Below are 136,720 nucleotides of genomic sequence, written 5' to 3'. Positions count from 1 at the left end.
ATTGAATATTTTCAAAACACTAAGGGTTAAATACCGCAATTTTGACAATAGTACACCACATGCACCGCAAATATTTCACTTGTAAGAAACTTTTAGCGTTGACACCTCAAACCGGGATGTAGGAACAGGAATCTGGTTCTACGTATTCCAAGCTGTGGAATTACATTTCAAGGATACGGTTTCACGGTTTCCTGACCGCCCTTCCTTAATATTATACAAAAATCACTGTTGAAGAACTTTATTGTCAAGAGCCAAGAGCGATGTTCGATTCACGTCTTAGGAGAACAATTTGAGTTGAAAAATTCTCCTGATTGCTAATTTATATTGAAACCCCAGTATTGAAAAATGTGCCGATATAAAAAGTTTTTAATCTCTTAAAACTTTACGCCGATGAATTCTGAGAATTTAGCATTTTGTCTAGAGTTGCAATAAAAATACAAAATTTACAAAGAGACATCTTCTTAATTTGTTTATTTATAACTGAATAAAAAGAATTATCAAAGCGTCTGATGTAGAGACCACTCTTAGTTAGATTGCTGCTAACTTGAATGCATAGGTGTCATTAAAAATTGAATTAATTCCATAGTGGTCGATGAATAGAAAAACTTGCAAGTGAATGCATAACAGTATCAAGATTCTCGCAACTTTTTCGATTCACTTGCAAGAATCTTGCAACTTTTTCGATTCACTTGCAACAATCTTGCAAGTTTATCGATTCACTTGCAAGATTCACTTGCTAGTGCCCTGATTTATTTTTTTGCCCGGATTGACATCTTGCAAGATTCTAACAAGAATCTTGCGAAATTTGAATCAGCTTGCAAGATTCTTGCAAGTTTTAAACTCACTAGGGTTTTTCGTCAGCAGTTGTTCAGAAATTGGGTGTAATATGCTTCAGCACTGCAAACCCATGGTTTAAAGATATTTTTTAATACGAAAAGCTTAAATCTTCTGAAAAATTGTAAACCGTAAATTGTGCTTATGGGGTTTTTGAATGAAGCAAAAAGGCACCAAGAAGAACAAACGAGGCCAAACCTATCATAAGCGATAGTAAATAAACAATGTCATTAACGAGCCAGGCAACTTAAACAAATTAAAATCAGATCATAGATCTCTATTAAGTAGTTTGGATGGCGTAGACAATTTTGAGGTGGGGGGGGGGGATGGCTTATTACAGTTAATTTTGAACGGGGACTTCGAACTAGGAATCTGTTGGGCATAGTGAAAAAATTTCCTTTTTTCTGTTCAATTCTGCTGCATTTTGTTTTTATAAAAGTATTGGTTTATCAAAATTGTTCCCGAATTTTGAATAGTTTCCCAGAAGAAAATTACTTGATCCATTAGCTTGATCATAATCAGCCACAAAGTGCCAATGTCGAAGTGATCAGACCCATCCGTACAATATTAATTCAAGATCAGGCTATTACCCAAGTTGAAGTGTCATCCGAAAGTGACCTCTGATCAGACCGTTCCAGCAAAAGTAACCTCTGATCAGACCATTCCAGACGAAAGTTCAATATATACTCGTTAATGGTAGTAGCTCGTCTTCACGTCAGATGACCCTGGATTTAACCTTTCAGACGATTATCAACCATGATCAAACCTCGGCTCGTTTTCCAAAATGTTCTTCAAAACCATGAACAGACAATAAATTGAACGTCTAAAGTACATAATGCTCTCTTTTAACAGTGTCGCTATTTTACTATTTTCCTCAATGTACTCTACTATCAGTTTGCAATAATTTAGTGCCACTAGTTTTTTAGCGAACTGTTTTTTCTTCAGAACCTCTTAATTATTTAGACCCTTACATGAGAGATTTCAGTGCCAGACTAATGCCTGTTACACGTTCACGTGTTTTAGTATATAAAAAATAGTCACACCTCCACCTGGGTAGGTTTCGACTGGGTCCTCTCTGGGTAATAATTCTGTAACGCCCTTTTTGGAACAAACAAATGATTATTTGACTGCCCGGGCCGAGGATTTTCCCCAAAGATAACGGGGAAAAGAGTTTAAAGAGTGTAAAAATTAAAAACTTACACCCCTATTTCTCCGCCTTATTAACGGTATGGAAGAGTGTAATTACAAAAGTGTGATTTTAAAAAAATAAATGTGGAAGGTGTTGGTGAGGATCGATCCCCCGACCTTCCATATGTCCAACATGTTACACTCCCTATTTGCATTAACTATTGCGCCAACTGTTACCAGAATTTAAAGTTTCATTTTTGTTATTATTGTAATTCTATAAGAGTTAATTTTTTATCAGTCCACGCTAAATTACATACTCTTTGCAAAGAGTGTAAAAAAAAGTGGCAAAAAGGGTGTAAATACACTCTTACACTCTTTTCCCCGATAAATAGGAGTTGAATTTTGCATTAAATTTTAAATCCCAGCTAATTAGGGGTGGATTACGGGTAAAACCTTGGTCCTCCAGGTGGTTATGAATATGATTTTTTTTGTAAACTTACTTACGGAAATCAACAACAGACAAATTGGTGATTATCAAGTTGGTAGCATTGTGTTCCACCTTCCTCATTATGTAAACAACAGCAACCAGTCCATTACCAGTCATTGCCAGAGTACCCAGAATAAGTGTGAGAAGCCAGTCATATGGAGGGGCTGCCGAAGACGAGCAAACATCCCCAATGTCCTCAGATTGCTGAGTTAGACCCGAGATGAACGTTTGAATTACAGGCAATTAGGCACGATGAAGATCATAAATTTTTCCTTTTAAAGATATTCATCAGTGAAAAAATTTATATACTCAACCGTGATGAGAATTTCGTCGGATTCAAACATAAGAAATCGTCGGCTTTCGTCGCTTTTAGTTGGCCAAAACCGATCAAAGCCCTTACGTTTTTTTCGTCGTTTTGATCGGTTTTCGTCGGTATTTAAACGTTAGGAGCGTCGGTTTTCGTCGATTTCAAAACGTAAGTAAAGTCGGTTTTCGTAGGTTTCAGAACGTAAGAAGCATTCAAATTCCCTATGCAATAAAGCTTTTTGAATGATACTGTGAGAATTTATTAATACGCATTTCCAAGTCAGAATTTTCTTGCCGTTTCTGACAAAAACCCCACCGACGGGTGGTTTATTTCCACGAGGGTTTTATCCGTGCGTGGTTTATTTCCTGTCTAAAATTAGGTGAGTTTTAATCCTAGAACCATGTTCATGAAATTGAAATTTGAATGCAAAAGACAACGAGGAGGCTCAGTAATGTGCGTCCGCACATAATTTTCCGACGCCGCTCATCCACAATTTCGGCATAAATGTCTACCAAATAAAGAAGACCCGGGTTGAGAAAATGCGACGAATTTCCCGAATTTTGTCGATTTCGTCGGTTTATTGTGAAGGAAATGTCGATTACCGTCGTTTTAGTTGGTATTGTTGGTTTTTGAACTAAGAAAGGTCGATTAATGTAGTTTTTGTAAGTGTGGTCGGTTTTTGATGTAAGAAGTGTCGATTATCGTCGTTTTTAGTCGGTTTTGTAAGTCTCAATCTGTTTTTATTACAAAAGAAGTAGTGTAAAGTTAAGTAACTGGTTGTGCAGTGGAGGAGAATGTGGAGGGTAATGTAGGGGTCGAAGTTTTGAATCCTGACAGGGACTGTCAATTTTGTCAGATTTTTAGAAGGGCAAAGACCGACGATTCTTACGTTTAAACATCGACAAAAACCGATCAAAACGAAAAAAAAGTAAGGACTTTGATTGGTTTTGTCGAAGTAAAACAGACAAAAACCTACGATTCAATTTCTTTGAATCCAACGAAAATCTCTATTTCCCTAAAATTCAACGAAAACTTAAAAAAATTTAAATATTGTTCAAAAGTAATTGTTGTATGAATTACAAAATTGCTTCCAACTCAAACCACTGAAAAAATAAAATAATTCAATAGTAGAGGGTCGATGGGGCCAGCCGTTATCAAGATTACGAGTGACAAACAACAAAATCAACGTACAACAACAGACAGAATCTACGTGCAAAACTCAACTTTTTTTTTGAAAAGATAACTGCTTAATAGCAAAGTTCAAATAGTATAAAAAATTAAAACTGAGCAAAATATTTTAAACTTCACTAAAATTTCGCGGACCAGTCCTGATGAGACCTTGTAACAAGTAGACAAAACAGAACAGAAACCAAAAATTTGAAAAAAACATTGTTTAACTTAAAAAATGCGTTCAAAGGATATCAACTGAAATCTGTGAAACGATTTATGTGCATGTACACTTCCAAATGAAGACATTGAGAACTCTCATTATCCGAAATTTGTTGTACGTCTACAAAATCAAACGACATATACAGACGAAAAACAGAAAGTCATTCAGTTTATGCATGAAAACCGTGTCGGAACCGGTAAAAAAGATCTATTGGGTATAAAAGATAAAATCAACTGCTCTTTCTTTTAAAACAAGTAATGTGACATGTGATCACTGAATAGTGAGACCAGGTAACAAGTAAGCAAAAAAGAGCAAAAAAATCCGAACAAAAACATTTGTGTTTTTGAAACAATTAATATCGCAGATATAAAAACAATTGCTATCAACTGAAAAATTCAGATAGGCTTATTTAACTCCCCAGAAGAAGCCAATGAGAGCTTTTACAATTCATAAAATTTCATACGTCTACAAACAACGGCAGAAACAGTTAAAGTTCAGAACCTAAATTTTTTTTTTCAGGAGAAATCGGACTCGAAAAGAATAGGCAACGCACTTAAAACATTAGATATGCTCAATTGTGTCATTCATCACAACAGCACAAAACAAGTTTAAAAAGTCGCTTTTTTGAAAAATAAAAGATTTGTATCATGAAAAGAAACAGCTATCCATTGAAATTAGTAAACATGTTTCTTTTCTCATCCAAATAGAGCCCCTAAGTCTTGAATTTAACCAGAATTTGTCATACGACTACAAAAAGAACAACAAATAAGGACAAAATAAAAGGTTTTTTTAATTTCTGCTAGAAATTTTTGTCTAAGGCGTTAAAACGATAATTACTCTACTGAAAAAAATCGATTTGTTCAATTATCCGTCATTTTTGAGCGCCAATTATGTCCTAACTGATTTGTGAATAATTTAAAAAGATCAAAAAATAACCTCAATTATTGGAAATTTTCCAAATTTCGAAGAACTTTTTCTGACACAATATTACTTTTCGAAACATGATTAAATTAATCATAAAATCACACTAAAAATCATAAGGAAGACAATTTGAGCTGTTGTTTCTGCGGTTAGGCATCAAATTGGCCGAAAAATGTAAAAGCTCAAAATCCGTTGTTTATTTTGAAAACAAGAAGAAGTAATAATAATTTTTTTTAAAGAAATAGGTCGACTGCTGACCATCCGAACTTTTTTAAACAGTAAAAGACAACGATTAGAGCCAAACTTAGCATGCTATTGCTGTTGTTCTATTAGAAACAAAAGTTGTTCTGAATAGCATGGATTTGGAAAATTTGACAAAAAGTCAATATATCCAAATTAAATCTTGAATTTTAGATTATTATCGAGCAAAAAGCCAGCAAAAAATTAATTCATAAAGACAATTAAATCTAGCCATCTTCGCAAACAAAGAGTATCGTATCAGCACTTTTTAGGTTTGTTAATCAGGCAAACTTAGACAACTTGGGCTGAAGAAGCTTGTTTGCCAATTTTGATGATAAAATCTGAATTTTGTCTAAGATTTTAGCTTATTACTGGGATTAAATGGTTCAACAACAATCTCCTATCTTTAGAGGCAAAACCAACATTAGCTTTTTCAGCCATCCTAACATATTATTTAAAGCAAAACGGGCAAAAGATTGCTTGAAAGTACGATAATTGTAAACAAAATCTGGAAAATAAGTTAAATGTTCAGAAAACTTAAACCCTCGATAACTAAGCAAAACAAATGCGAAAATATTTTGTTTATTTATTTTTTCTAAGCTAGACGGGTTTTCTAATGACACCGTTGAGATCAAAATTGATTGAACAAATATAAACATATATCTGTTGATTTTCTACAAAAATATTTAAAGAGAAAAAATCGGTGTGAACTAATAAAGGGAGTAATACAGGGCTAAAAGGAGAAAGATTAGAAGGACATATAAAAAAGTGGTGGAACGAAAAAGGTAATGCGGGTGAAAAAAATAAGGAATAAAAAGCCTGAAACTGAGGCCAAAGTCTAAAACGCTTTCATGCTATCTATTATTATGCAGTTTCAAGTAAGAATTTTCTTGCGGTTTCAGACAAAACCCCACCGATTGGTTTTAAATGAGCGATTTATGTCCTTGAGGGTTTTTATCCGTGCGTGGTTATTTATTTCCTGTCTAAAATTAGGTGAGTTTTAATCCTATAACCATGTTCTTGAAATTGAAATTTGAATGAAAATGACAACAAGGAGGCTCAAAAATGTGCGTCCGCACATAATTTTGCCGACGCCGCTCATCCACGATTTCGGCATAAATGTCTATCAAATGAAGAAGACCAGGGTTGAGAAAATGCAACGAAAATTTCCCGAATTTCGTCGATTTTGTCGGTTTATTGAGAAGTAAATGTCGATTACCGTCGTTTTAGTTGGTATGGTTGGTTTTTGAACTAGGAAGGGTCGATTATGTAGTTTTTGTATGTTTGATCGTTTTTTGATGTAAGAAGTGTTGATTATCGTCGTTTTTAGTCGGTTTTGTAAGTCTCAATCTGTTTTTGTTACAAAAGAAGTAGTGTAAAGTTAAGTAACTGGTGGTGCAGTGGAGGAGAATGTGGAGGGTAATTTAGAGGTCGAGGGTTTGAATCCTGACAGGGACTGTCAATTTTGTCAGATTTTTAGAAGGGCAAAGACTGACGATTCTTACGTTTAAACATCGACAAAAACCGATCAAAACGAAAAAAAAGTAAGGACTTTGATTGGTTTTGTCGAAGTAAAACAGACATTAACCTACAATTTATTATCTTTGAATCCAACGAAAATCTCTATTTCCCTAAAATTCAACGAAAACTTTAAAAAATTTAAATATTGTTCAAAAGCAATTTGTTGTGTGAATTACAAAATTGCTTCCAACGCAAACCACTGAATAAATAAAATAATTCAATAGTAGAGGGTCGATGGGGCCAGCCGTTATTAAGATTACGAGTGACAAACAACAAAATCAACGTACAACAACCGACAGAATCTACGAGCAAAACTCAATGTCTATATTTTTTTGAAAAGATAACTGCTTAATAGCAAAGTTAAAATAGTATAAAAAAATTTAAACTGTACAAAATATTTTAAATTTTACTAAAATTACGGGGACCAGTCCCTAATGAGACCAGGTAACAAATAGACAAAACAGAACAGATACCGAAAGTTTGAAAAAAAACGTTAAACTTAAAAAAAATGCGTTCAACAGATGAAAACCATTAGATATCAATCGAAATCTGTGAAACGATTTATGTTCAAGCACACCTCCAATTGAAGACTATGAGAACTCTCATTATCCAAAATTTGGTGTAAGTCTACAAAATCAAACGACATATACAACAGAAAACAGAAATTCAATTAATTTATGCGTGAAAACCGTGACGGAACCGGTACAACAAAAATATATTGCGTATAAAAGATTTAATCAACTGCTCTTTCTTTGAAAACCAATAGTGTGACATGTGATCTCTGAATAGTGAGACCAGGTAACAAAAAAAAACAAAAAAGAAAAAAAATAAAGCATACAAAAACATTTTGGTTTTCGAAACAATTAATTTCGCAGATATAAAAACGTTTGCTATCAACTGAAAATTTCAGATAGCCTTATTTAGCTCCCCAGAGGAAGCCATTGAGATCTTTCATTTTTCATAAAATTTCATACGTCTACAAACAACGACAAAATCAGTTAAAATTCAAAATCTAAATGTTTTTTTTTTGGGAGAAACAGGTGTCGAAAAGAATAGGCAACGCACTAAAAATATTAGATATGCTCAATTGTGTCAGTCATCACAACAGCAAAAAACAAAGTTAAAAGTTCTCTTTTTTAAAAATAATTGATTTATATCATGAAAAGAAATAGCTATCAACTGAAATAAAAAAAAAACGTTTTTTTTTCATCCAAATAGAGCCCCTAAGACCTTAAAATATACAGAATTTGTCATACGACTATAAAAAGAACAACAAGTAAAAACAAAATAAAAGGTCTTTTAAATTCCGCTAGAAGTTTTTGTCTAACGCGTTAAAACGATAATCTGTCCACTGAAAAACATTGATATTTTCAATTATCCTTCCTTCTTAGGCGCCAATTTTGTCATAACTGATTTGTGAATAATTTGAAAAGCTAAGAAAAATAACATCAAATTTTGGAAAATGTCCGTTTCGAAAAACTTTTTCTGACACAACATTACTTTCCGAAACACTATTATTTATTCTTAAAATCACGCTAAATAACATAAGAAAGACAATTCAGGCTGTTTTTCTGCAATTAGGCTGCAAATTGGCCAAAAAATGTAAAAGCTTAAATTCAATTGTTTATTTTGACAACAAGAAGAAGTAAAAATAATGTATTTTAAAGAAAGAGGTCGACTGCTGACCAACGGAACTTTCTTAAACTGTAAAAGACAACGATTAGAGCAAAACTAAACTTGCTATTGCTGTTGGTCTATTAGGTACAAAAGTTGTTCTGAATAGCATGGATATGGAAAATTTGACAAAAAGTCGATATATCCAAATTGTATTGTGAATTTTAGATTATTATCGAGTTAAAATCGCAAAAAACCAGCCATATTTTAATTCATAAGCGCAACTAAAACTGGCCATCTTTGCAAAGAAAGAATATCGTATCAGCAATTTTGTAGGATTGTTAATCAGGCAAATTTAGACAACTTGGGCTAAAGAAGCTTGTTTGCCAAAATTGATGAAAAATCTGAATTTTGGCTTAAATTTTAGCTAATTACTGGGAATAAATGGTTCAACAGCAATCTTCTATCTTTAGAGGTAAAACCAACATTACTATTTTCAACCATCCTAACATATTATTTAAAGCAGAAATGGCAAAAGATTGCTTGAAAATACAAAAATTGTGAACAAAATCTGGAAAATTAGTCAGAAAAACTTTAACCCTCGATAACTAAGCAAAAAAAATGCAAAAATATTATATTTAATTATATTTTTTAAGCTAGACGGGTTTCTAATGACACCGTTGATAATCCTCTACGATGAATATTTTGATCAACCAAAATTGATTGAACAAATATGGACATATACTTGTTGATTTTTTACAATATTATAAAGAGATAAAATCGGTGTGAACTGATAAAGGGAGGAATACAAGGCTAAAGGGAGAAAGATTAGAAGGAAGAATAAAATTGGGGTGAAATGAAAAAAGGTGATGCGGGTGCAGAAAATAAGGATGAAAAAGTCTGAAACTGAGGCCAAAGTCTATAAACCCTTTCATGCTATCTGAACTACACAGGTATATTGTATTCAAGAGATTATAAGATTAATTTAATGAGTTCATCCAGGGATAGTTGTGGAGTTTGTCATCTGTTGTTGAAGATCGGAGTAAACAAGTTTCAGTAAATTAGATGCAACTTTGTCTAAAACTGAAAACGTTATCTTGTACGACCAAGAGTAACACAAAATCGTCAAACCAGTACTGAACCTTAATTTCAAAGCAAAAAATTGTTGAATCTATTTATTGATTGAAATTCGGTTTGGATTCGTTGCACAGCATTATAATATAGTCTCTTAATTCTCTAAATAAAACTAGTTTGGGAGAAAACATAATCCAATTTGTCTGTCACTTTCGCTGTTTGATGGAAAAAGTAATCTTAGCAGGAGATTTGATATGCTGACGATTGCACTGCGATTGACGTTTAATTACTTATTGATCGGGGTTTGCGTCGCGCTTGCTATTTACGCTTAAATGATTATTAGATTTCTCCAAATGTTTTTGGAGTTTGCGTCGCGATTGACAACTTGAATTTCTAATCTCAGTTTGAAGAGCAAATGACAAAGTTTAAATTTCAACTAAACTTTATCAGCAAATTTATGAGAATGAGAATGATACTTAAAAAAATGCTCAAGGGGAAACAAAGATAGTCATATTTTGATCAGGCAGAACGACAGGAATTTCTTTTTCTTTACAGTATGGACAGACAGCTTCCTGTCTAGTAAAATGAACAGAAAAAATAAGGTCAAGTTTCATAACTATATTAAATTAAAGTTGAAATTGATCTAGATGCATCAAACACGGCGAGAAATATTGATCTCAATATGCACCCCGTATGATATTTTCCCTATTGCGAGAGACTGATAACGTACAAAATAAACAAAATAGAACAAAATCAGAAAATAATACTTATTCACCGTTTAAATAATAATACAATTTTGATTTATTAAAAAAACATATAAAGTGTCTTGTTTTAAAGATAATGAAGTTTTGAAATCAGAATCTTCGTCCTCGCATAATTCTGCTTCAAAAACAGTCATTTCACGATCCATTGGTAAATTTGGGTGGGGTCACAGTCCATCTTTCATTTGGGTTGCGAGATGAAGATGTGTCAAAAAATGCAGTGTTATTTTCTTGGATTTCTTCGGTATATCTTTGTGTTGTCTGGGTATTCTCGTTGATGGTTTGTGTTTGTTGGTTCTGCGATTCCTGGTTGCTTTTCTTCATTGGTGTTTGCTCATTCTATCAGAGGAAGATTCTAATTAGGAAGTGTCGCTTATTTGTGCGGCTCTTTTTGGTTTTTTTTCGTAGAATAGATATCAATAGCGATTCCGATGACGTTGAAGTATTAGGTTGGGTTGGTGGTGCTGCAATTGTCTGTTTGTGATAAAATGTAAAATTTGGTTCAAGTCCGGTCTATGTTTACAAACTTCGCATCTTTATTGCTCTCGCAACGTTGTTTTTGGTTTTCTCGTTTATTTTTGGTGGTCGTCTGCCTGCATACTGGGCTAGTACAGTAACTCGCTCGTGTCTGGTCTCAGTTTTCGCTATATAGGAAATTCTAACTCTAACTTCGTGTTTATTTGGTTCTTTAATGAAGCCTGTGGTAGGGCTGACTTTGCCTAGGGGACTGCCGAGCGCAAAAACTTCATAGAGTCCATCAAGGTTACGTTTTTGGCGTCTAGTAGCATGGATCTTCTTTAAAATTTTCACCTGCACTCTTTGTTTGGTACTGGGAATCGGCGTCAGATTGCCTCTGACCACGTAAACTTGTTTTCATTGTCCTGCATCTTTTCGTGTTGTGCATGTGCTTGGTCATTTTCCACCTCTAGTTGGCTGCACATGCCTGTGTCCTACCATTGTTCTTCTGAGAGTTCTGAACGACCAGTAATTGTATCTACGTCAAAATAAGGTTTAATTATCTTATTTTAACTAAGATTTGTGCTATCTGGTTTAGTTATGTTATATACTGCTGTGTTACATTTTCAAACAAAAAGTCCTTCAAATGGTGTTAGATGTTCTTTGTTTGGTTCTTTGTTTGTTCTTTGTTTGGTTATTGTCAGTTTTTGTAATATTACATGTATTGCATGTTGTATGTTAAATTTTTTTATTTTGGTGAACCTTCATGCATGATAATTTTCTTTTAATGGTTTTACTTAGACGTTCAACAATTCCGATTGCCATGTGGTCATTTGCATGTGCATAAATAGGTTCAGTATAATTTTCTGTGCAAATTTTTTTTTCAATTTTTTTTTCTGGTTAAACACCTAGCTTGATCTGGACTAAAGGATCTAGAGTGGATGTCTTCTAGTACTGCCTCTTTGATAGCCTTAGGCATGACAATCTTTTCGTCCAAACAGAGGCAGCAGTTTTACATACTCATGTACGTGGGCAGCCGTTTTTACACTCAGTACGTATATATGTGAGGACTTATTTCTTTTAGTCGGGCTTCATCGCTTCGCAGAACGCCACAGTCTTGGACCTCTTTTAATATAGCATCTGTTACTGTCAATTTCGCCAGCAGTTTTTTTGCTGAAGATCTTATCGATCGTTTCTGAAAAATGTTGGTCCTCTGCAGCAACCAGTGTACTTGTTGAAGGGGTTGTTTCAGTTGTTGACGTATTGTTTGTACAAGGGTTTCTATTGTTGGGTGAGTTATCCGAGAATTTAACTCGAGTTCGGGTTGGAGTTGCAGTTTTTGTTGTCTTTCCTCGAGGCTTTTTTAGTGATAACGACTTCAAATTGGATTTCGTGTATTAACTTGAAACAGATTTATGCGCAAGAAGCGAGTTGCTTTTGGGCCCATGGTACTTATAGTTGAAATTTTTTGATTTCGCGCTTAACATTGGCATTAAGTATTGATTAGTTGATTTGGTGTCAAATTTGGAACTTATTGGTATCAGTTGTTGAGATTGTTCTTTTTTGTCTGACTTCTGCGTGGCATTTGCACTGAACTTGTTAATGGAATATGATTTGATTTAAGGCTGAATATTATGCGCAAGTGTGGTAATGGCAATCGCGGTAAGATTTACTTATCTCAGTTGTGTTTAATACGATTATTTGGTGTGTGATTTGCGACGCAATTGACAGCTAAGATTTTGAATATTGGAATTTGAGTGCAGTAAATTTATTATTTAACTGTAAAATTTTGCTTGGAATTTTTACAGTGCAATAGTTATGTTCGATTTTTTCTTAGGAATTTTGTGTTTCAATTTGATGTAATACACTGTTTTTTTTAAAAATTCTGTGGCATTACGGTTAGTCCGTAAAAACCAATTATAATTCTACAGTTTCCTGTTAATTTTTCTCAAATAATATAAAAATTACAGTGTTTTGCTGTATCTTTAGGTAGTTGTAAATGACTGTATGCATATTTTATTTCTATAGTGAAGAAATATTCACCTTGATTGTTTTGTGTTTATTCTGGATGTTGTGAAATGAAATCAATTAACATTTCTATGATAGGCATTTGGCATTTACTTTTATGAATTGTTTTGTTTAAAATTTTAGAATCTAAAACTAGTTTTGTTGAGTGACCTTTCTTTACTGTAATCGCGATGAGGAAATGCAATGTTCCCCGAACTTCGCAATGCTCCCCGAAAAAAACTTGCTAATTTTTCGATATGGCCCTTTGTTGTAATCTGTCAAGTTCATCAGTTTTTCTAGGTTGTAAGTTAATCGGAACGCGACAACCTCTTAGATGAGTTGCAGTGTGCCTTTGGTGAATATTAGACTAAACGATATGTGTCTTTTACAATGCAATTCTGAAAACTAATTCAGGAAAATGCGACAAGATTGTTTGTTTAAACCTGCATGTAAAATTATCTATATTTTTAACGCAATTATCCCTTTTTGGTTGTTGATGTACAACTGCTAATCCATGGCTATTGAACAGATCCATTCCTATGATAATTTTGTGACCGTCGACTGTTACAGTGAGGGATGCATCTTTGCAAGTGCAGTAATTGAATGTGACAGTTGTGAGAGATTTTTCTAAGACCTTGCTTGGTTCTTTTGAGAAGGTTTTCAAACCTTTCTCATCCGTTGATATTGTCCATCGAGCTGTAGGCGTCGTTTTTAATATGTTAGTGGCAAGGCTGATGGAAATGAAGCTGCAGACTCTACCAGAATTGATAATTGAGGTTGAAGCAATTTTGCCAATCTGATTTTTTGCGTTAAGGGGCCCTAACTTCCTAACTTATTAGCCGTCTCAATTGAGATAGCTGCAACGTAGCATATCATAGTTTGTGTCATTGTCATAGTTTCAGTTGTACGCTTGTTCGTACAGCTCTCTAAATCTAGGGATGTAGATTACTGATTCCTCATCGTCACTTTTGTCTGGGGCTGATTCCTATTGATTGACATTAGTTTGGTGGCGATATTTTCGAAGTGGTTAGAAATTCCGCAGTTATTAAAGCTTTCACGTATTGCAGAGCAATATTGTCGATGGTTGTAGTTCCAGCGTTGCCCACAGTTGCGACAGTTATTGTTGAATCAATTTTAGTTGGAGGCGTTTGCGTTTTGATTATAGTTTTGTCTTTGATGTTGGAAGTTTGATTTGCGATTAGGATTTTGATAGTTGTTGACTATATTTACTGACTGACTGATGTTATTGTTCGAAATTCAGTTGATTTTTGTTTGTTTTGGTGCTCCCATTTCCATGTGAATTCCTCTTTCTAATGCTTTAGTGGTTGTTACTGCTTCTTTTTTAGTTTTTTAGTTCCTTTTGTGTCCATAATCAAGCATATTCAGTAGCAATCTGTCACGAATAAGTGTACTCTCAACCTCACCAAGACTGAAATTTTGGTCATGTTCATTCCGTCGTCCTTAAAAACTTCCAGCAGAGTCTCCTCTCTGTTGTTTCGAAGAGAAAAAGACTAATCTATCACATGTGATTTTACGAGATGAGGGAGATACAATTTGGCGAAAGAGTCTTCCATGATCTTCCACCATTCTTTCATTGGTTCTTTTCCAATAATAAAAAGTGGGTTTGAAGATTCTTTTGAAGATTCTCCGACTTTCCGTCCCTATGCAAAGGTAGAGACGATATAAAAGCTTGTTGGTCACAAATGTCCCACGGTTTATCGCCACAAAGAATGCCAATTTCATCAAAATTCTTGCACTCATTTTGCCAAGTGACTTTGAGTTGTTGGTTTCGTATTGTGGTCGTTCCTATCCGTTGCATGATCATTTTGTTGACAGGTTTCTCCTATAATGGTTCTGGTGGATAGACAACTACTGTGGGTGGTCCGTTTAGCAGAGTCTCTATTTGAATTCCTTCCCTCGCTGAGATAGCAATTTTCCATTGCTGGGTCCACTTTTCCCAATACAGAGGTGGAGTGATTGTTGGCCTGTCCCAGAAAGCATCTATGTGAAGTGGCGTTTTTCTGGATTCTACTGTTGACTTAGCCATGTTATGCTGATTGATTTTTGTTTAGTCCAATTGCACTGCGGTTGACGTTTAATTACTGATTGATTGGAGTTTGCTTCGCGTTTGCTTTTTATGCTTAAATGTCAATTTGAACTTGTAATCTCAGTTTGAAGAGCAAATGACAAAGTTTATTTTGCAACTGAATTTTAGCAGCAAAATTAAGAGAATGAGAATGGTGTTTACAAATTACTGCCTAAAAGGAAAAAAAGGTGATCATCATTTGATCATGCACAACGTCAGGAACTTCAATTTGTTTACAGTGTGAACGGACAGTTTCGTCACTAGTAAAATGAACAAAATAAATTAAATTCAAATTTCTGAATTAAATTAAATTAAAGGTGAAATTGATCTAAATGCATCAAATGCGGCAAGGAATATTGATACCCATTTTCAACCCGTATGATAAGATTATTCGCCAGTTCGTTGAACTTTTTTAATAGGACTTTCAGTGGTTCTAGTTGTTAGACTAATTGTTAACTTTAGGGTGTAGTAAGAATATACCATACTGCAGGATGTATAATTTAGTATTACTGACGCTAATATGATCACAGATACTGCTGCAGAACTTTAAAAGAACAACGTTTCCTGCTAACTAGGTTTCTTAATTCCCTTTTCTACGTAGATATTACAGATCAGTAATTGATATCAGTTAGAATTGTAATTAAATACAGGTTGTATATTTATTACTGAATAGAGCGAGACGGAATCTTCAAGAGGCTCTGCATTGTAGGGCTCCAAAAGCGGAAATATATCATTTCTTTAGTCCAGAAAAAAACATAGTTTTTTAACCAAAGAAAGCTGTCCGTTTATTGAGTTTTAGTTGGAAGAAAATAAAGAAAGCCCTTACTTTTTTTTGTTTTCCTATCGTCGGTATGATCGCTTGTTAACTTGCAAATTTATTGTTAAGTTAGTTTGCAATCGTCAGAAAAATTTGTTATGTAGTAACATAAAAAAACGGACGTTATGTTCAGTTTTTTATTGAATTATACAGTCAGTATATACTCGATTGCAAACCACGGAAAATAGCAAAACGCCGTGAATTATTCAACAAGTATATTTCATTTTAATATTTGAAAGCAAACAGGAAATTTATAATTTTTCAATTACTGTTGTGAAGAAGCTGAAAAAAACTCCGACGTGGGTACTTGTATCATCTAATTTACTTAGAACAACAATTACATTAAGTTTCATTACCTTGATACAAAAATTCACTTCAAACTGACAAAAAAGATACAAATGATGCTTCTCAGAGTAGATTGAACTCGAAAATCGATCGCTGCTATTTGCTTTTGAACTTCAAAGATTTCAGACTTCCAGTTGACATAGGCAGGTATAGGTTACCAGACGCTCAAAGGCCATTACTAAGAAAATTTGAACCGAATTTTTCTTTGACGTGTTTCTGTTTTTTTTAGTCAAGTTATAAATTATAATTTGAGGTAACTAAATTCAATACTAAACTGTTGACAAAGTTTCTGTTGACAACTTGTGTCGCAATAAATCACTACGGATTTTAGAAAAGTAAAAACATACAGACTAAATATCAAATATCCTGATAACAATTCTATTTTTGTAATTTTGAGTTCTAAAATAAATTATAACACAATTCCGGAAAAGTCATTGAGATTCAAGGCGGGGTCTTTTATGAAACGATTTAGAGGGTCTCATCTATTATCATTGAAACTGTTCATTGCTCATCGTTATGATTCAGCACCCCTATCATTTTGAAGTGGAACATTCGGTTCTTTTTTAAATGGTTAATTCCACAAAACGTAACCCAATACCTGAGAAAAAGGTGTTCCAGTTTGGGATATAGTGACAGATAAACGATAATAAAAATTGGTAATTATAAACATGTTTTGTCCTGTGTCGTCAAATTCTACAAATTAGCGCAAATTTAATAAAATTTCTAAAATATAACTCTCTCTTTTTCAGTGTTATCCAAACCTAAAGTTACTTTGAGGTGAGATCCAAAAAAAATCAAAATAAATTTGAGTTCAGAACGGAAGGTAACGATCACTCAACTCTTATCGTAAATCAACAGTCAACCATCGGCAAAAACACAAAATGTTAACGATCATACTTTTATCTATTTTCTAATGCAAAAAATGGTTGGTACCCAATTAATATTCGACTTTGAGGTCTTAAGTTGTCTTAAGTTGTAAATTTCCTTTGTTTATATTCTATAAATTTTTTTGACTGAAACTTTCATACTTTAGAGTGAACGTTTCCCCGTTGATTTTAATCAAAAAATATACTTCACAATTTTAAGCTGTTTTTGCAATTTTTCAGTAAACGGTTAAGAAATATCAGAAGGGGACTCAATTATTCTCCTTCGACTTACAGCTACCTCTTAACAAATTACTACATACACCCTTCTTTGTTTTTTTAATAAAGAGATTTCTTTATCAGTAACAGAAAAATTGCAAAAAACAGCTTAAAATTGTGAAGTACCTTTTTTGATTAAAATCAACGGGGAAACGTTCACTCTAAAGTATGAAAGTTTCAGTCAAAAAAACTTAAAATAAAATTCTCATAGAATTTAAACAAAGGAAATGTACAATTGGTTGAGAAGCCAATTTAACCCTTTTAATTATATGACCATGAAATAGTAAGAAATGCACAAATTCAAAAAATTGGAGCAAACAACAAAGCATAAGGCTATAACTGAACAGCGTTCAAAAAATTACTTTGCACACCATTCGAAAATAATTTCTCTTGCAGAGTGCGAATTTAATGTTTTGATTTTACTGAAATTAAATCTTTCAGTAGAAAGAAAAGGTTCAAGAATTAATTTTTCTCTCACTAGATAATGTGTTAACACATGATCTAATGAGAGGAAACGATTAATACTTGATGTCTTCTCTACTATCTTAGAAAATAATTTAAAATACTTTTTTACTTCCTGAGATTCACGCAGATATTGTATGAAGCGTGTGTGAAAATTAACCAATTGTTGCGCAGACAATAATAGCGCTAAAGAAAGATTAACGAGTTCCTAGAAAACTGATTCAAGCAAAATTTTCTTTTTTGTAATTCTTCTGACGCTTTTCTTTCAATGTGCATCTAGTTTTTTTATAGCACAATAGTGTAAATTTATTCTTTACCGTCAATTAATTTTTTCAAAAATTCAATCGAAGTTCTTCATATATTTTCACCGTGGGGACGGAAATTATACAACACCTATATAATTGAAACGTCCTTGGAAAGCTTAAGAATAAAAAACTGAAAAAATAATCAATTCTATCAAGCGGACAGAATTGAACCCTCAGAGGAAATAGGTAAACAAGAGAAAGAAACAAGGCGGATCTTTAATGTGCGTTCGCACATGATGTTCCGACCCGAGCTCATCCACATTTTTGACTAAATTGCCAACCAAATGAAGAAATAACAAAGATAGATGTTTCAGTTTAAAACACTCGTTACACAACCTATCAACTAATTGAATTACATAATGCCATGCCTTATTACAGCGTCAATGAGATTTGACCTTAAAGACACTACGAGACAAAAAAGCAACCAAAAAAATTAGCAAAAACAAAAACTTCTCGGCAAAAACTGAATATCTAAATTTAAAAGCACATAGTTACAACGTCAAAATGCAGTCAGATAAAACTTTAGTTACTCAAATTTAATTTCTCCTAACTATACAGCGGATGAAAAGTTTTCTTAATGAGACTATGTTACAAGTCAACAAAGTGAACTATCAATGAGGCGAAATTCAAAAATTAATCAACTTTTTTAAACCAAGAAATTTCAAAAGTCCTTAAAATCATTAGCTCTTAACTAAAAAACCCTTGATAATTTCCAAAAAGTTACTACAAAACCAAAAAAACTGGTTTTTGGGTAGTTTAGGCCTTAGAAACATACTACAGAAAAACCTAAGAAATTAAAAATGATTTGCGAAAACACAAACTATTGCTACCATTAAAATCATTAGCAATTATCTGAATATTATGTATTTTTAATTCAATTCCCATTTCTTCTAATTCAGCTGCAGGAATTATACTGAGAGATTACATGAGTTTATTTGGGCTACATTTGTAAACCATTGGGATCTGTTTGTATGCGATTGTTCTGAAAAAAGAGAAAAAGAAGCGCAAAAAATGACTACTCAAAAAACGTTATAAAAACGCATATTATAAACGTATATCATAAACTTTAAAACTGAAGGCTATAAACTGACTAACTCATTCAGGTAACATCATTATTTCAGTCGTCAATTACAAGACTAAGACACTTGTCAGCAATTTACGGCTACCTAAAGAACAAAAACAGGCAAAAACAGCAATTTCAAGAAAAAAAAATGAACGAGAAGTGTCGAAGGCATTAAAAAAAGAACTTTCTACAACAAACTTTTCTATGTTCAATCAATTTTTTTAACAGCAATGGGATTCTTCGTTTTCATCAATATGTTTCGAAAAAGCAAATATGAACAAATACAGTAGAACCACGAAATTTTTGAGAAAACTCGTAGTATCAACGACATTTATTTCATTAGCTTTCAACGGAATCCACTAAAGACGCTAAATTATGCCTCCATGGGACAACAAGTTTGTTGGCTATTCATATTTGGTCAATAAGACTTTACAACAAGTTATTGAAGATGAAAACAACAACAAAGACAGGCATTAACCAAAAATTCAGTAAAAAAGTGCCAGAAGAAAGTGTCGAAGCAATTTAAATCATAAGTTCTTCTCTGAAAACTTTAAATATGGTCCGATGAACGTCTTTCCTAAACCAATGGGAACTATCAGTATTAGGATAATGTGATAAGATTTCAAAAGCATCCAAAAATAAAAAAAAAGTACCCGAAAAAAAATATGAAAACTAGTGGCATTGAAGGTTTAAAACTAATAGGTAGAACATAAAACCACTAACCAGATTTTTTTGGCTGCATTAGAAATAAAGAGGGATCCTGTAATTAATAAGATTGACTTACAATCCACGAAAAAAGTTTAGGATCGGTTAATGTTCAAAAAAAAATTCCAAAAAACTTTTTTCAAAGTCTTAAAAGCCACTAAACTCAAAAGCTTTTAACGAAGGTCAATAACGCAATTGTAGAAAAAAAAATATTTTTCATACATAGATAATCAAAACGAGATCACAATAAGTCTTAGGACCATGAGAACAACAACAAAAACAGGCGAAAACCAAAATTCAGTAGAAAAGAGCGGGAAGAGTATTTCGAAGCCATTTAAACCATTAGCTTTTCTCTGAAAACTTTATCTTTGATCCACTGAATGTCTTTTCCAAGCTAATGGGATTGGAAAATTATTTGGATAACTGGTATAATATTCGGATAATGTGATAAGTGTTCAAGAGTAACCAAAAATACAAAAATATCCAAAAACTTTAAAAAAAAAATTTGAATTCTTGTGTTATTGAAGTCATATAATCAACAGTTAGAAAATAAACCGCCAACAAAATTTATTTTAGTTTCAGTAGAAAACAAGTTAATTCTGTCAATACTGAGACTGACTAACAGTTCACAAAAATTTTTTAGATTGGTAAATGTTCAAAAAAGTTTTCAAAAAACTATTTTTAAATTTTTAACAGCTGTTAAACTCAATAAATTTCAAAGGAAGTCAATTATTACGCTCAAAAAAACTTTGATAGGAGCATAGAGATGTTTGCTTTGCATAGGTGATCAATAGGACATCGCAACAGGTCTTATGACTATGAAAACAACAACAAAATCAGGCAAAAATCAAAATTCAGTGGAGAAGTGCGAGAAGAAAAGTTCGAAGCCATTTGAAACCATAAGTTTTTCTCTAAAAATTTTATGTGTGATCCACCGAACGTCTTTTGAGTCACTGAACGTCAATAGGACCTGTCTTTTTTAGGATAATGGGATAAGATTTCAAAAGTAACCAATAGTCCGGAAATATCCAAAAAAAAATTTTAAATTTTTTGAAATCTTGTGTCCTTGAAGTCATATTACTAAAAGTTAGAACAATAAACCACCTAATAGATCACATTTGGTTACAGTAGGACGGAAGAGGGTGCTGTCATCACAGAGACTGACTTACAGTTCACGATAATAAGTTTATGATTGGTTAGTGTTGGAAAAAATTAATTATCGAAAGACTTAACAGCCATTAGCTGTCCACTCAAAGCACTAGATATGCTCACTCAAATCTCATTACGGAACATATTGCATTGTTAGTCAATGAGTCCATGCCATAAGACTCCAATAAAATTAGTAAAGCCTCAAAAAGAAATTCACAATTTCATTTAAAATTACGAAATTTCAGTGTCGAATTTAAAAAAACATTAGCAGTTCCTTGAAAACAATTTTTTTGTTCATTGGGCTTCATTTGATTGTAAAAAAAGTTTGTCATTCACGGAACTTCGAAATCAAAAGTGGCTTGTCTCTAGGTGACTTGAAAAGCAAAAAAAAGTATAAAAGTTTTATCAAAAAAGAGCTATCAAATGGATTTCGAATTTTCTTGATATTGAAGCTCCCTATGAGACCAGAACTAGTCTTTTTTATCGCCTTTAGTCTATTAGAAACAAGAAATTGGTTCATTGTTTCGTAAGAAATTTAAGTTTGGAATACTTTTTTTATAGAAAATATCATAATTTGAACAAAAATCACACTAAAAGTGAACAAATATCCCGTGTTCACACAAAAATTCAATCATCGATAACTCCTCGAAAAAAAAAAATGAAAATCAAAAAAATCTTGTTAATTTTGAATTCTACGCTGGACCAGCTTTTTAATGATACCACTCACATTTCTCTACGACGAATATATCGATCGGCCAAAATTGACTGAACAAAAAAAAACCCATTTGAGTATATAGTTCCCCCCCCCCACAAGTGGGGTCGGAACAAATAGCCTAAGTACAAGTAAATTACACTTCTTATCGAGTAATCGAGAATATCAAGGTTTGAAGTCTTTTCGATAAAAGACAGTCGGGAGGGCAACTGACTGACGATCGACTGTTTGAGTGACGTCAAAAATTATTATTGTTCGCTAGTGCAGATCTTGAAAAGTATTCAAGATTTTTAATACCACAGCTTTTACTTTCAAAACACCATTTCACTTTTTGCTGCGATTATTGAGATCAAAATTTTTGCGAAGGATAAGTATTTCTCAAGAAAGGGCTGAAAAGAAAGTTGATTTTTGATGATTTTCAGCCGATTACTCCCCATTGAGTGGATATTAATCACGTTTTTCAAATAAACAACTTTCAAATAAAATGGAAAGTTGAAGAGCTTGACAAAGGAATCTTTAGATAAAGATCAGAAGCAAAGTGATTCACTTTGATGGTTTGTTAATGGAGGCCGAAAGTCGAATATAATTCGACCGAGAGTTGATAATAAATAATATCAAATAAAAAGAAAAAATTTATAGATTTGACTCGGCTGGATAAAATTAAGCTATTTGGCTCAGCAATTGAAAGCTTGGTAAATCCAAATGTTTGCTTCTAATTTTTTAGAACAAGTAAATTTCTTTGATAACCAGCTGGTTAAACTTTGCCCACTACTGCCCCAGACACATTACAAGACAAAAACTATTCTTAAATCATTAGAGTTTACCCGAAAACGTCAGTATTTTTCATGATTTGTAAACTTGTGTGGCACAGTGACAGTAAAAAAAGACCACTAGCTTTAATTTACTGATTTTTTATTTAATTTTGTTGAGAATTTCCCAAAACGTATATACTGTACCACAGATACTTAAACGACGATTTTTTTTAGGGGGCCCGAATGTATATTTTTAGAGTTCAAACCCCCCTAACTCTGGTCTCAGTATACAAGCCTATTTAAAACATAGTTAGAAGTTTTTTTATCGAGATATTCTCCTGTGTTTGGAATCTCAAAATGGTCAGCCATTCAGGCACTCTAGCTTCAGTCTGTCTAAAAGCAGAAACTTAGGAGCTCGAAAGACTGAGTATTATGTTCTACAGTAGACATTTTTTAAGTGCTGTGAAAATTCGTGATTTTTTTCTGGTGATTTTATTCTGGTCGTCAAAGTTAACCATTTTAGCTGCTTGTCCAGCATCAAGTTCCAGCATCAAGTCTCCCGCGAAGTTTTAGCCTATTGCATTAGGATATGTCTACCAAGATTGGACTGGGGTCGTTGTTTACGATATATGACCGAAGAGCAGGGGGATGGCTACAATGTGATATATCAAAAATTTTCTGCAATTGGGTATCATCTGTTGTCAAATAGAACAGAAAAAAAAAGTTTTCAGACTTTAACATAATAATATTGTTTTTGGCTATACAGAAAATATAGTTCATGAATTCTGTAGTTGAAACTGAAAATTAGAAATCGGGCTTTATTTAAATTGAACCATTTTTGGCATCTTTCATATGAAGGCTAATTACTTAATTTATTAGCAATGGTTAAGCTATGCGTAAAAAAATAGGGAGAAATATGATACAATTTTTAAGCTTTCGTCCCGTTAAAATACAGGTTTTTTACTCTGATATGTACGGTCGGATTTTTTTTGTCGAAAAGTGTGAAAAATTTTGACCATGCATTCTGTCTATTGTCAACAAAAGTCCTCAAAAGGTCCCAGGTTGACAAAAATGAATTATTTACGGCATCACACTCTCCGTGAACAGTTTATAGAACACATCGCTTTAGAGGGTAAATAATTGTGTTTTATTGTAGCACGTGAAATGGCTCTTGCAAATATTTACGTCCATTAAGGTTGGGGTGATAGGTAAGAAACAGATACGATCAGTTACGCATTCTGTCTGTCCTAATCTTTCAAGTCCTATATAAAAAACATGTTGACAAAAATGTTTCTTGTTTATAGCCTATTTTTTAAACAGTCAAAAACGTTGGGATTTAGTCTATTCCAGACCTCCAGTTTTTTCAAGTCCATTTACAATTTTGTCTTTTTTATATAGCACGTTACTGTGCAAAAGATAGCCCGCGAGCCCGAAGGGTGTAAAGTTATCTGCTCACAAATTGGGAGGATTAGAACAGAATATATTTTTTAAAATTTTCTTTCAAAGGTATCAACTAATTGAAAGAACTAATGAAAATACAAATCATAAAAAATGGATCTTCTGTATTTCCACCCTCTTACCCCACTTTTTTAGAAACAGCAATTTTTTAAATTAGAGGTCCAATTCAAAACAATCTTTCTCATTAATTGAACATGTGGAGTTACAATATCTGCAAACTATGTCGACGTTTTTCACTTTATCATGTGATTGTCCAAAGTAAGCAACAGTGTAATTAAAAACTCAAGTTGTAGAATCTAAGGGAAATCTTTTTCTAAGCAATTGGTCAAAACTGCTTGAAAGGGGGCTCTTTTAGGTGTGGGCTTTTATTTTTCTTTTTTATAGAATGTCAGTTTTGTAGGAAAAAAATGATATTGCAAGTGTACAAATCAACAAATACGATCCGCGTAACTGACAACATCTACTTAGATAAATACACAAAAATACAAAAAATAAACAAAAAATTTAAAAAAATACAAAAAAACTGAAAATACAAAAAGAATGATGAGCTAGACTGTGAAAAAAAGCCAAAATGAAGACAGTTTAAAATTATTCACTGTTATTTTATGAAACTAAAATAAGATTCCAGGAAAATTTGTGCGCTTAGAATTATTCACGCTGAATTGTAATATGCCGATTAAATTTTAATTAAATATTAACAACTGGAAATTAAGCCTCAACTTTGTTTTTTTTTTCAGCTAGAAAAGTTAGTAAAGTAGCAATTTAAAAAATAACTTTTGTTTGCAATGAAAAAGAAGTTTCCTGACTGCAAGAAACTAGATATTTTTTTCTTTGGAAATGTAAATTCAAATTTTTATTGAGCGAGTAAAAAGTCTAATCAACTGCATCTTTTTAAATTATTTTACCTTCAGCATTAATTTAGCAGTTATCATAACTATCCATAAAAATTGTGGCACGTGGATCAGCTCATTTGTTAAATCTTACCTTCAAACGTTTCCTTAAAACAATCAGCAAGTTGTGAAAAGCACGCGTCGAAAAATGTTTCTTTGTAGGGGAAATTGACGTAGTGAACCAGGCCTAAGAACTTTTTATATCAGATAAACCCTCGTCATGAAAAATTATTGTCAGATTCTCTTTTGGAAATCTGAAACCATAGTAGTCTCAATCGCGATTAGAGTATCTGGACAATTACTTTCGAACTAAGTCTAAACTCCAAGTGTCGAAATTATCAACCCTGATTACCCCCAAACTGATGTAAGAGTAGTGTGATATTCGTCTATGGGTGTGAAACAATGTAAGATTAGGGGAGTAATGGGGGTAATGGGGGGAATTTTAGATTTTAGTCCAAAAAATTACCCTCCAAAAAGATGTAAGATTAGAGGGACAATTTTAGGGGGGTTAAACGACGAAAGATTAGGGGGTAATGCGGGGCAGTGGGTGGATTTTTAGATTTTACCCAAAAATTATCCCCAAAGAGTAATAAGATTAGGTGGTAAATTTAGAAGGGAAAACGATGTAAGATAAGGAGGTCATGGTGAGTAGATTCATATTGATGGGACGTCGAAAATTGGGCAAGCGCTGATAGTTTAGAGGCTAACGAGAACTGGCTGAAGTTGCGAGCGCAAGACTGTCAGTCTTTGGGTATGGGGCCTAAAACACTGGAAGATTACGGCTTCAAAGTGGATAATTACCCATCCTACTCTTGCATTACTTTAGCCCCCAAAATTACCCCCCCCCCCCCCCCCCACACACACACACACACGCACACACCTTCTTGCAACTTTTTACCCCAATTCATTATCCCCAATCTTGCATCGAAGTACCCCCCCCCCCCTCCTCATTACCCCCCATTACCCCCCAAAACGATGAGTTTAAGGGGGAATTATTGTAAAATTTGACGCGGGTCAAAATACCGAACCCAACTCTTAAGCTGAGCCATTATGATACTAACTATAAAACCCTGTTTTCAAACAAATGATCGAACTATTTACCAAAAACAATCATACTTGATCACACTATTTGAGGGTCAATGCCAAACAAATAACTTAAACATGGCCGCTCATACTTGACCTTAAAACGCACAAATTAGTTTCAATTTATCTTTCTATCGGATGTTGGTGCGATGATCGCTTCAAGACAAATTATTTGTTTGATAATTTTTTGCTCTCACTTTTTCACCTCCTATTCAGAAGCTGTCAGTTATTCCCGAGTTTTTGCGCAAAGAAACAGCGTATCCAGCACCCCATTCAAATGATAGCTCCCATTTGGGCCCCTTTCACTTCATTAAATCCAGAAAATATGTTAAAAAATGTGTGTGTGTGTGTGTGTGTGTTTGTGTGTTACCATTTTTTTGACACTTTAAAAGCACGAAATCCGGAAAACCCTATAAAAAAACTGTTTGTGGAGTCTTAAATTCAAGTGACAAATTTTTTCAACAAAGACACGGAATATCTTGTCTTACAGATTTAAAACTAATTCAGGAAATTTTAAGGCAACGAAAGTTTTACATAAACTTTACATAAAAGCCCTTATTTACCATTGCATAAATTAGCCAAAAATAAACAATTTATTCGTTTGTATGGGGTGCTGGAACGCTATGAACAGACATTGAGGAAATCTCTTATTTCAACAATCATAGGAGGTTACTTTGCTCTAAACCGGAAGTTTTTTGTGGAAATTTTATTGATTAATACTGGAAGAAGTCACCAATTTAATCATTGTGGAGGCACCATTATAGCTGAAAACTGGATTCTAACTGCAGAACATTGCGTCTTCAAACGAAATAGTAAGTCGGAATTGAGAACAATGATGAAAAGGAAACTGTGCTGCCACATAATATTCCAACCCATGAAAATCCAAACAATTTTTCAGAAACTGAATTTTTGCCAAATTGATGCATATCATATTATGAAGTTCCGCTTGATTAAAATGTTGATCCAGGTTGATCCAGGTGTTGATCCAGGTTCAGCTTGCTGCGGAAAAATTGAAGACTAATAACATGAAACGTCTAACTAAGAGGTCTAAGGTTGCCATATAAACTTATTTTTTTGCTGTACAAATTGACAGGAAAGAACTTAATTTCAGAAAGTTCAACAAGCAGATTCGGTAATGTGCGTTTGCATTTAACCTTCCAACCCCGCTCTTCCAGAATTTTGGCCTAAATATCTACCAAATGAGGAAGAGTTAGAAAACTTTCAAGAATTCAAAGATTGTTCTCAAATCATTGGTATATGAATTAAAAAAAGGCTTCCAACTCAAATCAGTTAGCAGAACAAATAATATCACATTAGGGGGCCGATGAGACGAGCCATTATTAAGAGTGCAAGATAAAACAAAAACGATCAAAGAACTACAACCACCATTATTTACATCCAAAACACATTGTCTTTATTTTGGAAAGAAACTTGATAACAAAATAAAAATAGCGAGGAATAAAACCTTATCTAAACCAAGGAGTTTAAACTTCACTAGAAAAAGCATGGGACTTAGTGAGACTTGGTCCATATGAAGACTTTGAAACATTTCATTATCCAGAACAAATCGTACGTCTACGAAAAGAATTGACAAATCCAAACAAAGACAATGATTCTATAAAATTTTGATAGAAAACGGTTGAAAGACGTAAAAAAATAATAATATATTCCGTATAAAGAAGATACAATCAATTGTGCTTTCTTTGAAAACCAAATGATTTTAAAATCTTAAAAGATTAGTTGTCCAGTGAAATTTTAAATAGGTTCAAAAAAACGCCATAGATCTGTCATTATTCAGAATATGTCATATGTCTACAAAAAGAAATACGAATACAGGCAAAAATCAATAATTATCGTAAATTTTTTTGCAAAAAAAGAATCTAAGCCGTTACAAAATAAGCCAAGCACTAAAAACATTAAATAAGCTCAATAGCTGTTTTTTTAAAACGACTAAAATGTGATATGTGACTCGCCAGTAATTTGACGAGACAAAAAAAAGAACATCAAAGATGGCCAAATATCCAAACATTGAAATTGTTCGTGAAAGCTGGTCGTATCGAAGCCGTTAAACAATTGTTTAAAATCTAATATCGTCGCAATATAAATCCATTAAAAGACGATGTGACGTTTCATTGCTGACTTTAGCTAACATTGACAAAATAGAGGGGAAAATGTGAAACCTCAATGGTGTATTGCTTATTTTAAAAGGAAGTATTTGTAAAATTCGAAGCGATCATAAACTTTCAATTAAAAGGCTATTTTGGTTTCCCTGAAACCCCTCAGAAAACGAATTGGACCTGTCTTTATTAATCTATGATATGAGTTGTTCTGTTCTGTGAATAACATAGAAACTGCGAGAAGTTTTTTTTTAAAAAGACAGCGACTGATTACAGATAAATTATTTGAACGGTAAAAAACGTTTTAATAAACTCAAATCAGCCTAGTTGCTATTTGTCCCTTAGGAAAACGTAATTGTTTTGAATTTTATCGATATGTATAATTTGACAACAAAATCAATTTTTCAGAAAAAATGAGGTATTTTGGATAAAAATAGCGATAATTTAACAAAACAACGGAGATTGTCTCGCACTTTTTGGTATATTAATCCGTAAATTTCAAACAGTGTGGACTAATTCTTCTGTGTGAACTTCTTTATTTGTTCCAAATTGGCAACAACTTTTCAAAAAATTTTCACTCGGAAAAACTTCTCTCCGTGAGTCCGGTACAACCATTAGTTAATTTCGCCATCCGTTGCAAAAAAATTATTTGTTTTTTCAATATCTTGTACCGAGAATTTCAATCGAGGAAAAATTGAGTGTTTTCGGCTTCAATAAATCCTCAATTTATCCTACTAACAACTACCGCAAAGAAACATCATGTTTTAGTCCCGTATCCCTTTTTTGCGAATTAGAAATCACTGATCTGTCAACCTCCAACTGGCTCATTGGGATCTCTTAAGTGAGGAATCTTCCTCTGGTACCACAGCGAAATGCTATCTAACAAATTGCAACTTGATTGAAGTTTCCAAAAAGTTCCTCAACCTCAACATCAAGATCTATTTTGTTGACCATCCTTCATGTTGCTTTTCGATGGGACGTGTAATTCACACTCATATGAATTGGTTCTTCCCTTCGCAAGCTCGACAGTTTTGTCCAACCGAACATTTGTTTTCGTGTTCACTTGACTACTTTAGACCAAAATCTCTACATTATTTCAACAACTTTTGGTTGAAGTTGTCCGGAGTACGTACGAAATTTCTGGTACGATTAGTTTTTTTCGGTGGGTATTAATCCCGGGTCGGGAAAATTTCCAAAAATTATGTAAGAAATGCGCTGAAATGCGGTCAATTTTCGAAAAATTCAGCGCAAAGACCTTACATAATAATGCGCTGATATGCATTGAAAAGTGCTGAAACTTTGTAAGAAATGCGCTGAAATCCGCTGAAATTACAAAAAGTTCAGTTCTTCTCTTTCGAGGCTCGAACCCCGGTTATTGTGTATCATCTATCACTTAATCCAATGCGCTACCGAGAACTGAAATGCTTCCCATTTAATTTGAATTCATAATAATAAAACGTTTGATATGAAAAGCGCTTAAATTATGTAAGAAATGTGCTGAAAATGCGCTGAAATCATGTAAGAAATGCGCTGAAAAGAGGCTGAAAGTTATGTAAGAAATGAGATGAAAATGTACTGAAATTATGTAAGAAATGCGCTGAAAAGGTGCTGAAAGTTATGAAAGAAATGAGATGAAAATGCACTGACATTATGTAAGAAATGCGCTGAAGGTGCTCTGAAATTTTAAAGTTTCAGCCTCATCTCGAAATTTTAGCGCATTTCAGCGCATTCAGCGCATGTCTTACATAATTTCAGTGCATTCAGTGCATTTCTTACAAAAAGATGCGCTGAAACGGCGCTGACATCTCGACCCGGGATTTATATTAATGGGTTAATGGATAATAATGGGTTAAAGTATAAAAATGGGTTCGCCTCTTTCGACCTTTGATAAAAGGCGTCTATCTTGTGATTTGATTATTAATTGTTTGTGCGTTCTTGCCTCAAATTCAATTGCAATTGTTAGCGTCTTTTTAAGGCCATTCTTGTTGATTTTCCGGACCTTGTATAATGGCTTTCAAAAACCCTAAAGAACTAATCCTCAGGGGTACCCAAACGACAAAGATGTACAAGTTCTTCAGAGGTAAATTAAATTCTTCATTAATCTTTTTGTTCGTCCCTAGTTAGGAAAAAAGATATTAGTCATACGTAATGTTTCTTTGTCCCAAGAATGTTAATTAGAGGCTGCTCCAGCGTTTTTAAAATCTCGTGTGCACGGCGACCTTCTGTGACAACCGTGAAGAATATAAGCGGTTCATGTCGCCTACGTCCCAGGAATTATCCCACCAGGCTGGTACAACACCGGCCTGGTCGATAAATTTACATTCAAACTACATTTTACAGACTAATGCGCTGGTTGTGTGCAGCATTTCTCGCCGCCTCAATCGAAACCTATTAATAATTTTGGTTCCTGCGTAATCGCAGCGGAACAGCATTAGGCCTACAGTAGCCTATTCTCAGCTGCCCTTTTTCTTATTATTCCCCACATTTCAGACTATTCTTTCTATGAGCAGCTTTGCTCTTTTTTGGTGACTATGGCCACTTTTTTGCGTGTGAAACTCTCACTTGGTACCATCATTGCAGCCAACATTGGTCAGGCTATGGTCAACCTGAAGCTATGGGTAAGTAAGAGATCATCCTCACACAGACAGCTTCACGGAGGTAGGGGATTGAACTCTCAATCATTGGCGTGTGAATCACACACCTTACCTCTCGGCTATCACGCCGCCTGGAACATGAAGTTAATGGGTTACTGCCGGAGAACAGTCCAGCAGTAGCTGTTCCAATTCATTTTGTGCTTGGCTTTAATCACAAGTTTTAGCTGCGGCCTCCATGTTTCCCATGGTTTCTGTAGGTTCCAGCTTGCTCTGTCCCAAAAGAGTCGTAATCCAAGAGCTGTTCGTTTTTTTGGCTGATTTTTCTCTTTGGATGAGCGCCCTATTGTCGCTTAAACTATGTAATATAAAATGTTGGATGAGCATAAACATAAAGAGTTGCTGAAAGGTATGGTGGCACGAAAACGGAAAAGTGTCGAAAATTCAGAGGACTCGATTGCGACTCGGCGTCTTGACTTTATATTCTGTATACAGTACTTGAGGACGTTTCACTAACACATAAATAAATGCATGCTCACCGTGACTTACAAGCAACTATTTAATATATGTAGAGAATATCTTCGCTTTTTCAAGAATAGAAATTTAGAATATTTTAAAGATTACTGTAATTTTAATATGAGATGATTGACGTACATATGGGTTGGAATGTGCAACACAAACCTATATTTTTTTGTTTCTCGTGTATTACAATAATGTGATACTTAAGTTAATATGTATTGGAGCACAGAAAACAACTTAGATAATATCTTAGAGCTTAGAAACTTAACTTATGTTAATAAACTTAGAATGAAAATAAACTTACCAGATTTATAACGACAACTCCAGCTAAGATTTTAGAAAATGAATGTAAATCAGTTAAGATCTGTATGTTTGTCAAATATTGATATTTATCTACTAATATTGAATGGGAAATGAACTTTGTGAACAATCTCAAGTGAACTTAATTTTTGCTTGTAATAATGAAATGACGCCCACTCATACGCCCCAAAACCACCTGATTTTTGGAAAATTAATCTTTTAACAAATGTACACTGTAAATGTTATATTTATTTTTCAGACTATATATACGACTGATTTTTGATAAAATCTTCACTTTTTTCTTCTCTTTTGAATCACCCAAAGTTAATTTATCTTATTCTCGCTAGGATCTTTTGAGCTTAAACAGCTTTAATCTCTAACCTGCCGAAACCTGTCCCGCCTCATCGGGGTTGTTGCGCTACAGTGCTCGTAATCCTGCTAACAGGTTATGGGCCCATGAATCAGACCAGACCGTTGATACGCTAATAGAGTTTTGGTTGAGAATGTAGTGTCAGTGTCGGCAGTTTCGCTCTGCTATATCGACGAGAGTTTCAAGGTAAATTTTTGAGATTTCCCTCATAAATAAATTCTAAATCAGAATTTGTGATATAAAAGTTGAAGATTAAACTTCATAATGGATCCATCTGACAACTGTTTGAAGTGGATGACGTTTAGTGGGTTGGTAGAGGAGTACCCAACATGGAGCACTCGTTTCTCTGCCTTTGCACAAACCAAGGGCCTCTTCGAAACGCTCACAGGCACAGTTGAGCTACCTGACTGGCCAGCCCCACTGAGATGCCAATGATGCGCAAACGCGAGAACACGAGGCACAGACTAAAGCTAGAGCCACAGCTGTACAAGAAGATGAGAGCCGCAAAAATCAGATCTGGTGCGACCTGGCGACGACACTAGACGTTAGCGGCCTCATCTTCATTCGGCATGACTTTGTGAACAACAAGGGTCTCGGAGATGATCAGAAAGCGTGGCAACTTCTCCAGCAACGCTTCAGAGGCGACGGGACAACCACAGTCAAAAGTCTGATGAGACAGTTGGCCAAACTATAGCTTCGAGAGGACAAAGCCATCCACCAGTACTTCATCAGAGCGCAAGATTTGGTCAACCGCTTGCATCATGCCGGTGGGGAGTTTTCTGAGACGCTGTTCAATGCAATGGTATTAAACGGCCTTCCACAACGATACGAGCATTTTGTGGTGCAGGAGAGCTTCAATACTGCAGAGAATTTTGTGGAATTGAGGAAGCGTCTCACAAACTTCGAAGAGAGCCGCAGACAGAGTTATGATGTTGAGTAGGATCAGCACGTTGCCATGTCAGCAAAGAAAGCTTCTCATCAAATTGGTACACACTCTTCATTCAAATCACATCCTAGGAAGACTTTTTCGAAGCCTAGTAGTTCCAAACGCACTAGATTGTGTTTTATATGTAACAAATCTGGTCATTTAGCAGCTAGATGTTACAAAAAGGACAACGCTGAATGTAGTTTATGCAAGGCTAAAGGCCACTTAGCAATTGCACGCAAACATCGACAAAAAGTCCTCATAGAGGCTTAGCATCTAGTTTAAGAGCTGAAAGCCCATTTGAAGTTTCAAAAACTGATTTAGTAGTAGATTCAGGCCGCACTGATCACATGATGATAGACAAAATTTGGTATAAAAATTATCACAAACTTGAAACCACAGTTAACAATCCAGATGGAGGGAAAACAAAATTTGGTGGATTAGGAGATGTAGATGTGGAAGCACGAGACACTAAAGGTGTGCTACATAAGTTGACTTTTGAAAAAGTTATGCATGTACCAGAGTACAAAACAAACTTAATTTCAGTTTCAAGTTTAATTGAAAAGCAACACAAAATATTTCAAACAAAACTAAGCCAGTGCTACAACTCAGAAGCAAAGAAAGCTTCAGACTGATAAGAAGAGGCAAATGGTTCCTCTTACCATACAGAAAATATAACAAGCACCACTTTTCAAACTTAAGTGGGGGCACAGGTCAAACAAAAGTTTGGCACAAATGACTTGGAAATTTGAACTTTAGAGATGTAGCAAATACAACAGCTGAAGTTTCCCGAGCTTCAGAATTTTTTGAAACTTGTGCTCTGGCAAAAAAATCGAAAAATTCTGTTCCAAAAGTGAGCGATAACAAAGCAACTTTAAAACCAGAAAGAGTTTACTCTGACGTTATTGGACCAGTGAGTCCATCAAGTATAGGTGGCAAAAGATATGCAATTAGTTTCATAGATGAGTTCAGTGGCTACGCAGTTGAAAAATTTATGCAATACAAAACGCAAGCACTGCAAAATTTTAAGGAGTATGTTGCACAATATGGCCGACCTAAAATTTTGCGAACTGATAATGGGACAGAATACAAAAACAAAGCCTTAAAAAAAATTTTTTGCATAAGCAAGGAAATATCTCGCAAAAACACAGTTTCTGAAACGCCCGAGCAAAATGATGTTGCGGACTGTTTTAATTGAACCATAGTAGAGGCTGCAAGATGCCTTCTTATAGATTCAAAATTGCAAAAATGCTATTAGGTTCGAGCTGTAGATACAGTATGTTATGCAAAAAAATTTAGTTGTCGTAGACAAAAACACAAATTCAGCTTTTTTCGGGAAAAGGTAAAGAGAATTTTTTGGTAGAAAACCAAGAAGCGACCATCTGAAAGTATTTGGTTGTTTAGCCTATTCAAAAAATGGTGATGCCAGTAAAAAATCAAAGTTCGATCCAAAAACATTAAAGTGCTTATTCATTGGTTACTCTGATAACACAACAGCTTATTTATTGCGAAACATAAAAACTAGGACAATTTTCACTTCTAGAAACGTTAGATTCAATTAAAACAGTCTACCAGGTTTTCATAGTAAAACCGAAGATATAGAAGCAGCGTTCTATATCTAGACTTAGAAGAAGTAAGAGAAGAACCCTAGGATACAAACAACTTAAGTGAGTTAAATTCAGAGGTTGAGTCAACTGAAACAGAGAAGATTTAGGAAAGCAAAAGCAATACAGAAACTAAAGTTGAACAAGAAATTAAACAAGAAAGACCAAGTCCTACTGTCAAACCAAAATAAAAAATATTGTACAGTTTAATCCAAAAGTCACAGTGAAAAACATAGAAATAAAGCCTTCAAAAATTCCAGTAAATATCAAAAACTCACAACAGAAAAAACAAAAACATCCTCAACACTGCAAATGATAGGCAAACTAGGTCAAAGAGTAATTCCTCCAGGAAACCAAAAAATTTCCAATTTTGGTCAGAGTACGATGAAACGAAAAGATTGAGAAAGTAAGCAGCACAAGATAGAGAACTTAGGCGAAGTGATAGGTCCGGAGCACCTCCTGATCGCCTTTGTAAAAGCTATTCTCATGCTGTTCAAAGCACAAAAACAAAAAATTTCATCGAGCCTGAAAACTTCGAAAAGGCTATTGATTCGGAACAAAAAGACAAATGGGTTGAAGCAATGAAAAGAGAGATAGAAAGTTTATATGAAACAGAAACTTGGAACTTATTTCCAGAAGAAAAAGGGCAGAATTTTGATCCTGGCCGAAGGGTGTACAAAATTAATCATGACTCAAATGGAAATATCGATAAGTTTAAAGCTCGTTATCTAGCAAAAAATTTTAAACAGAGATCAGCAAATAGAACAGTTCACTAGAATCAAAGTTTAAAATGGACGAATGGGGAGATCTTGAATGGTTTCTTGGAATGCGAGTTCTAAATACAGAAAAATAAATAACTTTGGATCAAGAAAAGTACACTCAAAACATTTCAGAACAGTTAAATATCCAAGATTGCAGACAAAGCAAAACACCAGCAGGAAGTAATCTAAAATTTGAAACAGCTCAAGAAGATTCAGTAAGAGAGATTCACATGAGTTTAGAAGTCCAGTAGGTTCACCACTTTACCTTGCTAAGCCAACTGGACTAGATATCATGTGGACCAAAAATGTCTTGTCACACATCATGAATGACCCAACTGTTGAGCAATGCTGGAAATCGCGTGTTGAGATACATACAACATACTTAATCTCTTAGACTGTTTTTATCATCAGAGGAAACAACACTCTAGTTGGCGAAACAGATGCAGACTGGATTGGAGACGTAAATGATAGACAATCTACCAGAAGATACTATTTCAAGCTGGAAGACATTGGAGATCTGTCAATTGGCGAGTCAAGAAGCAACCGACAGTGTCAGAATACCAGGGTTTAGCTGCCGCGGTCTAGCTGCCGCGGTTCTTCTTGCGTGGTCTTCTTAAAGAACTGGGGTACGAACAGTATGAGCCCACAACCATAAGAGAAGACACCCAGAATTGCATAAAGCTTGCAACTATCCCGGTGTTTCACAAACGATAAAAGCACATCGACACGAAATATCATTTCATTCGCGAACGAGTTGATGACAATTCAATCAAATTGATCTACACGCCAACAGATGAAATGGCAGCAGATCTTCTAAAAAAATATTTGTCAGAGCAGAAAGTAAAACAACATGGAGAACAAATATTCGGCGAGTCCAGATTCTCACCTGGCGGCAAAAATCTGAGTTGGGATATTGGAGTACAGAAAAGATTTTAGAAAATAACTAAGAGCTTAGAAACTTAGATTATGTTAATACACTTAGAAAGAAAACATACTTACCAGATATATAACGACAACTGCAGCTAAGATTTTAAAAAATGAATGTAAAAAAGGTTAGATCTGTATGTTTGTCAAATATTGATATTTATATACTAATATTGAATGGGAATTGCAACTTTGTGAATAATCTCAAGTGAACTAAATTTTTGCATGTAAAATGGAAATGACGCCCACTCATACGCCTCAAAATTGTCTGATTTTTGATACAATAACCTTTTTATCAAATGTACACTTTAAATATTATATATACGACTGATTTTTGTTAAAATCTTCACGTTTTTTTCATCTGTTTTGAATCTGCTAAAATTAATTTATCTTATTCTCTCTAACATCTTTTGAGCTTAAACAGCTTCAATCTCTAACTTGCCAAAACTCGTCTTGCCTCATCTGGGTTGTTGCGCTACAGTGTTCATAATCCTGCTAACATTATAAGTCAATAATGTCATACTTAAGTCAACAGGTAATACAAACTATTTATTATTTTGTTTCGTGTTAGAAAGTTTTTATGTCAATGTTCATACAAAACTTGAAATAAAAAAGTGCTTACAAAAGTTGACCGTCTATTTATATTAAACAGAGTATCTTCTAATTAACTAAACAATTAACTCAATTGAACTAATCTACGACGACAATAAACTTGAAGGGCATATCACTTTTATACCGCAGCCCAAGAGCAAGTACTTTTTTTCCGGAGTAACGCGTTAAATAACAGCTCATAATTTATAATTGGGGTTATAAAATCATTGGGCACAAAAAATCCATGTTTCATTGTACGATAACTTTTATTGTGATTTTTTAAATTAGTTGGGTTCCTGCGAGTTCTATATGGTGACTACGGCAGAAGTTTCTCTGCTAAAACTGCTGTAAATGTCACAAAAATCATCTCTACTGAAAGGTAAGTTTGACCTCCCAGGGTTGGAAACGCGAGAAAGTTGAGGTCAAGATCTGAATGACCTTCGAGATTATAGTTCGAGAATGACCTTCGAGATGATAGCCTTCAGTCAATAAAATGACTGAAGGCAGCGAGATTCCACATTACTGACGTCAACCGGTACCAAATTTTCTGAGTAAATTTACTCATTTTTTAATGAATAACTTTTCCTAGACTGTACGTACAAACTCCGAGGATGAGAAGGCGGTTCCCTAAATGGAAATTTCCATCCGAACTTTTCACTTTTTGAATTTGTCTTACCGCTGAACGTGACAATAATCACATTTTTTTCGAAAAATTTTTCATTTTTGGCTGTTCAATTGCAGTGTGGAAACTACTTACAGGTAATTTAAGCGCTTTCCACATTGAGCTTCAAAAGACGGTGGGAAGTCCGCGCCATTTTCTTTGTAATCAGTTTTTCATTTGGTACCGGTAGACTCTATTAATGCATTGTTTATTCAAACTGTATTCATAATAATAACCCTAGTCGAGACCTGGAATTTATGAAAAGACCTATTGATTCCAGGTGTTGGGTAAAATATGAATTAAACTACGCGGTCGAGGACCCTAGTTAAATTCGAGGCTAAGTCTTTCCATAATTTCAGCCAAATTCTTTTCAAATGCAAAAATGAGGGTAACTAAAAAGTTCCGACAACATCTGGGTTCGATCTTCTGACGTTCTCTAATCTTACCCGATGCTTAACCAATTGCGCTACATGTCCTTAACTTTGAAGGAAATTGAAAACAAGTCATTATAACGGTCGCGAGCGTAATTCTAGGACATGTTTTATTGTCCAGCCAAATTCCAGAACAACTTTATTGTCCAGCCAAATTTCAGAACACTTTTATTGTCCAGCCAAATTTCAGAACACTTTTATTGTCCAGCCAAATTCCAGAACACTTTTATTGTCCAGCCAAACTCCAGAACACCTTTATTGTCCAGTTAAATTCCAGAACACCTTTATTGTCCAGCCAAATTCCAGAAAACCTTTATTTTCCAGCCAAATTCCAAAACACCTTTATTGTCCAGCCAAATTCCAGAACACCTTTATTGTCCAGCCAAATTCCAGGGCATTACATTACGTCCAGACAAGTTCTTTTCATATCCAGTATCTGTCGAGGACAGTCTTTTCATACCTTAAATCTGTCGAGGCGGCCTTTTAATAATTCCAGGTCGCGACTAGGGAACAGATCTTTCCCATTGTAGCCCCCCCCACGAAAGTATTACCCCCCATGATAGTATATTTACCATGATGGGGGAGGGTAGCCTATTCGTCAAATTTCCACTAAGCTGCCTTTATGGGTGGCTGTACTGGGAAAGACCCATAATTATTAATAATCATCGGCTGATAACCAAGATTTCATTTATCGTAATCGAATTCAAAAAATAAGAATATATGAAAAACGAGCTATTATCAAACATTCTTGCTCACAAAATCTTTTATGGCAACAAACAGTCCGGTCACTAATGGAAGTTGAAAAGAACTTCTCCAACCATTGTTACCAAAATAGTTTGCAGTTCTGCAATGTTATAGTTAGCATATCAAAATCTATTCAGCGGAAATCACTCCCCTTTAACCCTTTAGGTTCGCTGAAATTTTGTCTGAAATTCTGAAATTGTATGCTGTAGACATTGACAGTGCAGATTTATTGGATGATAATTGTAATAACTGTCAGAGAAATAAATTGGGTGCAAATTTAACCAGTTGCAGCTGAATACTACAAATAAATCTACTGAACTTAATAAATCTTGAATTTACATTTCCGAAAAAGTTATTCAAAAATATATGAAGCTATAAAAATTGCGTAACTGCAGATCGATAATTTGTTATAACTTCTTATGTGACTTTGAAGACGTGCAGGAGTTCCGCTCATTCCCTTATCATTCCACTCATTCCACTCAATCCACCATCACTTCGACAATTCCTTAAATAAAACTGACCGTTAACTTGGTTATTATAAGTATGGTAATCAATAGAACAGATAACCAGTTTAGTGAATCGCATGTCAGCATTCCATTTCGTTTCTCAACTCAAGAAGTGCGCTTTTTTGTTGCAATTTCTTTTCGTTCATCGACGATTAATCCCTTTGTAAAAAGCTGACTGAAAAATCTGTCAGAAATGTTGCGAGCAAAACGGAAAACTATGCAGAATTTTTTAGTCCCAAGATTTTGCAGCCCCACTCTTGGATCTTTTTGGGCAGAAAAATACAATCCGGGCATATTTCAAAGTTAGACCTTTACGATTTTTTCTAGATACCGACACTACTACACGCACAATGACGACCTAGCCCTAATCAAAGTCAATCACACGTTCCCGCGCGAGTCTGCCCTAGCTCTATGTACGTCGCATACCCAGCCGGATTACGGTACACTCCTGGCAACCTGTGGCACCGGGAGGTCATCAAGGACGAAAAGGTTCAAACCCAGCAGATTAAAGGGAGGTTATGGATATCTGTTTCCTCGGCGTTATATGATAAAAATCTTTTAAATTCTTCATAATTTTTTTAAAATTTCAGTCTTTTCGTAAACATTAAACGAGGTGAAGTCTGGATCAAATCGCATTTTGGCTAGACTGTTTTTTCTTAGGGATTCATGAACGAGTACATGAACGCACCGAAACTTTGAACGAGTCAAAGTCTGGATCATAGGTGATTTTGGTCTGCCCGAGTTTTTTGATGAGCCAAAAAGGACTGAATGGGTAGTTTCATAAGTCATTTTGAACGATGACCACAACCTGAGAAATCAGATAACACAAAAGCAATAATCAAATACCCAAAATTCAATTCATTTTAATCATAGAACATAAATAGGTCTCACAATTAAAAGCTAGATATTTGAAAAATAACAAAATTTCTTTTTTGCCTTTGTTTTCAAATTGACATTGCAAAAATAAAACGGACGAATCTGATAGAAACACTGCATCACTTGATCACTAGGTTTTCAGAGCATGCAATTTTGAAAAAAAAATCCAAAAAAGTCAGAAACACGTTGACCACAAGAGAAGATTTGTGTAAAAACTCAAATTTGTTTATTGCCGGGGAAGAATGAGCATACGTTCTCTTCAAACAAAGATCAGTCGTTCTCTCTAATTTTTTACTCAACTTTCACTCTTTCTAAACAATCAATGGCAAAAATTTAAGTGCCTCCGTTTTTGTTGGTTATTTCAGAAAAATTCACAACACTTTAGAGGTTAAAGGGTCGCAACGCTTTCAATATAGGGTTTTCAATAATTCGAGGTAGTTCTCTTACTGCAATTATGGAAATCACTAGGTTTCTTGGAAAGGTATATGTTCTTGGATGGTAAATTTTTCATCACGGCGTAGCCTTTTTAAAAAAAAATCAAAAATTTAATAATTGTATGGTGTACGCCAAATGTTTCATTTTTTTTTGTTTTCAAGTAAAATTATTTTTTTTTGTTTTAAAAATCCTTGACATATACCGTAATCAATTGCAGCACCCAGTTTTGAGTTATAGCCGCTACATATTTAATTCTGGCTCGGTATTCAATGTTTTGATTTCTAAAGTCATACTATATCTCTTTTTTGCTTAGAGTCTTATTTATTTGCAGATATTTGTTTATTCCTACCTATCAAATCTGCGTCAGAATAAATATTGTTTTTTTTATAGAAGTAAAATCGTACCAACGTTTTTTAGATCCTCTCAGTTGGCACATCACGTGAGACTAATTTCAAAAAAAAATTTGCGATTTGTGGAACTGAGAAACCAAAACGTGTCTAACTTTTCGCAATTCATATACCACTTTCAATGATGAAATTTAATTCAGTAAGATCATGTAAAACTTTACTTAATTTGTGGAATGAGATCACCTTTTGTCACGAATATTCACAGATAGGCGCAAATCATTTTTACAAACTAGAACCTGTAATTAAACTAGAAAATTTCAATAGTATTTAGTTGAGAACTAATTCAAAGACATGATTGTTCTAGTGAACCCTGATTTTAAAACCAGGGTCACGAGAAAGGCCGACAAAAGTATGCATAATTGATATTTCTCACATTGACTTTATATCTGGACGTTAGATAAATTGAGTCAGCATGTCTTTAAGACTGATTATTGTCAATGACACAGTTGTTGTTCATTAAACTGATTAGAGGTGAACTCTCAACATCTTCTATAAATATCGGTTGGAAAATCTCGATAGTATTTGTCTTGTATATCAAATTCTTGCCCAATCAATATTAACTTCAGAAGCTGCCAAATTTCACAACTTGTTATGACATCAAGTCGTTCCTTCTTTTGCCTTTCCTCCAACTTTTGCCAGGATTTTTTTCTGAAGTGAAAACCAAAGTTACAAATCTTTTTCTTTTTTATGTATCTTTAGATTGAGCTTAGGTCCTATCAAAATTAATCTTATAGTTGGTGAAAATTGCCAAATTGACTGACAGAGTGTTGTATCAGCAACGATCAGAATTTTCACCAAAAACCCGACCAGAGATCTGAACAGGCGCAGAGGAAAATGCCAGAAAATTAGATTCAAAGCCGATTATTTCCCGTGCTCTCACTGATAGATCTTAAACTCAATACTTTAGAGGCATTTTTGTGTGAAAAACACCAACAAAATAACGAAGGTCTATCCGTGGTCGCAATCTCCTACCCCGGTACTCTGTCATGAGGGGGGGGGGGGGGGGGGTGCGGCCACGGAGAGGTCGAGTGGAGCGTAGATAATCGAGCGACGACTGCTGAATATTTCTGCACTTCTTACTTTTGTTGTGTTTTAGTTTAAACCAATCAGATTATTCGGCCAATCAAATTGATTTGAATCTCTTTTTTCTCATTCAGCTCTACGCCCGTTTGGCTCTAATTTTCAGCTCCTTTTAAAACATGGAAAATTTTTTGAGCGCAATGTGTTGAGCGCAATCAGCCAATCAGACAACAGTATCAACTCAATTCTGATTGGCCAGCAATAAAATATCTATATTTTGATATGTTTGCCGTTTTCACTATCTACAGGAAACCGGTATCTAGGAGTTATTGCTCTACGAGAAACGCCCAGGTTGTTGCGGGTATGTCTGCAACTGTCCTGAAGATACAGTTTGCACAGAGCGACTTCCAAAAGACAAAATTGGCAACGTATGTTATGGGGACAGTGGCTCACCCCTTTTCTCGATAGTTGTGAACGAGTTGGGTTTCAAGTTTGCACATTGTCTGTACGGGGTTGCGAGTTACACAGGTCACGGGTTCGCAGATTTGTGGTCCGTTTGCAACGGGGGGAGTTTCTTCACAAAGGTGCCCTTTTACCTCGATTGGATCAAAGACAACATAAAGAAAAACAGTTGAAATACTATTTTGGGAATTTTGGGAAAATCGAACCCTTTCATCGTCGCTGACTACAAAAAAACCATAGGACTAGATGCAAATATGTCTTCTGTTGATATTTTTCATTTGTTATTTTTATTGTATTTTTTTAATTTGAAAAGGGTTAAACTGCTTTAATAAACCTTGAGTGACAGTTTTCCACTAACCTTTTGTTATCAGCATTTTAGTAATCTTTTATCGATTCTTCAATAACGAAGCGTACACTTTCATTGATTATATTTTCAAGACTAGATTTTTGAGCCCTTGTGAACGAGTTAAACCAAAGAAAACTTGTTCAAATTTTCTTAATTATCTTGCTCGGAAATATCTGTCACTTGTGTCCACAATGCCTATTTTTGGGTAAGTTTGACATCTATTACTATTATCCACGCTCACCGCCACACCTGATGTCCAGACCTTCACCAACGTCCTGGCACAGAAGTAGGTATATTACCAAAATCGGTTTAATGAGTTTCAAAAAGACGAAAAGGAATGGAAGCATAATTAACCATTAGTTACAAAAAATATTACCTGGGTCGAGGTGTCACCGCTCAAAATCGCTAAAAGATAAAGATTTGCGGTGAATTTGATTAAAATGTGTAAGATCTGCGCTGAATTCAATGAGAGCAGTGAAAAAAACTCTTAAGCGACAAATTTTTTTCCAAAGCCTATGCGGTAAATATTTTCACCGTTAAAAACTGCAATTCTTGCAAATATTCACCAATAAATTAACCGCTAAATTCTAATCTTACAAAGTTTCACCATTGGATTAGTTGTACAGGAAAATGCAAAAATAGAGCTGGATAATCAACAACCTCGTAATATTAAAAAAAGTTACTATGTATTTCAAACATGATGTCGATCGAGGATCAACTTATGGATAGATATTCACCTTATGGATAGGAGATAAAGAAGATAAGCATACTAACCAAAGATGCCTTGTTTTTCAGCCATATCTGAGGATAATAGTTTTCATAATTTATGTTTTTAGAACACAACTACAATATTTAAATATTGCTGCAGAAAAAAGTTAGGTTTTTGTCACTTTTTCTTTGGAAGTAAGCGAATAATCGAATTAAGTATCTTTCGAAAAAAGTTTATTTCGATTGAGTCAAGGAGTTATAAAAATTGATCAAAACTCATTTTCAGATTCCCCTTTGTATGGGGAGTATAAAACACTAAGAATTTTTGGTCATGCTTCTCTCGAAAACAAATTAGTTCTTCGCCTCTTGTAACTTGGAAATATGGGAATAGCAGTTTTGAACAATGATTTTTATTTGGTCAATAATTTGTTACAATCCAATTAAAATCATAGCCAGAATTGCTGCCCTTTTTACTGGAAGTTGGAGGAATAAAAAATTCTTTGAATTTTTTCACCGCTAAAAACAAATCTTACAATTATTCACTGCTAATTTCAAAGCTAAGCTTAAAAAAATTGACTGCTTTCATTGCATTCCTCGCAAAAACATTCGGGCGCGTTGCGGTGAAAAGAGTTTTTTTCCACCGCTATTCACCGCTAATCTTACATTATATTTTTTTATGACCAAACCTCAACTCGGGTGCATAAAACAAATCGTTGATTGCACAGAAATTTAGAGTTTTTATAACTTAGCAGATTAAGACCTTTAAGAAAGATTTTTTTCTTTGATTTGTTCTCAACCAATTTCTAAAGAAAACCTCGAGCAATAAAATTTTAGACTCATTGGTTCAACGCGGGGCCAATGTCCGGAAAATTGGACAAATGCTTGTAGAAAAGAGTGAAACTAGGCTAATTTACATATTCGTTTCAGAATTGAATATATTTGCTATATTTGCTTAGGACTTTGAAAGCGCATACGATGTAATCTTGTGTGAACTTGGATTTTGTGTTAAGATTTCAAGAGTTCAATTTTTTTTCATGGAAGTGGCGTGGCTTTTCTGAGTTTGTGGATTTGATTAATTGATGAAAATTTTATCCAATGCAGCCCTTTGTTTGCACACTGCTCAAGGTGAGCACTCGACTTTAAAAACCCTGCACTCCAAATACCAATATAAAGTTTTTAAAAAGTCGTTTTGTTGCAGAGTTCAGAATCAGCTGTAAAATAATGCACTTCCTAGAGGTATAGAACCAGAGCAATCAAATTTTTGTTTAATCATAAGATGAGATCTTTTATGCGATTAAAGCATTTGAATTAGAATACAAGAACAATATAGTTGATCAACAGACCGGGCCGAGACTAGCCTTTTTGTTTTTCCTTTTTTTTAGTTTTGAAGTTTTTCAGTCATTCACGTGAGCGTCAAATTTTTTTTTTATGTTTTAACTGTCATGCACATCTTACTCGCAAAAATAATATTAATGAAGATTTCTCATACACTATTTTGAAGACAAAGTTTTTGGTGTTGGTTTCCAGGCAAAACGTTTTAGTGCAAAGTTTAGGACAATATCTATTGATGGCGCTGAGGAAACCATTGAATGCCAAAGCAAATGCAAGTTAATTAAATTCAGTTTCCGACAACTTCGGGGATAATTTAACAATGAGGATTTTTTTCATTCTGAAACGCGAGACAATGACTCAATGAAGGCAAATTTGAGTCAGCTATAATCGTGGTTGGCTAGATAAATTCAGAAAATAAAATATTTAATCCTGATCAGATGTTCAAACTAAAACTGATTCAGATCTTTCCTTTGAGAAATTCAATAAAACCTGAACATTGATCAACCTCCCCTGTCAATGAATGAGGTCAGAAAAATGGCGAGGTGCAACAAATCAGCCTATAAATTATTTAAGGTACGATGATTTTAAAATATCAAACCAATCTTTGGATTTTTTCCGTTTGTGCCCTCAGTACTTCCCCCCCGTTACCTAGCGCGTGTCATTACATAGTGAATCATTATGTAAAATTCTGGCACGTGCGTCTGGGGGTTTGCAAATGGTATGTATCCACTAAGCTGGGGGCAAAAACGGAAAAGATCCCAATCTTGACTTGAATTTCATATCTTTGGTGAATTAGAAACAATAAGGGATCATTTTCCTCTGCCAAATTGTCTTGGTTTTTTTAAAAAATTTTTCAGTACTTCGCAGGTAAATTTTCCGCAAATGGTACAAAAATCAGTGCATTCAGAGCTTTTACCAACCCGGGTCGAGGCTTTTGGGTGAATTTTTGTAAGAAATGCGGTGATCGCGGTGATTTTTTGTAAGAAATGCAGTAATTGCGGTTAATGCGGTGAAAATAAATATTTCACCGCATTTCACCGCATTTCTTACAAAAATTCACCACGAAATTCGCCGCATTTCTTACAAAGTTTCACGGCATCGACTTTTTTGGCAAATTAATGTAAGAAATGCGGTGAAAAAATATTATTTGCCACATTTCACCGCATTTCTTACAAAATTCACCGCGAAATTCACCGAATTTCTTACAAAATTTCACCGCATCGACTTTTTTGGCAACGTAATGTAAGAAATGCGGTGACAGCGGTGAATGCGGTGAAAAAATATAGTTCGTCACATTTCACCGCATTTCTTACAAAAACTCACCGAATATGAGTTCCAAAGATTAGTCTATCTGGTTTAAATTCACAAGAAATTGTTAAGATGAAAGTGAGAGTTGGCGCAGTGGACTTAGCAGGTGCATGAACGCAGGAGGTCAGAGGGTCGCACCCGTGTTGTTATGATGCGTTTTGTAAGAATACTGAGAACACGGTGAAAATAAATAATTCACCGCATTAACCGCAAAAAGATGTAAGAAATACGCGGTGAAAATTATTTTTTTCCACCGCATTTCACCGCATTTCTTACGAAAATTCACCACCAAACCTCGACTCAGGACTGAATGTTTTTTGATCACCTCAGAACTAACCTTATTTTTCAACAAAGTTTGACCCGGGGTTAAATTCTTCAACAATTGCTTATTGAACTTTAGCGAGTTCTCATTGTATGAAATTAACATGAACTTTTCCAAACAAACAAAAACAAAGTAGACTATTATTGATGATAATAGCAGTTTGAAACAATGACCAATCTAACGTTATTCTCTTTGTTGATCACTGCAGTTTTACAATTTTGTCGGGGATTCCAATTCATCAGAGAAGAACATGATCAAACGATTTATGAGAGGAGGAGTGAACAGAAATCACGACTTAGATCTGCTTTGACCTTTAACATCTTAGGAGGTCACTTGAGTCCGAGGCGCAAGTTTTATGTACAGGTATACACGTGGCGAAGTCGTACATATACAGAAGCTTGTGGAGGTACTATTGTGTCATCGCAGTGGGTGGTCACAGCAGCACACTGTGTTTACGGAGCAAAAAGTGAGTTTAGCCCAAGGTAGGCTAGGGAACCGAAACAAAACAAATTTTGACAACACCTTCTTCGAGCGCACATTGGTTCAGTCTACGCTCGAATTATTAGAAATTTTCTGATCTTTTCAAACTTCATTGAAAAGTTGGCTCAAGAAGAAATGTGGTGTTTAGTTTCTAACTTTCCTAATTAAAAATTAGTCTTAAATATTGCGACAGTTTCTTGCGTTTTTTTTTAGTTCTGTGCATTTTTTTACTCTGCTACTTTGCAATGCATTTAACAAATACTCCACAAAACATTTTGGCAAAATTACGAGCACAATACCTAGACAGATTGGTTTGGTGCGCCAAAATCTCACCGATCTTTTCTATAGTGATCAAGCGGCGTGAAAGCTTCAGACGCATCAAGTGGCCTTCGTTGCCAGAGAAACCGAACTAACACGAGCAACAGTCTGAAAAACGGGGAGTTAAAGAGAAGAGAATTTTAAAAAAACTTTATCTTAAAGCGCTAGCTGGCAGGCATTTTATTGTCTAGACAAAATCTAATTATAGGATATGAAGAAATGTACTTTATTATAGACAATTAAAACACTATTTTTCTCATATATAGACTCCCGGTTGATGCTTGATCGTGTAAATTTGATGTAACGCCGGCAACCTAAAATATTCTAGTCTTTTCTCTTATCGATCAAATCTTGTAAATTTAATTTTTTTTCTTTGTTATATCAGCGGAGCAGGGGCGAATTGATATTCCCAATGCTGCTCCGCTGATATTACAAAGAAAAAATTTAAATTTAAGGAGTCTATATATGAGAAAAATATATTTCTAATTGTCTATGCTCGTACCTTACCTCCAGAGCAGATCAGAACTGGAACAGAGTAAACTCAGGGAAACTCTCAAAGCTGGATCAGACCCTGATCAGGTCACTTTTTACGCTTGACAGAGTAGCTCCAGAGTAGAAGTATGTGGTTACCCTTGACAGAAGAGCTCCCAGAGTAGCCCTATTCTGGGTTATCCTTGACAGAGCTTGGCCCAGAATTGGCCTTATCTGGGACAACTCTTGACAGAGCAGACCTACTCTGGGAGAACTCTTGACAGAGCTGGCTCTGAGCAAGCCTACTCTGGGACAACTCTTGACAGAGCAGTCTCAGAGCAGGCCTACTCTGGGAAAACTCTTGTTAGAGCTGCCTCAGAGATGTTGGCTCCGCTGTGAGGCAACAAAAAAGCAACTCTCTGATCAGAGGCACATCTAGAGTCTGATGGATTTGATCACAACCTAAGGGGTCCAGCTGAAAGAAAAAGCTGGTCCACTTAAGAGGAAAATTTGATTAACATGACTGTTATCATTGAAAGCTGTCTAAGTTCATCCATTGAGTCAAAAACATGCACTAACTGTATACTAGATTTTTTTTCACAGCGGTTGGTTGTTTTTTTCATTCGCAATACTTTTAGAATGGTCATTTCTTTAAATAAATTTAATACTTCAAACATCATTATTTATGAAATGAATATATTATAGCGTATATAATTAGTTTTATTCTGTGATCAACTGAGTCAAGACTGACACCAGAGTAGACCTACTCTGTGATCAACTCTGTCAAGACAGACTCCAGAGTAGACCTACTCTGGGTTCTACTCTGTCAAGGCAAATTCCAGAATAGACCTACTCTGTGTTCTACTCTAAGACAAGACCCAGAGTTGAGTGGTCTCGTACTCTGGGGGAGCCCTGTTTCAGCTCTGATAGCGCACCTAACGCTGGTATTACCCTGCTCCAGCTCTGATCTACTCTTGAGGTTCGGTACGGGTGACTAAATACAAATTTTCAACTCCCATAATTAGATTTTGCCTAGAGAAAACATGTCTGCCACAAATCAACTGCGTAGAGACTTTGCAAATTTTTGTGACGTATTTAGTTTATTTATTGTTTACATTAGACTTCATCTGGACCAAAAATGTGACACAGAAATTCAGCTCAGCACTACGTGTATTGTTTGACTTTAACTTAACCCAATATGGGTTTCGATCAAAAAAGGAAACAGTTCTGTAAAAAATGTTTCTAACCTTTCATAAAATAAAAATTGAAGCAATGGATACGGTAATATTCAGAATAGGACTTACTTGAAATTTCCTTCAATTCAGTTGAGCATCTCCGCAATTCAATTTTTATAATTTTCAACTCTACATTGATAAATGCAAAACTATGAGGATATCCTGTTTGGCAATCGTAGATCTTACAATTAGCTTTAAAAAAGAGATTTCGACGAGCAGAATCAAACAAACTTAAGGTTATAAAATTGTTTGGATTATACTTTAAATAATGTGTAACAATAACCAAGTGTTTTTTCGTAAGTTACATATTTCAGATTGGTACCAGAAGTTAGAAAACGTTATATGCACTTTAATCCGCAACCTTCCAGGTTTGCAGAAGCTATTTCAGATTGACGAGATATGATGGTTTTCTTCATGAGTGAGAGAAAAATCGAACAAGAATATGATCATGTAAAAATTTTGAGAAAAAAATGACGTGTTCAATAAATTTTTAGATAAAGGACGAAAAAAAGAAGGGTAGAGCATTATTTTTTTCGAAAGACAACCTCAAAATATTGGAAGAACTTTCGCGAAATATTTTAAATTTAAGAAGCTTTAAATTTGCTTTTACTTATCAATTGATTCTCTAACTGATGAAGTTAGCATTCGATTGCAGCAATAGAGAATTTTCTTTCATAAAAAATTTTCTTTCATATTCATTTTCTTCGTAATGATCTTCAAAAACAATTATTAAACCAAACAACCTAGATGAGAATTGGGTTTTCCTGCTTTCTTTTGCCGCAGTGAGTTTTGCATTTCAAAAATTTTTATTTTTGTTTTTTATTGCAGATAGCGGAATGGGACTTGTGGGCGCATGAAAATGTATACTGCGACCTCATATTCTTATTGGGCTTTCGAGTCTTCACAAATTCTATTTATGTAGTAACCACCTATTGCATTCTAATGGCCCTTTTTGGAAGTCGTAACAAAAGCAAAACGTTGAAAAGCAGAGAGTGAGACTCGGCAAAATAACGATGAACACTTGAGTACCTAAATATATAATAACGTTAATTTTTCCTTTTTTTGTGGTTCCGAGCGACTCATGACAATTTTAATTTTGTTTGAGAAATCGCTAGAAAAATTTTATTTTTTTTTCTCATTTTTTAACGGTTTCTTTTCAATTATTTTTTATACAATTTGTGAGCAAAAAATTTTTCAAGCTTCAAATTTATTGAAAGTGTATGTAAATTGTTTTCCGGGTCGAGAAAAGAATAAAAAAATATGTAAGATAAGCGGTGAAAAGTTAGTTTTTTCACCGCAAATTTCGTACATAATTTTGCGGTGAAATGCGGTGAATGCGGTGAAATTATGTTAGTTCACCGCTAGACTAAGCGGTGATCTTACAAAAATTCACCACAATTCACCGTTAAAATATTTAATTTCACCGCCCTTACAAGGGTCCGAACCTTTCACCTCCTGCATGTCATCCACTTCTTCTTCCACTGCGCCATCTCTCAATAAATTCTATTATTTTTTGTTTGAATATAAATCGAATTCACTCTACTTTCTGCAAAACATGCGCGGTGAATTTTCGTAAGATTTGCAATTCTTAGCGGTGAAATTTCATATTTTAGCGGTGAAATGTGGTGAATTTTTGTAAGTTCACCGCTTACTCTAGTGGTGAAATTACATAAATTCACCGCTTAGAAAAAGTGTCAAAAAGATGTAAGATTAAGCGGTAGTTTTAGTGGGAAAGCAAATCTAACAATTCCTCCCACACACCATTAATTTCACCGCATTCTTTCCTGATCTCAAACATCTTTAACAATTTTTTCTAAGCGGTAAATTTATGTAAGTTCACCTCTAAGTTGAGCGGTGAATTTATGTAATTTCACCGCGTTCACCGCTTATCTTACAAAACTTGGACACTTTTTTTCGAAGCAGTAAATTTATGTAATTTCACCGCTAAATTCAGCGGTTGAATTATGTAATTTCAGCGCTACCAGGCGATAAAGTTTTTTTCACCGCATTCACAGCCTGATTTATGTAATTTCACCGCATTCACCGCTTATCTTACAAAAATTTCCGCATTAACCGCTTATCTTACAAAATTTTGCGTTGAATGGCGGTGACACCTCGACCCGGGTTTACTTAAACTTTATATTAATTAAACTTTATGAAAGTGTATAAATTAATTTTTCGAGAGCTCGACGGTAGACTTCTAGGCAATTCCTGAGAAATCAAATAGGTTTTCTGCTATTTGATTTGAGCTAACAGTTGCAACTGACGGCTTCTGACTTTTTTGAGCTCAATATATAGAAAAACTAATCGTCTTATTGATGTTTCGTTTCATTTTTGCAGTCAGCTTCAAGGAAAGGGTTAGATTTTTAGAATAATACTTGCTGTTTTTCCTCCGAAATTTTTTAAATTTATTTATTATTTATACTGAATTATGAAGGATTACTTCATTATTGAACAACAATTAAAATCGAACAGAATAAATAAGTGTAACGGGGAGAAAAATCTTCATCAAAAAGAAGACAAACAAAAATTCGGGTGGTTTTTAAAATAACCCTGTGTTTTTTTTCTGAAATCGTCACAAAATTTGATGATAAAGAAGATGAAAAAAATTGTTTTAGTCAAACTGAGCTACTGGAAATAAATATTTCAGGATTTGTTGGTAAACAAATTAATCGGATATTTGGCGACACAAATCAACAGTAATTCCATAAACTCACAGATGCAGTCGTCAATGCAATCATTGTATCAACATTGAGGAAAAATGTTTGACAGTTAATGACCAGTATTCTCAAGTAGGGGCAGCAAGTCAAGCTTCATATTCCAATTGAATATGTAATTTCAAATGTCAAAATGCAATGCCCACGGCCTCTGCCCTCTGTAGGTTCTGACCCTCCTTCCACTTTTTCTTCTAAAATTTGTCCTTTTTTCTGAATGCGGTGAAAATGGTGAAAACAAAAGTCTGGTAACCAAAAATTTCATATCTTACGACAGAACACCGATTAAAAAATTACAGCAAATTTTATCTGTTATTTTTGTAAGATCTTTGAGGTTCCTGGCATTGCGAAATATATATTTTCACTGCTTTCCGTTTTCCTTTTGTCACTTTCTACACTTTTTACAGGTTAAGTGTTGGAAAAATCATCACTGTAAACTGCTAACCTCACAATTTTTTAACGTATTTTTCACAAGAAAGAGAAATGAACATGTTTTTAAATACAAAAAATAACCCTATTTAGCTTTTGGCGAAGGTTTGAATGAACAGGTAACTGGCATGGTAAGCAGGATGCTTTGTAATCAAACTCTTGTAACGGAGAACATTTAAGAATTTAAGAAACAGTTTTTAAGAATTGCGGTTTATGGAGTGATTAAAAACAAACAAGTTATTAGCGAATTTTTGAAAAGAAAAAGAAGTGAATATGTTAAACAGAAAAAAAATTACTGAGCGGTTGGCAAAGGATTGAATGAACAGGTAACTGGCATGGTAAGCAGGATGCAAGAGTAATCAAACTCTTGTAACGGAGACCATTTAAGAATTTAAGAAACAGTTTTTAAGAATTGCGGTTTATGGAGTGATTAAAAACAACAAGTTATTAGCGAATTTTTGAAAAGAAAAAGAAGTGAATATGTTAAACAGAAAAAAAATTACTAAGCGGTTGGCAAAGGATTGAATGAACAGGTAACTGGCATGGTAAGCAGGATGCTTTGTAATCAAACTCTTGTAACGGAGACCATTTAAGAATTTAAGAAACAGTTTTTAAGAATTGCGGTTTATGGAGTGATTAAAAACAAACAAGTTATTAGCGAATTTTTGAAAAGAAAAAGAAGTGAATATGTTAAACAGAAAAAAAATTACTGAGCGGTTGGCAAAGGATTGAATGAACAGGTAACTGGCATGGTAAGCAGGATGCAAGAGTAATCAAACTCTTGTAACGGAGACCATTTAAGAATTTAAGAAACAGTTTTTAAGAATTGCGGTTTATGGAGTGATTAAAAACAAACAAGTTATTAGCGAATTTTTGAAAAGAAAAAGAAGTGAATATGTTAAACAGAAAAAAAATTACTAAGCGGTTGGCAAAGGATTGAATGAACAGGTAACTGGCATGGTAAGCAGGATGCTTTGTAATCAAACTCTTGTAACGGAGACCATTTAAGAATTTAGGAAACAGTTTTTAAGAATTGCGGTTTATGGAGTGATTAAAAACAAACAAGTTATTAGCGAATTTTTGAAAAGAAAAAGAAGTGAATATGTTAAACAGAAAAAAAATTACTGAGCGGTTGGCAAAGGATTGAATGAACAGGTAACTGGCATGGTAAGTAGGATGCTTTGTAATCAAACTCTTGTAACGGAGACCATTTAAGAATTTAAGAAACAGTTTTTAAGAATTGCGGTTTATGGAGTGATTAAAAACAAACAAGTTATTAGCGAATTTTTGAAAAGAAAAAGAAGTAAATATGTTAAACAGAAAAAAAATTACTGAGCGGTTGGCAAAGGATTGAATGAACAGGTAACTGGCATGGTAAGCAGGATGCTTTGTAATCAAACTCTTGTAACGGAGACCATTTAAGAATTTAAGAAACAGTTTTTAAGAATTGCGGTTTATGGAGTGATTAAGAACAAACAAGTTATTAGCGAATTTTTGAAAAGAAAAAGAAGTGAATATGTTAAACAGAAAAAAAATTACTGAGCGGTTGGCAAAGGATTGAATGAACAGGTAACTGGCATGGTAAGCAGGATGCTTTGTAATCAAACTCTTGTAACGGAGACCATTTAAGAAATTAAGAAACAGTTTTTAAGTATTGCGGTTTATGGAGTGATTAAGAACAAACAAGTTATTAGCGAATTTTTGAAAAGAAAAAGAAGTGAATATGTTAAACAGAAAAAAAATTACTGAGCGGTTGGCAAAGGATTGAATGAACAGTAACTGGCATGGTAAGCAGGATGCTTTGTAATGAAACTCTTGTAACGGAGACCATTTAAGAATTTAAGAAACAGTTTTTAAGAATTGCGGTTTATGGAGTGATTAAGAACAAACAAGTTATTAGCGAATTTTTGAAAAGAAAAAGAAGTGAATATGTTAAACAGAAAAAAAATTACTGAGCAGTTGGCAAAGGATTGAATGAACAGGTAACTGGCATGGTAAGCAGGATGCTTTGTAATCAAACTCTTGTAACGGAGACCATTTAAGAATTTAAGAAACAGTTTTTAAGAATTGCGGTTTATGGAGTGATTAAGAACAAACAAGTTATTAGCGAATTTTTGAAAAGAAAAAGAAGTGAATATGTTAAACAGAAAAAAAATTACTGAGCGGTTGGCAAAGGATTGAATGAACAGGTAACTGGCATGGTAAGCAGGATGCTTTGTAATCAAACTCTTGTAACGGAGACCATTTAAGAATTTAAGAAACAGTTTTTAAGAATTGCGGTTTATGGAGTGATTAAGAACAAACAAGTTATTAGCGAATTTTTGAAAAGAAAAAGAAGTGAATATGGTAAACAGAAAAAAAATTACTGAGCGGTTGGCAAAGGATTGAATGAACAGGTAACTGGCATGGTAAGCAGGATGCTTTGTAATCAAACTCTTGTAACGGAGACCATTTAAGAATTTAAGAAACAGTTTTTAAGAATTGCGGTTTATGGAGTGATTAAGAACAAACAAGTTATTAGCGAATTTTTGAAAAGAAAAAGAAGTGAATATGTTAAACAGAAAAAAAATTACTGAGCGGTTGGCAAAGGATTGAATGAACAGGTAACTGGCATGGTAAGCAGGATGCTTTGTAATCAAACTCTTGTAACGGAGACCATTTAAGAATTTAAGAAACAGTTTTTAAGAATTGCGGTTTATGGAGTGATTAAGAACAAACAAGTTATTAGCGAATTTTTGAAAAGAAAAAGAAGTGAATATGTTAAACAGAAAAAAAATTACTGAGCGGTTGGCAAAGGATTGAATGAACAGCAACTGGCATGGTAAGCAGGATGCTTTGTAATGAAACTCTTGTAACGGAGACCATTTAAGAATTTAAGAAACAGTTTTTAAGAATTGCGGTTTATGGAGTGATTAAGAACAAACAAGTTATTAGCGAATTTTTGAAAAGAAAAAGAAGTGAATATGTTAAACAGAAAAAAAATTACTGAGCGGTTGGCAAAGGATTGAATGAACAGGTAACTGGCATGGTAAGCAGGATGCTTTGTAATCAAACTCTTGTAACGGAGACCATTTAAGAATTTAAGAAACAGTTTTTAAGAATTGCGGTTTATGGAGTGATTAAGAACAAACAAGTTATTAGCGAATTTTTGAAAAGAAAAAGAAGTGAAAATGGTAAACAGAAAAAAAATACTGAGCGGTTGGCAAAGGATTGAATGAACAGGTAACTGGCATGGTAAGCAGGATGCTTTGTAATCAAACTCTTGTAACGGAGACCATTTAAGAATTTAAGAAACAGTTTTTATGAATTGCGGTTTATGGAGTGATTAAGAACAAACAAGTTATTAGCGAATTTTTGAAAAGAAAAAGAAGTGAATATGTTGAACAGAAAAAAATTACTGAGCGGTTGGCAAAGGATTGAATGAACAGGTAACTGGCATGGTAAGCAGGATGCTTTGTAATCAAACTCTTGTAACGGAGACCATTTAAGAATTTAAGAAACAGTTTTTAAGAATTGCGGTTTATGGAGTGATTAAGAACAAACAAGTTATTAGCGAATTTTTGAAAAGAAAAAGAAGTGAATATGTTAAACAGAAAAAAAATTACTGAGCGGTTGGCAAAGGATTGAATGAACAGGTAACTGGCATGGTAAGCAGGATGCTTTGTAATCAAACTCTTGTAACGGAGACCATTTAAGAATTTAGGAAACAGTTTTTAAGAATTGCGGTTTATGGAGTGATTAAAAACAAACAAGTTATTAGCGAATTTTTGAAAAGAAAAAGAAGTGAATATGTTAAACAGAAAAAAAATTACTGAGCGGTTGGCAAAGGATTGAATGAACAGGTAACTGGCATGGTAAGTAGGATGCTTTGTAATCAAACTCTTGTAACGGAGACCATTTAAGAATTTAAGAAACAGTTTTTAAGAATTGCGGTTTATGGAGTGATTAAAAACAAACAAGTTATTAGCGAATTTTTGAAAAGAAAAAGAAGTAAATATGTTAAACAGAAAAAAAATTACTGAGCGGTTGGCAAAGGATTGAATGAACAGGTAACTGGCATGGTAAGCAGGATGCTTTGTAATCAAACTCTTGTAACGGAGACCATTTAAGAATTTAAGAAACAGTTTTTAAGAATTGCGGTTTATGGAGTGATTAAGAACAAACAAGTTATTAGCGAATTTTTGAAAAGAAAAAGAAGTGAATATGTTAAACAGAAAAAAAATTACTGAGCGGTTGGCAAAGGATTGAATGAACAGGTAACTGGCATGGTAAGCAGGATGCTTTGTAATCAAACTCTTGTAACGGAGACCATTTAAGAATTTAAGAAACAGTTTTTAAGAATTGCGGTTTATGGAGTGATTAAGAACAAACAAGTTATTAGCGAATTTTTGAAAAGAAAAAGAAGTGAATATGTTAAACAGAAAAAAAATTACTGAGCGGTTGGCAAAGGATTGAATGAACAGTAACTGGCATGGTAAGCAGGATGCTTTGTAATGAAACTCTTGTAACGGAGACCATTTAAGAATTTAAGAAACAGTTTTTAAGAATTGCGGTTTATGGAGTGATTAAGAACAAACAAGTTATTAGCGAATTTCTGAAAAGAAAAAGAAGTGAATATGTTAAACAGAAAAAAAATTACTGAGCGGTTGGCAAAGGATTGAATGAACACGTAACTGGCATGGTAAGCAGGATGCTTTGTAATCAAACTCTTGTAACGGAGACCATTTAAGAATTTAAGAAACAGTTTTTAAGAATTGCGGTTTATGGAGTGATTAAGAACAAACAAGTTATTAGCGAATTTTTGAAAAGAAAAAGAAGTGAATATGGTAAACAGAAAAAAAATTACTAAGCGGTTGGCAAAGGATTGAATGAACAGGTAACTGGCATGGTAAGCAGGATGCTTTGTAATCAAACTCTTGTAACGGAGACCATTTAAGAATTTAAGAAACAGTTTTTAAGAATTGCGGTTTATGGAGTGATTAAGAACAAACAAGTTATTAGCGAATTTTTGAAAAGAAAAAGAAGTGAATATGGTAAACAGAAAAAAAATTACTGAGCGGTTGGCAAAGGATTGAATGAACAGGTAACTGGCATGGTAAGCAGGATGCTTTGTAATCAAACTCTTGTAACGGAGACCATTTAAGAATTTAAGAAACAGTTTTTATGAATTGCGGTTTATGGAGTGATTAAGAACAAACAAGTTATTAGCGAATTTTTGAAAAGAAAAAGAAGTGAATATGTTGAACAGAAAAAAATTACTGAGCGGTTGGCAAAGGATTGAATGAACAGGTAACTGGCATGGTAAGCAGGATGCTTTGTAATCAAACTCTTGTAACGGAGACCATTTAAGAATTTAAGAAACAGTTTTTAAGAATTGCGGTTTATGGAGTGATTAAGAACAAACAAGTTATTAGCGAATTTTTGAAAAGAAAAAGAAGTGAATATGTTAAACAGAAAAAAAATTACTGAGCGGTTGGCAAAGGATTGAATGAACAGGTAACTGGCATGGTAAGCAGGATGCTTTGTAATCAAATTCTTGTGACTGAGACCATTTAAGAAACAGTTTTAAAGAGTGGCCATTTTTTAAAGAATTGCGGTGGTTAAGTATGTAATGGGAAAAATACCACAAAAAACCGCACATCTTACAAAAATCACTGAATTCACCGGGATGCGGGCGATTTAGTCTGATAAGTATATACATAACTGCTATTCAGCAACTCCTACAGTGTTTTTCTGCAAAACTAGCTCGTCCCTGAACCAAGACAAAAGGCAACAGCGAGCATTTTCTCTATTAAGTGTTTGAGATCGGCATGATAAACTTTTATTCTATTCAATTACTATGGATTAGTTTATTTATTTAAATTGTTTTTAGCGAAGGACGTATACATATATGTGGGCGACTTCGCACAACCAGTTCCAGTCAACAATCGGCAAAACATCTCAAAGATATTTGAATATCAAGAGTTAGTCATTTTTCAGATCTTATTATGATCTTAGAATCTTACTTTTTATCACAATAAAAAAATGATTGTGAACAAACTGACAACGTAGTTTAGTCATGTAGTTAGTTCATTAATGCTTGAGTTCGAATATAAAAAAGTACTTTTTCAGAACCAAATTTCTGTCGCTTTTTTGGCTTGCCAGACGTCTTAGCCCGGCCTGATTTGAACTAGTTCAGAGCAATTGCAAATGTATGCCTTTTGTATGCTAATTTTAAAATTCGCTTCCCTTTCTTTTGCCGAAATTATCTCATTTTTACACCATAACTTAACGGCTCAAAGACCGCAAAATTCGGGGAAATTGTAGCACAGAGGATTATGCAATTATAGACAGAGACACCTATTCAGCACCGTAGAAAGTGTTCTCTAGCTCTGAAAAAAATTTGTTTTTTTTACACCAGTCGGATAAAAAAAATTTTGTGCGCGGCTATGAACTTCACGGTTATGAATCTCCAGGCCGTGAGCCAATCATAAAATACCAATTATGGATTAATGAAACTTACTAAACATACAGTGCTCACGTAGGTTTTATAGTTTGGCTGATAAGCAGTTCAAAGGGCCGTTCCGAAACGCTTCTGTGCATGAAATTTCAAATTTTCGTACTTTCTGTCTTTTCGAAGTTTTTGTAGTTCTCTATCTCTCATAAGGTTTTCAGACCCGAATGTTTTAGATATAATTTTGGGCTGGTCTTTATTTTCAGGGCTTCCACTAATATAACTGGATTATTGACTTTTTCCTTCGAAAACTAAATGGTTCATAAAACTGGTTATATATGCTAACTTACTTACCATCAAAAGAACCAAAAATTGGACCTTAGTAGCCAATTATAGTATGTTACCAATCATTAAGTTCTAGTAACTTCTAGAATATTTGTTTTGAATTTAAATCAAATCACTCTACAATCTGTAAAAAGTGCGCGCTAAATATTTGCAATGTTTGCGTTTTTTAGCGGTAAAATTACATATTTTAGCGGCGAAATGTGGTGATTTTGTTAAGTTCACCGCTTTCAAAAAAGTGTCAAAGAGAAGTAAGATTATGGGTTAATCTAGAGTGGTGAAATCTAACAATTCCTCCCTTACTCCCCATTACCCTCCTTATATTACATCGCTTTCCACCCCTAAAGTTACCCCTTTATCTTAATCTTTCTGACAATTTTTTCTAAGCGGTGAAATTATGTAATTTCCGCATTCAGCGCTATCTCACATAATTTGGACACCTTTTTAAGCGGTGAAATTATGTAATTTCACCGCTAACAAACAATAGATTTTTTTTTACCGCATTCACCGCCTGATTTATGTTATTTTACCGCATTCACCGCTTATTTTACTAAGTTTTCCGCATTCACCGCTTATCTTGCACATTTTTGTTTTGCGTTGAATGACGGTGACCCTCGACCCGGGTTATGATGATATCCTGTAAGATTATTCGAACCGAATTTCTCTGAGAACTTAAAAAAGTCTTAAGACTAGTAGCTACGTTGATGTCTGAAGCCGTGCTCAAGCTGAAATTCGATGTCCGCCCACATGACATGAGTTGATGCGCTACTGTTACGTTCCTTGCGGCATTAAACTTGCGCAATATTTGTTAAAATTAGCTATTTTCTGTTATGGTTTTGTTTGTGATTGAAAAACTTAGGAGTCAGAAACAAAAGTGTTTGGTTAATTTTTTTAAATTAGAACAAATGTTAGATTGTGGCTATGATCATATTTTGCTGAACAATTACTTTTAATTAGTTTTACTCAAGCAAAATTTATAATGCAAACAAAAACTTTCAAATAACTTCTTAAATTTTGCTTGATTAATGATTTAAAGACACATTTGCGCAAAGCAAAAAAGATGCTATAACATTTTTATCTATTTAGATTCGAGGAAGCTTCCTTAAAGAACGACATAGCAATGATCAAAGTGAAGAATTTTCAATTTCCAGAGAGTTCGATTCTCCCTTTGTGCGTAGATGTCGAGCCAGACTATTGCTCTCTACTGGCAACTTGTGGCATGGGACGAACCAGTCGTGAACACATATTTCTATCAGTCGTATTAAAGGCGCATTTTTCAAACAATTCTAGTTTTTTCTTCATAAAATTCTTCGATTGCCGCCTTACTATTCATCATTATACGTTTCCCACGTTGAGTTTCGAAACCCAAGTGACCTCTGATAACCCGGAACGAGTTTCAAGCCTTGATCAGAACTTTTCCGGTGAAATACACGTCCTAAATTGATAAATCAGTGCCAATCACGTCTTGCTTCCAGTCTTAAGGCTTGTAAACTCTTGTCGCGACTTGTTCAAAATTTTCTCAAGTCTTTTCAAGTCTAATTTAGGTCTCGTCAAGAGTTGACAAGTCTCAAGTCAAGTCTTGGTCAAGAGTTGGCAAGTTTTTGCGTCAAAATCTTCTCCAAGACTTGACATTTTTTGATTATTAATGATACACATTAAAATTTTGAGAAGGTTTTATTTATAAATTCTGCATTTAAAGATCAGCTAAAACTCGTCAGATTTTTAGAGAAAAATTTTTTAATCTATCCAAGCTATTTGTGACCTGAGCATCCATCATTTTAAAATTTTTCACATGTTTTTCCTGAAATCAATTTTTTTTTTCAGTGGGCAGAAAGGAGTCGCCATGACTGGTATATTTTGGCGTTATAAGAAATTTTTCTATTCTCTTGCAAGTGAGTTTGTGAAAATGCTTCCATTTTCCTGTGCTTTTTTTACTTTGGAGGTTTTCTTAGGAGCGAAAAAACCACCACTAAAAACTTTGTCCATGAATTGACTCAATACTTGTCAAGTCTTCGCCAAGACATGACTCAAGAATTTCCAAGACTTAAGACCTGATTAAAGACGTGCGAGGTCAAAAAAGTGACATGATCAGAGCTCTGATGCAGTACTGCTCCCAGACTTGCAATTTCACTGAAACAGGAGTGACTAAGACTTGATGTTCACTCCTGGAAGACTATTTCCAGACTTTGGCCTCTAATCAAACTGTGCCAAATTCAAGCGGCATCTGATCAGACCTTGATAAGACCAAATTTTTGTGCGACTTTCGTACGACAGAAGGTTTTCACGAGATTTTCGTGAAACCTATGAGCAGACTATGTCCAGAATTGGTCACTGAGTGGCCGTATATGTGGTTGTCCATTGCCCAGACTATGGTGCTGGCATAAATTTCCAGACTCTTTAATTTTGGTCGCAATAATACTTCGTGTTCAATTGAGTTAAAAGTTGAGGTTAAATTTTTCCGAAACAATCTCACGTTTTACTCCGGGTCATACATTTTTTAGAACATTTCAGAACTTGACTCAATTTCTCTAAATTGTTCCATTTAACTGACAATTGAGTTGACGCAAAAAATGACTTGACAAAATTGTCATTTTCTCCCAGCGAAATTAATTTAGTTCAGCTGCAATTAATTTAGAACTGCAATTTAGTTCAGCTAAAAAAGCAAAAAACTACCAATCTGATCATAAACATAGTGGTTACTCCTGTTTATGGTGTTTAATAAATAAAAACCTACAGACTAAGAAAACTACTCCAAGACAAATAAAACGAGCGAAACCTTTGATATCTCCAAGGGTTGCTCTTTTTTTAAAAAAAATGCGGCAGTCATAAAAGCCGAACTGAGTTCCTGCTGATTCTACTTTTCCACAACAACAATGTTACATTAAAACCCATCTCCAAAAGGCAACAATCTTTGAGAAAATGTCTTACCATTCGATACAGGTGAAAATGTTTGTTTCGCAACTCCTTTGAGACATTCATAACCTAAATGACAACAATATGTATCGAAATTGGCTGAAACAAATCTTTTCAGTGAACAGCTACTCTTTCCAAATAAAGGTGTTGTCCTGTTAAGAATTGCTGTACAAAATTCCTACTTTTTGCAAAAAAAACGGAATTATAACTCGGAATAAGTGCTATAAATTCAAATACATGTGGCTGAGCATTGAATTGAAATCAATTTTTTACACTTTTAATAATCATGCTGAAATTGTTTAACAAATTTCATTCTCTTACTTCAACTAAAAAAATAGTTTTGAACAAAATACATCAATTTAGAAAAACCATAAAAAGTGTTGGCTTTGTTTCTAAATTTGCCTGTTTTCTATTTGCTCGAAATTGTATTATATTCCATTTATTACAGTTATTTAAAAAGATCCCTCAGAATAACGAAAGTTTAAGGAAATTAACGAAACAACGAAATAAAAAATGGCTGCAAAAGTCACGCAAATGTCGGAACCTTTTTTAATATATCAATTAGAAGTAGACTTAACAACAAATTAAATTTTCTGAATCTAAAGAAATTTAACATAAAAAAGTTAATTGTTTTGGTCTTCTTTTAAAAAGGCAATTTTCAACAATTGAAAAAAGCAAATAAAATATCAGGAAAAAAAATCTAAAATTTTTTTGTCACAGTAAACACACAAAACAGTTTTCTGCAATGATTTGATAGTTTTCTTTGCATTTTTAATTCAATCGATATATTTTGGCACTGATCATTCGTTTTGAACCACGATTCTGTTCGAAAAAACCAATTTGTTTGAAAACAGTTAAACATCTATCACATTGAAAATTTTTCAAAATGTTTTATGATAAGGTTTGAAATCTGAGCATGTGCTCTAAAACCAACTCCAACTTGTTCTATTCAGAGAAATTTCAGAAAAACATGCGTAAAACTTGAGTATCATAACAATTTTAGCTTGGTATTCTTTGAAGTTTTTGTGACCTTTTGACCAACTTTATTGTTGGATTTGTTTAAAAAGTATTTTTTGTGAAAACTAGATTAATAATGAGGCTGTCATTAAGAAAACTTTTTCTGAGATATGATTGAGCCTTTAGTGGTCGGCTTCGTCTAAACAAAACTTTGAAACTAACATAATTCTGTGTAGCACAAAACAAACCATCCCTAAGCCTTTGGAGTTGTTTGATCGATATTGATGCCCAAATCAGGAGCTGTATCTTTTGGAGGAAGCCCCCGCTGGAAGACAGAGAGATGAATGGCCAGATCAAATTTGCACAAGCAAGTACGAAAAAACTACTTTATTTTTTTGTAGAAATAATTGGACTCCTTTTGGACTGTCTATCAACCTAGCTCTTTTTCTAAGATCATTGTTATGCTGAGTAAGCTTTCATAAAATCTAAATATGGCAATTTTTTGTTCGTAAATTTCATGTAAGGTGGTTAACTAGACGAAAAATTTCCGAAAAAGAATTTCATTGAAGTGCCAAAAAGTAATGTTGTTTCTAGGAAAAGCGATCTATTTTGTAAAGAAAAGCGGTAAAAATAGTTTCTGTTAAAATGAATGTTTGTAGTTTTTAATCTTCTTTGTTTTACATAAAATGTCAAACTACTACGTTATCCATGACGTTTCCTATTTTCCGAGCAAATCTGTTTAGTTGTTTTGGTTATTTTCTTCATTTGAGATTAATATGCACTTAAAGAAAACAGTTGATGCTTGCAGCTTTATTATAGCTAAACCAGTTTGAACAAAAAATTACGCTAGACTACAGTAATCTTATTTATTCGTTAAAATCAACCCTCGTGAAGCTGTGTTTACAAATAATGACACCTCCAGACGAAGATTTGGACCTCCAATCTTACTTCAAAGCTCAGATCTCCAGGGTTGATTTGCGCAGAAAAATGAAATTTGCGTCTATATCTTCAGGACGTATAATGAATTAAAGTTTAGAATTTGCAACGTGTTAATCTTGGAAATGTGAATGAGGTTATGAGGTATCTTGCATTTAACTGATTTAATGAAATATATAAAGAAAGATTTCAGATTGCAATAGAGACCAAACTGAAGACAGGGAGATTTCTCCAACCAAAACTTGCTTTTTTAACTTGTAGTTTTTGTTGATTACTACCGCTGGTTATGAACTGTTTGCTAATCAATCAAAAAGAGAAAATAGGTATGAAATCATATTAGCTTCGCTTTAAACCGCCTACAGATAGATGCTTGAAACGACAAAAAATTTGAGTATCACCATTTAAATATTTATTCTATCGGCAATATCATTCAATTTTTAGCACTTTTTCTCTGAAGAGCCTTAAGACATTTGAGCTTTGAGCTTCCCTTCTCAAACTTAAAAATAAAGAACAAAAAAACCTGCTAAATTACTGATATGTAAATAATGAGCAATTAAACGCTGGCATATTTTATTCTCGGATTTGTTCAGAGCTACTTCGCTCAACATACTTTTCGGCATTTTTTGACAACAAATTTAATTAATTTTGCTTAATCTTCGTGTTATATGGAACAATGGCTAAATATTTTTGGGTGTTTTTTTGCTTTTGTCAAAATTTGAAAGTATTTTCTGTATTATGAAGCAATAGTTTTGAGCTGTTTGAAAAATGCGAATAATGCAGGAGTTGTATCTTTTGGAGGAATCCAGCATCCTTCCGGCAAAGAACAAGAGTTTTACTAGGTCTGAACTCAAACCCTATTCATATTGAAATCCGGTTTGATATCTAAATGTCCACACAGCTTTTTGGTTGCTGAAGCCACTATCCCCGCGCCGTAACTATTCCATATTGAATAGTGGGCTATATTTTTGAGTGGAGGCCCGTACCTAACTTTCAGAGTAATGCAGAAATGAATCTGGAGGTTTTTAAGAAGCAGTTCAGTACTGATTCAGAGTCTGTTCATGTCACAATTTGCCCTGAAATTCTCTGTTTCACACTCTGATTTAGACTCTGAATCAGACTCTGAATCAAACTGTGATTTTTCTCTGAATTAGAGCAAATTCATAACAATGTTCGTGAGCCAAGACATGTTTTACCATTGCTTTTGCTCTCAGGTCCATAAAAATACAAATTTATACAATACCTGTAGGAACAGAAGAAATTTATATAATTTGCTGTCGGAAATTTTCTCATGTCAAGTTAAAACTGACTTTTTGAGCTTTTCCAGTATGCTCTGTGTTGTTTAAACCCTCCTCCTTTTTCTTTCCGGGCTGGGGAACGGCAGTGGCGGAGTTACTGAAAGAAACTCTAGGAAAACTGGCATACCAACTGGTAAAAAACCAAGCTTGTAAAGTTTTCGAGAGCAAAAATAAAAACAAAATTAAACATGTGATAATATTAAATAATGAGAACCTTTTTTCAAATAAACGAATTCTGACCCAATCTTTTGCAGATTCACATTTCATATGGCAAATGCAATTAGTTGTAAGCCAAAAATTCAGGAAAAAAATCGATATTTCACAGTACCACCAAAACGTAATTTATTACAGATTATAGAGAAAGTTGCAATTTCTTAAAATAATGTTAACTTTTTTTCAAATAAACGGTTACTGCAATGAAATTGTTTGTTGACATGGACCCACATTATTATCTGTTAAGAACAAATGTCGAAAACTAAGATTTTTTGTATAAATTTGGATCTGTAAAAAACCTAGATGATTGTTAGGGTAGGAATCTCATCAGGTTCTTCTGCGGATGTCATTTGTTAGGTACTGCATAACGTGTCTAATATCCGAAGAAACAAATAAAAAAATTGAGTTTTGTGGAATTGTGTGACAAATATTTTTCCCGTTTTTCACGACTCGTATTCCACTTTCGACTATAGAATTCAGTCAAAATTTTTGTGGATATATTTCACTTAATCTTCGAAAGGGTTTACATTTGGGGAGAGTATTCATATAAAAATTTTTTTAAAAAAAGGAAAATTCTCTAATGCAATTGCAAGTTCTTTAAATAATGACAACTTTTTTTCACATATATGTTTCACGGCAGTTTTTTGCGGATTCCCAGTACAAAGCCTCCGTACACATGAACAAAGTGGGACTATGGGATTAGTGTTAATTCTTAGTGTCAAAATTTTCAAGACACCAATTTGACCCAAACGTGCTATTATTTTTTTTTTGAAATTTTCTCTTGAATAAATTTTTGTCCAGGCAGATTACATAAACCTACTGGCTAACCGAAGCAAGAAGAGTTAAACGTTCAAAAAATGCGGCTACTGCTCTTAGTACTTGTAGGGTATTTCCCGAGATATTAACAAAAGTTTCAAATGAACAAAATTTCCTATGAATGTATCCGATTAAAGAATCAGTTCTCTAAAATTGCTTATAAAAAACTCCAGAAAGTCTTCTAACGTTGTTCTAAGCACTAGTTATGTCCATTGCATAGTAGGGTGATAAAATAGTAGGGTGTTAACTTTGGGGAATAAAATGATGTAAGAGCAGGGGGTGGGGTGCGTAATGGGGGGTAGGGGGGAAAATGATGCAAGAGTAGGTGCAAGAGTAGGGGAGTAGGGGGGGGGGGGTAAACAGTGAAAGAGTTTGGGGGGTAATGGGGGAGGAATATCTCAGGAACATCTATCGATTAGGAATGGAACTATTGTCGAAATTATTTGGCATTATTGTACCACATGACAAATGAAATGTTGACTTTTCAAGTGGTACAGATTTTAAATATTTTCGATAATTGATCTATTATAATAGCAAAAACTAATTTCGTCTTTCAAGAGGTCTGCAAGAGTGAGGTATTTAAGTACAACAATAGTTACTCTGCATTATTTAAAAATTTCCAAAACTAGGTTTGATCAAGAATAAAATTTTTTATAGTTTTTACCTGTTGAGCGTCAATTTTGGTCGAGGAATTTTTTACTACTTTTTTTGACGCACAAAACATACATTGTACAAAAGAATTCACTTTTACGGTTCCAAGTACCAAAAAACTTCTGAGTTTTAATAAGTTTCCACAAAAAATTTGTTCAAAAAGAAATCATTTGCAAAAAAGCCTTTTAATAACGGTTAAATAACCGTTGAGAAGTTTTTTTGTACTTCTCTGCAGTGTTGTGAAAAGTTTCTGATATTCAAGTTGATTCAGAGCTAATTCAGAAATGCATTCTGAATTTTTTTCTGATTCAGAGAAATTCAGAGGACAAAGATTCTGAATTTTGCTCTGATTCAGAGAGGTTTCAAAATCGATACAGAAACTGTTCTGAATACGTTCTGATTCAGTACTGAAAGGTAATATTATTCTGAAAATGTTCGAATTCAGTTCTGATGCCGACTGAATGTAAGGTATGGGGGCTATAATGAGAAGACCCAATTTTTCTACTGGGTACAATTGTCAGCCAATAGACGATGACTGCTAAAATTTGTTCTTCCTTAAAAATTATTTGGGCATTGGTCACGGGGATATGAACCTTTGAAGCCTATAACATTATGGTTTTAATCAGAATAAAACATTTACTCCTCTCAGCAGGCCATATGAACCACTGTTACTAACTAAAAATACAAAACTGGGGTTGAGGTTTTGTAAAAAAAAAACAGTGTAAGGTCAGCGGTGAATGGCGCTGAAAAACAAATTGACAGCAAAGAGACCACATCTTTTAACGATGAATGTGGTGACAGCGGTGAAATTTTCAATTCACACGAAATAAACAGCATCACTATGTTTCCTACCTCTGACCTGTTGCATAGCAGTTATTATCTACCACAGCGCTACCTGTCACTCACTTTCCTTTAAATTCTTTTGAGATCCTTTCCCTTAGTGCAAGCCCCCCTCCCCCGCTTAGTGGGCAAATATTATATTCACCTTATCGACACATGTGCCATTTTTTTACACAATGATTTAATTTGTAATAACACATGCTCTGTAACACGTGCTCTCTTAAGATCACGCAAGATAGTATTGATTTTTTTCAAAAGATGTGCGTTTATTGGCGATGGATTGCTTCCACTCCCTAAGCAGTAACTTTTTCACTGCTAATTTTTTTCTTCTACCTCATTCAAATATACACACACGCACACTCACACACCTAGACATACACAAACTCACACACACACACACACACACACACAAAATCACACACACACACACAAATACACCAAACACGCACAAGAACGCACAAACGCAGACACACAAGCAAACATACGCACACACACGAATACACCAAACACGCACACGCACGTACAAACGCATACACGCACAAACACACACACAAGCAAAGACACACATAAACACATACACACGCACTCACACACACTCATCTATATATATATATATATATATATATATATATATATATATATGTATACATACATATATATATATATATATATATATATATATATATATATATATATATGCAAACTCACACACAAGTACACACCAAGATAAGCTGGCAATTCTACGCACCCTCTAAAACTCTAAAATTACCTATGAATATATTATGAAAAATTGCAAAGCCCAGTCCGGGAGATTTATGTATTATTACAAGGAAAGTCAAGTAATCTTCCATTTTCTCGTTTGTCAATTTTTTTTACCAATTTCTTGAGTCAATATACAATTACAATCTTCTATTTGATCTCACGCGACAAGGTTTTAGAGTGCATATATGGGCAAGACGGTCTTGAGTCGTGGAAGGGGGGGTGGGGGGTTAAAAGCCAGTCGGGTTCATCTGAACGAGTCAGAGCCCAGCAGTAATTTTCAATCAATGTTGCACTAATTTGTGGAATTTTGAGAACTTTAGAATTGTAAAATTTTTAAACAAATTGTATTATTTTATTATAGTATAAACTTCAATCTATTATTCAGTAGTGTAAACAAAAATAGCATAGTCGTTCTTTTGTCTCTATACTCCACAGTGCAGAGCTACCATTTTAAGGTGTATTAAGATACCTTTTGAGGAAGCAATGACGTAAATTCGACCAAATTGTCCAATTTTATTGGTAGAGGCACTGTTTATGCCATGATTGAACAAAACTTTTGAGGAGTAAAAGTTGCGTCCAGCAAAAGTCAAATCATAAGTCCAGAAAATGTTTTTTCACGGGTCTCTTTGACCAGGTCAAATATATTGTCAAATCATGGCTCGAGCAAAATTCTTTTCATGAGTCTGCATTTTGTCTCAAAAATTTTACGTCCTTTTTTATAGCTCACTATTGCTGATAATTTAGTCAGCATGTATGCTCTTTCACCTTTTGCGGTTTTGTGGAACCATCAATCTGTCAGAAATCTGTCCCTTGCTTTGAATTGGAAAGCAACGGAATAACGCCACAGTTTCATCATGGCTAATGGGAAGAAGGTCATTTCAAATACACTGCCTATTTTCATCCAATCAAGTAAGGAGTTAATATAGTCCAGCTGCGATTACTGCTTTATCTTAAGAATTGAAAGTTTTTTTAAGACCTTTAGCAGTTTTACAACTGTATTTTAAGTTGGGCCGCCGTTGTGCAATGCTGTTTAGTCTTGCTCCGTTTCTTTTTCAGTATGTGCAACAGCATTCAATTAAAATATATTAAAATATATATATTTTTCCATGGCAAAAATCAAACTTATGGAAAGACTTTTGCTAGACTTCAACTGAGAACATCGACTGTATAATTTCGGTCAATACTGACCCCCCCCCATTAGACTATTTAGGTCTTACCATAAGTCTACTTCTGCACTAGGGTAGCAGCAGTTCATCCCAATTTCTATCAAACTTATCCAAATTGATTTGAAAAAATATTTCAGGGTTCCAAAATACAGACACGGGCGAACCTTTGGGGGTGACAGTGGGAACCCTCTCTACACATTCAAACACTCCTCCCCCAACTCAGATGTATCTTATGTGAATAATGAACCCAGATGTCTCTACGGGGTAGCCAGCAACAATCCTTACTGGAGGGCCTGGTTTGGCCTGTTCTACGCGGAACAAGACTTGAGTTGTTTTGCTAATGTTGTGTACTTTCAAGACTGGATCAGATACTATATTGAAAACGAATGATTTGATTCTCAGAGCAACGATTATAAAGTTTGAACAAAAATGGAGTCTCTCCCAATATAGCCCCAAGCAATTATAGTCACCATTGTCATTAGCTATGGCATATTTATAGAGGGGGGGGGGATTTAACCAATCAAATGCATAAAGAGTGCTCAAACGTAGGATATTAGGGGATATCTAATTTACAAGGGGCACTAGTGAAAACGAACCCGTTTCTCACATTTGCATCTTCTGTTGGACCAATTTGCGTGAGCATATATAGTTGTTTTAGTTAACTAAAGTTCACAGTTAAATGTTCCCGCTGTTGAAATTCTTAATCCGCTCAAAGTCTTAAACGCAAATGTAGTTCTCGAGGGTAATGAAAAACACATGCAAAAACAATTAATGTGATCTTTACTTACAATCGAGAGATAACTTCTATGGGAGCAATCCCCTCGGCTTGATGCCGAAAAGTCACAACAACAACAACAACATAACTTGCACGAAATCAATCACCTCGCGTGTTATAAAATAGACTGTAACGTGTCAAAAATTTGACTGAAACCTTTTATTTTTGACTAAATGGTTATGACATCCTATAGAGCAGCACAAGTAGGTCTGCTCAGATCTCCTTATGGCCGTCTTCAGCTTGATTCTTTCCTTTTGCCGCCCAATGCATAAATGTCAGAGCCGATTTGGGTCGGGCAACTAAAACCTTGCTCAACTTTTAAAAGTAGAAATGAAGATTTATGTCTCGTGACGAACTTTGTTTTTCATTAGCGTTCAAGCAATCAAACCAGTTTTCAGTACTGTGTCACACATATGTTACTTTTTAGAAAAACTTCGAATATCTTCAAATGGATCTTGAATCAAATTTTAGAAATTAGAAAACATTTGAAAGAAAATACTATGAATTGAAAATATTTTCATTCCGATAATTCTCAGATAACAAGTGCGGGTTTCAGCTGTATCACTCAATGAGATGACCAACAGTTAAACTAAATATTATTTTGTTTATCTTAACCCGGGTCGGGAAAATTTTGGAAGATTATTCATGAAATATGCTGAAAAGCGCTGAAATTTCAATTGTTCAGCGCGACAACCTTACATATTAAGGCGCTGAAATCTAGATATTTTCTTGAACTATATAAGAAATAAAACGTCAAAGGAGCCAGAATTTCTAATGATAAAATAAAATAATTATAAAGAACAGATATTGACCCTCGAATATACAAATCAAAAAACAAACTAAGAAGGTATTAGGAAAGACATGCCCTGGAAACTGCAGTAAATATTGTACAGTTTTCAGAGAGTCGGAAAAATCAACTCGAAGAAATCGGGTTATTTTCCCGCTTTTCTAAAACTTGTTTTTTGCTTATTTGTTTTCGTATTCTTTAAATTTCTTTGCCTCCTTTTCAATAGCAATACTAAGCATTTTGCATGCTTACCAAAAAGGGGAGGCTCAATCAATGTTAAAACAAGGGTTTGAGTCTGGGTGAAGGCAGTTTGCTGAATATAAAATGCATTGAATCGGTATAAAATCCGTTGTTTGCCTCAATTTGCCTCGGATCAAAGAGATCGTTTTCAAGAGATCGGTGTAAAAAGATCGGCTTAAACTTGGGTTGTGGATCTTTTCCGTTTGTGCTCTCAGCTGTGTGTATGCATATCATTTGCAATACCCGACACGCATGCCATGTTTTTCATGAACATATGCCTTGTAATGACACATGCTCTGTAATTTGATGGTGAATAACGATCTGGTGAAGCGGAAATAAAAAATACTTTTTTCTCACTCCTGAGAGTGCAAAGTTTAAGCAGTGGAAACTGACTTCTGATCGCAATTCTGACTGTTTCCCGATTAACTGCAACTCAACTAATGGCTAAATGAGAACTAACATCAATTTGAATTTCAAAATTTGTCCTGAAAGATAGTTTTTAAAGAGATTCGATAATACATTAAAATACAAAGCAAAAGTGCAGTTACAAAGAATTTGACAACTGCCTTTTTACTTTCTGGGGATCTTTTCCGTTTGTGCCCCCCCAGTACTTTTTGCACCCCCCCGTTACAGTGCACGTGCCATTAGATAGTAAATCATTATGTAAAAGTACGGCACGTGCGTCTGGGGGGTGCAAATAATATGCGCCCACTAAGCTGGGGGGGGGGGGGCACAAACGGAAAAGATCCCTTTCTGGACATTTAGAACATCTCTAATCTTTCTAATTTTTTTCCCAGAGAGCGTGCAACAATTTTGATTTGATGTTTGTTTGAGTGGTCAGTTCTTTTGTATTCTCGGCCGTGATTTCAATTTACATTTTTTTACGGCTCGTAATTTTTTTCCCAAATCCGGTCGAGATTCAGAGCATCCTAATGAAGTTTTGGCTCGCCATTAAAAACCCACCGAGCGAGAATTATGATAACTGAATTGATCATTCAAGAGGTAATTTTCAGAAAATGCCCGTTCAAAAACAGCACCACGGAGAACGCATAACGTTTCTAGGATTCAATGAACAATATTGTAAGTTTTGCTGATTATTTTTTTAACGCAAATCAAATTCTTCTTTTATCAAAGATCGCGTCTTGTGGCAAAAGTGTTATTTTTTCCAATAGCGATACGTTTTGCGCTAAGTTTTTATTTATTGTATTGAAAAATTTCCTCATGAAAACAATACAATCCTCTTCCTTTGTCTCCCTATTGTTTCCATTGTTTCGGTTCACTAGTTGTAAAATAGTTTTAAGCTTTGAATGTTAAAGCAGGCAAGAAATGGGAAGAATTACCTAATTTAGTTTTCACTGCAGTACCCTGACTACCGCCTTTTATCGTTAACACGGCCTTTTGGTATAGATCTATGAAATTAGAATTGAGCATAAGGTCTCTAAACACATATTGCTACTAAAATAGAAATAAATTAGAACAATTTCGAAATAATTGTTTTCGAGCACTCATGCCCAAACTTTCTTGTGTTCATCCCTGTTTCTAGACCGTGTAATTTTACCCTGCCCCCCCCCCCCACCCACCGCACTGCCTTCTTTTCTTTCCAGACATATATTTTGTCCAGCACTTCAATGTGGGAAATCAAAGCATAGATAACAAAAGATAATTCTAACATGCTGTACAAAAAATAACACTACAATGAGATGCTATAAGTGTTTAACAAAAGAATGCTTCCTTAACCAATTTTTTATTTTCCTTCCTCGATGTTTTCCATAGTTTCTTTGTTTTCCATCGCTGCTTTGCTGTTCTTTTCTAACTCGAACGACATTGCAATTAGCCAGCCAATAGCAATACACGTTAAAGCCAGCATGCAAAATGTTACTAATAACCCCCTGATAACCTTCCATTCTCGGTAGGGAATTTTCTGGCCTGATTTCCTTATTTGGAGTTGTCCCGATTCGTATTCGATTACTTCAACGTCGTCAATTTCGCACTCGGCTAATTCCGATTCGTCTTCGGCAGTCGGCGCATTTAAGCTAGCTTTCACCTCCTGTTTTCTGCTGCCTGGGTTTCCAATTTTCGGTTCTATTTTGGGTTCATTTTTGGGTTCGGTTTTCGTATTGGAGCTCATATCATTTCTGTTATCAACTTTTTTCGACACTTTCGACTCAAACTCCTTAATTTGGGATTTTTGTCCCATTTTCGCATCGGGTTTCTTGTTGGAATTGATTGCTGCGGTTTTCGTGTGCTCTTTATTCGAGTCGCTTTCGTCTTTGTCGTCTTTTTTGAAATCAACTTTCTTCTCTTTAATGTTTTCTGGTTTTGGTTTGCTTTTAGATATGGCTTGTTTTTCTGGTGAAAATCTTTCTTTCTGATTTGATGTGGGCATTATTGTTGTTTACGAAATTGCGTTTTCGGATAAGTTAGCACGGTTTCGTCAAGTTATTTCAGCAAGCTGTCAAATTATTAAAATTAATTTCAAGTTGTTTATTTTGACTGGTAACAATACAAATGCTTTATTTTGTCTGGCGAAAATATGGAAAAAATATGCGAGCAAAATATTTTAAAAATCAAGTTTATCGATAAATTATTTCGACTCAGTTTGTTAAAAACTTCAATTTCAAATAAACCCAAAGACTTCAACTACGAATTTTGTCGACCAAGTTTAACAAACAATCAGAATGAATTCTTTCTCAGCAGAGTCAAAACTTGTTTTGAAATAAGTCCTGTATTTCGGTACCTTCTGAACAAATAAAAGTTCATTCATGCGTTTCTTGTTCCCTCTTACATAATTTTTACCAACTGCTTCAAAGCTTGGGAGGGGGCGGGGGGTGTAAGGGGGGGGGGTATTTTCTGTGGTTTTAAAGTAGTGAAACACGGAAACATACGGTTGTTTATATCTCACGTGTTTTAATGTCCGTTGTTTTAAATATCGTTCAAGTTTAGGTCAATATCTTCTGCTGTTGACTTAAGTTCTGACACAGAGACAGAGCTTAAACTGCTTTGAAGTCATATAAACGGTATATAGATTAAAACTTAAACGCTGCTGTTTCGTCAACACTTTTGTTCAAATCTGAAAGGTTTGCCCTAAACTGTTTACAAAACCCCGTTGACAAACCCTGGCGTGACAAACTGATCACCCGGAGCTACCATCCAGTGTATTTCAGTATGATGAACTATACCACAAAACGACAATTTATCGCTGAAAATATTTTGGGTATTTTTTTCAAACGTATATAGTTATCATTTGCAATTCTTAAATAAGTATAAACCTGCTTTTCAATCACTTTAAATCAGTATACATTACCTGGTATATGACATATGCTTAAGAATTGTATAAATCCCGTTTGTATCTTCAAATCGGCCATTCTAAAAGCCGTTCCTTGTCCCGACACTTTCGCATTCTACTTGTTGTGAGTACTGAAGCATCATATAACACATTTTGTGTTTTGAAGCTATCGAAGAACAAGCTTTTGATGTTTTGAAATCAGTTTTACAATCTCTTGGGGTTCCCGGATCAATTTTTCCGCCCAAAAAGATGCGAGAGTGGGGCTGGAAAGGACGGTTCTCTTAGGAAAAGGCAGCACAAAGCTCTCACATCTTTTAGGCTGCAATGGGCTGCCAAGAGGGTTACAATGAATTAAGAGTTAGCGATAAGAGATAAATTAACCCCACACTCTTAAATCCTTTTCTTCTGCCATGGTGGGTGAATAGATGTAAGAAGTGGGGGTTAATCGCGAATATACTCCCAAATTCTAAAATCATTTTATGCCCTTTGATGGACCAAAAAAATATAAGGGGGATGGTAATACTTTTTTATCCCTCACTCCTGCATAATTTTATCCCTCTTGACAGACCAAAAAGAGGTGAGAGTGGGGGTTAATTTATATTTTACCCCGTCATTCTTTCAACCTTTAATCCGTCTGGAAGCCCATTACAGCCCAAGGAGTTTTGAGCTGCATTCTCCTAAAAATCCTCGCACTGCAGCCCCACTTTTATATCGTTATACTCCCTTGGCAGCCCCACACTTACATTACCTTACTCCCTTGGTAGCCCCACTCTTACAACATTTTACCCTCTATCAACAAGTTACCCCCCCTCCTCCCACACATACATCTTTTACCAGATTTGGTAGTGATAATCTTGCCTTGTTTTAGCCCCCTACTCGACGACTGACAGTCTTCAACCCACAAGCTCTGTACAATCAACCAGTTCTCATTGGCCTCCATACCATAAATCCTTCTGCAACTCCTGACAGTCGATCTATATGAACAACAATCGTTAGAACTACCCTCCTCTCAACAAATTAACCCTCACTCTTACATCATTTTACCCTTGGCAACCCAACTCTTACACAATTTTGTTCCCTCTGAACAAAATAGACCCTCACCCTTAGACCATTTTACCACTTAGCGGCCCGGTTTTCGCATCTTTTGACAAAAAAGTACCGCCTCACTTTTACACCATTTTACCTCCCTTTACAGACCAAATTTTACATCTTTTACCCACTCTGATCTAACTACCCCCTCACTCTTACTCCCTTTTACCCTCCTGGGCAGCCCAATAACTAAACCAATTTAACCCCTCTGAATAAATTACCCCCACACTCGTACGACATTTTAACCCCTTGCCAGCCCCTTTCTAAAACTATTTTACCCCCTTTCAACAAATTACCACCTCACTCTTATATCGCAATTTTGGCCATAGCATTAATTTGTTGCCTCAAAAGTCCTTCCATTGCAACCCATTTTAGCCCACTCTTCCATTGCACTTCTGGACAGGGTAATCCCTCAAAATTCCTCCCTCTGCAGCCCATTGCATCCCGCTCTTACATCGCAATTTCGTCCATGGGGTAATTCCTCAAAAGTCTTCACATTGCAGGCCCACTCTTATATTATTTTGACCCCAGACCAGATTACCCCCTAATTCTTGCATCAAATTAGCCCCTTATATACAAATTAACCCCCCCCCTCCACTCTTACAATAAAATATGAGAACTCTAGGTTGACACTCGACCCGGGTTCTAGAACAGGTGAATCACGATTCATGGTGGCCTATTCATGATCCAGCACTGATTCATCGTAACCTCAGAATGTATGTTTAAAACGAGAATTCTAACATTGAGAGTTGATTTATTTCAAGGCCAGAGTAATTAAAATCAGAGAAAGAAAATTCATTCTAAAACTCAGGCTGAAATAGTATGAATATATTAAGAAACAGTAAGCAATATCTTTGAACACTTAGATTTGTACTATTTCGGTACTGAAATTCAGTCAGCGCCTAATACTTGCGGCTGATATTATATCACATATGTTTCCCTTCACATTGCCATTTCACTGTCCTATAGAGGTTGCTTATAATGATGCGAGTTGATTGCAAACGTTGTACCAGTCTGAATAAAAGTGCAATTTCAAATTAGTCGCCTGAAACCTGATTTTGAAAGACATCCTGGTTGAATTATTGTGATAAACGTTATTGTGATGATTGTGATAATTTCTTACGAATCATACCGTTCAAAAAAGTTCCGAAAATAAAAGAGCCTTTTCAAAATATCGGAAAAAATGAAGTTCGTCTGTTCAAAATTGACAAAAGGTACTCACCGCTATTTTGTTACTCTATTTACATGTTGGTTTCGTCTCACAGTTATTCTTCGAGTCGGTAATTTTTGGTGACAGAACAAGAGCATCTCATCTGAAATGTCAAATTTTTGGTCGATAGCAAGAGAATGATCTGTCTGAGAATTTTCTGTTCCAAACTCCGCCAAATTTTGAATTGAACTTTGAATTTTGACCACAAAATAAAAAAAAAGCACAAGTATTTTCTGGCTACCGGACGAGGCGCGAAATCTAGAAAATATGCGAAAACGAACTCATAGTAAAACAGAAATTTCTAATGCACAATGGCACCAAAAAGCTACCCAACGCACAATTTGTGGTCTTTGAGCATTATTTGTTCTCAGTGTTTGATTTTCGATAGTGCCTGAAAAAACGAGTGGAAGTTTGAAACTTTAGGAAAGATTTGATCCTTTTTTCATTTACCAGAAAATAATATTAAAGCTGTTTTTCTTGTTTTCCTGTTTGCCTCTGGTGAATGAAAACCAAAGGCAAATCATCTTTGAACAGAGATATGGTATCAGCTTGCATACAAAGGTTACTGCAAAATTAACAGGCTCAAGGAGGCTTCAAATTTGGAAAATGAATTGCTTTTGTTTTTGGGTACAATACGATTAAATGGACAAATGCTTTTGTCGGATCTTCAAACGGATACTCGGATACTTTTGAAGAGATTTGTGCAAAAAAGGAATTTGCAAGTTCTTATTTTTCAACAACTCATTGCATCGCTGCATAAACCCTTGATTGTGAACAATTTCGTCAAAGAAGGTTAGAAAGTGAGAGGTACTGGAAAGGTCATCAAACATTCGAGATCTGAACCGGATTCGAAATGTGTGGAAAAATTGGGTGCAACAATTACAAAGAGAGAGGGTTATTTTGGAGATTTTAGAATAGATAGTGTTGGAAATGCTGTGGATATATAATTTTTTGATATTAACAGGAATCATGCACTAGATATTAAAAGGACTAATGGTGGAGTTTTTTCTCATTGCCGTGGAGCTTATGCGAATTCAATATGTTGTGTTAATTGACTTTTGTGGCGTAATAATAAAAAAATCACCAAGATTACGTCGCTTTTTGGTTTTGTAGTTTATTGTTCCGACCCCACTTGTGGGGGGGAGGAACTATATACTCAAATGGGTTTTTTTTGTTCAGTCAATTTTGGCCGATCGATATATTCGTCGTAGAGAAATAGGAGTGGTATCATTAAAAAGCTGGTCCAGCGTAGAAGTCAAATATAAAACGATTTTTTTTTATTTTCGGTGTTTTCGAGGAGTTATCGAGTATTGAAGTTTTGTGTGAACGAGCGATATTTGTTCACTTTTAGTGTAATTTTTCTCCAAATTAAAACATTTTCTATAAAAATAGTATGTCAAAATTCAATTTCGCGCCAAAAAATGCACTAATGTTTTGTTCCTAATAGACTAAAGGCGATAAAAAAGACTAGTTCTGGTCTCCTTGGGAAGTTCACTATAAAAAAAATTCGAATTCTATTTGAGAGCTCATTTTTTTATAAAACTTTTCTCTTTTTTTGCTTTTTCAAGTCACTTAGAGACAAGTCACTTTTTGTATCAAAGTTCTATTAATAACAAACTTCTTTTAAAGTCACATTAAGACCGATGAACACAAAACATTGTTTTCAAGGAATTGCTCATGCTTTTTTGGCTTCGATTCTGAGTTTTCGTAATTTTAATTGAAATTGTGAATTTCTTTTAGAGGTTTTACTATTTTTTTGCAGTCCTACAGCATGGATTCATTGACAAACAGTGCCCTTTGTTCCATAATGAGCATTAAGTGAACATATCTACTGCTTTGCGGGGACAGCTAATGGCTGTTAAAACTTAAAAAATAATTTTTCGTTTTTTTTTAACATTAAAGAAAAAAACTTATTATTGTGAACTGTAAGTCAGTCCAGGAGTGATGGCACCCTCTTCCTTCCTACTTCAGCCAAATTTAATCTGGTTAGCGGTTTTGGTTATATGACTTCAATGACCCAAGGTTTCATTTTTTTGCAATTTTTTTTGTATATTTTTTTATTATTGGTTACTTTTGAACTCTCATCACATTATCCAAATATTATACACATTATCCAAAAATTATTTTAATCCCATTGGCCTCAGAAGGATGTTCAGTGTATCACCGATAAAGTTTTCAGAGAAAAGCTAATTGTTTAATGGGCTTCGACACTTTCTTCTCGCACTTTTTTTTACCGAATTATAGATTTTGCCTGTTTTTGTTATTGTCTTCACAGCCATAAGATTTATTGTGATGTAATGTCAATTATCTATGCATAATAAACACCCTTTTCTTCCCATCGCATTACATCTGAGCGTAGATATTGAGCTCCGTTGAAAGATTTTGAGTTTAATGGCTGTTAAGAGTTAAAAACAATTTTTCGTTTTTTTTTTTAATATTAACCAATCTTAAACTTTCATTTAAACTGTTGGTCAAATTCAGCATTAGCGGAATCTTTTTTCCGTTCTACTGCAGCCAAAATTAATATGGTTAGCGATTTTTTCTTCTACCTATTCAATTTAAAACTTCAATGCCACGAGATTTCATAATTTTTGCGTACTTTATTTTATTTTTGGGTCCTTTTGAAATCTTATCACATCATCTTACTGCTGATGATCCCCACTGTTTTAGGGATAAAGTTCAACGGATCATAGATAAAGTTTCCAGAGAAGAGTTTATGATTTGAATTGCTTCGACATATTCTTCTGGCACTTTTCTACTGAATTTTTGGTTTTTACCTTTGGTTTTTATAGTCAATAACTTGTTGTAAGGTCTTATTGATGAAAAATGTTTGTCAAACAAATTTATTGTCCCGTCGAGGCATAATTTAGCGTGTTGAATGGCTTGCGTTGAAGGCTAATGAAATTAATTGCGTTGATAATACGTGTTTTCTCGAAAATTTCGTTGTTCTAATGTATTTGTTCGTTTGTTGATTTTTTGAAATTATATTGATAAATAAGAGAAATCTCATTGTTTTTAAAAATTGATTGAAAATAGAAGATTTTTTAGTGAAAAGATTTTTAAGATTTTTTGAAATTTCTTGTTGTAAAAAGTGTTGATTAATTTTTTAAGTTTCGCCTCACTGTTCGTTCTTTTTGTCGACTTGTTAACCAGTCTCATTAAGAGAATTTTCCATTTCTGTTGTATTGTTAAAAAAGTAAACTTGTGTAGTTAAGGTTTTGCCTGACTGCACTTTGACGTTGTTACTAGGTGCTTTTAAATTTATATATTCCGTTTTCGCCGTGAAATTTTTGTTTGTGCTAATTTTGTTCTTTGTTTTTTTTGTCTCTTAGTCTCTTCAATGTCAGATCACGTTGGCAATGTAATGAGGCATGGCATTATGTAATTCAATTAGTAGATAAGTTGTGTAACGTTTGCTTTAAACTCAAACATCTATTTTTGTTATCTCTTCATTTGGTTGACAATTTAGTCAAAAAATGAGCTCGGGTCGGAACATCATGTGCGAACGCACATTAACGAGCAGCCTTGTTATAAAGATAAAGGTATAGAGTTTTCTCTTGAATTGTATACCTTACCCAAGGTAAACAATTGTTTTAGACGAAAAAAATTCAGTGCTGGCTATTATTCGATTAAGCCGTCTCAATTAGTCATCATAGTTCAGGCAATCTGCTGTGTGCAATTAATTCGGCGAGGCCAACATCATAAATGTTTTTGTTTGTTTAATAATCGTTTCACCAGGCTTTAGCTTCGACTACGATTTTTTTTTGAAGAACGTCCTTTAGATATAATATGAAAGTCAGGGTTTGATAAAAATGTGATTTCATGAATTCATTCTTCACATTGAAGATAAAGTTTTCTTACTTAGTGAAATGTTATCACTCCTTTTGATTTTTTTCAATATATCTAGATACCTCCGAAAGCATATTCATAACACTCCGCAAATAGAATTATCTCTCTTTGTCTGATTTGAATTGTTGTGCTCCCGTAGCGGACGTTGAACTGATACGGATGGTTCCTGGGAGTTATAGGTCGGCTCCAAATTTCGACAGTTATTTTTGCGTCACTTGTAGTTTGGAAAATAAGAAGCCATTCATATCTTAACAACTCTGGCTAAAAAAGGATTTCACAATTTCATTCTAACGTTTATTTTCTACAAATTCTTGCTAACAAAATGTTTCAGAAAAATTCGTACTTTTGTTGAAGTCACACGAAGAATTGAAAAACTTTGAATCAAGTGAATGAGTTTAGCATGTACAAATCAATTCAAAAACGTTACGATCAGTCTCTCTTTATCTAGTGTAGTTCTAGGGAAGAAATTAAACTGAAATGAGTTAGTCCTTTTTACTGCATACATTGATTGCACTATCCACTCGGCAACTATTTTTAAATATATACCAAAATCTGAATTTTATGTTACTATTGACTTGGCTTTTTGACTGTGAATTAGTGCGTGTGGGGGGACTAAATGATCAAGAAGCTTATTTTTCATTATCATTGTTTGTCAATTGATCTATTTAACAAAACAATCTAATACTGGAACAATAACTATTCATTATGAGCCTTGGAAAATATGATTGAAAGTGTTTATGGATTTCTATTGTTAGTAGGGACGCCCTGGATATTTTTTCCATATATTTATAATTGTTTTCTGTTGTTTCTTATAAATGATACCATTTCCTTATAGACCTTTGAATAGGTTGTAGAATGTTTTGGCAACATTAGCAGCTATTTTAAACGTCGAATTGATTTTCTCAAATGATTTCAAATTCTCTGAAGAATATCAGAAACAACAAAGAGTTAAAAATGTATTTTTCTTTGAAGTATATCCTGATTAGTTCATTTTATTTTTTTAGAGTCAAATAACAATTTATATGGGCAACTTATGAAGTCAAGCGTATTTAAATTCTCTTCGCTATTGAAACCGAAGAACTCAGTCTTGGCAGAGTTTAGGAAGTCTTACGCGAACTCTGAGCTGTTGTTATCAAATTTGGCTGGGCTGCTACAGATCACACAATACGGGATCTCTTTATGTATGCCAGTCAAACTTGACAAAAGATATAACAAATCGAAGGCAAAGATATATGCCTAAGACCTGTCTGTGCTATAAGTCTCAATTTAAAATAGTTGGGGGGCTGAAGGTATTTAATTTATAAAAGAGTAAATATAAAATTACAGCTTACTAATTACCAGTTGTGTAGTGGTGTAATGGAGGTGAGCTGCTGGGCGATCGTTCACTTGGGTGTTTCTTCAGTTATGTTATTTGTCGAAAAGGAAAGTTATAAAATTAAATCTGGAATTATTTGTCTAAGTTGTTAAACAATTTTGTTCGACTATTTTATTGTTAAAGTGAAATTAATTTTGAGAAAAATGAAAGCAGTTGTCTGCTGCTTGTTTCTGGGAGTGATTTCTGTCTCTCTAATTTTATTCCGTCCCACTTCGCTGAGAGAAACAATTAATTCCTCTCAGCTCCGTTTGGGCCGATAGGGAGCGAATCACAAACTCACGTTCATAGTGAGGTGCTTCCTAATTATCCTATTGGCCGAGAAGGCAAGAGAATTAACTCTTTTTTATCTCACGGAAAAATTATTGAAACTCCAAAAAATAATAAAAATCTAAAAAGCTGAGAGCATCAATTATTGATTTCGTAGGCGCCTGTTTTCTGCTTTTCCCCTCTTCAAAAACCGCAACAATTATGGTTTTCTTGGGGGCTTTTTATGAGACTCTATTGTCTTTTCCCCTGAAGCAATCTGCTTCATCTTTTTTGAACTTGGGGGGAAAAATCTGCATTGCAACTGTCAAAAGCAGAAGTAATTTAAATCAAAAGAAACTGTGGTTTTACAGGACGCCTACGCTCAACAATGTACATTTTCTATCCTGGATATAAGCGAGGAGATCCCGGCCTAAAGTTGTGTTATTTAAATAAGTCGAACTGAGTTGTTTAAATACTTGTGTACTGGTAGTCTTAACAAGCGTTAGTTTATTTAGCGCGCGGCGAAAGAATGGTTAATTAGCGCCTAAAAACGTTCGCTCTAATGCGGGATTAATTATCCGTTCATTTGTAACGGCTCTCGTAATGCTACAGCTCACCCCGATTTTTAAGATAGAAAAGAAAATGATTAAAAAAAGAAATATATTGCATCGTATATAATTTTATTGCGCTTGAGACATATAAATGAGTTACTACAAGTTCAGACAGTTATGAAATTAATCGCAAAGGGCGATAATGGTATGCTATAAAATTAATCGCAAAGGGCGATAATGTTGTGCTGTATTATTCAAAAAATTCTGGGGGCAAAATGACTGGGCTTGGTACTGGACTGTTTCCGTCGTCCATGATATCAACAACTTCCACTATTTCATCTCCGTCTTCATGCTTTTCGGTATTTCATAGTTCCTTGATTATCCTTTTTTGTTTTCGGTTCTTCTTCTTGAGTTTCGTCAATTCAGAGTTGAGTTGCTGTACTTTTTCAACCAGTTTTTTGTTCTCCACTCCTAAATTCTGATTGACTGTAGTGATTTCTAAATGCTTTCTTGCATACACTTTGTTAATTTCTTTAACATTGCTTTCCTCCGTTTTTTTTACTTGCTGGGAGACGATGTACTGCCTCCGCCAATAGTCATCGCTTGTTATTTTCTCCTTTTCACTGTTCTGCATTTGTAATCTTTCAAATCTAATTTGTAGCTCCTGCAATTCGGTTTCTTTAACAAATAACTCCTGTCGGAACTTGGAATTCTCCGAAATTAGTGAAGCTTGGGTGACTTCTTCGATGGCGTCCGCAGGCGTCGGAAAGGCAGTTGAGTGGGCATAGGGGAAGTTGACATACGAGTCCAGCTGATTGTTTCTGGCGAGGTAAGTGTTCTTTTGGGTATCTCTGTCTTTTATTCTCCAGACGTTTGTTGTTTCTGTTAATGAGAACTCTTTCAAAATAGGCAGGTTTTCAGTTTTCGCAAGAAATTCTTCGCCGGTTGAAATGTTCTGAACCTTAACTTTGTCAGAGATTCTGAACTTATTGGCTTGCATTTTCAAAGTGTACTTCAAGTTCGTCACAAATCTGGGGTTCATGGGATTTACAACGTTTTCCCTAATTTTCTGAATTTTCAAGCAATAGGGGATGTCCTTTCGCTCTTTGTCACTAATGAGGTCATCTATATTTGCCATTTTTCTTATCTTCTCTGCGTGACTGCTTTGTTGATTTCCTGGTGCTGGTCTCTTTCGATCGACTATCCAATTGTTTTGCGGATCATATTGACTCGAACTTGATGGAGGTGCAATGGTTGTAGTAAATGGAGGCTTTGAGAAAATAGGAGGCTGGGAAGAATGGGTTTGTGTTTGTTCTTGTTGTGTTGTTACTTGTTGATGTTGATTGGGGATTACTACGCTTGCGAGTGTGGGTCTGGTAGTCATTGTGAATGTTTCCTTGTGGGTGATCTAAAATATTTTGATTTTGGTTAGCCTGTGTCATCAATATCACACATTATGGCTTCTTTTCAAGTTTGCAATTGTATTGCTAATATAAAAAAGTATTCTATTGTAAAAAATGTTTTTGTAAGATTTTGTTGCTAACTGCTTTACTTAAAAATTATAATGCTAAATGCATTTGTTATTAAAGTTTGGTAGAAAAGTTTTTGTTTTGCTAAATGCAAAATTAATTTTAATAAAGGGAGGGGGGCAATAAATAAAAAAATTTTTATACTTATGCCAGGCGGGCAGCCCTGTCACAAGTACGTCTTTCTCCGCTGACCGGAGGTGTGAGTCTTGGGGCGTGCGTCACACTAACACGGCTGCAACGACCCGTGCAGCTGGGGAGACAACCTTGCTGAGTTGAAAGAAGGAAATTTTTCGGGTCGTTTTTGGAAATTTCAGTTATCGTGTTAGTGTTCTGAATTATTTAGGTTCAAAAGCCAGGGGGGCAGGCTGGAGAAAGCTGAGGTAACCCCTTCCCGAGGAAAAGTTAAAAGAAAAAAGAAAAAGATCGTTTGTACTTGAGTTGTTTTTGGTTTATTAGACAACGTCGTCTAAAGAAAATGTTTGCAAATGGGACATCTTGTCAGCTTATTTATGCACACTCGACAGAATCGGTGTTTGTCATGTTGGGAAAAATGTGGGTGTTTTGTTACTCCTAATTCTGTTTTCATTTTTTTGCATAAATTGCAATGAAAGTAGGATGTGATCAGGACGGGAAGACAAGGTCGAAGACAAATGGGACATTTAGGGTTTGTGTATGTTTTAAAAAGTGCCTTTCTGCAAGGAATACATACATAGTGAGGATTTTCTCTGGGAAATTGTTTATGCAGTTTTTCTACAATAACGGGTTTCCGTGAACATATGGGGCAGATAATGTCCTTATGGGGATAGAACCAACGGAAACCGTCGAATAGGGATTGTGAAAGACCCATAGAGTGACTGTTCTCTTATTTCCCTTAGATAGAAACAGGAAAACCTTTGAGAAACTGCAGTAGGATTAGATTAATGAGGAACGATATGGCAAGCAAGGTAATTAGGATTAGGATAAATATTTTTGCGGATAGGTCTAGATTGGTCATTTTTAGTATCTGGAGAAAATTTGGCAAATTGCGGAAAGGAGGTAGTTATTAATAAAAAGGGATATTGCCAATGCGCATAAGAGAACAAATAGAAGCATAAACAATGTTATGGGTTGCATTTTGTCAATTCAATGAGTAGTGCAGAACTAGGGTGAAGGAGGTGACTTGTTCCTGGTAAAAACTGAGTTGAATTAGGGATATCGATTGGATTAAAAATAAAATTAGGGAAAGAAGTTGGGTTGTTTGGGTCAATTGTTTGTTTGCATAAGGGGCATTTAGTAGTGGTGAAGGTCATACACTGCAAACAAATTGATTTTTCAGGGTGTAGGCTTTTGAAGTGGCTGTGGCAAGTGGATAACTTTTTGATTTCTTGACAAGAATCACACTGGAAATAATGGCAATGACTGATTGTATAAATGGGGGTTACGCAAATGGGGCATTTAGGTTGGTTCCAATATTTAAATAATTCATTTCTACAGGGAATGCAAGCAAAATGGGGGGGGCTGACCATTTGGGTTTTTGTGCAATTTTTTGAATTGACGGCAAGGGAGATAACAAACAGGGCATTCAACTTTAGGGGTTTTATCAATTTGAGGTTGCTGAGACGATATTTTCAGAATGTTTCCCATTATAAGGACAAATAAGAAAGATCCGGGTATACGAGTTCTAATCCATGGTGTTCAAGTTCGTTGGGGATAGTTACATTTAAATCTGCAATAGCAAAAAAGAAATTCCAGTGTTTCTCGTTTGGATAAATGTAATAATGATTAATGGTACCGGTGCTTAAAAACATATAAGTTATCTTGATACATGCTTTATACAGTGTGAAACAAATATTGAACCATCTTTCTACTTTAAAATTTTAAAGTTTTCCTTACCAATAAACAAAATCATTTTAGTTTTAACAATTTGGAAAGAAATGAGGGGAAAAGAACAAATTGATCAGAAAAAAAAGGATAGAATAAAATGAAGAAGAGGAAAGGAAAAAAAGATTTTTTTTGTGGAGAGCAAGTTATGTAAAACAAATTACTTTACTGAAGAGCGCCCAAGTTGACTGGGAAGTGCTCTTCGATATCGATGAGTGCGAGAAAGAATTCCCAGTGCATCATTCCCATGGTGACTCGAGTAGAACCCTCACATCCACGTTCGTAGTCAGTATAATGTATGATTATACAGGGCTTTATTTCTGCAGTGGGAGTTTCAATGAATGATTTCTCGAGGGATTCTACTTTGACTAGTCGCTCACCAAAGTGGAACAGCATTATAGGAGATCTAAATTAAAAGGGATTTTGGAACCATTTAAAGCTTGGGATACATTTATGAAGAATGTCCAATAGGGGGAAGATGGCGTTAAGATGATGGTTCCATCAGTCCAAGTGTTTAAATATTCGAAATGGAGTATTAGTTGTGGTATAACTCTGTTACTTTTTGTTGTCACAAATGATTTTTCAAAAAATTGAATTTGTATAAGGCAATTTTGGTATGAGAATATCATTGCTGTTTTTTAATTGGTAATTGTTTCCAATTCTTTAGTAATTAAATCGTTTTGAGAAGAGTCACTTTTCGGCAATTCAAAATAAAGATTGTGAGGTACAGAGTTTGGGTTTTCTAGAATAAAGAAGAAGAATTTCCAATGAACTGAGAGAGGATTAATACTTATTAATCAAATTTTTTCACTTTGGATTTCTTTGAGCGTTACTAGCATAGTAGGTACAGGAGTTGGGTATGCATCAAAAGATCGTTGAATTTTTTGTAACTCTACAAATTTATTGTTAACTGCAAATATCATAGTTTAGAATGATACCTAAGCAATGTAGATTGGATGTTGTACTTGAAATACCGAGTTCTCTTTGAATGCTAGAAAAATGGTGAATTCGGCGAACTGCGGATGAGTAATGAAAATAGTTAAAAGTCTGTAAATATTTGTCATGGGTTTTTTTGCGAAAGTCATTATACTTATAGCGGAAACATAGTATACGGCTAAAAGCTCAAAATTTTGGTTTCCGATTCTGATTTGTATGTTTCTATTAGTTAAATGAACCATGTTGCTGATCTAGCTCATTTGGCAGACTATTAGGGTCGAATTGTGCTAAATACACGAAATAATTCCAATACAACGAATGAGGGGTTAAAATTACAGTATCGTTTTCCCAAGTGTCCCAAAACTCAAAATTTATAACGATTTGAGGGAAAATGTCTCCGTGATTTTCTTCAAAAGTTTTCTTTATTTGATAAATTGTAACGAGTCTATCTTGAAACAAAAAGTACATTAATGGAAGCGTTTTAGTTGTTAATTAACTTATTGTTCTTCATTTCAAAACTATGTATAAAAGTATGTAAATGTAAAAAAAAGGATAAAAAAGGGTGTGTCAATTATTTCTGAAAAGAGGATTATTGACAACGATTGATATTTATATATAATATATCAATCGGATTCACTTAAGCAAAATCGGAGTAGGGGAAGAGTGCAGGCAATAGCTAGATAGACATAGTTGCGATTACATAGTTGAAAGTGGATTATAAGAAATAAAAAGCAAGGAAGGAATCCACACATGTCTCTTACAGGAAAAGTCAAAGTCTAATAATATTTTTCTTCAGACGCTTTGAAACAATTTTGTATTCGACTCCAATGTTTACAAAAGTAATTGTGTCATCAATCAGGGCTCTTAACAATGAGAAGTATTGAAAATTTGAATGCGGTACGTCCAAGTCTATAATGTCACTGAAGTAGAAAGATGCAACTCTAATAGTTACAGTAGTTTTTAAATCGGAAAGACTTGAGGATAATATCTGTCCGGTGTATTGTCCAAATCGAATGAATAAAGCGTTATGCTGTTTTATGAATTTGGGTTGCATAGCATAGCATCCTTGAGGTGTATCTAAACAAGATATTAATTAACTTATAGAGTCTAATACAAATAATTTTTTTTATTTTTGAGACAAATTATTTTTTTTTATAAAAAAGATGATTTTTTTATTAACAGCTTTAAGGAGGTGCCACCACACTTCGAATGGTTGCATCATTTTGTGGTTGTGGTTGATGTGACGCCAGATTTGGGTATTCTACTTTATTATTTTCTGTATGACAATGCTCATCAATTTTATTTTCTCTTGGTTGATCCTCAACGCATTTGTAAGTTTTTTCTATTGTGCTGTAAGGTTGATAATTACTAAGCGGTAAAAAATGATTGTTGTTCTGCGGGGCCGACGGTTTGGTTTCGTTAGAGAATACCGGTGTAAAGAACGATAAGATACAAAGATCATATGTTGCTCCTAATAGAATTTTCCAAAAACCCATTGTTTTGTTGGATATTTTGTGGATTTCGAACGCTCTTATGATTGTTACGATTACATCAGTTAAGAATTTTATGCACAAGAAACAAGCAAAATAAACTCCAATTTTTTCAGATAAAAAGTGATGATTCCAAAAGTGCCTTTGAACTGGTCTGTAAAAAATGTAGGTGAAAGAAGAGAATCTAGATAAATTTGTCTGTTAATTCCAATTGCCGACGCATAGATATCTTTTTGAGAATAGTCTATGCTTCTTCCTTCTAGAACTTCTCTTGAAATTTTTGTCAAAACAGATTTTGAAGCTTCCGAATGCAAGATTTTGTCCCAAAAAGATTTAAGTTGATTTGGTGTGTAAATTCCGGCACGTTGCGATTCGTAACCGGTAAATTTTGGAATAGAACTAATAACTCTTGAAGAGAATATTTTTGGCGGTTGTAAAGGAACAGGTGCTGGCATCAAATGGTACCATGAATTTTCATTATCAATATCTAATTGGTAGGCATTTTTGTAGCCTCCAACACAATCTACTTCGTTTGCAAAAGGGTAGGTTTGTCGAGTAATTGGGTCGACGAACATTGTCCTACCATCATAATGAATAGGAATCCTATCATAACACTGTTCAAGAACCTGAAGTGGTGAGTTTCGTTTTGGACAGTGGTACAGCCAACCTATGCTACCATCTGTGTCTAAGAACATCGAGCGGTTGCCGGTTAACATATATCCAGCTAAACGATTGTTTTGGATAGCCTGCATTAGTATCATTTGTTTTTGAGTTCGGTCAAGTTCGCATTGTTCTATGACCAAACCTTTCCATGTTTGTTTTATTTGCATGTAATTATGATATATGACAAAATCCATTTTTACCGCAAGGTTAAGATCATAGTCTAACTTGTCTTTGTCTAAGTGTTCCCATGCAACAAAACCATTGTCGGATGTTCGGATCTGTTCATCTGAAGGCTTCCTATTAAACCCATTTACACTTAGGCTATTGTCAGGTTCAACACGAAGTTTATGAAAAAATTGTTGAGTTTTTGTTTTATAAGGTTTGCCAGTCTTCATATTAAATCCGCCTTTATAAGAAACATATAGAGACTCTAAATTTGTTCTGTAAATAAATTCTGGTTTTCCACACACCTTTTCTTTTTCATCAATTACTCTAATTTTTATGTCCATTTCAGCAGGAGAATACGTTCCTGGTCCTTCATAGGGCGTCTCCGATTTTTCATCACTCACTATGAAATACTGTACGTTACCAAGTTCGTTTTCATGTTTTAGCATTTTTGCGTTTTGTGAAAATCTTTTAGTAACTATACAATTTTCCGGTGCCTCCCAATTGTATGCAAAGGGGTCGAGTGATGTCGAATGACAACCTCCTTCTGAGAGGGCACAAGGAAGTTTTAGTCCTTGACTGTTATAGACAGTTCTGTCATTAAGATCAATATCGAGTACAGTTTCTTGCATCAGGGTTTCAAAAGAGAAATGTTTAATTTGACCACGATTATCACAAGATGTTGATGATTCACCTTCAAGATCAACTCCCTGGTTTTTATAGGAGACAGTTTTTATTCCATGTTTTATGTCAATTTCCATGTCATCATCGTCAAATTCGGTAACAGTAATTTTTCCAGTTTTATTAGCATTTAGGCATTGTTCGGGTGAAACAATAATATCGTATGTTATTATTGGAGCGTTGTGTACAATTGATGAATGGGAAAACATACCACAATTATAACGAATGAGCATTGCAGTGACTTTGCACATAAGAGCTTTAACAAAGGTCCGATAAGACCGTTGATAAAGTGTTACATGTGTATCAACCATTTGAATGTTTTCGGGTGTAATTTTGCAAGGAGAAACTTGTGTTAAAGCATACATTTTATTTTCTTTCATTTTAGAACAGTCATAATGAATGACCCTAAGTTTGTTAGATACGTCATTAATATCCTCAGTAGCGTTAATAACTATAGAAAGAGTACAAAAGTAGAAAAGACTTATAAGTAAATAAGAAAAATAGAGTTTTTCAAAACAAGGATATCTTTTCATCCTGTTCTTTTTTAGCGCTTCAAGTCGGGAATTAAGGCTATGAGTTGTAGTAATAGGCACTGCCAGTAAATGTTGACTGGATTTATTGCTACCTAAAACAAAGTTAAGTAAATCCGGCTTGATAGCGTGATGGCGGCTTGGCCGAGCGACTAGAAGTTCGCCTATTATTATTATTATTTTCTAAAGTTTGTAAATTAGAAGGTCCTTGTTCCGATGTATTAGGGCGGAGAGGACTTAAATTAGGGTCTACAGGTATTCTAGGATTGTGCTGTGGGCAAGGAGTAGAACTTCTTGTTCGACTACCGCTAGGTAGGTGTGTTTGGACTGGAGGTGGGTTATCACGACCACCTGAACTTGATTCGTTGAATCCTGAATCGAAATTGGTAGGTGTTCGGTCAGGGTCGAAGTTCTGCACAGGGGAGTCTCTTCGTATGAAATTATCCACGGGGAAATATTCGGTGTTAGTGGCGATTTGGAAGGAGAATTTAGTCAAAGGACTATTGAGTTTATTCATCTGACTTGTCATTAGATTATTATAAAATGTGTCACAATTATTTTTATCTATACCATACTCTAGGGTTAACTCTGGTATAGTTTCAGTAGCTGGGTAGTACTCGACTAGGTGATTTCTATGAGCAACTTTCCTGGTGGCCGGGTTGCTATCTAAAGTTAATTCATAGTTAACATTGGTTAGTTTTTTTTCTACAGTAAAAGGTCCTGATCTTAGTTCATGTAGTTTTTTTGACTTTCCTAACTCAATTTGATGGTTTTCCATTAGAACTTTTTGTCCAACTTCAAGTGGCTTGCCTAATTTGTGTTTGTTTCTATGTTTATGTGCGCGGTTATTTTTTTCTAAGCTCTTTTTATAAGCGTTATTGTATATTTGTTTGAATTGGTTTTCTCGCATAAGCAACGAATTGTTAATAGTCGGTTTTAGAAGTTTGTCAATTTCGGTGTTTTTTGAAGTTTGCAAGGTATGCCTGTGAAGAGGCAGGTCTTTGCAAAACTCGGAAGAGCGTGTGAGTTGTGAATTTCGTAGGAGTCCTAACTTAAGTGACAGAGGTGTCTGTGGTTTTTGTCCGAACACAATTTCATAAGGTGAGATTCCAGTACTAGCATTTGGAACCGTGTTATGAGAAAAAGCAAATTTTGGTGCCAGTTCGTCCCATTTACCTCGAGCTTGTTCTAGAAAAATTCGGAAATGTGCTCCTAGATGTTTGTTTTGGATCTCGACTTTACCATTAGTCCAAGGCGCATAAGCAGTTCGAGGTGCGGGTGTTATACCTAATTCATGAATGTAACTCGCAAAATCTTGGTTCATGAATGCCGAACCCTTATCATAAACAAGTTTTTGTGGTATTCCAAAAGACAAGATGAACGTTTCTAAAGCTTTTATGGTGTCTACTGCGTCTGTGGAACGTACGGGGTATACTTGAATGAAACGTGAAAATGAATCGACAATAACTAAACAATGTTGTTTACCGTTCGATGGTGGATTTAAAGGTCCTTTCTGATCAATATGGACCGTATGAAAGGGGAATGGGACTGTATCAGTCCACTTTTCGAGAGGTGTTTCGTGGATGTCTCTCCGTTTTTGTTTATTTTTTTGGCATTCAAGGCAATCAGCAATTAGGTTTTCAATCCATTTATACATTCCGGGCCAATAAAAAAATCGTTTTACATTAGCAAGTGTTTTATCTAAACCTACATGACCTGACAGTTCACAATGAGCTAGCTGAAAAACTTTAAAGAACAATGACAGTGGTACACAAATTTTTAAGTATTCAATATCTGGTTCGTCTGTTTGTTGTTGAATACATAAGATATTGCCTACAAAACTCAGTTTTTCAAATTTATTAATGTATGACATTATGGCTTTAGATTGTCGGAATTCAATTTTCTTTTCATCTTTGTTATTGTTCGTCCTTAATTGACGAATTTGTTGTATTACTGGATCTTTTAATTGTTCTTGACAAATTACTGATGTATTTAGATCAACTTCTTTAGAGAAGGTTGTCAGTTTATCAATGAGTTCTCTTGCATCTTGTATTTTTGTATTTTCGGGAAATTTTTTTGCTAATTCGGTTTTGTCTATACAAGTGCTATTTTTCACGAGAAAAACTTTATCGTATTCTAGAAGGAATCTGTACTCCGAGTCTGTGGTATTAGTTTGATCAATGTAGAGTTTGTCAAAATCTAATTCCGGTGGCTGGTTCTCATTGAACAATTCAAATTCCGAAATTGGGTCAAAATTTTGTTCGGTTATCCCTTCATCAGGGTAGGAATCAATTTCTGTATAATGATCAGACGTTTCGTCTTCCTCCTGTTTTGATACAGGGGTTATTTCATGTTTGCGGTGACGCCTATAGTGGTTAATTGATGAACCATACGAGAAATCTTCCGAAATATTGTTTATTGAGCAAAGTCTGTTTTGATTATTGTCGTGCTTTTGCTTTACCATTTTGTCGTTTTTGAAAATAAATTTGCCGATACCCGTTATGCTTTGTTTTAGGATTGGAAAAAAATCATCTGCTGGTCCCTTTTCGTTATCACGCAAAATGAAGTATTTTTCCTCGTTACCATGCTCGTCGTAAAAACTAATGTCTTTTGGTATCTTTTTGTGTTTAAGTTGATACTTGTCCAGATCTTTAAGTTTTACACTGCGACTTAGGATGTCGGGAAAAGCTAAGTTTTTTCCTTCAGTCCAAATAATTTTCAAGTTCTGGAATTGAGAAATTACTAACTGGTATCTAAAAAACCTGTGAGAGAGTTTTCCTCTTCTACCCCATAGATACATTAAAGGCTTATGGTCTGTGTACACGTAAACAGGATGGGGAGAACCAATTAGGTAATGCTCATAAGTTTGTAATGCCGATATTACACCGCAAAGTTCGCGTGCTGTGGTACTCATTTTTTGTTCCTCTTTAGTGTAAATTCTAGAATTAAAAGACACTATTCGTTTCCCTTCTGGAAATTCTTGAACGAGAATTGAGCCTACTCCTATGGAAGAAGCGTCTACATGTACGTGGAAAGGGTATTTAGTATCAGGTATTGCTAAGATAGTATCTTCGCTAATCCTGTTTTTAATGTCGTTAAACAGTTTTTCGTGTTCTGTTGTCCAGACAAATTTAGTTTCTGTGCGGGTTAGGTCATAAAATGGTTTGCAGTCAACATGCAAATTTTTGATGTACATGCTGTAGAATCCTAAGCAACCTAGAACTCTCATGACATCACGTTTGTTTTCAGGCGACTTAAGTGCTTTTAAATCTGCTACTCGCTTCTTGACTGGTTGTATCCCATCTTTACCTACTACATGTCCCAAGAACTGTACTTTCCTAAGGAAAAATTTAGTCTTTTCAGGTTGAGCTTTCAATCCTGATTTCCTTAAAAGTTCATGGTACTTGTCAATTATTTCAAACATTTCGGTTTCATCTTGCGCTTGCATGATGGTGTCATCAATGTAGGTTATAGCTTGTTTTTTTCTAATTAATGGTGCAAAATGGATAGTCATTATGCGACTGAAGAAATTAGGTAGACCGCATAGGCCGTAAAATCCGCGTTCAAATGTGTATTGCTTTGGACCAATTACAAAACTTACCAGCTGTTTGGTTTCCTCAGTTAGAGGGACTTGGTTATAGGCTGAACAAAGATCACTGGTTGTGAAGAAATTACCTTTTAATCTAGTTAATAGACTTCCGATTGGTTCGAGTGGCCATGAATATCGACTAAGGTCTGTTATTGAATTCAGGTATCGGGCATCTATAACCAGTTTTACTGTGTTCCCCTTGGGTAGGATTATGATTGGATTAATAAATTCTGATCCCATTTCTTTATCATTACCCATTTCCCGGATTATACCTGTTTTACACAGTTGTTCCAAAAGGTTTTCTAGTTTTTGCTGATAATGTAATGGTACTTTGGATGGTCTTTGTTTTGTCAAAGTTGAATTAGGTAAAAGTTTAACATGAAACTTTTGTTTTATCTTTCCAACATCGTATTTGTGTTGAGAGTAAACGTCTTTATTTTTAGTTAAAGTCGTCAGTAACTTGTCTAAGTTTTCGTGATTGATATCAGCTTGACTGAAATCAAATTTTTTGAGAAACGCTTGATCGGTTTTGTCAAATCTGTTAAGTTTTTCTTTGGGAAGTTCAACGGGTCTGATGTTCTCATCAGTTGTTTCTAATTGTGGCTTAAGATCCTTTAGGTCGTCGCTAAAGTCTGTTTCTAATTCGTAGTTGTTGGTAAAATCTTGTTGCCTTTTTCGTTTTTCTGTTTTCTTCTGTTTTTCAGGAGTTTTGCCTGCAAAGAAATTTTGAATTTTTAAAATTTTTGGACCTTGTTTTTTGCTAACATGGAATATTTGATCCCAATTAGTGTCACTATTCATTAGGTGGTTTATGAATGCAACGTTGTCAACTACAGAAAATTCTGGGTCTTGTTTAATTTCAATGTCTTCTAAAGTGTGCCCAATAGGACCCTTTTGGATGACAACCTTGTTGTTTTGAGGATTGTTTAGCATTATTGGTAATTCCTTTTCTTTTCTAAAACACTGAACATTGTAAGTATAAATTCCTTGAGCTTGCAGTTCACTTCCAATTACGAAGGAGGTTCCCTTTCTGAAGAATTCATTCGCAGGTCTAATTGATATTACTCGAGTTGATTTTGGTGCTAATGGTAGTTGCTGGTCAAGAGTTACAATTTTGTAAGAGCTAATGTATGGATAGTTTTTCGTTTGGTATCTAGATAATGTGACGGCTACTTCAGGGTAAGTTTTTAAATCATTTTTTGGAGTGGTTAGGTCAATAGATTTTACTGTAGATTCAAGGAAATCCATTCCCAACAAATTTGGCTTGCAACCATCTTTTGCTGAAACCCATGTGGTAACTTCCACTTGATACTTTCCTTCAATGTCGAAAGATGTTTTGAAAGTAATTTGACCTAGAAGTTTTAGTTTCTCACCATTAACCGCTAAGGTATGATTTTTTGAAGCTTTCATCTCAATGTGTTGTAATTTACATAGTTCAAGATAAGTGTGGTAATTAATTATAGAGCTTGATGCTCCTGTGTCCAATAAAAACTGTGTTTCTAAGCCGTTATTTTTATTTTTGTCTCCGACGGATTGGTATAAATTAATATAAATATGTGAGTAACTTGCTTTGTTATCAGTAGTGTTTATGAACGGAGACCTGTCTAGTTTAAATACTCGTCGTTGTGGTTCTCATTATTGTAATAGTCTCTAGAAGTTTCACTGGTAAAGTGAACTCGAGGGCTTCGCCCTTCACTGTTATCTCTTGAATGAGTATTATTGTTTTGTCTAGTAGGTGTCCTATCCCGGTCATGGTCTCTACTCCTATCACGATATCGATTATCTGATCTTGGAGGACCGTTGCTTTGTCTATCCCTACTATTTTGCCTTTTGTTATCTCTGTAAAAGTTGTTTCGATAGTTATTTTGTCGTTCCTGTGATCGGTTATCGTAAGAAGATGATCGATAATTGTTTGAAGAGTTTGATGGGTACGGTGATCGATGTCGGTAGTCTGATCTAGAGTTGTTTTGATAATTGGATTGATTTTGGTTATAACTATTTCTCTGTCTGTCCCTAGAATTTCGATTGTCATAATTGTTTGATTTGTAATTTTGTTGACCTGGTGAACGGCTCCTACTACGTTTATAATTATCTGTGAACTTTTCTCGTTGTTGAGGTGGGTTTCGGTTTTCGTTTTTAAAGTCCTTGTACTTAAAGCAGAAAGCTATTGTGTGACCTGAACGTTTGCAAAACTTGCAGAATCTAGTCTGGTTTTGTTTGAATCTGGGATTGTCGTTGTTGTATGTGGCGTTTATTTTATGATCTTTCATTAGATTTGCAATTTCTGTGAGTTGGTTTTTTAACCCTTCTATTTCTATTTTATTGTCGATACTACTTGAGGCAGTACCCGTGAATTCACTGCAAACAGAAAAACTTAAGTCTTTAGTTGCTACATGATCCTGTAATTGTTGCCAAGTTGTAGCTGGGTTTTCTATTAACCGCTGATGTGCCTTTTGCTTGAGTGTAGGTGGCGTTAATCCTCTTACAAAGTACTCCATACACTTAGCGTTACGCTGGTCGTTGTTAAAATCTGGATCTGGCCATCCTTTATCAACTGCTTTTGTTACTCGGTGTGTATAGCTTTTTATCAACTCATCTGGTTGCCTTTTAATACTCTCGACTTCAATTCTTTTCCTATACTTGTCTTTTGCATCAGTAAAACGGGTAATGAACTGATTTCTAACTTCGTTCCATGCTAAACCTGGTGCTAAGGTTTCAAACCATTGGGCTGCGGGCCCACGCAAAACCGAACCAAACAACGCTTTTTGTCTAGCGTCGTATGCTGCTTGCAAATCAGCATCCGCAGGATCTCTTGTTCCTAGTGAGAATTGGATTTTTCTTTGTATTAAACTAAAGAATTCCTGGGCATCTTCAGATGGATCCAAACCTGTAAATTTCTCTAACGCTATGTCGGGGTACGCAACAACGTTCGCTGCCATGTTTTATTTTAGTGTACGAAAAGAATATTTTATACGAAAGTATTATTAGTTTGGGTAATTAGTGTAGAAAATATTTTTGTTATAACAATTATGTAATAAAACGCTAATACTAAAGTAGAAAGTTGAACTGTTTGTTTTGTGTTATGAATTTTATTTGTTTAGGACCGTTTAATGATTGTATTTTAAATTCAAAGTTTTTGCCGTTATCAGTACTAAAAATTTCAACCCAAGAGTAAATATCGGTTTGCTCAACGGTAAAATTTAATAACCAAGGATAAGTGCTTTCAGAGTGTTTAAATTCAACAGAGTATTGGTGAAATTTGTTTATTTTTGAAAATCTAATTTGTGTGACAAATTCTGTTTTTATAAAGAATTTAACTCTATCTGGTAAACTAGGATCGTCAGGAGAAACGTTGATGTATTTGGGTTTAATGATTTTTAAGATTTGTAAACCAAACGGGGGAATTTTATTTTGGTGGCTCATCCACACACAAGATGATAACGTTTATGCTAATTCTATCACACTGTTCTGATTTCTTAGAGCACACAAAAGTTCCTTAAAGTTTGGGTTGGTCCACTTGTAAGTTATGTAGATTTCAGTTTCTGTTTCGCTAGAAGAGTGATGGTAAATGCATAAAAAGTTTCTATTCTGGTCAGTTAAATAATATGAAACTTTGCCTATTTTGTTATGTACTTTAATACTTATATTTAGATCTTGAACGTTTACTTTAATATATGACATATAAATAACAGAGAACAATTGTTTTAGTTGTTTTTATTAATGTATTTTTGTATGAAATTACACAGAAGACAGTATAAAAACGTTTAGTACGGGATGTTTAGTACATCAGTAGTAGTATTTTTGTAGCTATTATTGTGTTTAAATATTATTTCTAAAGTGTTTGAGTCTGTTAATGACCGTATTTTAACATGAGACAACAACTTTTCTATGATAAATTTGTGTACAAATTGGGTTAAAAAGGCTAGCTTACGCTCTTTTAATTAATTATTGGCTAAATTTTCTGCGGGAATCTCGATCACACTGTTTTTAGTTTTTAACAAAGTTAGTAAATTCTGAAAATTAGGGTTCTCAGATGCATAAGTTACACAAAAATCAGCGGGAGAATTATGTTCAAACACGTAGAAAATAGCTAAGAAAGTTATTCCGTCAGTAATAAACCGTGTTATTTTACCCCTTCTAGTGTTTTCTATTGCTGTTAGATTAAGATGTTCTACAATAACTATTCCAGTTTGTTCCATGCACTGTTTAAAACCTCTATTGGTGAAATTGTACTTGTGAAACCGGTTAAAATGGGGGAATTCTCATCATTTTATGTTATTTTCAGGCTAAAAATCTATGTTGGGGGGATAAAATTTAGTTTAAAACCCGTTATTCTTTGTAAAATTAGGGCCTTATTGAGATTTATGTGGTCAAAACTTGGTTAATATTTCCTAATTTTTTGTAAAAATGACGTTAATATGACTATTTTCTTGAGTAATATTGGTTAAAATTGGATAAGAATGATGTTTTTAAGGCTTAAATGTGATTAGTATTCGTTAAATTATGATAAAAGTGACGTTAATTTTGTTAAAATCTGGTTAGTTTTTGAGGATTTAAGTCAAAATAATGTTTATTTGGTTAAAATTTGATTAATATTACCCCACCCGGGTCAAGGAATTGATAAAACAGAGTGAATATTCAACTAAGGAAGGCTTAAATTTAACCAAAATTGGGTTAGTTAATGTGAAAATGCAACAACGTGTGCTTAAATGTGTAGAAAATTAGATATAAATTACACTAAACACGTATTGGGGGGAAGAATTCTGGTTAAATTTACGTTAAATTGTTTGAAAATGCTATATTTTGGTCAAAAATTCAGTAAAAATTAGACATATGTTACTCTAAATATGATTTGGGGGGATGATTTCTGGTTAAAAATCGGCTATTTAGTGTGAAAATGCTAAAATTCTGCTGTAAATTTGGTGAAAATCGGCTAAAATTTAGTTTAATTAGGTGTTGGGGCGGTGAAATTTGGATAATTTTTGGTTATTTGGAGTGTATATGCTACAATTTAATCATAAATTTGGTCCAAATCGGGTCAGAAACAGTCTAAACAAGTTTTGTGGGGATAAATTCTGTATAAATTCCGATTATTTAGAGTGAAAATACTAAAATTTAACCATAAATTTGGTCAAAATCGGGTTAGAAATAGACTAAACAGGTTATGGGGGGATGAATTTTCTTTAACTTTCAATTATTTAGAGTGAAAATACTAAAATTCAACCATAAATTTGGTGAAAATTGGGTTAAAATCAAATTAAATATGTTTTGGGGGGATAGAATCTGGTTGAATTTTGGTTATTTAAGGTGTAAATACTAAAATTTAACCATAAATTTGATGAAAATTGGGTAAAAATTAGGCTAAATAGGTTTTGGGGGGATGATTTTTGGTTAAATTTTGACTATAAAATGTAAAAGTACTTCAATTGTTATATAAATGAACTAAAAATCGGACATAGATTACCCCCACCCGGGTCAGAACAACTTTACAAGAGCAAAGAATCAGTTGCCTGTTACTATTTTAATGTAAATTTACTGTATTTCGGCCGTAAATTTGATATAAATTACTCTATTTGTTTGTCTATTAGTGTGCTTTCACTTCTGTGGTAGTGGTTATTTTAGTATTTTAATCCGATCGGATAGAAAAACAAAAATTCAGGCGTGATTCTTTCCTCTGGGCGCACCAGTTATCAAATTTGGCTGGGCTGCTACAGATCACACAATACGGGATCTCTTTATGTATGCCAGTCAAACTTGACAAAAGATATAACAAATCGAAGGCAAAGATATATGCCTAAGACCTGTCTGTGCTATAAGTCTCAATTTAAAATAGTTGGGGGGCTGAAGGTATTTAATTTATAAAAGAGTAAATATAAAATTACAGCTTACTAATTACCAGTTGTGTAGTGGTGTAATGGAGGTGAGCTGCTGGGCGATCGTTCACTTGGGTGTTTCTTCAGTTATGTTATTTGTCGAAAAGGAAAGTTATAAAATTAAATCTGGAATTATTTGTCTAAGTTGTTAAACAATTTTGTTCGACTATTTTATTGTTAAAGTGAAGTTAATTTTGAGAAAAATGAAAGCAGTTGTCTGCTGCTTGTTTCTGGGAGTGATTTCTGTCTCTCTAATTTTATTCCGTCCCACTTCGCTGAGAGAAACAATTAATTCCTCTTAGCTCCGTTTGGGCCGATAGGGAGCGAATCACAAACTCACGTTCATAGTGAGGTGCTTCCTAATTTTCCTATTGGCCGAGAAGGCAAGAGAATTAACTCTTTTTTATCTCACGGAAAAATTATTGAAACTCCAAAAAATAATAAAAAACTAAAAAGCTGAGAGCATCAATTATTGATTTCGTAGGCGCCTGTTTTCTGCTTTTCCCCTCTTCTAAAACCGCAACAATTATGGTTTTCTTGGGGGCTTTTTATGAGACTCTATTGTCTTTTCCCCTGAAGCAATCTGCTTCATCTTTATTGAACTTGGGGGGAAAGATCTGCATTGCAACTGTCAAAAGCAGAAGTAATTTAAATCAAAAGAAACTGTGGTTTTACAGGCCGCCTACGTTCAACAATGTACATTTTCTATCCTGGATATAAGCGAGGAGATCCAGGCCTAAAGTTGTGTTATTTAAATAAGTCGAACTGAGTTGTTTAAATACTTGTGTACTGGTAGTCTTAACAAGCGTTAGTTTATTTAGCGCGCGGCGAAAGAATGGTTAATTAGCGCCTAAATACGTTCGCTCTAATGCGGGATTAATTATCCGTTCATTTGTAACGGCTCTCGTAATGCTACATTGGCTTTATTCGTAAGTTTTCGTTTAAAAAAATTTTCAAATTGACTTAAGTTCAAGTATTATTCTCTAACATTTATCATCAAAAGGGGCACAAAATTTCTTTAATATCCAGTACAAGAATCTAAAGCATCCATTTCTAGTTCGGTATTCACAAAAATGATTAATCATATCAGGGAACCGGAGAAAATATTTTCGTTCGCACCTTGTTAACAACCTGACGGAAAAATATCAAACCTGTAATTTCTCAAGAGTTTTTTTTCGTTAAAATTCAAAATCTTCTGATTTTGCATCGCGAATTTTTCACCATTTTGTAAAGGCTTTGATAAGACAAAACAAAACAAGTGGAGTCATTAGAATCCATTTTCTTAAGAATCAACTATTTTCAAAGATTTTTCAAAGGAAGCTCAGTTGTCCTCATCAGAAGAAACAATTTTTACAGCGCCAATTTTATTGCAAGCTTAGCTGTCCTATGGAAAAGTTCTTTATTTTGTTTTCCAATTGCTGAAATCTTTTTTCTCTAACTGTTCGTTTTGACAATAAATTTTGGGTTTTATGAGATCGATTGTAATCTATTCAAAACTCAAAAGAGAATGATGACTGAAAACAGAGAAGTTTCACCTCTATTTGCTTTACAATATTGATGCCGTTAATTTACCTCTAGAGTGGTTGTTGTCGTATATATCTACAACATATTGTCTTGAAAGGAGCTTTTGAATACGGCCAGCAATTACTTTTTGTTCACATAATTATGTGATGCAGCCCATCACAAGGGCCAAAATTATTCAGACTTTCGGCAAGCAAGAAGAAAACAACTAATTGCCAATAACAGTTTGAAAACGTTGGCTGCTGTTTGGATTCTTCGTGCTCACATATTCTTATGTGAATTAGTTTTGAACAATTCAAACAAAAATTAACAAAATCCTCATTCTAGAAAAAAATGAAGTTTAGCAATTGAAAATTTTTTTAAAATTTTGGTGCAGATAGAATATCTAAAAGAACATTTCTTCCTGATATTCTGTGCAAAATTTTTTCAATAACAGAAGGTTCGGTTTTGAATTATATAGATTTGTCCTTTGTTCGGACTCAAATATAGGGACTCTTTAGTCAGATCAATTTTCAAAACCGAAGAAATCTCAGATAATTCAGAAACTTAGTGTTAATTAAGTAATGAAACAACGATTCTCAATGCTGAACAAGGCTGCTGTCAATTTAAGGCAATAACCGAAGAAAATAGAAAAGAAGAACAATTTTAGTCCACTGGATTTCTCAACGAGATAAAGCTGATATTTCATTAATTTAGTATCATTTTTGAAAAAAAATAAAGAGAAGTATTGAATTAGGTCAGGGGAATCAGATAGCAGGTTAATATCAGACCTATTTTCTAAAAAGCAACAGATTTTTTTGGTTCAAAATCAAAACAATTTGTTGCCCTGCAAACCAATAAACTCGCCCGTTTTATTCCAAACATATAAACGACGTATTAGTAATCATAGAAAAAGGAATTTTTCTATGCATCTTGAAAAGCAACGAATATTTCTGTCAAATATTTCTTTCATAGTGAACCAATGTTCAAAATTTTTATGCCCTTTTCTGCCAATGTGGTTTAGTTTTTTTAGACTAAGATGGTGATGGTACTAAAGAGTGTGTTTCGAATCAATATGACGCAGATAAAATGATTTGGTGTGTCTTGAGAGACCTAAAGCTCGATTCTGTATACCCTCTTGTATACCCTCTTATACAAATCGCAGGAGACCAAAACTTTAGTTTTTCAAATACAAAACTATGATTTTTTTATGTTAACAAAATTTAATGAATCGAAATGGAACTAAATGTGAACGAATAAAAGTTTTTTCAATGCTAGGTTTGCTACGTCAGTGCGGCTTTTGCCGTCTATAACCCGGCTCGTTTCGTGATCTTACGACTAAATGAAATATTGAAATTGACTGTTAATGTTAGAAAATAATATTTGGAAAATTATTAAAGAGCCCAATACTTCTATTTGGTTGATGAAATCAAATATTTTTCACCATTGACAAAATCATAACAGCATATGCATCCCTGATACTTCCCTGAAAATGTGAACTGAAATACAAGTGGTACAATTATTTTCCAGGATGAAGTCCTCGATCCAAAACAGGTATGAGCAAGACGGGCCAGGATCCCGGACGGGGGGGGGGGGGGGGGGTCCGGTGCAGCCGAGCTCAAAGTCTAGACAAATTATCTGAATTGAGTCTGTTCGGCCTGGCCTGTACCTCGTCGTCGCTTTGTTCTGTCTGGCCCACGCCTGAATTTGATATATTCGGTCTGACACATACCCGGCCGTCAGTTTGTTCTGTCCGGCCCAGAACTGAAATGGGTAAGCTCCGTCTGGTGCATACCTCGTCTCTGGTCTGTTTGGTCTGGCCCGTACCCAATCGTCGGTCTCTTTGGTCAGTCTCATACCTAATCGTCAGTCTGTTTGGTCTGGCCCAGATCCGGCCATCGTCCCTTTTGTGTGGCCCATAACCATTCTTTGGTCTTTTCGGTCTGACGAGTACCCAAATTTGGTATTGTCCATAGGTATTTTTTGGTGTGACCCCGAAAAAAATCAGTTTTATAACCTGTATGGAGACGTAATATAAAAAAGCTCTAATCAGCGCCAAACAAACTATTTGATCTGATCAAAGCCCAGAAGTCCAGCTTAATACTGTAGCCAATGCTTTGCAAAAAATATTTGAGCTCTGAAAAGACCAATTTTGTAAGCAGTAGCCGATCTTTAGCAACTAGCAACATGAAGATGGACGAATAAACATACACTAAATTGCGATTACTGAATACTCTGCAGCTCACGGATTAATGAATTTTTTGGTTAAAAACAGTCAAAAAATTGTAAGTTGATTTTTCGGCCTAAAACTTGAAATGCATAAATTATCATTCTCTCAGTGTATTTCTTCTAGCCCATGGTCGGTCTGGTAAAGGACTTGGATCTGTTAGGTCTGGCTCAGGGTCAGCCTTTAGTCTGTTCGATATGGCCCAGTGTGACCAAAGTCTGCCCAGTCCGGCCCATACCTGCGAATTTGGGTCTGTTTAGTCTTAATCCCCCCCCCTGTCCGCAACCCAATTGCGTCTGACCCATATCTGTTTGGGTCGAGGACCTTATCCTGGGTTGCAATAAAGAAGCAAAAACAATTTTGAAGTTTTAAATTTTCAATTTGCAAGGTTGTTTTGCTCAAACACCAATTTCGCATTATGCCTCAAATCAATGGCAGTTTTGATAACAACAGATAGAGCACAGATGACAAGAAATATCATTGCTATAGTGGCCAAGAGTCCTCTGGCTACGTGGAAAATTCTGTACCCCTCTTCCAGCTCCTCTTCCGCGATCATCTTCTCGGCTATTATTGTTCCGTCCATATTTTTTCCACCAGTACTCATAGTTCAACCAAAGAGAGTAAATAATTTAATTGGTAATTATAATAAAATTCAATTACGTATTTGCTGTGAAGTAATATTTTTTTTATAAATTAAATACTATAAACTTTGTGTAATAAGAAAATTTTTTATCGCGTAATTTTCTTGTTTAAAAATTGCAACCTTTAAAAACGGTTGTTGACCGACACAAACAGGACACGTTAAGCCAATACTGTAACACAAATAATTTGAATATTCGAAAAAATGGGAAAATTAGTTTGAACTCGATGGCTTACGTTTTTCTGTATCTGCATGTATGTATACCCACGCCTCAAGTGTTTTCTGACCCCCAATCAACAGATTTTTGTTACCAAGTTTAAAGCAGGTCGCTATGTAAAAAAAACACGTGCTCCGGGGGGGGGGGTAGTCGGCAGATTTTGCCCTCGTGGAATTCGATTACGTTTATCTGCGGAACTCTGACTACATTTTTTTAATCCTGAATCAATTTTTTCTAATTTTCTAGAATTAATTTAGGTTCAAAAACGGAGTCCGAATACCAAATCTGTAGCTCGATTGCCCAATTTGGTGCATCAATAAAACATTAGTAAAATCCACCATATGTGTTACTAATTTCCATGACTTTGTTGCTAATACTTTGCTATATTAGTTGCAATCGCATTATATAAAGCGCTAACCTTGGTTAATAAATTTGAGTAAAAATTTTGAGAATTATCTTATCCCGGTTGGGTCTCCAGTCATCCCCATCGATTTTAGATAGAAATTTCATGAAAAGTCAATCGGCGAGTCATCGACGGTTCATTAATGCTTTCTCTTTAATCATAGAAAACCCATCGATGGGAAAGCTCTGAATCTGGATCAAAGAAAAACCTTTGATGGAACTCTCCTGGGTCACAGAATTTCCAACAATGGGATTCCACTGGGTCATAGACAATCCATCGATGGGATTTCAATTGGTCATGGAAAATACAGCGGTGGGATTTCAATTGGTCAAAGAAATTCTAACGATGGGATCGCAAGTGGTCATAGAAATTTCAACGATTGGATTTCGACTGGTCTTAGAAAATCCAACATTGAAATTTTATTGGTCATAGAAAATATAACGATGGGATTTCAGTTGGTCATAGAAAATCCATCGATGGAATTTCACTGGGTCATAAAAAATCCCTCGATGTGATTTCATTTGGTCATAGAAATTCGAACGATGGGATTTCAATTGGTCATAGAAAATACAACAAGGAAATTTTATGGGTCATAGAAAATCCATCAAAATAGGTCCGAAAATCGTCAAAATTGATTGGAAAAACCCCATAAATAGGTACGGAAAATATCAAACAATTAATTTACCTTGAAATAAAGACACGGTTCATTGAAACTCAAGGTAAACTGACATGATAACTCAAAAACACAATTGAGTTATCGAAAAAATCATTCGAGTTAAGATGTGTTTGTTGTCTTGAGATTATTTATGATGAATTGATAGGAATCACTGTCCCGGGTACTTTTTTTTCAAAAATTTTAGCTGAGAGATTTTTTAATTTAAAGTCACCTCAATTTAAAATGTGTTACGTTTAAAAAAATAGGCCATGAGCTTTGTAGCCTGGATTCCGCGATTCCATTTTTTTTTAATTTTGGGGCATTTGTTACTAATTTTCCTTCGAAAGGGTCTAGCTTCTGAAGGTAGCCCAATCCGGCAAAATTGATGTAGATGTCATGTTTTAATATAGCGAAACAGAACTAAATTATTTTGCTGCCCAAATTTGAAACTAAATGTAATGGGGGATACTGGTTATATACTCATGAAGAAATAATTTTTTAAAAAATTTTAAAGGGTGAAAAAACTGTTATTTACATAGCAGCCTGCTATGTGGCTTCAAATATAATGCACGAAGTGTCGTAAAAAAAATGAGCTAGAAGCAGAACAGTTTTTTTTCTCGTTTCTAAACCATTTATTCCGGGTTGTTGTTTACATGAAAAGTACTGCCACAGGTTTTGTCAAAGTTTAATCTAATAAATTTAACGCAGGTTTCAAACGTTTTTAGGTTCACGCAATATAGTCAAAGAATAAAAGAGTTCAAGCAAAGTTGTCAAAACTGAAACCTTGAAATTGGCGATAAATTATAAAAGCGCTATAAGAACACTTGAAATACTTTTTTCATTTCACAAATATAAACTTGCTGAATTTACGAGAACATTTTCAGACTAATTATAGAATGTAAAATAAAAACTAAAGAAATTTCAAAACAGACGCGCAAAAGTTAATGTAAAACATCAATGTGCGGCAATATTTTATCTAAACTCAAAAAACAATACAAAAGATTATTTACAAATCCTAAATGATTCTCAATAGCATTTTGAATCGATTTTAGATAGAAATTTCATGAAAAGTCAATGGGTGAATCGTCGACGGTTCATTAATGCTTCCTCTTTAACCATAGAAAACCAATCGATGGAAAGCTCTGAAATTGATCAAAGAAAACCTTTTGACGAAACTCTCCTGGGTCACAGAATTTCCATCAATGGGATTCCACTGGGTCATAGACAATCCATCGATGGGATTTCAATTGTTCATGGAAAATACAGCGGTGGGATTTCAATTGGTCATAGAAATTCTAACGGGGGGATCGCAACTGGTCATAGAAATTTCAACGATGGGATTTCGACTGGTCTTAGAGAATCCAACAATGAAATTTTAGTGGTCATAGAAAATATAACGATGGGATTTCAGTTGGTCATAGAAAATCCATCGATGGAATTTCACTGGGTCATAAAAAATCCGTCGATGTGATTTCAATTGGTCATAGAAATTCGAACGATGGGATTTCAATTGGTCATAGAAAATCCAACAATGAAATTTTATGGGTCATAGAAAATCCATCAAAATAGGTCTGAAAATCGTCAAAATTGATTGGAAAACCGCATAAATAGGTACGGAAAATGTCAAACAATTAATTTACCTTGAAATAAAGACACGGTTTCCTGAAACTCAAGGTAAACTGACATGCTAACTCAAAAACACAATTGAGTTATCGAAAAAATCATTCGAACTAAGATGTGTTTGTTTTCTTGAAATTATTTATGATGAATCGATAGGAATCACTGGAGTCCCAACCCGGGTACTTTTTTCCAAAAATTTTAGCTGAGAGATTTTTTAATTTAAAGTCACCTCGATTTAAAATGTGTTACGTTAAAAAAATAGGCTATGAGCTTTGTAGCCTGCATTCCGCGATTCCAAATTTTTTAATATTGGGGCATTTGTTACTAATTTTCCTTCGAAATAGTCTAGCTTCTGAAGGTAGCCCAATCCGGCAAAATTGATGTAGATGCCATGTTTTAATATAGCAAAACAGAAATAAATTATTTTGCTGCACAAATTTGAAACTAAATGTAATGGGGGATACTGGTTATATACTCATGAACAAATGATTTTTAAAAACTTTTAAAGGGTGAAAAAAACTGTTAATTACATAGCAACTTGCTATGTGGCTACAAATATAATTCACGAAGTGTCGTAAAAACAACTGAGGTAGAAGCAGATCAGATTTTTTTCTCGTTTCTAAACCAATTATTCCGGGTTGTTGTTTACATGAAAAGTATTGCCACAGATTATGTCAAAGTTTAATCATATAAAATTAACCCAGGTTTCAAACATTTATAGGTTCACGCAATATAGTCAAACAATAAAAAAAAGTTCGATCAAAATTATCAAAACTGAAACCTTGAAATTGGCGATAAATTATAAAAGCGCTATAAGAATACTTGAAATACTTTTTTAATTTCACAAATATAAACTTGCTGAATTTACGAGAACAGTTTCAGACTAATGATAGAATATAAAATAAAAACTAAATAAATTTCAAAACAGACGCGCAAAATTAATGTAAAGCGTCAGGATATACTTCAGTATTTTATCTAAACTCAAAAAACAATACAAAAGAATATATAAAAATCCTAAATAATTCTCAATAGCTTTTTGAAAATGCAACGGAACAAAAATTTCAAGCGCCCACTACACCAGTCATAAAATGTTCCGCATTAATAAATAATAACAGTAGCGTCAAATAAACGCTTGCATAGAAAAAACATCAAAGTTTATGCCTGACCAGGTTATAACACCAGTACAAAGTTATGACAATAGTCCGCTGAAAGGAATCGCACGGATGTGGAAAATGAACATAGCTTGCCGTATGTCGGAATAAAATAACATGGACTTGTTCATTCCTATCAGACCCAATAAATATACATGCGCTATTTTTGTTCCCCTGCACGCGAATATAAATTGTGAAATTCTGGTAAATTTGGCTCTTTGGCTCCGGGGAGGGCCCTATGACAATTACGTATTCTCCAATTTATCACGCTTCCCTTTATTGGATGTTAAATGGGTTTGAAGTAGGAAATGAATGTTTATTTTGATCACGCGTTGTAATTCAATTTTGTACACGGCAGATGGCAGTGTTGGAAACATGAAAGGAGTCAAGGTCACAATTTGTTTTCAATTGAAGTTGAACTGAAAAGAATATTTTTCAAACTTTTTGTCTCCTTTTAGACAAGACATAATGGCGACATTGTGTCCTGAAATATATAGTAAGTTACGAATAACTAATTTCTTATAAAAGTCACTAATATGAACAACAAGCATGAAAAAAAAGAAGAAATGTTGTTAGGAAGGTAGAAAATTATTTAAAAAAACTAATGGAGCGTTTTCAACTTTTTTGGGTAATAAAAAGTGTCACTGTTAATATAATCCCACTAACGTGCGCAAACATGCTCCCATGAAAATAGGGCCATTTTGACGGATTATACATCCTTTTAAACATCATTAAGCCATAAAAAGTAAATAATTCAACTAATGGAGGAAATAATCCCATCGCAAAAAGACTGTTTCAGTTGGCTTAAAATATGATTTCCTGAATTTTTTTTGGTAATATGCTTTAGATCCATTTCGGAAACTAAATTTTTGTAAGAGGCGTATTTCTAAGGGACAGTTAAGTTCTTTAAATTGACTTCTCAATCCGCAATCAGTATTGGGGAAGACTTTATTATGCAATTATTTATTGTATAGGCCTTTTTTTCTGTCCCTATCGACAAATTGTTAACAAGTTAAAAATCGTCCGAAATGGTGGATAACTCGAGTAAATTTTCTAAATAAACTAGCAAAATAAACGTTTTGAGGCGTAAATTATCAAAATTCTGCTAGATTTTGATTCACAATTGTTATTTTTTGTTTACTCTGTTTTTTTTTCAATCTAGGTTTTCGGTATACCCGCAATTGAGAAGTCTTCTAAAATAAAGAAATCGTAACTTCCAGGTTTGACTCACAGTAGTTTCCGTGGAGGGATCATAGTTATTTTAAAAACTCATGAATTGGTCAAAACTACAAAACTCCATCCATGGATCATGGTATTCTCTTGAAAAAAGTTTGAAAACTTATTTCTCCTAAAATGTTCGGAATGCTTAATATTGGCGAGGTTAGAGGGGCACGCAGAACAAGCAGCTGTTATGAATATCAATTTAGTAATGTTTGATTATGGGTGGCAAATATACGTAGTAAATCAGCTTATAAAAATAGTGTAAATTACTCGCCAAATCTTGATCTGGATATGTGAAATCAGCTCGAAGTTAGCGCACGTACTTTCTCACTTTCGGAGTCATTCTGAAACCCCTCTTTTCGGGCTAGGTTTCACCATGAAGATATGTACGGAAATGTGAGTGTTTTTTTCTTATTCCCAGCGATTTTGTCAAATTATCTGTTTTTGTCAAAATAGGCATGTTTTCTGTAGTCAAATATGACAGTTCAAGCTTCTGGTTTTCTACCAGTTCTCGCACAAACTGCAGTTTTACGGCAAAGTGTCTAGTTTTTCCATGATGCATAGAATGCTTACTTAATGCAATACAAGCCTGATTATCGACAAAAATTTTCAGAGGTAGTTTACAGAAAATTCCTACGTACTCTAGGGTTCCACTTAGGTGAATGGCTTTTCTGCTCGCCTCAACAACAGAGTTAAATTCTGCTTCAGCAGTTGATGTTGCTACAGTCTTTTTGGCCTTAAAACCCCAACTTATTGCTCCAGACGACTCACTTAACTTAAAACAAAAACCTGAAGTACTCCTCCTGTTATCTGAAGTACTCCCTTCCCAATCAGCATCAGAAAAATTCCACAAATCCAGATTCTGAAGCTTACGGAAAGTTAAAGTCTGATTCATTGTTCCTCTTAAGTATCTGAGAACACGCTTGGCTGCTTTCCAATGAACTTCTCCGGGATTTTCAACCAACGAACTTAGAGCATTAGCAGCAAAACAAATATCGGGTCTACTCGACAAAACTAAATAGTTAAGACAAACTATCAAACTTCGAAAATTAGTTTTGATCATTCTATGTTGCTCCTCACTCCCCTCCTGAGGACAATCATTTTTTGAAAATTTACAATTTTCTTCTAATGGTGTGCCAATTGGCCTACAATCGTTCATTTTGAAAGTTTCCAAAATTTTTTCTATGTATTTCTCTTGGCTGATTTTTATTTCCGATGAAGTCCTCACAATTTTCATTCCTAAAAACCACGTCAAATCTGAATAATCACTAATTTAAAATTTCTAGGAAACTTCAGCGTGAAACCAATCACAAAAACTTTCAGAAATGCCACAAACTATTAAGTCATGTACCCATAAGCAAAGAAAACTATTTTTTTTTTTCATCCTGATATTTTATAAACAATCATTCATCATGAAATGAATTAACAAAACTTAGTGTAATGAAGAAAGCCTTTAAAGTCAAAAACTAGTTTTTTCCAGATTGTTTCAAACCATACTAGCTCTTTTTCAATTTACAAACAAATGGTTTTCCATTTTCATCCAAAAGTTCAAAACCTTCAGGTTGTTTAATGACAACATCTTCTTCAATTGGAGCATTTAAATAAGTTGTTTTTATATCCATTTGTTTTAATTGATAGTCGTTAGAAATAACCAGACACATCAAAATTCTAATGGTTGAAAGTCTATTTGTAGGTGATGGTTGAAAGTCTGGTTGTTGGTGAGTCTAGTTGTAACGAGCTTTATAGCGACATAAATCACCATCCGGACCGAATTTCAAAGCAAAATGCCATCTACTTCCTACTGGTTTTTCATCACTTTTCACTAAGGACCAAACGTTGTTTTCAACCAAAGAGTCGCACTAATTTTTTCATTGCTTCAAACCAATTTGGATTTTGCAAAGCCTCATCAACGTTTTCTGGAAGCAAAGGATCGATAGCCAGTTGACTCAAAAAAGAAATTTCATTTGAATCTTTATCAATGTCTTCGACTAAATTTTTGTTTTCTTCAGTTAAAGTAAAATTCATTTTCATTAAATCTTACGTTTCGTGACATTCGGACTTTGAATTCTCTTTTTCGTCTTCAAACCCAATCAAATAACATTTACTATTATCAGAATTCCCAAGAAAAATTCCCTTTCATGAGGTTTGATCTAATTTTTTGCGAAATGGTTTTTCAATATGCATAAATGCCACACAACCAAAAAATTGACGAAAGGTGAATTAGGTTTGTCATTGTACATCCTTTCAAAAGGTGTTTTCTCAAGAGCTGAATGCAAAAGCAAGTTATTGGCGTAAAAAACCATGTTCAAAGCATACGTCCAATTTTTTTGTCTAAGCAAGCGTTGTCTACGAAACAACGAGCCATAGCAACAGAAGTTCCCCAAATTCTTTCAACTTTTCCATTTTCTTGCGGGGTATATGGAGCAGAGTTTTCAAAAAGAATTCCTTGGTTCCTACAATAGCGCTTAAACTCTTTTTTTGAAATGTATTCTCCACCTCCATCAGAAAATAAAGTTCCTGGTTTTCCAACATCAGCACAAAACTGTTTAAACTTATCCAAGACCTTGTCTCTTGTTTTCATGAAGTAAACTTTGGGAAACGACTGAAACTATCTACAAATCCAATGGTATAACAATGGTCATCAACAGCTTCAGGAGAAATTTTTTCCTAAGACATCTGTATGCACAAGGTTCAAAATTTCTTTCGCTCTTGTCTTGCAATCTTTGGGAACAGGCTGGGAACTTTGCTTTTTGAATCACCTATTTTCATACCCTCAACAAGTTCTGGCAGACGTTTCATATCAAAAAAATTGTTATGTCACATCTTTGCATGCCAAATTTGTAAACTGTCAACATTAAAGCAATTTTCATTAGAACAAGGAAAAGTTTTCCACGCAAACAATCCATTTTCAACTTCAAAAGAAATGAGACTTTAATAAAAACAAATTTAAGTTTTTCACCGAAAGAAACATCAACATCCGCTTCTCTAAGTTTTGAAACAGAAATTAATTTTTTTGAGTTATCAGGTACAAATAAAGCATCTTTAACACAATTTTTTCAATTCTTCATTGCTATTCTTAGCAAAAAACTCAACAAAACTCAAGTACTTTTACTTTTAATCATGTAAATTGTTGCGCCAGAGTCGATGAAAAAATCTTGATGTTCATTACAATTCTCACTCTAGAAAATGCTAAAACTTTCCTCTTCTTGCTCTTCCGAAAATAAATTCTGACTTTTTCATTTTTCATTGCATGGGATCCAAAACAAATTTTTTGTAAGTGAAACATTTTTTGGCAATATGTCCATCTTTTTTGCGCTTAAAACAAGTTATTTTTGAATTAGGTTTCTCTTTGTTAGGTCCCGATCGTTGTGCACGACAAAACTTTGCAATATACCCCCTCTTGTAACAATTAAAATAAGTTCGATCATTGGTAAAGAAAACGGATTTTGATTTGTCTGTATTTCTGTCGTTGCGTTAATCACTTTCAAAATTTATCAAATCACGTTTAATTTCATCCAAGGTTTTATCTTGACCATATTTTTCCAGAGTACGAAAACTTTCAAAATCACGAGGAAGTCACTTCAAAAGTATCCGGACGAACATTTTTTTCACGTATTGACTCATCGACTTCGGAACGATTTAATTGCATGTCCTCGGCTCTAGTAATATAGTCTACGATGCTTTCGTTATTGTATTTTTTCAAATTCGTTAAATCAGACAATAGTTTTTGTAAGCGCGGCCTCTCAAAACTTTTAAACCTCTTATGCGACACGCTCTAAGCTTCAGATCCTTTTCCCCTATGTGGTCGCAAATATAAAACTAACTTCTTGTCGAGGCACTGAACAAGTTCATACAAAATCGCCACCTGTTTTTCGTCAAAAATCTGTTTTCCTTTTCTATCGGCTGCATCAATTTGCTCCTGTGAAGGCCGTCCCCTCAGCGTAGGTAAAAACTCCCTATATCCTACAGTTCCGTCAAAAAATTTAATCAACTTCAAAACATACATTCGCGCCTCAAATTGCTCGGAAAAATAGACAAAGTCTTCTTCTTTACCGCTCAAAAAACTTATCAATTGTTTTGCTATTCATGTTTAGAAGGGAGCTATTATTGTGTGTTAAGAAAATTTTGAAAATAAAACTTAAACTTTCAAAAAAGTAAACTTAAAAATTTAAAATTAAATCCATCCGAATACTCTATCGAACAAACATTTCAAACCACTAAATTAAAGAACACCAAACCGGTATTTCTTTATTCAGAACTTAACAAGTTTTCTTTTTTCCTTTCAACAAAACTAATTTTATCCTAATTTTAAAAGCAACAGTATTTTAGTTTTTGGAAAAACACGAAATTATAAACGTCTTTTGAAAGAAAAACTATTGACCACCAGACAGTCTGTATTTACCTTTATTAAAACTTTTTAATAACAAAGCACAGTCTGCAAAATTTCATCACTATACAACGTAAAATTTTTTTAGAAAGCAGTGCTTTTCAAAAACTATATGAGAAATTTTGTCTACTTAGTATAAGAGATGACCCATTTTGTTTGAGAATGTAGTATCACTGACAAAGTTAGGGTTGACATTGACCAATATAACCACTGATTCCCCCACTGCGACTAAGCACCATGAGGGCGGATCCTCCAGATAATTTCTCAAATACTAGCTTAAACTTTTCTCTTACGCATGGGCCAACTTTTGCAAAATTCTTCAAGCAAGCTTTCTATGCATCATGTTTTACTATGCTGTTACTATATTCAACCATATTGCAGCTTTTCATATGTTTCGAATGGTGCACACAATGTTACATGCCCTGCAGGGACTCTGACCAAAATCGCTTTTACAGATCGATTCACCCTTTTTTAAGAAACGATCTCTATTATTCGACCTTTAAATTTTTGTTTCAATCGACCGTTTTTTTGTTAAATCACGAGTGGTTTTCACACACCCGTAGTCAAGCTTTGACGCGCGCTGGAATCTTTAACTTTATAAATTTGAAGCATAAAATTATTTCAAAAAATCAACAGTTTCAAAGTTTGACCCTTTCTCTCTCACACACTGTCTTCTCTCTCCCTCTCTCTCTCTCCCTCTCTCTCCCTTTTTCGTTCTTTGTCTCTATCGTTCTCCCCCTCTTTCTCTCTCCTTTTCCCTCTCTGTCTCTGACACTCTTTTGAAGGACACCCTCTTTCTCTGTCCCTTTTTTGTCACTCTGTCAAACAGGCAAGCCACCCTTTCTCTTGTCTTGTCTCACTTGTCAGTTTTCTGGGTCCATAACCTATTGGTGTGTTTAGAGGGGCACATTGAATACGCAGCTGTTTTGAATATCAATTTAGTGTTGTTTTATTATGGGTGGAAAATATACGTAGTAAAACAGCTTATATAAGTAGTGTAAATTACCCGCCAAAGCGTGATCTGGATCTGTGAAATTAGCTTGAAGTTAGCACAAGTGCTTTCTCACTTTTAACTTCCGGAGTCATGCTGAAGCTTAAAAGAGAATGCGCCATGACGGTGTTACGTGTCTCTAACAGCGTCCAGAGCTATAACTGGTGAGTTCAGAACTGGTCTGCGATCTAGTGCAAATTTGATTAATGATGTTAACAAGGAGGCTCGTTAATGTGCGTTTGCACACGATGTTCCGATCCGAGCTGATCTACTTTTTTGACTTAACTGTCAGCCAAATGAAGAGATAACAAAAATAGATGTTTGAGTTTTAAAAAAAATCGGTACACAACCTATCTACTAATTGGATTACATAATGCCATGCCTCATTACAGCGCCTCATTAACCCGTTTTCTTTTTGTATGTGGATGTTTTGTTCCGTTCTCAGGCTCTGCTTATAGAGTACTTTTTAAGACCTGGTAGAAAATTGCTTGAAAATTTATACTGTTTCCCAGGACTCTATATCTGTGCATAGGTGCATATTAAATATACAACCTCTCAGACCCAGTGAAGCTGTTTTGTCGCTGAGAGATGTTAGGTTCTTTTTCTGAAAAATTGGTTAAAATTTCAGTAAGCAATTTTCAGCTATTAGCTACAGGATGTGGCAAATTGGAAAAATAAAATCAGTTATCTGATTATATTTCTCCAGTTATCTGATTGAAATCAGTAAGCAATTTTCAGTGATTAGCTACAAGTTGAATGTCAACAAATCTTGCTGTATGATTTTATAAACGATCTAAGCAAAATAGAATTCTAACTCATATGAATTATTAGAAAATCTGTTTCTACTTACGATATGGACTGAGCTCAAAATTTTTTACTCAAAATTGACAACAAATTGTCCATTTTAAACGTACAATCAATTTTAGTTTAATTTCGAAGACTTTCAACCACCGGCACGCAATTCTCTTCGCAGCAATTATGACATCACTAGACCCAGTTTGCTCTTTTCACTGAAATGTCTCTTTTGACCAAATTAGCCGGTTCCGAATTTGTGATAGAATTCGCCAATTTTATATCTGAAATCAATTGAACGTTTTATTATTCTAGTAAATCATTACGTGGCGAATGTCCGACGAGGCATTTTTCCACTAAAATTGAGTTTTGCAGAAACAAATACATTTTGAGCAGAGAAAATAGAAGTAATTCAAAGGTTGATTCAAAAAATGATTTATGTTCAAAACTCTGATTGGTCGGAAACCTTACCTGAGTCGAGGTGTCACCGCTAAAAATTGCTAAAAGATGTAAGATTTGCGGTGAATTTGAGTTGAAAGTGTAAGATTTGCGCTCAATGCAATGAATGCGGTGAAAAAATCTTTTAAGCGGTGAAAAAAATTTATTTCACCGCTAGAAATCATATTTCGTATAAAGTTCACCGCTAAGTTCCCAGTTAATCTTACAAAATTTACTCATTGGAAAAATTTTTCAGCGCTATACCAGGATGCGGTGAAAATAAAATTCACCGCTTAAATCGCAAATCTCACAAATATTCACCGCTAAATTCAACGCTATTCTTACAAAAATTCACCGCCATCAATGCATTCAACGCCAAAGGATGCGGGCTCTTTGTGGTGAATTTTTTTTCACCGCTATTCACCGCTAATTTTACATTATTTTTTGACCCAACCTCGACCCGGGTAGTTTTGATTCTCAACTCAAAAATAGAACTCACAACTAAATATCAGAGATTTGTTACCCTCTTTTCTTTTTGTATATGGCTGTTTTGTTCCGTTCTCAGGCTCTGCTTATAGCGTAACTTTTAAGACCTGGTAGCAAATTGCTTGAAAATGTATACTGTTTTCTAGGACTCTATATCTGTGTTTAGTTGCATTGAGCTAACCTTCTTAAAGAGCAGTTCGGCCGGCAATATTTCAAAAGAAAATGTCGCCGAAATCCGGAAAGTTAACGTTGCATCAATTTTAATACCAACGTAAAGGCAGCTGGGATTAGATTGTAATTTTCACTTGTGAATTCAATGATGGGTTCTAGTTTTGACCAGTTTGTAGAATACAGAAACTATCTGTTGTTAGCATTTAGAGTCTGTTGGTTATTGTTTCTATGTTTGTCCGTGTCTTCATTATTCGCCCATTTTTTTTCTGAATTTTTTTCTCTTGTGTCAATTTGACAGTTCGATCTGGTAGCCCCTTAAATTGGACCGATGTCAAACTCAACTACGAATTCTGTTTGGAGAAATCGTTAAGATATAAAAGAGCAATAGGATGTTTGAGTTCTGTTTTTGAGGAACACCATTGTTTACAATCAAGCACTCTGAAAACACGTTATCAGTTTTTTGAGGCATTGATAATCGGATACTGAGGAAAGATTTCACAATGGAGAAAAAATTGATGGTAAAAGTTGAAAGGAAAAACTGGAAAACTGAAAAAAAAAATTTCGATATCTAGATATGTGATCCTGTTTCTTCATTACGCTCCAATCCGCCTATTACTGTTTTAGTTAAAGAGTAAAACATATAGAAGACTTTTTTGATAATCAGTTTATTTCCTATTTACAGGGCATTTTTGATAAGTTACTGTTGTAACTGATTGAGAAAGTTAACATGATGCGTTCAATGATGTCTCAGTCCAGATTTTCATGTGTTCATCTGAGTGTCCAGGCCGGTTATTTTTGAACCCATCACTCAACTCTGTTTCGCTTGTTTTGGTCTGTAAATATCGAGTTTCGGGACTTGAGTCGCGTTTTGCGCTGTCATTTTTCACATGGAAATGAGCTTAATTAAAATTTAGAATTCAAATTTAAAATAAACTCGTTCAAAATCATTGAATTTAATTTACTTTATAAAAGAAACTTTAATCAAACACAAGTTTTTCGTTATGTCTCAAATCAATAACAGTTTTCATAACAATAAATAAAGCTAGCAGTAGCAGTGAAAGTGTTGATATCGTCACTAAAAGTCCTTTTGCAACATTGAATGTTCTGCTGATGTTGCGGAGTTCGCCATCGTCCATTGTCGTCCGATCGGGCATGTTTTCTCTCTCTCTCTCTCTCTCTCTCTCTCTCTCTCTCTCTCTCTCTCTCTCTCTCTCGCTCTCGCTCTCTTTCTCTTGTCCAATTTCAACGGTGAATTGTCTAGCTCGTCAAATAATGAGGGTAATAATTGTAAAATGAAAACTAAGAACGCTCCTTGGTGAAAAATATCTTCTATAGTTAAGACAATATGCTTAATTTAAACAATTTCCAGCTTATTGTATGATTTCAAAGGCATCAGAAGGCTGTAAATTTTGGTGATAATGAGTAATCAAAGTTACAAACATGCAAAAACATTGAAAATAGAAACAGGTAAACGTAAACCTGGAGAACAACGAAAGGAATAACAAGTGCGTAGCTTGTAAATTTAGTTGAATTTAGCGAATGTGTTGAATTCTTTTTCATAACAACCCGGGTCGAAGATTTGTGGAAAATACAGCAAAACAAAATTTTGACCACAAGCCGCGCGCGTTTTCTACGGGTGAATAGGATGAACGCTGTGAATTTTTGCAAGATTCGCTTATCGGTAAAGTTTGGTAAGAATCGTGGTTTTGGTGCTGAAGCGTTTGCACCCGACTCATTTTTCTGCCATCACAAAAACTACCAAAATCGTACATAATTTAGTGCTTAAAATTTAGACCTGACTTTTAGGCATTTACCGCTAAATTTGAGGTTTCGATCAACCAAGCTCAAAACAACCGCAAAAATCAGAATAAACGTTTTCTGAAAAGTTTCCGAAAAGGAAGCTTTTTTGCGATGATTGAAGGTTAGTTCTATAACAATTATGCTCTCGTGCCGAAAACCTGCTTTTCAGTATACTGAAAAAAATGCAACATTTTTTTTGAAGAAATTGGTTAAATACATTTACAAAATTTTCCAAACAGATGGCTAGCGGATTTGTCAAAAAACCCGGCAAAGTATCGATATCGACAAGCAAGTTCATTTTTTGTTCCGGCACCATCTTAAATTTAACATTTATTTTAACTATAAAGAGCATTTATATTGCAAGTTTATTTTTGGAACAGTTTTTTTTGAAATATCTGCACTATTGCACTATCCCAGCTTGTGGTATATCAAGCTAACAAATTTGTCAAGCTAACAACAATAGCATGCCTGGCCGCGGTTCTGTTGATATCAGGTTTGAGTTTTTTAATTTCCTTTAGCAGTACTTGAAGTTAGCCAATACCACCGTTGGGTTGTTGCAATTTGTAGATCTTAGATAAGCGGCTCTGACCTTGTATTGCATTTGCCATTAATTGAGTTGGCGTATGAGTTGTGTGGAACATACTCGTTTGAGAAGAGAGCAGAGTAATAACCCAGCTTGTGGTAGATCAAGCCAAAAAGCTGCCACTTTTAAAGAACTATGGTGCAACGGTAGCATGCCCGGCCTTTTGGAGATAGTAGGTTGAAGTCCTAACAGCTCTAATGCCTGAGCAGTATAAGGACTTAGCAAATATAAATGTTGCTTTGTTAGATCGCTAAAAAGAAAATCTAACTTTCGGGACCTACTGCAAAACGCGTATCGAATATTATGTTATATGGTATAATTTTTTCCAGTCTCTTGGTAAAATTGTTGAGAAAATTTGAATTTTCAAAAAAACGTGTAGATAATGTTTTTGTATAAAAAATTAAACGCTACGGATAAACAATAAAGTTCTTAGCGGTCTTATAATAATTTTATATAATATTATAAAAAATCTTATCATTTATCCTACTACGATGCTTGCATGAAACCTAAATAATCATACGTGTTTAGCAAAGAATCATGTATGATAACTTGGAGTCATAAATCGGTCTGCCCCCTGTAACTGACCCTGTTCCTTAAAAAGACTGCCTAAAGTAATTGGGTCTTTTGTTGCACACGAACCAACCCGTAAGTGAACGTAGTTGACAACTTGAAGTCATATGAAAAATGAAAAGATAATAATTAATATTTTTTTCTGTAAAATTTTTTTTTCAGATAGCAGTTTATATTGTATTATCAGTAGCAATTTGGTGATAAAACCCCTTATTTACGGAGAAGAAAGATGGGTTTGTAGGCAAAGCAAAAACGAACGAAAAATGAGCCAGCCAAAATCCGGCTATGCTTGAATTTGAATGAGGCACGGAAGGAACAAACAAGTTTAAAAAAACAGAGTCCATATGTGTTTATGGCCTAAAGGGTCTAATCCTGAACAGTTTTAAACAAAGGACCTGAACCTGGGTTATGATCTACCTGTGTAAGATATAACTCTCAAATAATAAACTACGCTCTGCAAAAAACTTTTTAGGAGAAAGTGAAAAGTAAAAGAATGCAGAACAATCTTGTCGTTATGGAATAAAGCATATCAATTTACTTTGAATTCATGGTCCGTTAACCTTTATAAACTGAGATATATATTGCAATGAAAAAACGCTGGTTGTATTTTCTACTTCGAACATCAAAGGATAGATAAATATATAACTGTAGAGTAATAGAAAGTGCACTAGACCAAAACCACATATATAGACAAAATCTCGGGAACAGATTATAATAAGTTAGGATTTAAGAGCGCTCAAATGTTACAAAGATGCTTACAATAGAACGCACTTTGAGAGATAAAAGAATGCTCTAGCGCCATTTTGGCTATTTTCATATATATATATAGTATGAGAGACAAAGCATTTTGAACTAGATATTCTAACTAATATTTGTAAATACTACAGTTGTCATGCAAAAGACTTGCAAAATTCTGCAAGATTACTCTAAACCAAGAGATGGAAAATACGGCTTCTGATTAGCAGTTAATGCCACAAAAGATTGAAACTTCACTTCCAATTTACATCCCACCGAAATATTGAAAGGTATGATTGGTTAAATGTTGAGAAATTTAATTGTTGGTCTGTAATCAGACAATTGAAAAGGCACAAAGAAAATGGGGGTTAAATGCGTTTTTGTATTACATAGAGGGGCTGTAGTTGAAGTAGGCCTAAGATCTAATCACTAAAGAGCCAAAATGTGGTTATTAACGAGCCAATGAATTATTATGACAACTTGTTCTAATTGTCGAAAGGTTAAAGGAAATAATATTTAATCCATTTTACAATTTTTTAAAAAAAATAAACGAGAGAAAAGATTTTACTTATTGAATAACTTACTCTATGATGCAGGAAAAACGCCTATCAATGCTTAAATCATCCAGCAAAAAACAAAAAGAGCGCTTGCTCCCAAGACTTCACTACGCATAATGTATAAGAAATGAATCTTGTAAAAAAGATTGTGATATAAAGATCAGAGGTGATTTAAAATCTATACAGAAAAAAATGCAGCAAAGGATTATTAGTGTGGCATTTTCATTACGCTATGATCAATGATCAATGATAGACAGATTAAAAATTTTAACATTTTTTTCAGAATTGGTTAGTGGAAAAACTAAAACGCTAATTAAAACCGAGTTTCATAAAACCCTCTTTTTCAAACTTTTGTCGGGCCATCACAGTGTTGAAACTTGGTAAAAACATTAAAGAATGGAAATTGAGTTGAATTCTGAGCAGGATTTTAATATTGTCTTGACGGGTCTGATTAAAAAACGCGGTGAAGTAGGAAAACATGAAAACGATATATAACCAGATTATTGTTAATCATCATCTTTATTTTTGATTGTTGGGTTATAGGTTTTCACAAGCGGAGATTTACAGGAGAGATCTGATTATTAGATCAAGATGGTGATTTGATTTTGAGGATGAAAAAAGGCTCAAAAATCAGCTGTATATATACCCATTATCAGTGCGAGAAAGGCAAGATAAAAAAATAATCTTAGCACCATGATTTACAGTGGGGGTCGCAAGGGTTACCCAATATGGTTTGCTTCTGCAAATTTCCCAGAAATCAGTCGCAGGGGGTACCATAGACGGTATGCATTTATACTTTTCTAAGAATTCGCTCACAATTCCGGTGGTATCATAATCATTCAATACATGATGGGAAGATTTTACATCAAATAATCTCACTCTATTTTTAGTTATCCAGAATCACCTATTTGAACGAACATTGATTCTAAGCACCAATTCTTGACGATTCATTTATGTAAAACCACTGATTAAAATCAATTTGCTTTGTCTTTCTAATCAGGTAAGTTAAACTTTTTTTTCTAATTCTCACTAAGTTTGAGATTATAGTTTGATCGATATTCTAACACCCCCACGCGGTATTGAACTGATTGCCTGGAGTCTGTTCCCATCAAAACAGTTCTGAATGTTTCCTTCTTCGATGCGGGTAAAGATTTCGTGAAGATGTCGGCTGCCATTTTGTCAGTAGGAACGTAATGAATGGAAATAGTCCCATCTTCCGTCTTGTCCCGAATGAAGTGAAAGTTTGTCTCAATTCGTTTGCTCCTCTTTTGCATGACTGGGTTTTGGCGCAATTTAATACAACTCAGGTTGTCTTGTCCAATTGCTATTGGATGTTTCTGTTGGATGCCGAAATCCTCCAGAAGTTGCTTCAGCTTCTTGAACTGCTGCTGCCAAGCCCTCATATTCTGCTTCTGACGAAGAAAGAGCAACTGTGGCCTGCTTCGTGACACCCCAGCTGAGTGCTGCGCCACGTCCGTTGAGCTTGAAGTAATAGCCCGTTGTTGATTTTCTGTCGTTCACGTCAGCAGACCAGTCTGCATCACTTTCCCCCACTAAATCGTAACTAGCTTCTTTTGTGTGATTAAGTTATAAACTTTTTGAACCTTGAAGTTATCGCAAAAGTCTTTTTCCGCACATCTGTTCGGCCAGATACAGAAGTGATCCAACCAAGCTTCTGTAGATCCTCTGGTCCACTTCTTCGTCTCCGTTCTGTGCTGTTGGAAGTTTCAAATTCAAATCAGGTGGAGTTCTTGAGGGTTTGCATTGATCCATTTGAAACTGCTCAAGCAATGTTTCTATGTAGCGTTTTTGGTCAACTGTGACTTTGACCTCTTCTCGTCTGATTCTTAGACCTAGAGACCAGTGTATTCTTCCTCGGTCTTCCATGTGAAATGTTGCTTCGAGTGCCTCTCTGACATTGGAGATCACTGTCATGCTTCTTGATGCCACTATGATGTCATCAACCCAGACAAAGATGAAAGTGTGACCCTCTGTCTCTGCTCGTGCGAACAAGCAATAGCCATTCCTGCTTCTGGTGAACCCTTGTCTCAGTAGTAAGTTTGCCAGTTCCTTATACCAGTTGTTAGCTGCCTGTTTCAAAACATAAATTGAATTATTCAGTCGGCATACTAACTTCTCCCCGTCTGATCCTTGTTTTACAAACTCGTGTAGCTGTTCCAGATTCACTTCTTCCTCTATTGGTGAGTGCAGGAAAGCCGTCTCGACATCAAACTGGTGCATCACATGGCCCCGCTTTGCTGATAGTTGAAGTGGAATCCTGAATGTCTCTGGCTTACAGGTAGGCGCAAAAGTCTCAAAATACTCCAGTCCTTCTGCCTGTTTGAAGTCTTTTGCCAAATAGCGTGCTTTGTATTTGTCCACACAACCACTGGGTCCCAATTTCACTTTGTAGACCCATTTGCCCGGTATGACGTCCTTGTCTGTGGGTGGTCTCACTAGGTTCCAAGTTTCGTTGTCCTGGAGTGCTTGACCTTGTCCTTTATTGCCCGGTGCCAATGGTCCCAATCGTCACCTTGCTTGGTTCTGTAGATTGTTTCGGGTTCCACATAGTCACCCTCGGTCACAGCAAGATGGGTCATGACTTCTCCAAAAAATTGCGGAACATTCCTTGCTCGTGTCCCTCGTCTGGGCTCTGCCCTCTACGCTTACTCCAGTGCCTGTTCAAGGAAGCCAACTGTCTGTGAGAAGTCCTCCGTTTCACAGTCTTCTAGTGACTCCGAGTTTCTGAGACTCCCTCTTTTTGCGGTAAATTTTTCATCCAGTGCTGCTTCCTCAACATCTGAGGCTTCTCGTCTCTGTGTCGTTTCTTGAGTGTTCACGATCTCTGCGTAATGCCACTCCTCCTTTATTGCAGTAGATGTGCCCTGCTCTTCTTTGTTGCCATCGCCTTGATTACCATCATCCGGGTGCCAGATCCCCAGTTGATGTGAGCCCTCTTCTAGTAGGTCGGGCGTCTCCGTGTTGTCAGGGATTCAGCCCACTTCGGACTCCTTGATGATCACATCTCGAACTGCCACAACCTTGCTTGTGTTGGGTACGTACACCAGGTATCCGTTGCCTCCTTCAGTGTAACTCACAAACTTTCTTTACAGTGCCTTGGGTTCAAGTTTGCTGACATCTCTGACCCGCTTCCTCATGAAGATTGTGCGACCAAAACAGATAGTTTACTGATTGAAAGCTTAGGTTTTATACCTCGCATCAGCTCTGCTGGGCATTTTTCTTCTCCTCTTCTCACAACCAAGTTCCTGATCCTTGTTGCATGGAGAATTGCTGCTCCCCACATCATCTTGGGACGACCCGAGTCGATGAGCAAGCATCTTGCCATCTCCAGCAGTGTCCTGTTGCACGTCTCAGCTAACCCATTCTGTTGTGGCGTCTCTGGTATGGTCTTTTACTATAGAATGCCTGCATCTAAACAGTACATCTTGAACTGCTCTGAGAGAAACTCCTTCGCATTGTCTTGTCTCAGCTTCTTGGGCGTCCCGACACTGAGAACAAACTTCTTCAGGCTGGCCAGTGCGTCACTCTTTGCCTTAAGCGAGTCCACAAACACAAATTTCGTGAACTGGTCTACAAACACAATGCAGAAACGGAACACTGACAGTGACTCTACTCCGAAAGGTCCCATCACGTCTGTGAACACCCTCTACAGCTTCTCGTCTGCTTGGGTCTCTGCCACTATTGGTACTGGAGTCTTTGTGATCTTGGCCAATGAGCACACATTGCATACACCATCGGGTTCCCCCACTGTCTCTGGTGCATTCCTGACCCCATCTGCTTGATTCAAATGACCCAATCGTCTGTGCCACTTCCTTGTACTGTCAAGTTTCACGCTGCTGGAACTCATCTTGAATTCTAGAACGCTGCAGGGTTAGTAAAACAAATTACTTTCTTGTGTTAGTGTTACCCGAGTTCGCTTCTGGAGTTTCATGCAGCTATTTCCTTTCTCATATCTGAAGCTATGTCCCCACTCCGTGCATCTTGAGACTGCTTGAGGTTTGAAGAGTAGTCCGGGACAGACAAAACATTGGAATTCCCATTTGTTTGAGGTATTCTGATCCTCACACATCCCCTGCCCACCACTCTGGAAGCCTCTCCGTTGGGAATTCTGACCACTGATTGAATGGACACTAAGCCCAGGAACGCATTGATGTTCGTCACTATGTGATCTGTACAACCACTGTTCACTAGCATGCCTGCTGTCTTCCAATGGGTAAGAGCGGCCCAGTATTCCTCGTCTGGTGAAGCCAATGTTGGACCCATTGCCCAATGTTTGCCTCCATTTCTTTGCCTCTTGCATGCCCTGTATAGAAGACGTTTCTCGCCACACTTGCTGCATTGTGCTGTCTTCTTCATCATGCATTCCTTGGCAAAGTGTCCAGGGATCCCAAATACAAAGCAGTTTTCTTTCCTGGGACGCTTCTTGAAGTCACGCTTCACTGACATTGCCACTGAACCACTTTGTCCCTTGTGCTTCTGTGCTGTGCTACCATGGAAGTTCTGCAACCTTTTCCTCAACTCTGTGAAGTTCGTTGCCGGGTTAAAACTTTCCTGTATAACAAAAGTTTCATAAATCATTGGCAGAAAACTGAGGACCAAGGCGTTGAGGAGGGTCTCTGAGACTGCTTCCCCTGCTTCTTGTAGCCTTGTGAGCTACGCCTGTCCTCTGATGATGAAGCTATCCAAATCCTCAGCATCCTCGAGCTGCAGTCGAGCAAGCTCTGCCATCAAAGTCACCACTGTCGGCGTCTGCACAATCTGAAATCTCTCTTGCGAAAGCTTCCAAGCCTTTGCTCCATCTCCGATACCGTCATCTCCCACAAAGTCATGTCTCATCAGCATGAGGGTGGTTGCATCTAGAGTCAGTGCCAGATGGCACCACACATTGTTACGTTTCTCCTTGATGTCTGCCACTTCCTTCTCATATGCATCCTTCAGCACCTTGTGGTTCTTCTTTTCATCGTTGCTCGCCCCATTGGTTAGTGGTGCAGGCTCATTGAGTTGCTCCTCTGTCCCAAGTAGTGATTTGTAGAGTCCCTTCGTCAGCATCATTGCCACAAATCTTGTGCTCCAGATTGGAAAGTCCTGTGCCTTTGCTGTGTAGGTCATTAGCTTCACTGTCTGTTGATCATCGTAGTTTGAGCAGGTAAAACAGTTGTGAAAAGAAAAGGTACTAAGCACAAAATGATTATTACTTTCAACAACAAATTAGTTTTGTTTTAGAAATTAGTTTTTTCACTTAGAAAATTGCTAGGCCCATAACCTGTTTGGTTATGGGTTTTCGCAAGCGGAATAAAAGCGTTTTTGACTAAGTAGAAAAAATAATTTCTCAAAATTAGAGAACAACAGGAATGATATTTTACAGTAGATTTTAGAGATTTACAGGAGAGATCTGATTATTAGATCAAGGTGGTGATTTGATTTTGGGGTTCAAAAAAGGCTCAAAAACCAGCTGTATGTATACCCATTATCAGTGCGAGAAAGTCAAGATAGAAAACTAGAAAACTAATCTTAGCACCATGATTTACAGTGGGGGTCGCAAGGGTTACCCAATATGGTTTGCTTCTGCAAATTTCCCAGAAATCAGTCGCGGGATGTACCATAGCTGGTATCCATTTAAACTTTTCAAAGAATTCGTTCACATTTCCGATGGTATCATAATCATTCAATACATGCTTGGGAGATTTTACATCAAGTAATTTCACTCTAATATTAGTTATCTGGATTCACCAAATTGAATGGAATATTGATTCTAAGCGCCATTTCTTGACGATTCATTTATATAAATTCTCTGATTAAAATCTATTTGCTTTTGTCTTTTTAATCTGGTAAATTAAACTTTTTTTCTAGTTCTCACTAAGTTTAAGACTATAGTTTGATCGATATTCTAACATTGATCATGACAAGTTTTGCCAAAAAAGACGTGACCATTATCGCATAAGTCGACGCCGGCAATGTTTAGCGTCAAAGATGATAATTGCCGATAAATGTTTTGCACTGGTTGAACTGCTTGATAATGGCAAAACCCATCTACAAAAAAAAATAAATTTTTCTTTCCTCATCTAATTATTGACAGAAAATTTGGAAAGAATATTTTTCTCAAGCGTATATGCTCCACTTGATGTGAGGATACACACACCATTTCACTGTATAGTACATCGTTGGATTTGCAAAGAGTTCCTCGAGTGCGTCAAAAAACAAACAAGAATTATTTTTTTTCCAGTTGAGAAAGGCCTTTATCGCTGATACAAGCTACATGATTCATGAGCCTGTCTTAGTGAAGTCTTATCCATTTTGAGGTTAATATAATCTGAGAAAACGGATTCTGTCTCAGTCAATATCTCTGTTTTGTTATGTTTTTTTATTGGAAAAAATTAAACAACAATATTGCACACAATTTGAATATCTATTTTACATCATTGGACAATTCAATAGTTAATCCCAATATAAATGGAAAGCGAAATATACTATAGAAAGTATTCATATGATGAAGCTTTTTAGTTAACAATAAAATATTTCAAAGGGTACACTTTGATATTTAAAGACCTCAATCATTCTCTGGAGCCCATTTTAGTTACCAACTTGAATTTTTTTCATCAACAAGAGGTCATCATAAGAGTTCTCCAGTAAGGTCTTCCGGTAGTGAGCAGACCAAGTCAACTTTATTGAACTTCTTAGACTGGTTTTTCTGTCTATTGGAAAAAAGTTATTGCATTTGCTTTATAAAAGAATTTTTGGATTGAAATTTGTCAAATGAATCTTTTAAAAAGGATAAAAAGAACATTATATTCTCTATAGTTGTTTTTTAAGCATCTACAGTTTCTGCATTCCCGTAAATGAAAAAATAGAAGTTTAATTTGTCAGAGAAACAAAAAAGTTGAAAAAGTACTTATTCATTTCACATTTTTTTCAGAAAGAAAATATGTGAATCACAGCTCAAATAATTACAAGGGTTCGTTTCTTCAAAACCATTCAATAAAGACCTAAAAATAGGCAGACACATAATTTTCGAAAAGAAATCAAATTAAAACAGTGAAGTTTGAGAAATTGAGCAATTGAGAAGTTTGAGAAATTGAGAACATTGAGAACTATGCATTTCAGTTAAAAAATTTTTTACAGAGTTACAGATTGATCGTCTTTCTCATCTGTTAAACAGAGAACAAACACATATACCTTGCAGTCTTTGAATGCAGGTCTGTTTATTAAATAGCTTAATTGAAAAAATCTGAGCATAATTAATTTCCTTTATTTCAATTGTTTTCTAATGTTTTCTATTGTTTTTCTAAACAATACAAAGCATAACTGCTTAAAGGCCATGACAAAAACACATTTCGGATGTTAGTCTGATATTCTTGATTTCTTTGTTTGATTATTAATATTTTTGTCAGATTGACTAAAAATTGATCAAATGCTGCAACTGAGACCAAGCATATAAATGATCCCCAGATGATTTGTTTTAGGTTTGATTCACAACTTTATAGAATGTCGAAAAGCTAAAATTTGATAAAAACCACTAAGACCAGCTATCACAATTATTTTTATGTAGGAATAAAACTTTTATCTTACGCATTAATGTCTTGTTGATTTCGCTCCAGGTTTGGATCATTGCAGGAAGCGTTTTCTATAAATTGAATAAAAACAAAACGGGAACAATTTTACCGATTCTTGAAACAGAGCGCAAACTGATTTTCTGATTATTTCACTGGTTAATTCGACCAAGAACGATTAAAAAGATCACGAGAACAGGTGGGCAGAAACCGATCATCAAAAAAGTTTACACTGCAGCTCTGCCACACTAAATTATTGACAATCTCTTTATACTCAAGGCAATATTCCTGTCATCGAGAGAATTTTTAAAAGTTTGAACTACAACTCAGCAGACTCTTGGATTAACAAAGAATCAAAAGTTTATTGAGGTTAAGTTTTGTACACTCTGTGGTACACGCGCCTCATGTCAGTCACTTTAAATATCCGATAATCGCATTCTTTGTACGTTGACCTTTATTCTTTTGCTATTTGACCTTTATGAACCTACAACCTTGCTATGTACTTATTTTCATTTGTGTCTCTATGCATTAAATCGTCAAAATATGTTCAGTCTCTTCTTGAATTCTCAAATAGCACAGTTGCCATTATTTATTGTAACTTTTTGATCTTTTCTTAGTATCTGTATTATATTGCTCTTAGATGATCACACCTCTCGCGTATCGGTTTAAAATTAGCTTATAAAATGGCGCAGTCAGCTGAAACAGCTAAAAACACAAGGACACCGCTGGGCATAGAAGTCATCTTTGAATGACAATCTCAAGAACGTCCACGAATAATGGCGTGCATACGCGAAACTCGCGTTAATAGCGAAAACGAATATTGACCTAGACATAATTATAGGGCCAGTACCAAAAGAAGGAGTACTTTCAAACAAATCAATCTATGAAGAACCGTTTTTAGATCCAGCTCCCTCATTTGAACTCGAAACAAGCAACGAAAAACAAAATGGGGAACAAACGCAGAGAACATTAGAAATGGGATTAATGTGCGGGAAAACAACCTTGAAATGCTGCAGATCGGAAAACTTGTTCACTACTGATTATAAGCATTGCAAATTAAGGAAGCAAACAATTGCACAGACAAATATCGCATATGAACATCGAAAGCATAAAAAAGCAGCTCTCTTGGATATTGGAGAGAACCTTGTTAGACAACGAGACATTACGTTTGATCGATTCACAATGTTGAGCCGAAAACAAGGAAAAGTTGAGACAATGAAGAAATTGTTAGATTCTATTAGGGAAATCGCAAAACACTGTAAGTTAAATCATCTCAAACAAGAATTGATTAGAGATAAATTTATTTTTAACATGGGGAATTGCGCTATTCAAAGAAAACTCCTAAAGGGGACAGTTTCACCAGAAGTTCCACTACAAATTGCGAGACTTTTCGAGCAAAGTAATCTTTGCCCAAATTGCGATAGAAAGTAGTCCAAGCAGTTCGAAACATCACATTAATTACACGTGGATTCAGTTTAAAACATCAATACGCGATTACCAGTTACTAACAGAACTTTTAGCCGAGGCACAAATGTAAAATACCGAAATTCTCAGCCGAGAACTAATCAAAATAACGTCAAAAATTTGGATTTTTGTATGACAAAGATCAAAAATTGCCTTGTCCGGCAAACAATCAGTTTTGTAGCAAGTGCAACCAAAGAAAATAATTTGCACTAAATGGTACGCAGAAATGGTTGTAAACAGAAACTTAACCGGAACACAATCAGAAGGGTTAACGAGCTTTCTGATAAAGCTTCGGAACCGTTGGGCGTAAACTCGCGGTCTAATACATTCAATACAGACTACTACAATATAGTGTACGTACACGATAGTCTGAAATTGACCCGAGAAGATTAAAATTCAAATAAGGAAACATCGAAGTGGAAGCAATAGCCGACTTGGGCAACACGTCAACAACGATTAATGAAAACTTAGAAAACAAAATAATATAATTTGGCAATCAAAATATCTGGAACAACAAAGACAAGACAGAACTCAAAACTTTCTCTAATTGCCCTATTAATACCACCGGATCATTAAACTGCACTGTGGAATCGATTAGGTGGAATTACCCTATTGGAATTACACTACACCAATGGTCCCCAACAATTAATTGAACAAATTTTCCCCAATATCGGAATACAACTAACTCAGAAACAAAGTAAGTCAATTTTTGCTTGAAAAAACTTAAGATCCATAAAAGTAGACATTCGCAAAGTATTTCCTAATCTAATCAAACGACTAGGAATATCAAAAAATGACATCGTTAAGTCAACCTTCAGACAAAAATCTACAGTATCTCATCAGACGGAAAGCCTATCTCAAAACATCTAGAAAAGTGGAACAAAGATTTACTACAAAAGCTAAAAACAGAAGGGAATATCAAAAAAAATCAACCGTTGCTCTGATGATTGTTTCATTCTGCCCATCGTAGTATCAGTGAAAAAGCACCAATCAATAAAACCTGTATTAGACCCCAAACTACTTAATAAAGCAATTCCTAAAACCAGGTATTAGACGCCAATAGTCGAGGTCCCAACGGAAAACATTGGAAACGCGATTATCAAATCCAATGGAGAAGAAGTATGATTTACTACGTCGATTTGATATACGCGTACAGTCAATTTGATTTCAATTCAGACACTTCTAAACATAGTAACTTTAACATTGTTGAGGTGATTGCATATGCACATATATTTTCAAAAAACGGGTTTTTAAGGTCTCCCGCCGAATTTCAAAAATCAATGGATTGCACTTTATCTTCCTTATAACACATGTACTGTTTCTTAGATGAAATTATTATTTTTCTACAACGTTCAAAAGCAGAAAAGACTGAGGATGTATAGGCGTGTCTCAAAGAACTGGATGACGAGAATCTTCAAACAAACCTCCCAAAAACTCATTTCGAAAACCTAGAGATATATTGGCTTCATTTTCATTTATCCAAAATAGTCATTATATCTTTGACTTCAAAAACAGATTCTACTTTAGACATCAAATCTCCGAAAAACTTCAGACAATGACGCTCTTTTATGTGTACGTACATCACGTTACGGAATTCTACCATAATCCCGCCAAAGTTACCTATTCACGAACTTGCTAAAAAAGGGCAAAAAATTTATAATGTCAAACAATCAGCAAGATAATTTTAAAAAACCAAACACTAAAAAAATTGCTGAAAACGCACTTTCAACCCAAAGATGAATACACAGGTCAGATGCGACGCTTCATGAAAAGGTTTAGGTGTGTTCTCGAAGAGCTAAAACAGATTTGTTTGAAAAGTTTATCCTAAACTGTTGCGCAAAAGCGTACAGTATAATTGAAATAGAATTACTAGTACTAGTATGTGCATTTGAATATTTTAAACATTTAGTTTACAGAAACAATTTCACTCTTGTATCTGATCATTAATCATAACTTTCAGTACTAAACCCGAATAGAGCTAATAAGATATATCAGAGTCGTCTAAGCACGCTGGATAGACAAATTTATCCCGTTGAACTTAAACATCCAACACTTGCCTGTTCTGATATGAGTTTCGTTGGTTACATGTCAACATACACATCTGGAGACGCACACAATTTTTAATTGCATTACGAAGAATTTGCTGGAGCAAAAACAAATATGATAAAAAATTTGGTCATGAACCACATTGGGCAAAGTGAACAGTCAAAAAGTTATCGAAAAATTATCAAAACGGCAACAAACTTTTGCAGAAAATGAACGCGATCGGCAAGTAAACATTCCTTTGACGGATAGTCTTACTCAAAACTGCTTTGACAATTTGGAGCGAAATTCACACGCTTCTTCCTTATAGTAACGATTCAAAACAGTGACTCTCTATTAATTCTAATTCTGTCACTCAAGCTAATAATCAATGTCAAATTCAAAAATCTCACAACTTTACTTCTAATTTTATTTTTCAAAAACTTACATTTAGTCATTACTTTTCAACAATAAATTCAAGTCTTAAATTTTTTTCAATCACAGATAATAAATACTCTGCAAGCGCATCGCTTCCCCACAAAAACACTTCTCATTCAACTGACTCCTACTCGGAAACAATGGACAAAGAAACGGCAGAAGAAAACAAGAATTCAACTCCTCAGAAACTTCGACGGTCACATTTGACCCAAATTTATCAAATGGAAGCACACATTCAACTCAACAGTGCGATATGGCAAATACATCTGCTGATTTATTTACGGAAATCGAATTTCTTACCATATTAGACAACCTAATTATTTAGAAAATTTGTAGCTGCGATGACCTCGAAAGATGGCGTACTTAAAAAAATAAGCAATTTTGCGAGAACAGGGATGAAGATAGATTCCAGTGATTATCCAAATACATGAATTCTTATGTCTGATGACAGGTAAACTCCTAAAACCAATTATACCTAAATGCAAGTTTAAACTGTTGAAAAAATGTTAAGTCACAAATTAATAAATACAATTGAACTTCGCCGGAACCATACTTGATGGCTGAAATCAAGAACTCTATATATTAGTAGCAATAGACAGTTTCAACAAATTCACTAGAAAGTATACACTGGTACATCAAATGAGTATATAAATTTTTTTAGAAGACTATACATACAACCACAGTGTATCAAGAAATTTAATATAGAAGAAAAGATTTTGGAAATTTCTGCAAAAAACAACAAAAATCTAATAAAACCCCCAACAAATGACCATCGGGCCATCGGTTTGGTTGAGAGGTTGATCCAGACAATCAAAAACAGACTAGCCGGTATCAGCCACCAAAACGTCATCACAAATTGTAAAACAAACTTCCCGAATGCAGTTAGAGATATCATAATCCAGTTACCTATTTGCTCGCAAAAATGTATTACAGTCTCGACTCTCAACGCTCATAAAGGTCACCACCGAATACACCTTTTAAAAATATGGCACTTAGAAAACAAGTCCAGACTGCGACTCACTAAATTGGGTTATCGTTAAAAAGTGTTCTTTGTATACGGAAACATTGATAAGTATCGACTTCTTACATCATAATCAATGGAGAAACATCGATTAAAGAAACAACGAAGATTTCAAGTCCAGGAAAGCAGAGTTAATCAAGGAGGCCAATGCATGATAAAATGAGAACACTGAATTCCGAAGCCGTTACCTCTACATCAATGGTAAGATTAACCCGATCCCCAGAACAGATGATTAGACTCGTCTTGCTATAGCATGTAAAGAGGACTCCAAAAATTGAGCTAGAAAGCAATTAGATGAATCACTTGAACTATTAGCTCCGGTAACGGTAATTTAGTCAACGGCATCAACTTCAAAACTTTGGAAGAGAAAGACCGGCGGGTCGCGTCACGAACAGCAATCTGGAAAAGTTCCGCACAAAGAGAAGAGCGATCGACGCTCCTTAAAATGTACGCGAAGAGACGACCGCATCATCACACTAGGAAGCCAAAGAAGAAAAAATGGGTGCACAAGCATTGCATTAAAGACGACGTATAATTGGCGATATTCTCCTATAACGAAGAAGACATGGTCCGGGTGAAGGGAGAAAAAAAAATAAATCTTTAAAAGCACAACACGCTCTTCAAATAGGGGTTCCGAAAATGAGACGTCCAAAAATACATAAGAAGCCCCTATATCCATCAAATGCTGGCAACTAGTAACCAGGACGAAAAGGATCTTCAGGTGACGGAAATCCATCCAAACTCACCAATAAAAAACAAAAGTACAAGTGGTAGACAAATAAGCAAGCAAAACTTTTTTGGCTTTGGAGAGTTCAGCAGACCAAAGTCTAAAAGACTCTCATTAGAACGTAAACAGAAACGGGGGAAAAGGAATGCATCTCTCGATTAGATTTGTTGAAAACAGATAAATCCCACCACCCCGACAAAGTGTTGGAGAGTCGAATCAATGCAAAAAGCGACCCGGGACTAAAACCCGACTATATTGTCACCAGTGCTGACCCAAAGTAATCCCGAGAACCAGCTGAGCCGGTTTAATACATTGTCGACATCAGCACTTGTTAAGACCTTTTCTTATAGAAACGTACTGGATATGTCGAATGCAGAGCCAAATCAGGGATCCCCTCTAGAAACAGAGCAAGAATATTTTCTTGAAGGAACAATTTATTGATGAATAGTATAGTGAAACGATAGCAAGTAAGGGTACAATTCCTCACCACTAAAAACTAATGTTTCCATTGAAACTCAAGCCAATTAGTTTGGTTCCCCAAATGCACTACGTATACAGTTACTTAAAATATAGTAAACAATAAGAAACTCTCTTATACAATTAAAAACTCGACTGCTACAATAAATTACATAAATTTGTCATTTAAACTCATTCAAATTCATCTCGTATTATTCAACAAAATTTCCTTTGCTTGTACAAACAATTCTCTCCATCAAAGGGGAAATGTGATACAGACGACTCATGTCAATTAAGTTTAGTATTCGATAATCGCATCACAATTTAGTAATTCTGTTTCTCCCGCCTATCGGGTTAGAACTTATGTTCCTGCTTTGTAAGTTGACTTTTATTCTTATTCTTCTGTTATAATGACTTTTATTAACGTACAACAAGTTCTCAAAAACGAACAGTTGCAATTGACTGATTGTAATTTTTAGTCTTTTCTTCCCATCTGTAATATATTGATTGCACTTAGCTGAACACGCCTCTCGCGTATCGGTTTGGGATTAGCTTATGACACACTCTTATCAACACAATGCTAATAGTTTCTTCAAAGGGGATGAAAAAATGACAATAGGAAAATCAAAAAGAGTCAAGTAAATGGTGAAAGACTTGTTCGTGAGTGAAAGTGTTTGTTCGTGGTGAAAGATTTGATTTTTTTTCTGGATACAAAATCAAGAAGTCAAATAAAACCCAGTTTGCCATCTGATTCTCTAAAATTTTTTGTGGTAAATTGACCAAAAATTGATGCAGATTATATCTGCGGACTTTAAGGCTTCTTCCGAAGAGAATTTTTTTTACTCAGCCCTAGTTATAACAAATCGTTGATGTTATATTTAATCATTTTAGTCAAATCGATGATCCTGAAATTTTCTCCTGGATTTCAATTATTGCAAAAGGGGTTGACAAGTGCTCCAAAGACTTCGGATCAAGCAGTTTATCGATTATCACTTTTCTTCTCTAGGAAAAAGAAAATTTTGACATCAGTGGAACATATATTTGATTGATTTGCGACAAATAGATTCCTATGAGGCACTTTATTATTTTGCCAGTGCATTGATACGATGAAAAAAGCAAAGAGTCCAATAATATCCGATAATAAATTTTGTTTGAAAAACAAAAAAAAATTACATTTACGGTCAAAAACACCAACAAGATTTTATAGAATCAAAACTGTAATTTGTTATTTTTAAGCCAAACATCAGCGTTTTTTCTGTTATTAAAACGGATTATAATTATAATTTTTTGCGCAACAAGTTTTTGGAAAAAATCAGTGACTTTGGTTTGATACTGCACAATTCGGCAGCACCGTACAATGATGATACAGCAATTTTATTTTATTTTCTTTAACAAAAATTGGGTCTTAGTAAAATCAACATTTTTTTTGTACCTTTCAAGCTATACAAATCATAATTATTTAATGATCTTGTCAGCATCGGTACAAAAATAGACATCCTTCGTTTAAGAAGTCTCTTTTACTGTTTTCATCTTCATGCTAATACTACCCACAACGAATGAGTATTCTCTGATATAAAAATCAATATTGATCAATTAAATATCTCTCCGCATTCGCAGCGGAGAAACATCAAGTTTTTAGCCTGCTGCTCATTAACAGCAACTTGATCTCAGTTTTTCTTCTAATTCATCACCGCAATTCAGCCTGTTTATTTTCTGATAATGAGTGCTCTTTTTGTGACTATGCCGATCAATTGTTGTGTTTGAAGCTTTAACCTGGTTCCATTGTTGCGAACAATATTGAATACAGGATATTTTTAACCTGAAACTATAGTTAAGCGAACCCTTGACAAACAGCTTCACGGCGGAAAGGGATCGAAATATCGATCATAAGCAACTGATTGACACACCTTGCCTCTCGGTGACAATTATTTTTCTGTTTTTTTCTGACATCAAGGACTGAGACTCAAACTTAAATTTAGGCTGCATTTGATTTCTCCTTTTTACATAACTGCCTCAAATTTGTGTTATTCTGAAAGCTTGAAATAAAAATAAATCATTAATATTTTTACATTCAACAACATAAGGTGTCTTGGAGTTAAATGCAAGTCGCTAAATTGATCGTTTCTGTTGAAAACATCCTAATTGATAGTCCCGGGTCGAGAAAAAATCGGAAAAATATGTAAGATAAGCGGTGAAAAGTTAGTTTTTTCACCGCA

General features: G+C 34.9%; 2 protein-coding genes and 2 long non-coding RNA genes across 5 annotated transcripts in view; 2 read left to right on the top strand and 2 right to left on the bottom strand.

Moving 5' to 3' along the window:
- LOC142349191 (somatostatin receptor type 5-like) overlaps positions 1-11,218 on the bottom strand; it is a 48,571-nt gene extending 37,353 nt beyond the window's left edge. Inside the window, exons 1-2 of the mRNA XM_075400601.1 lie at positions 11,129-11,218; positions 2,467-2,653 (exon numbers count right to left, since the gene is read on the bottom strand). Of these exons, the coding sequence (XP_075256716.1) occupies positions 2,467-2,653; positions 11,129-11,218 (277 nt within the window). The remainder of the gene's footprint in view (positions 1-2,466; positions 2,654-11,128) is intronic.
- A 14,611-nt stretch (positions 11,219-25,829) lies between these two features.
- Positions 25,830-39,259, top strand: LOC142349770 (uncharacterized). The gene is made up of 4 exons (XR_012760847.1): positions 25,830-25,966; positions 26,341-26,521; positions 36,700-36,790; positions 39,081-39,259. It is a non-coding gene; the product is annotated as an uncharacterized LOC142349770 (long non-coding RNA).
- Positions 39,260-46,118: 6,859 nt separating this feature from the next.
- Positions 46,119-75,452, top strand: LOC142349397 (chymotrypsinogen B-like). 2 transcript variants are annotated; one of them, XM_075400927.1, is made up of 6 exons: positions 46,119-46,435; positions 57,489-57,579; positions 59,478-59,658; positions 63,978-64,036; positions 69,078-69,268; positions 74,897-75,452. In XM_075400927.1, the coding sequence occupies exons 1-6, from the start codon at positions 46,138-46,140 to the stop codon at positions 74,992-74,994; spliced, it is 918 nt and encodes a 305-aa protein (XP_075257042.1). In that variant the 5' UTR covers positions 46,119-46,137; the 3' UTR covers positions 74,995-75,452. The 2 variants fall into 2 exon arrangements, with proteins under 2 accessions (XP_075257042.1, XP_075257041.1); XM_075400926.1 differs by lacking the exon at positions 63,978-64,036 and adding an exon at positions 62,559-62,632.
- A 28,293-nt stretch (positions 75,453-103,745) lies between these two features.
- LOC142349297 (uncharacterized) lies at positions 103,746-108,397 on the bottom strand. The gene is made up of 2 exons (XR_012760813.1): positions 107,552-108,397; positions 103,746-104,279 (listed from the first exon to the last, which is right to left on the bottom strand). It is a non-coding gene; the product is annotated as an uncharacterized LOC142349297 (long non-coding RNA).
- Between the last annotated feature and the right edge of the window lie 28,323 nt (positions 108,398-136,720).

The sequence above is a fragment of the Convolutriloba macropyga genome, chromosome 11, assembly GCF_964194025.1.
Source record: "Convolutriloba macropyga chromosome 11, txConMacr16.3, whole genome shotgun sequence".
Taxonomy (NCBI): domain Eukaryota; kingdom Metazoa; phylum Xenacoelomorpha; order Acoela; family Convolutidae; genus Convolutriloba; species Convolutriloba macropyga.
The sequence above is the reverse complement of the archived record's forward strand: the minus strand, read 5'-3'. Positions and strand labels throughout refer to the sequence as shown.

What these genes read in the sequence shown, in the direction of transcription:
- LOC142349397 (XM_075400926.1), top strand. Translation starts at nt 46,138, where the DNA reads ATGACCAATCTAACGTTATTCTCTTTGTTGATCACTGCAGTTTTACAA. An exon ending in CTGTGTTTACGGAGCAAAAA is followed by an intron (nt 46,436 to 57,488) that starts GTGAGTTTAGCC and finishes AATTGTTTTTAG; the next exon opens with CGAAGGACGTATACATATAT. An exon ending in TTCTATCAGTCGTATTAAAG is followed by an intron (nt 59,659 to 62,558) that starts GCGCATTTTTCA and finishes TGCCCAAATCAG; the next exon opens with GAGCTGTATCTTTTGGAGGA.